Source organism: Zophobas morio, unplaced genomic scaffold, assembly GCF_036711695.1.
Source record: "Zophobas morio isolate AGI-343-1 ecotype UQ-CSIRO unplaced genomic scaffold, CSIRO_AGI_Zmor_V1 ptg000017l, whole genome shotgun sequence".
Taxonomy (NCBI): domain Eukaryota; kingdom Metazoa; phylum Arthropoda; class Insecta; order Coleoptera; family Tenebrionidae; genus Zophobas; species Zophobas morio.
Window position 1 is genome coordinate 5,914,726 of NW_026972122.1, and position 132,778 is coordinate 6,047,503.

Sequence of the window (132,778 nt, forward strand, 5' to 3'; positions counted from 1 at the left end):
TCATAAGGAACGCAATCATATTATCGTAAATAATGGACTCCATGACCTTCACGACAAGAGACGTTAGACTAATGGGACGGTAATTGTCTGCATCGAGTTTGTCCCCTTTTTTGTAAACTGAAGTGATCAGAGCAGTTTTCCAGTCTAATGGTAGAATACCCGTATCGATGGACTGGTTAAATAAAAAGTACGGAAAGTGGGTCTGCTAACGAATTCGCACACTTCTTTAGAACACTGACAGAAAAACCGTCGGGGCCCGGAGATTTCCCCTCCTTAAGTGATCGCAGTTTGTTAAGTACCGAGTCTTTAGTGAAGTGGACAAAATCAAGACTTTCTGATTTTGCTGGACCATTTATGACGGGCATTGTTATGTGAGGTTCCTTAACAAATATCTTCGGAAAACTTGAAGCGAAAATGTCAGCAGCAGCACGCTGACTACTAGCAATTTGGCCGTTTCCATCTTTAATCAAAGGCATTTGAACGAAGGACCCTTTTATGGCTGAGCGGACATATTCGTAGAACCGTTTGGGATTTGCATCGGCAACCAATTGTTTCTCGTAGTTTTCCTTAGCTGTCTTAATAATCGTGGAAAGGCGATTAGAGAAAGCTCTATGAGTAGCATAATCAAATTTACTACTTGTACGTTTGTACGTTCGCCACAACGACCGTTTTTTATTAATCAGCTTAAGTATCTTGCCGTCAATCCATGGTTTGGTAGAAGTTTTCTTAACGGTGACTCGAGATGAACAGCTGTCAATGATCTCCTGGAGACGTAATTTAAAGGCATCCCAGCTGGAAGATACGTCAGTGTGTGTAGAAATGAAAGACCAGTCAATATTAGATAATCTAGTGTTGATATCTTCATAATTAGTGACTAATCTGCTGAACGTGATTGTTCGTTTGCGAGGAGTAAAACACAACTGCATGTCAGCCTTAATTAGAACATGATCCGACTTACCTATCGGGTCTAGATACTCCAAGTTCGCCAATAAATTTGCATCCGATATCATCACTAAATCTAGCGTTGATGGTTGTTGGTTGTTCTCGTTGGCTGGTCTACCAGCTGCAGCATTCTAGTGCTCATCAAAAAGTCAACCAATAGTTGACTAGAGGACCCGGGTGGGTTAGGTAGCTTCGTGCTTGCCCGCTATACCCTGGGTCATGGGTTCGATTCCCGCCCGGCTCTGGGTGTTGTGTATGTCCCTCGTTCCCCTGTAATTGGGCCTCCGGCCTGTTGGGGAACGTAATCAACTAAAAAAAAAAAATAGACTGTTTGTAGTTATTACCGCAAGATGGGCAAGAAAACGACACCTTCTGGGTCGACTCATCTACCTCCATATTGACATTCTAATTCTGCCAATGTTACGTCCGAATCCGGCTGGGGGACAGTGTTTAATGTCTTCTCCTTGCCGTGGTTCGGTGCAGCCCTTGGTTCAACATGCACGCCAACATCTTCGTGACTCTTCGTCAATGAAACAATGCTTATGCCTTACAAGGCCAGTGTAAAGACAAAAAAAAAACAGACAACACACAAGAAAACACTCTAAAATTCCGAAATGGAAAGCCAAAAACGGTACAACTAAAATAATTGGTGTCAATCTAAAATAACTTAACACTCGGACAAATTAAACTAAAAGACTCTTTTTCAACCAAATCGGATATGTTGAATAATTAGTAATCGCAAGGCCTGTAGAGACTCCAGCAAAACCCGCAAGAAAAACCCTCCTTCCAACGAAACATCGGTCGAAAGCATCGGTGCTAAGAGGTTTCGAGCCCCGATTTGAACGTCCCGGAGATGTTATGTTTTCATTCAGATCGGACCACTAAAGCCGAGTTTTGCAAAAGTTGCGAGGGCTTCCCGGGCGTCGAAATGCTGGAAAAGTTATTTTCAAACACCTAGTTTCCTCCGAGTCCGAATACCACCGGTGTCGCGACGCTGATTTTTCGTGAGGAGGCCAAATCCGACCACGGATTTATCACCCCGCGAGGTGACAATACGTAAAATTATGCAAATAGTTCCCTTAATGGTAGATTTCCGGCGCCGCTGTCATTCACGACGTCCATAAACTAGGGAAGAATGTCTAAAATTTTGTTATGTTTAATTCCAGACGCAGCGTGGACGCTTTGTCTAAAACGGCAGTAAAAAAAAAGTAAAAATCTAAACGTGAAGAAAAAACCCAGCGGATAAATCCCAAAACAGCGAAGACTTCCAGGAAGACGTCTCCACCCTCAAGGAACCCGTAGGGATGTCGCACCTGGAGGAAGAAAACAGGAGGACGCTGTTAGCGATAAAAATTCCTTAAATGTACTCCCCCCCCCCCCGTTGTTAATAAAGTACGAAATAGCAAAAACGTAGATATATTTTTTATCACCGCTATCGTCTAATATACTCCAACACGTTGGTTTTTAATTATTCGAAAATTTTCCCGAATTCCCGCCATTTTAAAAATTAATATCCTGGGAACTGTCCGTCGGATAGGAAAACAAAAAACACAGTGACCATCCTCGTTACGTGCCGCGTCTTTTAAGGCTCTACACGCCCGTATAGGGCACACATTGAAAAACTCGACCTAATTAATGCTCGGATTTTCAGGTGCTTCCGCACCTTCAACAATCGATATCATGAGAGAACTAAAAGGCCGAGAGTGAAGAGAAAAACACTCACGTGTCCCTTGCGACGTACCCTAACGATTAAACCCACTCTTAGCAAAATCAAACACCAACTGCAAATTCACACTTTGATAATAGACAGAGCCGAGGCGAAACACGTCCGACCCCGCCGTGAACCCGCGCTTGCTTGCTTAAGTTATTTAAAACAGGCTAGAAAAAAGGTCATGAGGACATAAGGCTACCCCAAGATAGAACAAGATGGTAGTTAACAATGAAGTATATGAAGACGGGATCTTCAACAGGAGGGAAAAAGAGGAAAAGAGATAGAAATAGATGTCCACAAAGAAAGAAAAAACTGTAAACCAAAGATCATCCGGTGAAGACACAACAGCACAGAAAATTAACAAAGACGAACTATAGTCCAAAACCCTAACCAGGAGATGCAACAATGACGGAAATGGCGAAGGAATTGGAAATAATTGGGATAGCTACAACACGAACATTAAGATAAATAGTAACAATACAATAAAAATTGTGACTTCAAATGTTGGAGGAATAAATGACAAAGAAAACGCGCTAGTTTTTAAAACAAGTTAAAACATACAAATCAGACTACTTAAGAGTTACAGAAAAACAATTAGTCATAGAAGAAAAATGGGACGAAAAAACACCGACACTATGATATATAGCTACGCACCAAATAACAACGCAAAAAAAAGAAATTCTTCTAATTACTACAAACCGAACTAAAACTGTTATTTGTCGAAGAAAAAGTTTCAGAAGAAAATTTATTCGAACACCAAAAAGAGCCAGAAACAATAAACGTGGACATAGAATGAAACAAGAACAGTGGTCGAGAGAACTAGAAAAGAATAATCAAATATACAGTATACACTTATACAGTCGCTGTTTGATGTGTCGCAAATTGTGCAATATTTATTACATACGCTTAAAAAGAATATTTCTTTGTTTTTATTCCCATACTACAGTGTCCAAATTGTGTTTGAGTATATTTAATAATTATCTCCAGCATTAAAATTAATATTTCAAAGAATACGGGAAATGATTATTCTGTGCTGAAGGTCAGTTGTCGACAACCTGTCATAATTTATTATTCTTCAATATCAGCTTACAATGTTTTTATGACTATGTCCGGTAATCGTCTATCCCGGTGCGGTAGGTATATACATTTTAGGAAGAATTGCTGGTTCGGTTTAAGGCAAATTAAGTACAATTTCTTAGAAAGGTATTTAAACCCTTTATAGGATCAAAGAGTGCCTGGCAGGCCGCAATCACCAGAGTCCAACTTTAAATTTTCAGATTTTTGTTGAAACTCATTTTATTTTAATCTCGTTTCACGATTTTTGAGAATATATCACGATCAATTATTCTACCGAGAGTTGTAAAAATTTTAATTTTATTGCCCAAGATTTACACTTAAACATAATCGGCACATTCTAGGGCAAAACGGACCTGCCAAGCCCGCCTCGCGTTAGGTCCAACAATGAAAAAGTGAAGAAATGACACATGTGGCAACAGGAAAAGATACTACATTTGTCTGAAAAATAAAGATATAAAACAGTAACAAATATGCGATTTATGCGAGAGAAATGTATGTATATATTCGATTAGTCGATTACAAAACTAATTTGTGCTAATTGAAAACATTAATCATTATGTAACACGCAATTATTATTTTCTAAAAATAATAACATACCTTAAACAAATATTTTTACTATTAAAATTACTCTTATTTAATAACACAAATACAACCAGCGGGCCTACCGGACCCGGGTTGCTCAGGTACACAGATAAAATGCATTGCCCCGACAAGCGTAAAACGCAGTGAATAGTGAATTGTGGTTTATAGTTTTTAAAATACCATCTTACAATGGCTTAGATTAATACCCCTCAGGATTATATTTAAAGATGTATAAGTACTGAAACTAAAATATGAAAATTTCCTTGACAGAACACTATTAGTGGACTTTTACCTCTATTTTTGTTTATGTGACCAACATCACCAACATGAAGTATCAAAAATTACTAGTAGTATAACTCAACTAATAACTACTGAAAAAAAAGTGAAAAAAAAAAGTATCTGTATTTGCATTATTAATTTTGTATCTAGATATAGACATTTTGTGCTTAAATTCGATTTTATCTAGATACAGATACTAGATACCCAAAAATGTATCTAGAAACCTTATTTAGATACAAGTACAGTATAACCTCGATAATCCGAATTAATTGGGGAAAGGTGTGTTCGGAATAGCGATTTGTTCGAATCAGCGAATTTCCTAAAAAGCAACTTCATACACTGCTGAAAACAAATTTCAAAAAATAAACTTTAATTTTATTAAAAATATTACTCCGGGACCATAACCATGCTATATTTTTGGAATCAACACGTCGGGATCTATCTCCCTGAATTTAATCAGAATTTTTAGATGACTTTTTCAAAAATGAAATTTCCCATTATGTGTTCGTATTACCTCCCTTATGCAAATTTCGACCCATTCTGGACGATTTTCGAAATTTAACTAAATACTTGCATTTAGATTTTGGGCCGCAGAAGTCACTTCTGGCTTCATTTCTTCCATAACTCAAACCGTTTTTCCAGAATCGTGCATTTAAATATAGCAATTTTTAAAAATTTCAAAAAAATCAAATTTCACATCGAATTTTCCGAAAATATTGCTCCGTTGCCATAAACATGCTATATTTTTGGAATCAGCACGTCGGGATATATATAGATCTCTGAATTTTTGCAAAATTTTTAGACAACTTTTTCAAAAATGAAATTTTACACTATGGTAGTACTTGCCAAATAACCTACCCTCTGAGAAAATAAAAGGTGGGTGGGCCAGGGTAGTATTTGCCAAAATAAGAATCAATTTGACAAATGACGTACTCTTCTAAGAAAAGGTACTAGCACCGCCCGCCCACCCTTTGTTTTCTTAGAAGAGTAGGTCATCTGCCAAAATCAATCTTACCTTGGCAAGTATGAGGCTAATTTTTGCAAATGACATTCTCTAAGAAAATAAGGGTGGGTGAACGGGGCTATTACTTGTCAAGATAAGACTGATTTTGGCAGATGACCCACACTTCTAAGAAAGTAAAGGGTGGGTGGGCGGGGCTAGTACTTGTCAAGGTGAGACTGATTTTGGCAAACGACATATTCTCTAAGAACATAAGGGAGGGTGGGCGGGGGGCTAGTACTTGTAAAGAGAAGACTGATTTTGGCAGACGACTTATTCTTCCAAGAAAATAAAGGCTGGGTGGGTGGGGTTAGCACTTGCCAAAAATAAAAAAAATTAAAAATCAAAAAATGACAATGTTCGGGCGTGAAATTGTAAGGCGCGCAAGCGCCAAATAAGAACGCTCTGAGCAGGAAAAAACTCACCCCGTATTTGTAACAGTCCACAATAAACTTCTCGAAAAGCACACGCAGACTTTTTGTACGTCAAAAAATTGCTGGCTCCACGAGCCACACCAAAGGTCCTTCGACAATTAACGGTCACCACGACCACACATAAAATTGGTCAATTCGAGCAGGATACGGAACTGTGCAAAAACCGCGAGCGCGTGTGTGAACAAGTTAAGGCCAGTCCTTAAATCACGTGTGTGTAATTGTTAAGGCCAGTCCTTAAGCGCGTGTGTGCAATTGTTAAGGCCAGTCCTTAAGCACATGTGTGCAATTGTTAAGGCCAGTCCTTAAAGAACCACGAGAAACATCAACAGCCTCGGGGAGAGCAGGAAGCCATCCAGCGAGTACCAGCAACAAGTGAAGAATCCCAGGTTAGTGGTTCACTATCAGATCTCCCGTAATTTGTCTACATCCTAGATCCTATCGAATTGCGGTGTGTAGAGTTTCTCGACGGTTACAGCCGAATTACTGATTATTACGGGAAACTTCGAGTAATAATAACGTACAATGACGAATTCTAATGATACGGACGAATCAGCTGCTTTAAGGAGCAGACTAGAGCTTATCAAGGCAAAGGTAGAACGTATAAGGGACTACGTTGACTCCTTTGCAGATCATGATGACATTGAACAATTAGTTCTTAGGAAAGCAAGCCTAGAACAAAGCCTCCCAAAATTTGAGGAGATTTATTATCAGTTAACGCGCTTGAAGGCCGCGGATGAGACGGAAGCTGAACAATTCGAATGTGGTTACTTTGACCTTGTAGCAAAAATTAATAAATTTTTAAATAAGCGTAATACAGTAACGCCGGTACAAGCGGGTACCAAAAACAATGTTAACTTGCCAAGTCTGAAATTGCCCACCTTTAGCGGCGCGTATCATGAATGGTTGTCATTCTACGATTCCTTTACGAATTTAGTGCATAAGGACGAACGCTTGACAGATTGTCAGAAATTCTATTATTTAAAGGCATGCTTAACAGGTGAAGCGCTTCGAGCTGTAGAATCTTTGGCGGTATCAAATGCTAATTATCAGTCAGCCTATACAATATTAGAAAGCCGGTTTAAAAATGAACGATTGATTGTCCAGGACCATGTCTACTCAATTCTTAATTTCGCACCCATCACTAAATCATCAGACACAAGTTTAAGACAGTTGCTGGATAACTTAACCATCAATTTAGAAGCTCTAAAATCACTACAGGTCCCAGTGGCCCAATGGGATGATATTCTCGTTCCCATCATTAACACTAAATTAGATTATACCACCAAAAAGGAATGGGAAACAACCCAAGGTAAGGAGCGTAGCAAACTAGACGACCTTAAATTATTTTTGGAAAAACGATGCCAGTTTATAGAATCTATTAACGCGGCTCAAAAGGTCAATCAAAATGCTGGCATGAATAAAATTTCTTATAACTATAAAAAGATCAGCGGTGCATATTGCAACCCCAGCAAGTAAATCTGTGTGTTACCTCTGTAAGAAATTTCATTTATTATTTCAGTGTGCCGAATTTAATGCGTTATCAGTAAACGAGAGAAAAAATTTTGTGAAAAACAACAAACTTTGCTTTAATTGTTTACGACCCGGGCACCAACTTAGTTCTTGTAAATCGACTGGTATTTGCAAAGAGTGCAAAAATAAGCACCATTCTTTATTACATAGTACGGAACAAGTTGTTACAGAATTAGTACTACCATCGTCGTCAACAGCGCATGTTTCGCAAGGTAATAATGTTACCAGTATGATTTTATTATCAACAGCTGTAGTCTTGGTTGAAGACAAATTTCATAAATTGCACGAATGTCGTGCTCTGCTAGACGTTGGATCACAATCTAATTTTATAACTGAAAATATGTTCAAAAAATTAGGTTTAGATTTCGAGGGAACTAAACTGAGTATTGTAGGTATTAACGGTAGTACAAGTTGTTCCTCTAAAGTCACAAACATCGCGTTGCACTCTCTTTATAAATCTTTTTCGCAGAAAATTAAGTGCTTTGTTATTCCACACATAACAACAGAATTACCCGCCCGGTCATTCGATTTATCTCACATCTCAATACCTAGTAACATTCAATTGGCTGACCCAGAGTTTTATAACAAAGGCTCCATAGATTTATTAATTGGGGCGGATATCTTTTGGAAAATACTTATGCCTGGGCAAATAACCCAAACACAAAATCGGCCTCATTTCCAAGAGACATATTTAGGGTACGTCGCGGGGGGTGTCATAAATCCGAGCTCCTCGTCCTCAACAGTGTGTAATTTAACAAGAATTTCTTTAGAGACACAATTGCAACGGTTTTGGGAAATTGAAGAAGTGAGCAGTAATTCGGTCATATCAAGGGCAGATGTTGCCTGTGAGCAACACTTTCAAGAAACTTTTCGTAAAAAAGAGGATGGCCGGTTTATTGTGTCTCTCCCCTTCAAGGATAAGGTTGTAAATTTAGGTAGTTCATATGACATTGCGTTGAGACGATTTTACAACCTCGAAAACAAATTACAGAGACAACCGCAGTTGAAGGAAGACAAACTTAAATATTGCGTTAAGGCGGACTCCCCGCAAGGTAAACTAACTAAACGCAATATTTTATCCATAATAGCTCAAATTTTTGATCCGCGGGGATTAATATCACCTGTTGTAGTTAAGGCTAAGGTTATCATGCAACAGTTATGGTCAAGTCAATTAGATTGGGATGAACGTGTATCTCAAGAAATTGAGGTAAAATGGTGTAATTTTATCGAGGAATTAGCTTTATTAAGTACGATCGCCATTCCCAGGAATGTAATAATTAATCACGATAGTCCTGCTATTGAAGTGCATGGATTCTCAGATGCGAGTTTGCAGGCATATGGAGCAACAATTTATATTAGATCACCCGGCATAAATGGGAATTATAATGTACAGTTACTGTGCGCAAAGGGTAGGGTAGCTCCACTGAAAACGCTTTCATTACCGAGACTTGAATTACTAGGTGCGTTGTTATTGTCCAGACTTATCAGTAAAATTTGTTCTTCTTTGAATATGACCATAAATAAATGCACTCTGTGGACCGACTCAACCATCGTTCTAACCTGGTTATCGGCTCCCGCGCATACCTGGCAAACCTTTGTTGCCAACAGAGTTTCGGAAATTCAATCAAACACCCTCAACTGTACCTGGAACCACATTAACACAAATGATAATCCAGCGGACATTATCACCAGAGGCCGATCACCTGAACAGCTTAATAACTCGAGTCTCTGGTGGAATGGACCCAGTTTTTTAAATAAAGACGAATCTGTCTGGCCTATACCCAAACAACAATTTTCGAATGATGTTCCAGAAAAACGTGTAGTGAATTTAGTTACTACTGTTAAATCTAGAGTTATACTTAAGGAGTGCTCGTCACTCAACAAATTAGTAGCCGCAATTGGTTGGTGTTTGCGTTACATCCACAATTTGAAGAATACTAACGATAAACGTACTGAAAGTAATCTAAGTATTTCCGAATTAAGGCAAGCAAACAACTTCATTTTGAAGCAAGTTCAAAATGAAGGTTTTACGGAAGAATTCAAGCATTTACAAAAGGGAACGCCCTTGCCCCGTAGAAGTAAACTAATTTCATTAGATCCCTTTATCGATTCAAACGGGTTGTTGAGGGTGGGGGGCAGACTAAAAAATTCGGCATTAGATTATGCGGTAAAGCACCCAATTTTATTGCCAAGCAACCATTTTGTAACTGACCTTATCATTGCACATGAGCACAGATTACAATTACATAGTGGTCCACAATCCACTTTATATTCCTTAAGGCTAAGGTACTGGCCAATCAATGGTCGAAACAACACCCGTAAAATCATTAAAAAATGTTTAACTTGCTTCAAGGTTTCACCAAGGGTAGTAACTCCAAAAATGGGCGATTTGCCAACACAACGCCTTGAACCGCTTCGCCCCTTTCTGAGATCTGGTATAGACTATACTGGACCTGTTTTAATTAAAACAGGCCCTAAGAGAAGTACAAGAACATCAAAGGCTTATATTGCGCTTTTTATATGTTTCACCACGAAGGCTATTCATATCGAATTGGTCAGCGACCTATCATCCGAGGCTTTCTTAGCCGCTCTTAATCGCTTCATCTCAAGACGAGGCAATGTTTTAGACTTATTTTCCGATAATGGTACCAATTTTATCGGAGCAAACAGATATTTGAAGGAGCTAGGTCAGTTTTTAAAGTCAAATACCTTTTACGAAAACGTTGTAAAACAATTGCGGCTGAAAAATACCCAATGGCATTTTATTCCTCCCCGAAGCCCACATATGGGAGGCTTATGGGAGGCTGGTGTAAAAACACTCAAAGGTCATTTAAGGAGAGTTTGCGGCAATTCGTCTCTGACCTTTGAGGAACTCTACACATTGTTAACACGCATTGAAGCATGCGTCAATTCGCGTCCGCTAAGCCCTTTGTCCAACGACCCCAAAGATTTTATTCCCCTGACTCCCGGACATTTTTTGATCGGTGAACCACTCACGGCACCCATCGAACGAGACCTACAAGCCATAAAGATCCCGCGGCTAACCCGGTGGCAGCGATTAGAACAGTTGCGTCAACACTTTTGGTCACGTTGGTCGCGCGAATATTTAACCCATCTGCAGCAACGCTCCAAGTGGCTTCGTCCGACCCCTCCGGTGAAGGTTGGGTCCATGGCTCTCTTAGTTGAAGACAACTTACCTCCCTTATGTTGGAAGTTGGGTAGAGTCGTCGAGGTGCATCCAGGACGGGATGGGGTTGTGAGGGTGGTAAGCGTGAAAACTCGAACGGGAGTGATTAAACGCGCAGTGTCGAAATTTTGTGTTCTCCCAATGGCCAGTGACACGGACAACACTAATTGAACAAACTGAAATTTTAATCATGTTCTTGTTTAAACTTACAAATTTGTTTCTTCTCAGTATTAAGCAACTATCTGTATAATTTTCAGTTGCTATGACTTGATGACATGTACTTATGGGGTTAATCCCTATCTTAATCTCATTTACTTATAACTGTGTATATGTATATTGTTTTTTGAAGCCAGAAGCCTTCAACGGGGGCGGCATGTTCGGGCGTGAAATTGTAAGGCGCGCAAGCGCCAAATAAGAACGCTCTGAGCAGGAAAAAACTCACCCCGTATTTGTAACAGTCCACAATAAACTTCTCGAAAAGCACACGCAGACTTTTTGTACGTCAAAAAATTGCTGGCTCCACGAGCCACACCAAAGGTCCTTCGACAATTAACGGTCACCACGACCACACAGACAAATTGAAAAATCGGATAAATGAGAAATCGAAAAATTGTACAACTGTATAATCGAAAAATTGAAAAAAAAACAAATCCTATAAAATCGAATTCGAATTTCCAGTTTCCAATTTTTTTTTTCAAGTTAAATTTTTTTTTTTCACTATTTGTCATTTTTCGATTTTTTAACTGAACGAACAAATTTATTCTGACCGAAATTTTGAAAAATTGAAAATTAGAAACAAAATTTTCAGATGTTTTAAAGTTAGGGTAAACATGGCAAATTGCTGATCAAAATTACTTTTTACTTCCTTCCAAAAACTCGGTGACAAAAAATCAAAACTCGAAAATTTAAAAAAATAAAGATTTAAAAAAAAATCAAATAATTGAGAAATCGGAAAAATGCCAGAATTGTAGAATTAAAAAATCGAAAGTTTTTTTCAGTTAGTCTTATTTTGGCAAATACTAGCCTGGTCCACACGCCTTTTATTTTCTTAGAGGCCAGGTTATTTGGCAAGTACTAGCAAATTTCGACCCATTTTCGACGAAGTCAGTTCCGGCTTAATTTCTTCGACAACTTTAACCTTTTTTCCAGAATTAGATAATTAATTCAGTGCATTGAAATATCATAATTTTTAAAAATTTCAAAAAATTACCTATAGAAAGAAGATCTTGCCTCATTTTTGTAAATAGGTGCATGTTTTCAAGTTCAGCTCGGATTGCAGAGTTTTTGTTCGGATTAAAGAGATATCGACTTCAACTAGACTCAACAGACGGATTACTGGATGTTCGAATAATCGTGGGTTCGGATTATAGAGGTTATACTGTATCTAGATACTGCCCAACACTGACAGTATAGAATTTGTACATTGTACTAGGACTACCGCTTAAATAAATAAATTCCACCAAATCAAAACTTTAATGTTGTACATTACAAAATTACACTCCTGTAATATTTTTAATCCAGGCTCTGTAAGCTGCAGTTCTTACATAACCAGAAGGATCCGTACTTTCGCATCCGTTCCCACTGATAAAACTCGCAACACCTGAGTGCATCATGTAACCAGGACCAACACTCTGAAACAACCCACTACCAGTGTCACCCTTGAAAAAAAAAATCAGAAAAAATAAACCACTTTAAATGTATCTGCTTACATAGCAAGACCCTTCGTTGTAATTTCCTTCAACACAAAGCGTGCTATCGGTAATTTGATTACCATAGGTTAACCGACATTCCTCATTGGACAAGGCCGCCACTGTAACCCACTTCAAGTCGTTACTAAACTCAGGATCGTCATCGCTGGTTTGTCCCCAACCAATTACTACGGCCGTAGTGCTTGGTACCACGTAGTGATCACCGAGGAAATGGACTTTGTTTAAGTAACCTACCAAAAAAAAAGGATTATCTTGGTTCCAATTATTATCATGGATTATCCTTACTAGTATATTCAACAGGCAGACGGAGTTTAATTAACCCGATATCGTTTTCCAAAGTACTCGGATTGTAGTCAGGATGCAAGAAATATTCAGAGGAAGCGACTGTGACTCTGTTGGGATCGTCTGTATTTAGATTGTTACTTCCAAGCTGGATTGTAAAAAGTGTGGCTCTGTGAAACATAAATTAAAAAAGAAACGCTTTGGTTCGATTTAAGTACCCATCGACACACTGTCCGGCTGTTAAAACCCATTCATTGTTAATAAGGGTACCACCACAAAAAATTCTGCTGTTGCTAGTTTGGACAGTGATTGCTGCTGCGTGAGGAAATTGTCCTGCATATGCATTATTCCCTCCTATAATGCGACTACCTACGAAAATACCTTAGTTACTTAAAAATTCAAATTGGCTATCCAAAGTTCTACCAGTTCTTGCATCAGCCTAAAAATAATAATAATTACACTAGGTGTTTCAAATTATGTAAGTTTTAGATACCTGTGTAAGTAGATAAGTCACAAAGAAAAAAGCACTACACAAAAACACCATCTTGTTCTGTGTGTAATTTATACTTAAAGAAGCTTTGCTTACACTAATGTAACTAATATATGTTACATACAGTTTTATCAATCATCTTGAACTCCGGACATTTAGATTTAGTTTTAATAACAACCAATGATTATAAGATCAAAGGATTAGGGTAATTCCAGGAAGACGTGTTAAATAACATAATCTGTCTTTATTGCATCCGTTGATAAGTATTTAACAAAACAATACAATAAATGTAGTTTTTTTGCTACTGCTCTTCACCAGATTTACTAGAAAGCTAGTCCTGTTACATTCTTGATCCATCCAACATAAGGATAAACTCTTGTATATCCAGATGGGTCGGTACTTTCACACCCATTTCCACTTACAAAACTAGCTACACCTACCAACTGAGCATTACCCATCGAGACTACATTTATCAAAGGTCCACCGGTATCACCCTAACAGAAAATATATAGTTACATTAACTTTAAATTTAAAGTTGTCAGCACTTACATTGCAAGAACCCTCGTTGTAATTTCCGTCAACACAAACCATGGTGTCATAAATTTGATTACCATACGTCAAACGACATTCTTCATTAGACAAAGTAGTAACTCGCACAAACTGCAAGTTTTCTGACAGTGCAGAGTCCGCTTAAAAACAAACAATAGATTTTTTTGTGCAAACATTGTAGAAACGTACCATCGCTAGTTTGGCCCCAACCAGTAACTATAACTGCGCTTGAAGTGTTTAGAGGTTCTTGGGCCAAAGAGTGTATTGCCAGAAGATAATCTAAAACAAAATTATAAATATCATTACAATCAAAATATTTCCTTGGGTGTGTATTACTTGAAAATTCGACAGGTAGGCGCAACTCGATTAGAGCAATATCATTTTCCAAGGTATCTGGGTTAAAGTCCGGATGAATGAAATATTCGGAAGATGCTACAGTAACACGGTTACTATCATCTTTGGTTAGAGTGTGTGATCCCAACTGGATTGAGAAAAGGACAGCACTAAAAATGAAACCTTCAGTATACAAAGGCGGTGGAAAGTAAGTTTAGATGTTACTCTTGGGCGCACTGGGCCGCGGTTACGACCCATTGGTTGCTGATAAGAGTACCTCCACAGAAGTATCTTCCTTGGCTTGTTGAGATGTGGATTGCTGCTACAAAGGGAAACTGGCCAGTTACCACAGTGCTGCCTCCAATGACACGGGCACCTAAACAAAATGTATTTAGAATGAGTATCTTAATTTATGCGAATTTTACAATACCTCGTTGTGGAGAATATGCCCAAGTGAAGGCAAAAGCACAAGCACAGATGAAGAGCAGAGATTTCATAATTTTTGCTTTTGAGTAACCTAGTTTCTGCACGTTATTTTAAAGATCTTTTATTTATAGTTGAAGATTTAGTAAGTGTGTTTTATCTAATATCAGTTTAGAATAGTTTATTTCTTTATGTGTTTATAACATACCTAAAACGCAATACGTCAAATTTGCTTTTATTGGAGGCAATTTTTTGTAGGTTTGATCCATAGGTGTTATAACATAATTGATTGTCGAAAAATTTTAAAACAATAGGGAATAAATTATTTCAACGGACCTTGATCCTTATTGTTTAAGCATTGTGCCGCAATGCTCTTCCAGATTATTACTTGAGGCATTACAACACTGTTGATCCAGAAAATGATTGCAGTTAAATTTTAGTTTACGAATATTTCAAATTACACTGGGTTGTATCATTAATATAAATATTTTAAAATTTTGTCGAATGTAATTAATTCCCTCTCCACGTTTTTTCTGTACTGTAAGCACACAATTTTTATATACCTTAGTAATAAAATTTTACAACTTGGAGGTAAAGTGTTTAAGTCTCTTAATCTCTGAAACCATAAATTATAAACCCCTGGTCAAAGGTTACGGGTCTTCAAACGGTGAACAAGAGCGCATTTTATCGATTTAGTAATGAGTTTAACTGACGTATGGATTATGGATTGTACACAGTGACTGAATATTAACTTGTTGTTTGTGTTTTTAGAGATTCATCCAAATTTCCAAAGGTACGCGTCTTTTGAAACCGAATAACGAAAATTTTTACCAGGTTATTTGGGTGTTGCTATAAATAACACAAACAGGCCGTTTACATACGTGTTATTACAGATTTTTTTTTCATTATGTTGTATAATTTTATTGCATAATTTTTTGAAATAGTTGCACACATAAGGATAAAAAGAGGAGTGGATTAAAAAATTACCAATTTAGGAGCATTCATTGTATACATTCCAAATAAGAGTTGCTTAGCAAAATTTTGAGATAACGTCATCAAATTGTTGGTGGGGCTGATGAAACAAATGTTGCCTACGATATTACCATTCACGCGATATTGTTAAAACAAGACAGACAAATTGAACCTATATTTTCCGTATTTTAAGTGCCAATAAACGTGGAGAAAAAATGGTATTAGTCATTTGTTAGATGGACCTATTACAATAATTACACTCGAGAAACAAAAAATAGTAGCTGTTTATGTATATACAGGGTGAGTCACTAGGGGCCCGCTCCTCGATATCTCATTAATTATTAGAAATATAAAAAAGTCTACGATTAAATTTGTATAGTTCTTTGGAAACCAAAATGCCAAAATTATTTTCAACTCTACAGAGTGTTCTGTTTTTTAAGGCGTAATACACAACTTAATTTTTTTAATATTATAATTATCTATATTCTTTTATACATTCCGAATGACCTCTTTTTAGGCGTTATAAACATAGTTTGTTTTCAATACGACTTTGTCAAGTTATTCCAAGAAATTTTTTAACAATAAAAGAGTTTACAAAAAGTTGCAATATTGTCATTTTCAAAATTGGGTCATAAAAATGGAAAGATGAATAAAGATACGGGGTTTAATGGTGGTATAAACAAAGTTGGATTTTAATGTACACAGTGTTTGCAAAAAAAATAACAATTTTCAAATATCAATATTTCAGTCGTTTCAAATATGTCACCTTGTACTATATTACTGTATCTTATTCCGTTTTTTGTTGTTTTTTTATACTTATTGAGATTTTTTGCTTTTTTAAGGGACACACCGACACATATGGGAAAAAATAGAACAAAATATAAAACAAAATACAGGGTATTCTATTAGAAAAAGCTTAAATATCTACATTTGAAAATTGCAGTTTATTTTTATGTACACTCTGTATATTAAAATTGTATTTCATTGATAACCTAACAAGACACCTACAGTGACGGCTATAAAAAACTTGACCACTTTGACTTAACAACGTTTTAGTTGTTAATTTTTTTTTTAATATCATAATAGCAATTTGAATGTACGCTCCTGAGTTGAAAAAGGAGACAGTGACAAAATTATTTGATGAAATGAAATGTTAAGCGCGAGTCCAAAAAATTCGAAGCGGAAGGAAGCTGAGGAAGGGCAATACCGTGGTAGTAGACAAATACATGAATGTTAAATCCATGTTATTTTACTTTGAAGTATATAAATGGGCTTCTTTGAAATTATTAATTTTTGACTAGATGAAAAGCCAACTTTTAAAGAAGTCGTACAAAAATTTATATTGTCGGCGGCTTCTTTAGAAATCTTTGAGCTTTCAAGGAATTTAATACCTACTCTCTTAGTGTACTTACGTCTTATGACAAACTCCAAACAATTTGGTTTAAAAATAAAGTCTACTTAAAGACAAATACGAAAATGTTAGAAAATACCCCTTACCAAAAATTCACAATATGCAAATTCAGTCCTCCTGTTTAAACAAATTGCAAGAGGGTTAAATTGTCTACAAAATTTTAGATCTTTAAATATCAAGACCCGCAGGAATTTTGAATGTTGAAAAAACCTTAGAATTGACTTTTTATTTTTTGTAAGGAATTTAAACCTATTAAAATATAGACGCTGCTTTATGTTGGTGACCTCCCACAAGTCTTGAGTTTGTGAAGTAGAAACGAGAAAAGTCTCTTATCACCATGACTGTGTTCCATATTATATTGTATCATACCAATTAATAGATTAAATTACCTTATAACTAAGTACTGTGTGAAACAAAATTATTATACCATGAAAAATTGAGACAAGATTTAAGTACCTTGGAAGAACTTGTGGTTTTATCAGAAGTGAAGGCAACTTGTCTGCCTAAAAGACCCCCTTCTGTATTTTTAGTACATTTCTAATACAATAATACATGATTCACATCAGATTACGTAGCAAAATTTTCAAATACGGTATTAGTTAATTTTTGTATTTATGGCAGTTGTGGCTCCTTTATATTTCCTGCTCGTGTAGTGAAACAAATTAACATTTTTAGCGAAAACCAATTAGTTATTTCGATAATTCCACATACCTGAATTTATAGTTAGAAGGTTTAAGCTTATCTTAATCTAACAAAATGACGAGACAAAAAAGAAGATGCCTCGACAAAACATTTATATTACAACTGATGATAGTCCGTCTGATTGTCACACAGAACTCCTCTGTAGAAGAGAGGAGTTTTATATGACAATCAGTGGATAATCACAGCTGGGCAATGTGTATCTAAATACGTAATTTATTAATAAATTTTTGTTTAGACAGAAATCTTAACTTTTAGTGCAATTCTGTTTACAATTCGGTTGGGATCTAATTAAGTATTTAACGGCCAATGATACAAATCGTCAGAAACCCTTGAAAGTAAGTGGGTAAGCGAAGAAATTGCTGCTTTGGTGGGAATTGAATCCCACGCCCCCCCGCTTGTCGGGCAGGTATCCTGACCACTAGACCACGAAGCGGCTTATCTTTTTTCGCTTACTACACTTACTTGACAAAAATGCGCAGTATTTACCACGTTCCCGATATATGTATACCTTACGGACAGAAAAAGTACGTCGTGGCTTTTTTTGTTTAACGTTAGACCAATTTTGAAATTCCGTAACACATGATTCGTAGTGTTCGCATCTGTTACTACGTAACTTGACTTGCTTTTATACATAACCCTTTTAGTAACTTACACTACAATTTATTTAAAATTTCTATGTACTAGGCAACTTGCTATATTTTTACCAAATACCCAAACTTATAGGGTTTTAACTTATCTTAATCCAAAAAATGACAAGCCAAACGATACAACGCTTAGACAAAAAAAATTAGTCCAACGACAAACATAAACAATGTCCAAATTTTCTATATTGTGTTTAATTATTGCATTGTTTTACAGTAAAGCTGTAACTTCCGGTATTTTACGGTACCCAGATTAATGTGACATTAATTTATTTATTTTAGAAAAACGGATCGTTGGAGGACAAGCTGCTAGAGCTGGACAATTTCCTTTTGCTGCTGGTATTCACGTTACAACTGATGATGGTCGGTTCTTTTGTGGAGGAGTTTTATATAACAATCAGTGGATAATTACAGCTGGTCAATGTGTATACAAGTGCGTAATTTAAGTATAAATTTCTGTTTGAACACCAACGTTACTTTTAGTGCAGTCCTGTTTTCAATTCAGTTGGGATCTAATTATTTGACAGCCGATGATCCAAACCGTCTAGTTCTTGCCACATCTTCGTACCTACTCCATACGGACTTCAACCCAGAAACTCTTGAAAATGATGTTGGTCTTATTCGTTTTCGAATACCAATTGAATTTACTGGTAGGACATATTCAATGAAAATTAGACCACAAATTTCGTTTATATTTTAGACTACATTCAACCAATTTTTTATCTACCTGCCAATGATATGAAGCCTGACTATGGGTTACTGGCTACAGGATGGGGACAAATTAGTGACGGTATAAGAAAATGGTAACAAAGATTTTGTGCTGTATATATTCTTTTAATTTCATGTTAGATGATGCTGAACTAACCGATGAATTAAAGTGGGTCACTATAACTAGTTTAACCAATGATGAATGCAAAATAACATACGGAGATCAAATTAAAGATTATATGCTTTGTGCTGCTGGAAATTACAACGAAGGACTCTGTATTGTATGAAAACATCATATCCATATATGTGTGTTGATTTATTTTACGCAGTTCTAATTTTAGGGAGATATAGGTAGTCCTTTGGTAGAACTGATAAAATATGGTAATGGCTGTTTGGCTGGAATAGCTAGTTTCTTTAGTGGCAATGGATGCGAAAGCACTGATCCTTCAGGGTTTACAAGAATTTATCCTTACGTTGCTTGGATCAGGAATGTAACAAGCGAGTGAACAGTTCAACGTACGTAGTTCATTATGAATGAACTACCTCCTCAAATCTTTGTACGTACATGTCTATTTTCAATAGTAAAATATCCTTAGTCCAAATTAACATCAGTGTAAAAATTAGAATGCAATTGCTAATAAAATGTTCACCCCAAACAACAAGTTGGAGCCATGTTCTTTTGTTAAAAACTTTTCTGGTTCTTCGTTTTCTCCTGTCCTTCGTCCAGTATTCGTTATTTTAATTGCTCTATTTCTAGTTTACCTAGTACGGGCCCGTATGAAAATTGAACTGATAAAGCCCGTATACAAACTCCTTCTTTTTAAGTCATCCACTCCCACAAATTGGCTCCTCAGCAAGTTGATTTACTATATCTACAGATAAATATTTTCTGTAATGAACATCTACACTTCAGGACCAATTTCATCCCTCCTGGTCCCTTTACTCTTTTGAAGATTTCCGACGAGTTTATATATCCCTTCCTCAGTAGGTCTTGAGATATTATGTCTACCTCTCAGTGTTCTGTGACTTGTTTTTTTGTGGTATCTTTTCGCTTCTTCTAAGAGTATACTGTGGTGACCGAATTTAAATCAAAGTTGTCGCGCTGAAATTTATTAACAGCGGCGCGAAATCACATTTGAATAATTTGAATATAAAAGAAAAAAAATTCAATCACAAAAAAGGAAATCGTTAAACATAGGCAACCTGGTGCACGGAAATGCTTGCTTGGTAATCGGACGACTTAGCGCTAGGGGTTTCTAGTTACAGGGTTGGTTGTTTGGTAGAGACAGAAACTGCATGGCGTAGATTCATTCTGAATGTGCTTGTGTGAGTGTAACCACGTGGTAAGCGCTATCGTAACTGACGTCATTCTGTTGTCTCCAACCCGCGCGGTTAATTCTTGCGGCCTTTTAATCGGAGAAATGCGGACTTCCGGTCAACGCGAAACACGTGCTGTAAATTTGTTTCATTGTCTGTAAATTCACCAATTAAGTTAGATTTTCTTAATCGCCAGCTAGTGCAAACACGATTTAACAATCAGGATTATTTAAATAAACCACTTGCTAGAAGATTTCATGAAATTCACTTAGTCAAGAAAACACCTTATTGTTTAAGTAAGTTTCTGGATGCATATACGTAAGTGTTACATTATAACACTTCTAAATTCTTCACACAAGATTGCTGATAGTTCATTTACGGCAGTTAAACAAGTTCATTATACTGCGAACTGGCGGGAAGTTTGGGTTATTACAATACCATTAGTGAGATTGGTAACAATGACCGATGGGTTCTACTTTAATAACTGAATGTGTGTTGTTAAATAATACCTCATACTTATAATTGGAATTAATCTGAAAATCTAAATCTTCGGAAATTTTGTAGAAAGGCAATACCTAAAAGAAATTCATAAACGTTCTTATGTTACAAATGAAGGTAATTGTATGTTCAGTTTTGAAAAGGATAGTGTTTTTCAGTAACAAATTTTGTAACATAATTTTTATGTAAATAGAGTGTCATTCTGTTACCACTGAAATTGACTATTATTATTTTTAAATGTAACTTACTTGAGTGTTGCTATGTAACTTGTTGTACATTTTCTGTTATTCTATTAAGAAACAACTACTTTACCAAAAATCAATTACTTGTTTAGATAATTCCACATACCTGAACTTACGAGGTTTTAACTTATCTTAATCCAAAAAATGACAAGTCAAATAATACGGCGCTTAGACAAAAAAAAAATAGTCCAATAGAAACATAAACAACAATGTTCAAATTCTCAGCATTTACACTCTACCTGCAAACAAAATAAAAGCTGACTATGGGTTATTGGCTACAGGATGGGGACAAATTAGTGACGGTATAAGAAAATGGTAACAAAAATTTTATTCTGTATTAATTTTATGTTAGATGCTGCTGAACTGACCGACGACTTAAACTGGGTTACTATTACTAGCATAACCAACGATGAGTGTAAAATAACATACGGAGATCAAATTAAGGATTCTATGCTTTGTGCTGCTGGGAATTATATGGAAGGAACCTGTATTGTATGAAAACCTCATATACCACTTGTGTTTCTTCATTTATTTTACAATGTTGTATTTCTAGGGAGACATAGGTAGTCCTTTGGTAGAGCTGATAAGAGCGGGTAATGGCTGCTTAGCTGGAATAGCCAGTTTTATTAGCAGCCATGGATGCGAAAGCACTGATCCTTCAGGATTCACCAGAATTTATCCCTACGTTGCCTGGGTCAGAAATGTAACAAGCGAGTGAGCAATACAAAGTATACAATTCATTGTGATACTGTTCCCTACAATAATCTACTCCACTCTGAACTACCTCTACAGAATTTTGTACCTATATACCTATATGTTTTTAGTAGTATTAAAGATTTTTAGCCTAAAATATCAGCAGTGTAAAAATTAAATTTCAACTGGTATTAAAGGAACAGTATTCGTTTTATTAACTTCTGCTGGACAAGGCGTCACTAGGGTCACTCTCGTCTTTTACGGAACACTCACTGAAAATCTGTATATTATTATAGTCTGGATCTGAATAGGTGTTTCTACTCATTGATTGTTTCAGTTTAAAGTGCGCAACGTTTACTACAAAATGGGATCCATCAGTTACTACCTTCTATATCTATGTGGCTTTCTTGGACTCTTATTTTCAATTAAAACGTATTTTTGAAATGTCTGCTGAGTGCTGAATTAAGAAAATATAAGGATAGATAAACCAAACAGATAAGGTAATTCAGAGCTTTACAGACTAGTGCTAAAGAGGCCATGGATGAGTGAATTAATAAACGACATAATGCCTCTAAACGGTGAAATATACAAGGTGTTTCAAAATGTGCTTCATCTAGTCATCTATCGATTTTCCATGCAAATTAACAAATGCTTTTCGCGAAGAAAATGATTGCAAGGTAATTATAATTGTTGGTTGCATATCAATAAAATACTCTTGAAAAGTGATTAGATAACGATGTAGGTATCGAGGACAACTCGATCGCTGGGGGATAAAGCTTACCCAATTTCTGCTTAATTTTTCCGTTTGTTGTTTAAATTGCTTTCCTATAGTTGGCGAATTTTCGTTTGAGAATGTTGGCGATCTTATGTTCCGCATGTTACAAATAATTAAAAAAGAATTACACTTGCAAAGAAAAACAATTTATTTAGGCTGTGAAAAAGAGAGATAGTCGTTATTGTAAATTTCACAGCAAGTTTTCGAACTGACCACCGTTTTGCTACAATACATAAAACTACAGGACGTTTCATGTGGTGGTGACCGAATGCGAATCAAATTTTCGGGCTGAATTTAATTAACAGTGCCGCGAAATCACATTTGAATAATTTGAATTTGAGAAAAAAAAATTCAATAAAAAAATCGCCTTGTGCACGTTTAGTTCTTTTCCTGATATTTGGTTGCTCGCTAGGGAGAGGGAGTTTTAGTTAGAGAGTTGGTTGGTGGACAGAGATGGCGACATGGCGAAGAGTCAGTCTGGGTCTGTTTTTGTGAGTGTAACCACGTGGTAAGGTAGTTTGGTTAGTTTAGTTGGTTTGGTAGTTAATAAAAGGAGAAAGCCTTTGTTTAACGATAATTAATTGTAACCATGACGTCACAGCTTTCCCCAATACCCGCAGCTAATTCTTGCGGCTTTTAAATCGGAAATGTGCTAATTTTCAATCGACGCTACACGTGCTGTAAATTTTGTTTATTGTTTGTAAATTAACCGATCAGGTTCGGATTTTAATTGTTAATTGGTGCTAACACAATTTAATACTAGGAGTTTTCATGAAATTCACTGAGTCAGGACTCGTTTCATTTTGTTTGTCTAATTATAAATAAGTTTCTAGATGCTAATACGTAAGTGTTACATTATAACACTTTTTAATTCTTCATACAAGATTGCTAATAGTTCATTTACGACAGTTAAATTAACTCGCGAGGGCTTAAAATAATTTGGGCAGTTATCATCGTTATTATCATAGTTATCATCATTACACCACCCAGGCATATCTTCGCAACGCTAAAGATTGATTACATCACCGAGGCATCTCCTCGCAACGTTAAAGATTGATTACATCACCGAGGCATATCTTCGCAACGCTAAAGATTCATTACATTACCGAGGCATGTCCTCGCAACGCTAAAAATTGATTACATCATTGAGGTATCTCCTCGCAAGGTTAAAAAATACATCACCGAGGCATTTCCTTGCAACGTTAAAAATTACGTCACCGAGGCATTTCCTCACAACGCTAAAATTTACATCACCGAGACGCTTTTTCCTCGCAACGATGGATATTTTTGTGTTTATTTATTATGTGTTTTGTTGGGGTCACCAGTTTACGACAAACTCTCAAAGTTAATTATTTTAAGTAACCAATCACTTGGATCAAGACATAATTGAACATGATGTAAACTCTTTGTTTGAATCGTTGATAAAGTGTGGCAAATATTAATCTCATGTAAATTTGTTAGCTTTGCAATTTTCCACCTCATACAATATTTCTTTAATTCACAATTTTAACCTCAGTAATTTTCTTTGTTGTATAATTTTAATTGAACGTAAATTTCATGCTCTGCAGTTTTGACCTCGCATAATATTTTTATTTGCACAAGTTTATTTCACACCAGATCTTTTATTTTTATAAATCTTTGCTAAGTTTTGTATTGTAAATATTTTGTTGATGAATGTTTCCACTATATAAGTTATCTGATGTTCAATTTTAAACTCAAATAAGAATTATTGTTTAAAATTTCACAAGAGGGTATGGCGAATTTAAATGTATGTTATTGCCCTTTTGAAACTTTAACACTTGTTCAGTCGTCGTTAATATCAGAGTCATAGAAATTGAACATTTAAAATAGAATTGAAGTTAAATAACAGAAAACGTGGCAGAAGTGGAGTGCGCGGTTCCTAGTCGGGCTGGCATTGTGAGTTGACATTCCCGAATTGAATATTGCCCATCTCCATTTATTAAGCATCCACTTCGAAAATAAGCATCAATGTATATGTGTCGGACTACGTTATTCTATGCAATTTTGTAGTGACGTCCTCACATTATTAGTGGTATTGATATTCCTAATATAAATACAAAATTTCACAATAATCGACCCAGTACTTTCGGACTTTCTGTCTAATAAAAATCGGGACGGCAAACAAACGGACAGACCGACGAAAGGACAAACGGACTGACGGATAGACAGACGGACAGACAGATGGCAGACAGACTGACGGAGAGACAGACGGACAGATATACAGACGGAAACGGGATACCCATTTCTTCGTACTCTAGAGATCACGAAAGGTCGAGAAACCGTAAAAGTAGAAAGTCGACCGACAGACTCGATTACAATACTTCCTTCGCTTACGCTCGGGCAGTAAAAATCTGTAAAATTCACATTGTTTTCATCGTAGCGCAGAAGGTGCTTTATTAAACTAGAAATTCCAGAAAAAAGTAGACAATATGAACAATTAATCAATAATAATAATTAATAGAATAAGATATATTTATTTAAACATTACTAAGTGACACATCATTACTAGTAAGTGTTAACAGCATATTAAAAATTGATCGAATGTTGGGATTAACTCTTTAAATGATACTCAATTAGAGGCTTTCGGCTTTTTACAGCTACTTAGTACTTGAGCTATTATTATTGCATTAAAATTGTTATCACTGCACTTTGCATCATATAAATTTCCTGTCTGCTTCACTCACCTTCACCCCACTGGAAAAACCCTCGTTATCAAAGTACGTATGAATAAAAGGATTAACATATTTCCTGAATATGTTTATATTGATACTTGAGATCAACTGAATTGTAAAAATTGTATTTATTGCATAAAGTAAGCGACGAGTAGGGCACAACTTATTGAAGTATTTAATGATTGATTCTATTGAAAACTTATATGAAAAAAAATCATCAACGTCATCAATGTTATCATATCCCCCTTATTGCCACTAAAGGTATCTTATGTTTTTAAATTCAATAACGCATTAAGAAACAACTATTTTTACCAAAAAGGAATTACTTGTTTAGATAATTTCAAATACCTAAACTTATAAATAAGGTTTTAAGTTATCTTAATCCAAAACATGACAAGTTAAACGATACGAAGCCTAGACAAACAAACATAGCCCAACATCAAACAAAAACAATGTTCAAATTTCCTTTATTTTGTTTGTTTATTGCAACATATTACAGTCAAGTTGTAACTTCCGGTATTTTTACGCTAATCCGATTAATGTGAAACTAATTTTTATTCATTTTAGAGAAACGGATCGTTGGAGGACAAGCTGCCAGAGCCGGACAATTTCCTTTTACTGCTGGCATTTACGTTACAACTGATGACAGCCGATACTTCTGTGGAGGAGTTCTATATAACAACCAATGGATAATCACAGCTGGTCAATGTGTATATAAGTGCGTAATTTAAGTACAGATTTCTGTTTGAACACCGACTTTACTTTTAGTGCAAATCTGTTTACTATTCAATTGGGTTCTAATTATTTATCAGCTGAAGATCCGAATCGTTTAGAGCTTGCCACTTCGTCGTACGTACTCCATCCAGACTTTAACCCAAACACTCTTGAAAATGATATTGGTCTTATTCAGCTTCGAATACCAATTGAATTCACGGGTAGGAAATAGATAGTGTTATAAATTAAACCACAAGCTTGATTTGTATTTTAGATTACATTCAACCAATTTATACTTTACCTGCCAATGATATGAAACCTGACTTTGTATTGCTGGCTATGGGATGGGGACAAACTACTGACGGTACAAGAATATACTCGTACATAGCAAAAAAAATGTATTTATATATTTTTTTTATTTTACGTTAGATGATCCCGAACTAGCCGAAGAATTAAACTGGGTCGCTATTACTGTTTTAACAAACGATGAGTGTAAAATAACATATGGAAATCAAATTAAAGACTATATGCTTTGTGCTGCTGGAAATTATAACCAAGGAAGTTGTATTGTATGAAAACGCTGAAACACTACCCATATTTAGCGACCTGTTTATTTTACTCTGTTGTTTTATTTCCAGGGAGACACAGGTAGTCCTTTAGTGGAATTGATGAAGATGGGCAATGGTTGTTTAAGCGGAATTGCTAGTTTTATTAGTAGTAATGGATGCGAAAGTACAGATCCTTCGGGATACACCAGAATTTTCCCGTATGTTTCCTGGATCCGAAATGTAACAAGTGCCTAAACAGCTAAGCCAAACTTGTAGGTATTGCCAGTTATAAACCTCCACAAAATTTTGCATCTGTCTCTTTTTAGTAACCTCAAAATGTATTTAGGTTAAAGTGATATTTATCAGTGTAAAAATTAAACTGATAATAAAAGTATGCAAATAAAAAAAAAGTTAATCAATTATTTTGTGAGAAAATTTTTGGCATTGGTTTCACTGCAGTTTTTTTCCTTACTATTAATAAGTTTTTGAATCGCCGCCCCCGAGCGAGAAACCGTACCACCGTCATCGTTTATTTTTGTCGTCACCGTCACAAGTCGAAACCGTCGTCCACGCGTCGTGTATCGCCGTCGCGGCCCCCAAGTCCAAGAGAAGCGACCGTGCCGGAGATTTAATTCTTTTTGTTTATTTTTGTTTGTAAAACCGATCTGTATTTATTTAAGTTAATTCGCTTTAAGATTTATTATTTTAGACCTATAGCCGATGGCATGAAATAAAGCTGACTTATTGTTTAAAATATTGCTGGCCGTTTTATTTTATTATCTTGTTTTCGCGGGCGCTCACCACCTGAGATCCGTGTCTCCGTCTTAAGAGCAACCCCGGCGTTCCCTCCCCCGGAGAGGGAGCTGGCGCCCGAGCAACCGCCGCTCGTGACCGAAGGCACCACCGCATTAGCCTAGGTTGGCCAGACGTGTTTCTTATATAAGCGCCACTAGTCGGCCCAAAGCTTGGCACCCAAATACGCCGCCACCACACGTTATCGGCGAGATTCCGGACCGTCCGTCCCACCGGAATTTCGTCGCAGTAGCAATAGAAGAAAAATTGGGCCAAATTTTTTTCCACAGAACTTTCCTCGCCCCTGAAGTACAGTTTAACAAATCCCACTTCTTTGAAAAATTACAAAATTTAGGAAATTTTGTTTTGTGATAATCTCTAAACAGTTATTTTAGAGAGATATAAACAAGTGGCCTAAATAATAGCCCCGCAGCCCTTGGGGGAGCACTGATTAATTAATTAAGCTGCAATGGAGCAAAACTATTCGAGTATTTTTGAGTAAGGAGATGTTATCGTAATAAAAATTATTTTATTATTATAAAATATAGGCGGATGCGACATTACTGCAATTTTCAAGAAAATGGGCTAAACCGTTCATGATTTGATAAAAAAAGTCAACGAGGATGAGATTCGAACTCAATCGTGCAGAGATAGTACGAGAAAGTAGAAGATTTAAGTACAACAACTTTAAAGTACTGGTAATTAAAAGTAAGAAACAAAATCAGTGGAGAAAATAGATAAGCTTTTGGTTCTCTGGAATATTGTGTATCAATTTTACACCTCGAGCCGAAGACAACTTCAAGTTTTCAACACAATACATTTTTATCTTAATTCATCTACAGTGTTTCTAAATTCAGTAAATCCAGGCTTAATTGTAACCTCAACAAACTTTGTGTAATTATAAAATATGTTAAAGTCAAAATTCTTGACGCAACTCTTAGCGCTTTAGGACCCCTTATCAAGTGATAAAAAAGATTAAATTCTCCGAAATATGCCTATAACGCTGACACATCAAAATTCAACTATAAACTAGTCTAAACAAAAGTAAAACACAATTAAGCAAGATGAAATTATCTTTCGCATACTTCTTGGTACTTGGTCTTTTGACAACAGTAACTTTTTTATACATAATCGTAAAAATCTCTAACTGATTTTTTCTTTAAGAATTCCGCCAGCAGACAGTCGCGTATTATCGGAGGTCGGGAAGCTAACGCTGGACAATTTCCTTACATTGCTGCTATTCATGTCACCACAGACACCAGCAAGTTCTTCTGTGGTGGTGCCCTACATGGAAACGAGTGGATAATTACAGCCGCTCAGTGTGTGGATCAGTGAGTGCTTAATTGACTTTATTAAATATATTTACAAAATCTTCGCTTTTAGAGCAATTTCGTTTACTATCCAACTGGCTTCAATTAATTTGAATGGAGACGACGAAAACAAATTGATATTGTCATCATCGACGTACGTTATTCATCCTGATTACAACCCTAATACACTGGATAGTGACATTGGACTTATTAAACTCAGATTACCCATTGAATTTACGGGTAAAAAAATTTCTAGATCTGATAGACGCTAAACCTTTATTTTTGAAGATTATATCATACCTATCTACAATGTGCCTGTGGCTAACACACCACCAAATTGGACCGTTCTATCAATTGGATGGGGACAAATCGCTGATAGTAATACTAATAACTCACATTTAATTACGTTATTTAGATTTTTTGTGTTATGTTTTCAACAGATGATCCGGAATTGGTTGAAAATTTGCGCTGGGTTGGTTTAACTAGTATAACGAATGACGAGTGTAAAATAACGTATGGTAGCCAAATTAGTGACAATATGCTATGTGCTGCAGGCAATTATAACGAAGGCACTTGTGTGGTAAATGGTACATTATTGACAAGTTAAATTTGGTTGATTTTTTATTATTTAGGGAGACACTGGTAGTCCTCTGGTCTATTTATTAAAATTCGGTCATGCCCAGTTGGTAGGTGTGGCAAGTTTTGTCAGTGGCAATGGGTGCGAAACCGTCGACCCTTCTGGATATACCAGAGTTTTCCCATTTTCTGACTGGATTACCAACATTACAGGTGTACCGCCTAAATAAACTCTAGCTTTACAAAATACAGATTATTGCATTTTTATTTTTTTATTACAAAAATATTCCTATGCAGTTAAAGTAATTAATTATAATGATAACAAAGCTAATCCGGATATTGACTCATAACCATAATAAACATTAATACAGTAGGTACTATTTCCTTAAAAAGCAATAAACCACTTCAAGGTAATAGATAAAAGTTATTTTTGGTATAAAATAACAAGAAACGAGAATCGCACACACCTTCAAGATGTCTTATTTCTCAATAGTCTTTTTATTTCCCTTGCTCTTTGTACCGTCGTATTATGCAATCAGAACATCTCGTATAATCGGTGGTGAGATAGCAAACGCTGGTCAGTTTCCATTTATCGCAGCCATTTACAAAAATACCAACGACGGGACCTACTTTTGTGGTGGTTCTCTTATTAGCGACCAATGGATATTAACAGCTGGTCAGTGCGTGGAGAAGTAAGTTTAATTTTTTTGTTTGCATGTACATAACATTCTTAATTTCAGTGGCATCTTGTTCAGTATTCGTTTGGGCATAACTAATCTAAATTCAAATGATGAAAGTTCACTTAGGTTAGCTACAGACTACTACGTCCTGCACCCAGATTACAATCCTGACACTCTAGAAAACGACGTTGGTCTTATCAAACTCAGAATGCCTATTACTTATTCAGGTAGACTCTATGTTAATAATAGAATCTAGCACTGTTTTGTCTAATTTGTAGATTATGTGAAACCGGTCGACTATTTGCCAGTAGTGGATCTCCAGGCCCAAAGTGGTGCTGTGGCTCTAGGATGGGGTCAAAATAATGATGGTAATTCCAACCTCCTTTACTTGCTAATATTTATAACGCAGTATCTGTAACTACTTGCAGAAACAGCAGGTCTAGTCGACGATCTCCACTGGGTAGCTTTAGTTGTGCTATCTAACGCAGAATGTAAACTGGTATATGGAAATCAAATTACAGACAACATGGCATGTGGTGAAGGCAACTACAATCAAGGAACTTGTCAAGTAAGTTTTTTTTCTTTGGAGCTAAATTTACTCAAGTTTGTAATTTTAGGGAGATAGTGGAGGTCCTCTTGTGCAAGATTCAGGTCGTGGAATTAGAACACAAGTGGGGATTGCGTCCTTCATTAGCGGTAATGGATGTGAAAGTACCGACCCGTCTGGATTTACGAAAATATATCCCTATACGTCATGGATTTATAATATAACTGGAATGTAAAGATTTTCAAAATAAATGGTTTTAAATTTTATAATTTTTTTACACCAATAACCCAGAGTTCCAAGTAGTGTGCCACAAAGATCTGTTCTTGGTCCACTCTTATTCGTAGCATATGCAGCCGACTTGGGGCTTTCCTTGAAGTCTCTTAGTCTTACGGTACTAATTATAGGCATCAAAAAATGTATGCAACTGCATTAACTTCAAACCGATGAGTCTTGGTGCCGCTCAAATAAAACACGAATGTTTGACGACGTCTAACGTTTATAGAAAACTCAGCTATCATTGGGCAGCTGAGTAAAGCTAGAGGTGAAGATTGAATAAATTGTGCCGAAAATAAGTAATTAAAATTTTATTTGATTTCTTATTCTGATGACTCATTCAAGTACCGATCACAACAACTTTTAATCTGACATTCGTAGGCCCACAGTTTGATCACATTTTAACCATAAAATGCGCTATTGAAGCAATAAATAAAACCACGTATCACTTATACTTACGATATAATTATTTTATAGATTCCAGTGGATCAAGATCAACAGCAACTAAATTTCCATATACTACCTTAATTTAGATAAAAATCACATATTTACGTCAGCCTGATAGCAATTAAAGATTCACCAAAAATATAAACGACAATAGAAACGTATAGTGCTAGCAATGAAGACCGCTTTAATTTTTGTGTTGTGTTTGTCACCAATTTGGGCAATTTCAAGAGGTAACACAAAACCCTTCATTAGTCACACATTTATAATAAGTAAAACTTTAGGTGCCCGCATCATCGGTGGTCAAGATTCTTACGCTGGAGAGTTTCCATACGCTGCAGCCATTTACAAGTCGACAGCTGAAGGAAACTATTTCTGCACTGGATCAGTTCTGAACAAAGAATGGATCATTACAGCTGGTCAATGCGTGGATGGGTAAAAAATCAACTTTTATTTTCAGGCGCTAAATAAAAACTTTGAAGGGCTCTACTGTTTACAATTCTTTTGGGCACACATAAACTAAATGGGGATGAAGCGTCTGTACATAGAGTAGCAACAGAGCACTACGTTCTACATCCAGATTACAACCCAGACACTCTAGCACATGATATTGGACTTATTAAATTCCGAGCACCTATTACTTTCACCAGTAGGAATTAATTTCATGCTAGACTGTTATAAATATTACTAGTTTTTTTTTTTCAGCATATATCAGAAATCTGTATCTACCATATGCAGGAATGCATGACGACACATCAGGCATAGCTTATGGTTGGGGTCAAATTTCTGATGGTATGTTCTATACTTAATTTATTGCTTAACTGTTGTACTACTTAGTATAAAATTTTACAGACGTATCTGATCTCTCGGATACCCTCAATTATGTAACTTTGAAGGCTGTTTCTGATGCTGAATGTAGAATCACCTATGGAAGCCAACTAGTTGAAAACATGGTGTGTTTCGAAGGCAATTACAACGAGGGAACTTGCTTTGTAAATTGTTGTAAAATTTTCGTTTTCTTAAAAAAAATTGTTGTTGGTTTTAGGGTGACAGTGGCAGTCCGATTATACAACACGCCAGCAGAGGATATACTATTATTGTTGCTGTGTCAACCTTTTTCAGCTCAAATGGATGTGAGAGTACAGATCCTTCTGGGTACACAAAAGTGTTCCCTTACAATGACTGGATAAATAATGTAACTAAAACGCAATAAATTTGATGTAGAAACAATATAATTTTTTTTAACTTCTTATTTATATGATCATTAATAATCAAAATTATTATTATCACCAGGGAAAAGAAAAAATGAACAATTAAAATGTAATAGTGCAACAACTTCCATCCATTCTTTCCTAAATTTTCTTTTCCATATTGCGGTCCTTGTACATGATTTGGGAAACGAAAAAGAAACTTGCTAGTACTTGCCAAGATAAGACTGATTTTGGCAGATGACCTGCTCTTCCAAGAAAATAAAGGGTGGGTGGGCGGGGCTAGTACTTGCCAATATAAGACTGATTTTGGCAGCTGACCTGCTCTTCCAAGAAAATAAAGGGCGGGTGGACCAGCTGGTATTTACTAAAATAAAACTGATCTTGGCAAATGACCTACTCTCTAAAAAAATAAAGAACGAGTGGTCGGGACTAGCACTAGCTAAGATTAGACTGATTTTGCCAAATGACATATTCTCTAAAAAAATAAGGGTGGGTGGGCAGGGCTAGTACTTGCCAAGATAAGACTGATTTTGGCAGATGACCTGTTCTTCCAAGAAAATAAAGGGTGGGTGGGTGGGGCTAGTACTTGCCAAGATAAGACTGATTTTGGCAGCTGGGTGGGCCAGCTAGTATTTGCTAAAATAAAACTGATCTTGGCAAATTAGCTACTCTCTAAAAAAATAAAGAACGAGTGGTCGGGATTAGCACTAGCTAAGATTAGACTGATTTTGCCAAATGACATATCCTCTAAAAAAATAAGGCTGGGTGGGCGGGGCTAGTACTTGCCAAAATAAAACTGATGTTGGCAAATGACCTACTCTCTAAAAAAATAAAGGACTAATGGTCGGGCTAGCACTAGCTAACATTAGACTGATTTTATCAAATGACATATCCTCTAAAAAAATAAGGGTGGGTGGGCGGGGATAGTACTTGCCAAAATAAAACTGATCTTGCCAAATGACCTACTCTCTAAAAAATAAAGGACTAGTGGTCGGGGCTAGCACTAGCTAAGATTAGACTGATTTTACCAAATGACATATCCTCTACAAAAATAAGGGTGGGTGGAGGGGGTTAGTACTTGCCAAGATAAGACTCGAAATTATGTTCATCACCCATCAGATAAATCTAACACATTCAGGATAATTTGTAATAATTTTGTAAGATTGCAAGAAATGCAAAATTTTTTGTTTGTTTGAGAATTAATAGTACTTTTAATGAAAAATTTTAAAATCTGACAAGTTTTGGTTTAACAGATAGTTACATAGAGTGATATTTTGTTTCATTTATAGGTGTCCTAATTGGGAAATTGATATAAAATCACTCGGAAAGCAATTTTAATTAAAACCAAAGAATAAAAATATTTCTTGTTTCTGTTACTTCACATCCAGATGACCTCAGTGTCTGTTCACTCTTTAAATAGGAGATAATATCGACATTGATACAGATTTACCAAAAAAAAGTAAAGCTCAGTCGTTCGATTTATTGACACATGATAGAATTGATAATACAGTTTTTCTAAAGATGTCGTCAACAAGATTTCGTCACATTAAATAAAATCACAAATCACCTTTACCTTGATCATTAACGATAATAAAAATAAGGCATCACCAAAATGAGTACTTAATCAAGGAGGTACAGCAACTTATTCGTCTTTTCTATAATAAAATGATATTTATATAGTGTTACGAAATAAACCCATACGCCGCCCCGGTACGACGGCTATGGATTCTAGTATGTACGGTGATGATGACCCATTGTAGGTGCCGCCGGCCGGAGAAAAGCCTGGAAGCGGATGTGGCGATGGGTGTTCCAGAACAAGCCTGGAAGCGGTGACGGAAACTTTCGAGATGGACCACACGGCTGTTTAAATGGGCAACCACCGTCGGGAGCAGTTTGTGTAGTCCAGACAATGAGAGAAGTTTAGTCAAATCCATTCCAGTCGCGTCGGAATTATTACATTACAAAATCGCTTTATAGTTAGTCATGTAATTGGAGTTATTGAGAAATAAAATTTTTGACTTTAACCCACGCCGATTTTATTCACCGATCAACGTTACAGTAGATACATCAAACTACAGCAAACTGCATGTTCTAAGTCCCTGAAAACAGTGGTTAGTGGTACATTTTTTTTAAATAATGATGTATTTATTAAAATCAAAATATACATACATATGTCAAACGATTTTAGTTTGAGTGCAAAATTAGTGATACAGTCTTTAACAGAGTTAAAAAAACATTATCGAAAAAAATAGCAGGTTTGAATTCAACACGGTTGAGTGGTTAGTTTAGGATCTTGTCGCCAGGACCACGACGATATTTAAACTTGAGGACCGAACAGCAAGGCAAAAACCTTTCTGGGAAGACCGACAACCCATCCTAAAGTAATAATTAGCGGTTCTCGGGTGATTTTTCTAATTTATAACAACGAAGTCGATTTTATACAAGACGTTCGGAAGAATGAATACTTTTCTATTGATTATTATATTAGAAACTGGTAGATTTGGAGTTACATAATTGTTAATATTTCTACTCCATGGTAGATTAAGAATGTACGTACTATTTCACCGTAACTACATATTAATTACGATATTTTGAATGTTTATTTTGCATTGCCTTTTCATTTAAAAAATAGGCTTTCATGCGACACTTGCATATAAATGCGTTTCACCAAAAATGCTCTCATTTGAGCCTTATTTGTTTTTGATAATTAGGCGACGATTTTATGACTCATGCCGCGTAATTGTCTATATCCACTTTATTCATGTCCACTCAGGTAGATTTTATGAAGAGTTGCTGGTTTCATTTACGGCAACAAATGGTGCCTAATTCAAACTTGCCTGTCGTTTAACGTTAAAAAACTGATAACAAAAAAACTGTACTTAGCAAATCGGGAATACTACACTGGACATAGTTTTAGTGGATCATCGGCTAGTTTTTTAGCCGACATTGCTTAGCATACCTACTAAATGTAAAATACAACGCTTTGAGATGACCCATTAATGTGACTGCGAAATATGTATATATACAGAACTATGACTAACAAAACAGTACTCTGTGGTAAAACTCCCTCCTTGAAGTCGAAATACAGACAAAAGACTTATAAAGCAGCCAAAATATCACTATACATATTTTTCGAAAAACTAGACTTATAACAACAGAATTATTAATGTAAAGTTATAGATACAAAATTTTACTTTCAATAAAATTAATACAGGGTTTTTAATTATAAATGATTCTAAGGGCATAGTTGGCCAAAGATTTTAAAAATGCCGAAATTATGCCTCATTATGACAGTTGTCATTTGTCATTAATGTCAATTGTGACCTGTCATTAAGTCGTCATTTTTAGTGTTTTAACATTTTTCAAATGCGAAAATCAGTAATTCTCGTTGATCCAAGCTCAAAACAACAAAATAGTCGTTTTGAAAACTCTTGGTGGTTGCGTACGAAAATTTTATTTATATGTTGGGAAGCGAAGACTATGAAAATTGTTTATTCTGTTGAACAAGACACTTACATTGTTATGTCTGGACATTCGTCAACGAAGAGTGTATGTTTTCTGTAACCGCTTGTAAGCAAGAATATCTGGCCAACTATCGTGCTTTAATTATTCAAGAAACATCGTTAAAGGGTTACATTAGAAATGTAATCAACAGATTTGTTCGAACAAACGGAAATTTCGTGGAAAACCTTCAGTATCTGAGGAAGTTGGTTATGATTTGAGACGACAAGATTTCCTCAGCAGTCAGGAATTCCTGTTGCAATATAAAATTGCACAAAACAGAGTGAACAAAATGGTGAACATTTTCAACATTTACTATGATGTTTAACCGCAATAACTGTTTCTTTTTATTGTAATGAATTAATTTTATTTTTTAAAAAGATATGAAGCATTTGGGTAACCAGTTATATAGATGGATGTGGTATTTATCATGCGTCCTTGGGCATTCATTAAGCTCCAAAACTGAGGAGCGACACGTGTTCATCGTCTACTTCGACTCTATAATCATTTATAGAAACCCTATAAAATTGTGATGTAATACTTATATATTTATCAGAAAAAAAATTGGAGACCACAAAAGATTCAGTTTAGGCCCAGTATGTAGAACTAAAATGTAGCAATCTATACCGAGATAAGCAAGGATTTTGGGTATTTTCGACATCGTCCATATTGTGGGCGTTTTTCTAACGCCCTTTTATTACGATGCAGTACGCTTGTACTTTCCGACACCTGCAGAAGTATCTTAGACAAACAAAGTCTGCAGGAATGCTGAACTGACACTGTAAAAATGAAACACGTTGTAGGAAAAGGTTATGTAAGATTTAATTTACAACAAAACTGTGAGAGCGAAAACGATAGGAGCAGGTTTTTTAGTCTCATCTTTTGCTGATCAAATCCTGGAGTCCGCAAATATACCCCATATGTACTTCAGCGTCCATCTAACCTTATCAACCACTTTTGTGTAGGTATGATACGCCTATTATTAAGGACGCGTTCAATCAAAAATGGTTGTACAAGAACATTTTTATTCTGTAATTTATGTAACAGATTATACAGTTGAAGTGACATTGTTTATCCAGTTATTGTAAGGGAAAACTTTAGTATATCCAGATGGATCCGTGCTCTCGCACCCATTTGCGCTGAAAAAGCTGGATATAGCAATAACAATAGTATATCCTCTGCTGACGTGTTGAATAATGGGACTACCACTATCTCCCTAAAACAAACAACATGTTTTTACAGAAAACAAAACCCCTCTAGAACTTACATAACAAGTTCCTTCGTTATAATTGCCCTCGAAACACACCATATTTTCAGCTAACTGATCTCCATACGTGATTCTACATTCAGCATCAGAAACACCCGTTAACGTTACATGAGTAAGTGTGTCCGAAAGGTCAGGATTGTCTATAAAACGTTACACAAATAAAGCAATAATTAAACACTCTTGTTAAATTATACAACACACCATCGGAGGTTTGACCCCAACCATAAGCTATTCCAATTGCGGTTTCATGCATTTGTCCATACGGTAGATATACGTTTCTAATATACGCTAAAAACAGCATTTGTGAAAAGATTTGATACACAATCACTTCGTACTTACTTGTAAATGTAATTGGGGCTCGGAATTTTATAAGTCCGATGTCGTTTGCTAGAGTGTTTGGGTTATAATCTGGATGGAGAACGTAAGTATCTGTTGCTACTTTCAGAACAGTTGATTCATCGCCAGTCAGTTTGTGTGTACCCACAAGTATTGTAAACAGAATGGCTCTTTAAAATTTTCAGATAGTGTAAAAACAAACAAAGTAAAATTTTTTACCCATCCACGCATTGGCCAGCTGTGATTATCCATTGGTTGTTCAGAATCGACCCAGTGCAGAAGTAGTTGCCATCAGCTGTTGTTTTATAAATCGCTGCAGCATATGGGAACTCTCCGGCGTAAGCCTCGTAACCACCAATTATGCGAGCACCTAATTTTTTATTTGTAGAAATTTTATAAATGGGGCGTTTTGTTTTACCTCTTGAAAGCGCCCAAATTGGCGACAAGCAGAGCACAAAAATTAGAGCTGTCCTCATTGCAAAGAAATTACAAAAATATTTATTGTCGATTATGATTTTAGTGAATTTTTAATTGTTATTATCGGATTGACGTACATAAATAAGTTTTTTTTTATCTAAATTGACAGATATAGATGTTTGAAAACACAGCGGTCTATAAAATAATTATATTGTAAAGGATGTATGAAAAATTTGGTTTTATGACGTAAATGGCGCATTTTATGGTTGAAATGTGATCATAAGTGGATATAGAAATGATGGATTAACTACTGTTATGATATCGAGTTGAACAAGTTGAATTATCTCAGTAGCAGTTTTGTTCAGTACCTATTAATTATTTGAGAATGAAGATCTGGCCAAACTACTAAACCATTAAATAAAAATAAAAATAGATTGTTTTAAGAAAGGTGATTACTGATTATTGCACTTATTTCAGATAACGTTGATTTTCGGCTTCAGATCCAGTTTTTTCAGGATGTAAAATCGTAATAACAGGATTTGACATATGTTTTTTTACAAATAATGGAAATTTAACTTTGTTAGACACAGTATACCTATTAGAAATTTAAAGGAACAATGCATTAAAAATTGAATGTGGAAATAAAAACCTCACTATTTCCATTAAAATTTTATTGTTGATAGTTATATAGTTTTATATTTATGTTTCGTTATTAGTTAATATGTTTGACATAATTGTCGAACAACCTGTATATTAATTTTACTTTGTGAGAACAAGCTAAGGAACTATTGCAATAGGAATCCGTATATACGATATATCCTTTAGTTACCATATCATTAATCTGATTAACAAAATAAAGTTTAGAATCAAACAATATTCCAAGATCTTTGATAGTGTCCGTTCAATTTATAATTACATCAGCAATTTTATAAGGAAAGATTATGTTCTCATGTTTTCTTGAATAAGTGACAATAAAGCATTTATCATTATTTAGAAATAAACCATTATTTGAACACCAATTCATAACGTTTGCTATGTTTTGTTGTAAAATTTCACAATCGTTGTAAGAATCAATTTTTAGAAATAATTTGATGTCATCAGCGAAGAGAAGTTTTTCACATGATAAAGCATTTGTTATATCATCAATGAACAATAGGAAAAGCAACGGTAAATTGGACCCTTGCGGTACTCCAGAAGTAGGTGATATCGGATTGATAGTTATGATATTTTACATAGGGTAAATGTGTACAAGAGTGCGAATAATAAGAGTACGCACTGATGATTTCTGCTTATTAGTGCCATCTGGGTAAGATGAAGTTATATCATTCAGAATTTAATGCTAAACCTGAGATAAAGGTGCAAAAGTGACCTGAATATAGTTTATAGTTTGGTCGTACTGACGATTTTATGTTCACACGTTGTGTGGATGTAATTTTTACCGCTCATAGTTTTAGTTTTTTGTAAGGTACGTATCAGTTCTTTTATTTTACAGTAATAATTTTCATTAGCTGTAACTTTTAAGGTCTCGTTATACACTAACAGTTTTATACTTTCTATCCATCAAAAGTTTTTAACTTTGAAAACATTAGGTTATGTACAAATGTACAAGAGTGCGCAGCGAGGTATTGTATAAGAGTGCGCATTGCTTGCAATACGTAGTCTAATAGTCTTGGAGATACATATCATACGATAATGAATTATTTAACTCTACTACTTTGTACTGCTTCTCAAGTTGTGTGGTGGTGGTTATGGTGATTTTTTTTTATTTTTACTTCCTGAGCGTGTTGTAATCGAGTCCGTCGACCGACTCTCTATTTTTACGTTTTCTCGACTTTTCAAGACCCCTAGAGTACGAAGAAATAGGTCTCCCGTTTTATGTGTAGTCTGTAGTCACTTATTCCCATTTATTTTCACCTTAGAAACAAATATTTTTTCATAAAATATAATACGCACTCATAAGCGTTCAAATGCGCACTCTTGTGCAATGAACTGTCTAAGAGTGCGCATTTACACATCTTGACAAAAATTGAAATTACTCTTAAAATATAGTGGTCTTGGGACGTACAATTAAATATATCTGATCTCTAAACATGTATATAACGAACCCATATCATAAAATTTGTCTATCCAAAAAAATTAAAAAGTTGTTGACAGTTTTACACTAAGTGCGTACTCTTGTACACATTTACCCTATTGCTCACGGTTGAAAAGGTACGAACGAAATAGCTGTATAAGAGTATCTGAGAAACCAAACCGTCTGAGTTTATCAATCAATATGAAACGATCGATTTGATCAAACGCTTTCTTGAAGTCGAAATAAAGGACGTCAACTTGTTTTAGATCATCTATCGCCACGGAAACATATTGAGTAAAGCAGGCTAAATTTGAAGTTGTAGAACGTTTTTCCATAAATCCATGTTGGTGGGGTGATAACACGTTTCTTATTGAGACATATATGTATTTATATATAATTGATTCCAAAACTTTCTCGAAATTACATAAGAGAGATATAGGTCGATAGTTAGTGATGTCAGTTACATCGCCCTTTTTGAACACTGGACAAATGATTACTTTTTTCCATATATCCGAAAAAATGAAGCATTTTAGAATTAAGTTGAATATTCTATAGCAAGGTTTGACAAAGATACAGGCACAATCTCTTAACAGAAAACTTGGTATTCCATCTTGACCCATAGTTAGGGAATTTTTGCAATTTTTTAAAGCGAGAAATAAGTCATTTTCAGACATATGAGTAATATTTACGAAGACCGACGAGTTAATATTGACGTTAGGTAAAGTTGAGTTTGAATTGGAGATCTTATAGACATCATTAAAATATATAGCAAAGCCTTCGATAATAGAGTCTGGCGTATTTAGTTCCGCATCATTATATTTCATTAAACCAGGAATTCTTGAATGACCTTTTCTGCTATTAATGAATGTCCAATTTTTTTTTGGGTCAGTATTTAGTTGACTTTCGATGTGTAACATGTAATTTTTATAAGCAGCACTTATTAAATTTTGTAGAAGTGATCTATAGTTTTTGAATATATCGTAATAATAATCTGTTCCATACTTTTTGAATCTACGGTGTGCCAAGGATTTGTCTTGAATACATTTTTTTTATTTCGGAGTCAAACCATGGATAGCGTTTACGAGTTCCAAATGTAAAGCGGTATTTGGGAACAGCAATATCAAGTATCCTGTTCAAAGTGTTGTAAAACTAGCAGCAAGCAATGTTGATATCGTTTTCCCGATCCAAAAAAGACCAATCTACTGTAGATAGTAAACTATACATTAATGGATAGTTAGCTTTCCTAAAATTAGATGATTTTATTTGAGTGTTTAACCCCAATTTTTTATAGAATTCGTCTGATAAAGTAAACTCTACACTAAGTGCAGGATGGTGGAGATCTTCTTTAACTAATGTATCTTTAGCTGTCGCAATACTACAATTGAAATTGGCAAAGATCAGGTCCAGTATATGGCCAAAACTATTATTTATGTTATTTTGTTGTGAAGTGTTATAAAACTCCTTAAACTTGTTAAACACAATACTCATGCGGTTTTTGGGGTCCAAAACGAAATTTGGTGTATTAAAATCTCCAAAAATCATTTTTTTTCATTTTGGATTAGATGCAAGTTAATAAAAGTATCAAAAAACAAATCGAAATCTTCGAAAGTAATTGACGGAGGCATATATAATACAAATATTAGTAATTTTATATTAGATTTGCTGGTAATTTTAACTCCAACAGTATCTACCATTGGAATCAAGTCGGTGAGTGGTGATAGATCCATTTGAATAGACTTAAATTGATTGTTGACTGCAAGATGTGCGCCACCGCCTTTAGATACTCCATTAGCTTCCAAATTACGATCTTTACGGTATATTACGTAGTCCTGAGGAAATAATTCGCTGTTGGACATATCCGGTGTTACAGGTTTCGGTAACTGCTACGAAGTCATGTTAAGTTGAACATACAGAATTAAGGAACTCTACACACTTAGAACGTAAACCTCTGACGTTCTGATATAAACACTGCACAGAGTTTATGCAACTGGGTGAATTCTTTAGTTTAAAGATATGATTCTTGGAGTACCATTAATATATTTAATTTTTAGGTTTTTTTCACCATTATTTATTTTGTCCACTAATTGTTGTTTTACGTGTTTAAAGTACTCGATTTGTTTGGGTGTTCGATCATAACTTATAGAAATATTTTTGTAAATATCATTCTGCTTTAAATTTTTTATATTTTTAATAACTTCGCGAACATCAGTTTCGGTCCTAAGAGTTACTTTTATGGGTCTTGGTCGAGTATTGGACTGACTGTAACGGCCTATTCTTTGAACTTTGATTTTATTAGTTTGAATTGACGGATTACGTGCGTTTAAAATATTATTTGTTTCTGCATTGTCACTTTCAATTTGTTGTTCTGAGGATATATTGCTTGCTTCAGCTACACCACAAATAACTACATTACATGCTCTTTTTTGCCTTTTTGCCTTCCTGAAACAAATCTTCAAACTGAGTTAATGAATGAGATTGCTGTTAGCTGATAGGATGGCATTAATGTATTAAAATGATCTAACAACAAAGATTTTGAAAAGAGTATCGACAATTCATCCATTTTCGTAATGGACATTGTTAGTGCCTCTGGCGGGGACCTGTTTCACCCCTCTCCACCCGTAAGGGTGGGAGCCAGGGCCACCACCACCTTCGAATACAGGGAACATTCATTCACTACTCATCATTCACTCTTCAAGCACTCTTCAAGCACTCTTCAAGCGGTTAACATAGTCTTTATATTCAATCTCTGGACCTAACGGTCATAATATCATACTCGCTCTAGAACACACTTGTTATTTATTTAATAAAACTATAAAACGACTGTCCGCTGCTCTTATTCATCATCCATCAAACTTAACATGGTCCTTCGAGCCGGATCAGCGACAGAAAATCAGTAACAGTGATAAGTGATAAGTGTAGTTCGATAAATCATCGTGGCTTGGAATTCAACATTCCACCTAAATCATCAAGTATTCAAAAATCGGTAACGGCCGCGAGTGCAGTGCAAATCATCGAGGGTCATTCATCAAGAAACTCAGGTAGGCTTTAGTTTTGTCCATTTTGCGTAGTGCATTATTCTCGTACTGACGATGTCGAATAACGAATCTCTCTGGAAATTTATCGTTCTTGTTAACGATGTACATTCACATGCGGAGTTCATCTCGGAAGTTACAAACCACCAAAAAATAGGCGAGTTAAGATGCAGGTTGGAAGATTTGAAACGGGTACAATCGAACGTACAAAATCTTATAGTTGAACATAAATCGGAAATCGTGGTATTTTTAGATGACACGAGTAGCAAAGAATCTAACAAACCCGCAGTTTATAATCTCGGACCCGTGCAAAGCTATATCCATGAAATATCGGAATTATATACTGCTCTAATCAAAAAAGCCGATTTGTTGTATCATCTTCCTTTCCCGAATTCGTTTAACGTAAATACTAACAATGCTCATCTCGAAAAACGTTGTGAAAATCTAAAACCCATAAAAGTGGAGAACATGCTAAATGGAGAACCCATTAAACTTCATAAGACTACCAATGCTCCGGTTAATGTGCAGTTTACCCCTGCACTATTCATTAAGTATAAAACTATCGATAACAAAAAAGTCATTATTTCAGAAACGCATAAGTTAATACCTATTTCTCACAAATTATTATCAAATTCAATATCAAGCAAACCGAAAAATCATCCTGATAATAATTCTTGCAACTCTGTGGGCATGTCCCAAACTAAGATAGATAGCACATTCAATCCAAAATCAGACACCGCGTTAGTTCCAATAAAAAATCATACAGATAATTTGAAAGATTGTAGCTCATTATTGGATACCGGTAAACAACGTGAATCCAAAACCAAATATTTGGGTAAATCATTAAAATCAAACACAAAGAAGGTACAAGTAAGCAATAATCAATCAATCCCGTGTTTTATATGTTCCCAAATGCACAACATATTCAATTGTACAAATTTTTTAAGTTTAACGCCCAACGATAGAGTGGAACAAATAAAGAAAATGAATCGTTGCTTCAATTGTTTAAGAAGTAATCACGTCGCGAAAAATTGTTACATATCTAGGCGTTGTAAACAATGTCATAAGAAGCACCACACGCTTTTGCACACAGAAACAAACAATAACCTTCCCAAGAATGAAATCAAAAATAAACCAGATGAGGATTCCGATAATCCTGAAGACACCTCGAAATGTAATTTAGCTATTCCGTCTAGTGTACTTTTATCCACCGGTTTGATTCGCGTAATGGGCCAATCAGGTAAAGTAAAAGAATGTCGCGTTTTCTTGGACATCGGGAGTCAATCTCAATTCATCACCGAAAATTTGGGCAAGGCTTTGGAATTACATATTCATAGCATCGACACGTCAATCGTAGCAATACTCGATAAGAAAAAACATTCAGAAAATGCCGAACTTAAAATACAAAATCATTTTATTAAAAATCCACCGGCGCATCAAAATACCGCGCTGGGGTTGATTCTTAACGGCAGTTTTGGGCATTTAAGAAATTCCCGTCATCGCAATATTAGTTTGAATAAAATTATTTCTCATTTGTTTGAAGTTGAGACTGTCAAAACCGGAAGCAGGTTATTAAGCAAAGGTCTAAAAACCTCTGTTTTTGCAACCCCTTTTCAGAATACCACCGGCCATTCACCCGATGGTCGTTTCGTAATTAAACTCCTCTTTTCGGAAAAGTTGGGTCGTTCCACAGTCCCTTATTTCAAAAATCCACCTCAATTAAGAAATTTCCAAGAAGGGGTTCTCCAACCGTTATTGTTCACAGAGGGTCGTGACCATAAACTTACCGAGGGTTTTATTATCTTTCTAAGGAAGTACCTAGACCTTGTACACCTGAAGGTACTTAACGGAAATTCTTTAAATAATCCTAGTTACCTGCCACACAATTGTCTTTACAATCCCTACATTTCTTCCATTAAACTCTGCGAGGTTGTTGACCGTTCAAATTTTAGCTCAAACAATTTAAGCCTAAATGACAACTCATTAACAGCCCCCGTTTTGCAGTCCGAACCTTTCACCATTCTAATTCAATTTCGTTTGCCCCAATTTATCAATACATGTGATATATCGAAGATGTACCGGTGTGGTTGGCTTCACTCTGACGACCGCAATTATCAAAAAATCATGTGGCTAGAATCTCCTGAACACAATCATTGGTTTTATGTCGATAAGGCATTGTTCGTTTCAAATTCTTTAGTCAAATTAATCGAGCCCAAAGACGACTTAAAGACCGTTCTAGCGAAGGCAAGTTCCAAGATAAGTAAATGGTCGTCTAATTGTCCTGATATACAAGAATGCGCTCAGGCTACATCCAACAGTAATCGTTTAATAACTGACAAACAATACAATAATAAAACTTTAGATATCAGGTGGGATAACCAAAAAGAATCGTTTTTATATGCAGCATTCATTAGTCACGACGTCACAAATTTCGTAAGTACTAAGCGCAAGCTAAGCGAATTGCTATTAGGGAAAGAATTTCAGAATAAGCTAAAACCAGAAAATATCAAATGGACTTTAATTCCCCCGCGTGTGCCCAATTTTGGTGGTTTGTGGGTAGCGTGGATTAAATTCATAAAAACTCACATCCAGCGCATTATCGGATACAACCATCTAACGTACGAGATGATGTATGCGCTTTTGGTCAGGATTGAAGCTGTCCTGAATTCGCACCCTGTGACGCCGCTTTCCAGCGACGTTACTAATTCAGCCGCACTGACTCCGGGCCATTGTCTTGTTGGCCATCCATTGACAACTCCAGTAGAAAAGGAATACACTACTATTCCTGTCAACATCCTTTCCCGTTGGCAATTGAGTGAATCCTGTCGCCAACATTTTTGGAAGCGCTGGTCCGCGGAATATCATACGACGCTGCAGGGGAGATCCAGGTGGCAAACCCTCTCAAGAAACGTTCCCGGCACTGGAGCGCTGGTACTACCGAACAAAGAAGACAACCGGCTTCCGTTGCGGTGGCGATTACAACGAATAGTGCAAGTGCATCGCGGCAAGGACGATCTGGTTCGCGTAGTGTCTGTGCAGTGTCGAAATTGCATCATAAAGTGCGCCAATTCGGAAACGGTATTTCCATTTACTAATTCGGGCTCTGGTTAACTCATTACATACACACTATTGTAAATAAAGTTTGTCCACTCATATTGTACCTGATAAAGAGTTGTAAATCTCTCTTTCAGGTGTATTCCATGTATAAGTAATGCATTCTTATTGTATGTGGGCAAGTGTTGTAAATCGCTATTCTTAGTTTATTGCCCATATTGTATAATCACTGTGAATCCATTCTATACAATGTTAATTGTAGTAAATCTTACTCATGTATTCTGATTCGAATTGATCATTACGATATCATGTTATCACTCTAACATTCTATTATTTTGGTATTAAAACAATGTAATTGTTTCAAGGTGGGGGGTATGTTAGTGCCTCTGGCGGGGACCTGTTTCACCCCTCTCCACCCGTAAGGGTGGGAGCCAGGGCCACCACCACCTTCGAATACAGGGAACATTCATTCACTACTCATCATTCACTCTTCAAGCACTCTTCAAGCACTCTTCAAGCGGTTAACATAGTCTTTATATTCAATCTCTGGACCTAACGGTCATAATATCATACTCGCTCTAGAACACACTTGTTATTTATTTAATAAAACTATAAAACGACTGTCCGCTGCTCTTATTCATCATCCATCAAACTTAACAGACATCTTCAAAGTAAGAAGAACGAAGGGTTCGACACAACGATACTGTCTTGTTGTCTTCCTGTCTCGTCGCATAAAGTGTTACTTATGCGCCAAATAAAACAACTATTTATTTTTTAGTACTTTATATTTTAGCATTTTTTTTGTCAGATATTACTTCCCCGAAATAAAAATTCAGCCAATTTACACCAGAAAAGTATTACTGCTTAATGATTATACAGATGGCATAATTTTGTAACTATTGTTGTAAATAAGACTGTGAATCCAATCACTGTAAGGGAACAATTTAGTATATCCAGACGGATCTGTACTCTCGCATCCGTTTGCGCTGAAAAAGCTAGATATAGCATGAGCGATAACATATCCTCTACTGATATATTGTGTAATAGGACTACCGCTGTCTCCCTAAAACAATGAACAATATATTTTTTAAAGGGATTAAAGTAGTGAGAGCAATTTACAAAACAAGTTCCTTCATTGTAATTTCCCTCAAAACACACCATATTCTCAGCTAGTTGACTTCCATAAGTGATTCTACATTCAGCGTCCGAAACTGCCGTTAACGTTACCTGCATAAGGCTCTACCACACCTCAAGAAAATTTCTATTTTAAAAGATATGCAACTTGTAAAACACCCATGCTACCTCGTTATGACAGCTGCCACTCATCTCTAAGGGTTAAAATCGTTCACTTCGTTTACAATACTTAACTAGTTTTATTACTGCTATTGTCAGCGGGGGAAGTGTATCCCAGCTTGCAGGTAGAGCAGAGTAAGGAACTAAAATATTTATCTACTATGAAAGAAAACAAACAATATTTCTTAGCTTACGTTCGAGAAGTAAAAACGCAAAAACACGTCTACTGTCTACTGGTATATAAAAATTGCCATTTTGTAATATTAGTTTCAAAAGTTTTGAGCGATATTTGACAGGTGTATGACGTCATCGATAATTTTTTAAATAGCACATCCTACCTTTTTTTAGCATAAAGTCCCTTGAAAGAGAATTTTTGATATGCGGTTTAACCTAATTTACTGTCATAAGAAGAGAAAAAAGCCAAATGTGTGTTTTAAAATAAATTAATAAAATCATTGTCAGAGACTGTTGAGATCTTTACTCGCAATACACACAACAAAAAAATGCTTGTTCATATATATAATTCCGACCATAATTCTTCCTCTTATTTTTAAATTCCTGTTTCCATAAAAATTCGTATGTGTTGGGCATATTCTGTAAGTAGGTAGAAAAGTAAAATTAAATTTCCAAGAATATTTTATTGTAGGTATGAAGGTTCGTTATTGTGAGTATTTCTTAGTAATCTTGGAATTTTTCAACCCGAAATCTTAGAAATTTAGGTAGGTACATACCTAGTTACCTTTCGGAATGTATTTTGAATGAAGCAAATTGGTGGAAGGTTATTTCAACAGAACTTCTCTCGCCTCTGAAATACAATAAAACAAACCCAGCTTTTTCGAAAAATTATAAAATTTGATTATGCGAATTTTATTTTTTTTATGAGAACCCGGATATGTTAAAATTTTGTCCAAAAATTCTAGATGTCTAGGGTGAAAATTCTACACGGATTTACACACCACAAGTGCAGGAGTATCTAATTTTATCAAATTTAAAAAACGAAACAACGAAAGCAGATATCACTATTAAAAATGTTTTTAAAAATAGTATTCTAAAATTTAGAACAGCTATTATAAGTGCTATTAAATTTAGCAAAAATGAGCCTCTTCCTTCTTTTCCAGCATATATTTGGCAATCACGAACAATGTGCAAGTTATTTTTATTATAAAAATGGACAGTCAAATGATATTTTAATTTCTACTTTCGCAAATGGTGTTTTATACGAACCTTACAAACAAGTTTTAAATAGAATTGCAACTTTGTCGTCTAGTTTACTTTTTGATATTGAGAACAATGCTGTGGAATGCTACAATTCTGTCGTTAATAAATTTGTGGGAGGAAAAAGAATAAGTTTTTAAGTTTTTCTGCACGAGGATCGTATCAAGGATGATGCTTTCCTGCGACAATAAGTTATAATAATAAGGGTACGTTCCTAATTCCGTTATTCAAAAAAAAAATTGGGGAGGCCAATGTTAGTATACGAAGGCGTTTGTGGAACAAAAATTGAAAAAAACAAAAATGATTAATAAAACTAAAACCTCTATTAAAAAATTGCGTATCCGAAGTCTGGATTCCGGTAAAAATAATATCGTCAACGATGAACAAACGAAAACGAAGTGTATGAAAGAAAAAAATCGGATTTATTAATAAATCTGTCACAGAGTAGCGTAAATGCTATTGAAAAAGGTACTTGTGGTCAGCGAATGTGTAGGGAATGGAGTAAAGAAAGGACAAAATGAGAGACGGAATTAACATCGCAAATACCGTTAAAAGTATTGTGCATTCCGATAAAACTTTATGAAAAAATTGCCCAAGTCTATACAATTTCCTATTGACAATGAAGAAAAGGCCAAAGAAAAATTTGAAGCTCCAACAAATTTGAAAAAAATTTTTAGGAGCTTCTCCAGATGGGTTAATAAATTCTAATTCAATTGCAGAGATTAAATGTCCATATGCGGCTTGCAGTAAAAATATTAAAGAGCTATTAAAAATAAAATCATTAATTTATTGTTCAATAAATGCAGTTATTACAATTACCTAGTTTGAACCCGAACCACAACTATAGGTATGTATCAGGTATAACAGGGTCCAGTGCATATAACTAAAAGATATATATATCCTTCTTAATGCTATTGTCAGGTACTTCAAAGGATGGTCAAATAAGCTTAAGGTATTTAAAAGGTGCTCTATTGTGTGGGCCATAAATTACAGCTTACCGCCTCAGCTAATATTTTGGGTTGCCTAACTTACCAAAATTTGCCCAAAATGCTTTGCAGTTTTTTTACAATAACTAAAAGAAGTAAAATTTTAACAGAAAACGAAGAATGGCGCCTAAAGTAGAAACAAATTCTCTATCACCTCGATATTTTTTAAAAGCACACCGAGTTATAGTTTTCGCTAAAAATCCGCTGGGGTTTTACGCACTTTATTTTTTATTTTAAAAACTGCTACGTTTTTTAAAAAATACAAGTCGCTTCCTTAAAGATTTTTATGTCATGAGCACGCACATGTATCGCCCTGCTCTTCAACTGTTAAAATAAAGGCGCAAAATGGGTTGGCGTTTTGCCTTATTTTGGCATCTTTTAATGACTGTGTGGCGGAGCCATAAGCGTATCCGAAAGCTCAGGATTACCTGTATAATTTTATACAAGTAGAGTAATATTGTAACCGTCAAATTATATCTACAACACACCATCGGAGGTTTGACCCCAGCCATAAGCTATCCCTGTAGTCGTTTCATCCATTGCTTCATACGGTAGATAAAGACGGTTAATATATGCTGAAAAAACGAATCATAACAGTTTCACATGATATAACTCCCTACGTGTAAATGTAATAGGTCCTCTAAACTTTATAAGTCCAATATCATTTGCCAGAGTGCTTGGGTTGTAATCTGGATGTAGAACGTAGTGCTCTGTTGCTAATCTAAGAATAGATTCATCGTCACCACTAAGTTTGTGGGTGCCCATAAGTATTGTAAAAAGAATAGTCCTTCAAAGTTTTCAATTAGCGTGTAACAACAAAACCGGTTTTTTTACCCATCCACGCATTGACCAGCTGTGAGTACCCATTCTATGCCCACAACTGCTCCAGTACAGAAGTAGTTGCCTTCAGCTGTCGACTTGTAAATCGCTGCAGCGTATGGAAACTCTCCAACGCAAGCTTCTTGACCACCAATTATGCGAACACCTAAGAGTTTATTTGTAAATGTCTGAATTATGTTGTTTGGTATTTTACTTTTTGAATATGAGAAAAATAGCACAAAAATTAAAAGAGTTGTCCTCATTGTAAAAAAAACTACATAAAAAATTTTGTTGTGGTTTATATTTTTATTAAAATTTTAGTTGATATCATAAATAAGTTTTTTATCTAAATTACTTAATGTAATAAGGAAATTTAAATATTTTATGCTGATCCACAGTAGTTATAAAATAATTATGTCGTAAAGGTAGCATGCACAAAATGCTTAGTAATGGTTGTAATAGCATATTTATGACTGAAATGTTATCGGACTCTAGATAAATAAACACGCAGTTAAATAAACAAACAACTTCATTGCCAAACAGAAAACATCCAATTCTAAGAAAATTTTTCCAATATGTCAAAAACAATCATTTGATTTTCTTTCTACAAAATAACGTCAAAATTTTGTTCATTAAATAGGTACAATAAAATTAAAATGCTTGCCTTTACGAAAAATTACTTGATAAGTCTATGCATGCAAAACTGAGTGTAATTTAAATAACAGAAGTTTCGGAAAGAGTTTCCATGTTTCATCCACTTTCGTAAAGGACATGAAGAAGAAGAAGAAGAACGAACGGGAGAGAAGAGCATTTTAACATTTTATTGTCAAATACTGTTCATATAAAATAAACATAATTAAAACAATTTTAAGCAGAAAAGTTTTTACTGACACTAATTAGTGATTATAGATTACACAGATGACAAAGTTAAATTGTTTATCCAGTCATTGTAAGGGAACACTTTTGTATATCCAGAGGGATCTGTACTCTCATTGTAAAGAAATTACAAGGAAAATTTTTATTGTAGTTTACAATTTTGTGCAAGCTTGGTTGCTCTAGTAAATAAGTTTTTTATCTATTGAATTTAAGAAATCTAGAAATTTGAAGACATCCTATCCTGATGTACGAAAGTCTATAAAATAATTACATCGTAAATGTAGTGTGAACAAAACGCTTAGTAATGGTTCAATACTACAATTTAAAAATGACACATTAACAGAATGTAGATAAATAGACAAGGAATTAAATAAATAAATAAACTACTTTATTGCCTTTCAGAAAATTATAAAGCAATAGTTTAAATATGTATATAAGAATTAATAGGTCATTAAGGCTTATCGTTTTAAATTTTCCACCTAAATCTTTCTGCATTTGATTCTTGATCTACATCTTGCCCGCTTTCCATTTGGCAAGCATTGTCTTATCCCAGAATTTTGAATTGGATTAAGTGTTTTTGCAATGTTACCCATTCTGCGCAAATGTATTTTAGAGTTGGCGCTTAAAGCAATTTTACAAATTCTCACTTTGATCTTCCCTGAGACTTCTTTTGATTTCCTAATTCGACTTAACTCTCATAACCATTTGTAAATTTTTGTAATTTTAATTTTCCTGTTTCTTGATTGCCTCTACATATTATCCACTGGAACTCACAGCTTTCTACGTCTTCAAATATCGTTTTTTTATAGTTGCACCTTGAACCCTACTCTAAAATCTACTTTAGTTACTTTTGGGTATTTACTTTTCTCAACTCTATTCGAACTTTTTCGACCACCTTCGAAATTACCTAAAGAGATTTTGTTCTAGATTCCGACCTTCAGAAGTTATTATCGCCTTAATTTTTTTGAAGAAAATTCCTGTCATGATTCTTACGATTTTTTTACAAAATCGAATTTCATTTTTTGGCAACTTTTTCAAAAGCTCAGTTTTTCAATACTGGAAAGGAACAAAAAATTGTAATCTTGAAAACAAAATCAAGCATAAGAGTCATGATACTAAAAAATATGTCAATTTCGGTAGAAATTACAAAAGTAAGACTTTAAAAAAGATCTACATTTTCGACAAAGAAGCTTTACTTTTGAAGCAGAGGTTTGGAAGAAAATTTGAAATCATGATAAACGTAGCGAAAACAGTAGAATCAAATACTCCCGAAAAATCAAACCTTCAATGAAAACGTTAAGATTTACAAAAATTTGAAGATAATTTTGGTGATATCATCGATAAAGAAGGAGCTTCATTTTTTGCTTCAACAGACGTCGAAAATGAATTCTCGACAGATTCGATCTTCAAAAATAAACTAAAATTTTAATATACCTAACGGTTTAGGATTTTGATGAAGAACGCTAGATTTGGCAAACAAGAGAAAGTCACCAAGATAACAATAAAATCATAATTTTTGGAACGGAGTTAAGACTCCTAAAAGTAATTTAAAGTCTGAAAAAAAATCATAAAACCAAAAATTTGAATAAAATCTACGCTCCTGAGAAACAGAGAGTTAATTTTGAAACTTCAAGAAAAATTGTGACCTGGATAAATAACCATCGAAAACCAGTGGACATCTTAGACATCATTTTTAAAAGTTCAATTTTTCTACATACCCTCCTTGGGAAATTTTCGAACTTCCTTCAACCACTTTCGAAAACGATTTTAATAGTTCTCTTTTTCGATTTCAGAAGTTGTTTTCACATTTTAGGACTTCGAGTATATTTTTTTTCTACATATCAAACCGAATATTTCGAAATTTTACTTCGGAGCAAATCAGCACGCTGGGATCTATGTCTCAGATCTTTTTATGAATTCTTAAGCAACTTTTCAAAAAGCTCAGTTTTTCAAACAAATTTCCAAACTCTTCTTAACCACCTTCGAATATTGTCTAAAGAAATATTTTTGTAGATTTCGACCTTCAGAAGTTATTTTCGACTCCATTCATATTCTGACGTTGATCTTCCATGAGACTTCTTTTGATTTCATAATTTGACTTAACCCGCATAATTATTTGTTAATTTTTGCTACTCTTATATTAATTGTTGTTTCTTGATTACATCTAAATATTATTATCCACTAGAACTCCGATGTCCATATACCTTTCTACCGCTTCAAACGCTGCATCGTTGTTAAATTTCCACCTTGAATTCAAGGATATGTAACTTATTTTTTTATTTTTCGACAAATTTCGACCTTTTTTCCACCACCTTCAAAATTACCTAAAGAGATTTTGTTGCAGATTTAGACCTTCAGATGCCATTTTCGGTTTCATTTTTTCGAAAAATTCATACCTTTTTCTGAGAATCGGCCATATGAAATAGTCAGTTTTTCAATTGTGGTAGATCTAGCAAAAACAAAAAGTCGCAATCTTGAAAACAAACTCAAAATCTTAAGCAAACGAGTCACGACACTAAAAAATATATCAATTTTGGCAACAATTTCAAAACTATTTAAAACTTTTGAAGAAACGAGTTTTTAACTTTTATATGTTTTAATTTTTCAATTTTCCAATTTTTCGGTTCTACAATTTTTGATATGCGATTTTTCATTCTAATGTATGTATTATAACTTTAAAAATTTTTTACTTTTTCAATTTTATGATTGTAGAATTTTTCATTTTTCAATTATTGGATTTTAAAATTTTTCAATTATTCGATTTTTCAATTTTCATTTTTTATTTTTCAATTTCTCGAGATGTAATTGCCAATTATTATTCCATCTTTGAATGTCACAGTTTTTTGACTAGATTTTGACGATTCTATAATTTTTCGATTTCACAATTTTTCTATGCGATCCATTTTTTCTTCTTACCAATTTTTTCATTTATTAATTTTTTTCGATTTTCATGTTTCTAGATTTTTAGTTTTTCATTGTTTTGATTTTTCGTTTTTTCAGTTCTTTGATTCACAATTCTCGGATTTTACACATTTTCCATTTTGCAATTTTTCAATTTAAAAATGAAAAAACGAAAAATTGTGATATTAAATCTAGAAAATGAAAATTAAAAACTGGAGAAAATGAAAAATAAAAGTCAAGAACTTGAAAAATTGAGGAAACGAAAATTTGAAAACTAGAAAAGTAAAAATTAAGAAACTGAAAAATTGTGAAATCGAAAAATTGCAAATCGAAAAATTGAAGAAACGAAAAACTGAAAAATTTGGAAGTCGGGAAATTGAAAAATCGAAACATTTTAGTTGAGAAAACGAAAAATTATGAAACTGAAACATTAAAAAATGGAAAAATTGAAAAATGAAAGAAAATGAAAAAGCAAAGAATTGTGATATCAAAAAATTGGTCGAAGATAAACGAATCCAGATTTTCCGAAAGTAATGTTAAAGTCAATGTAATTTTTTAAATGAGTTTCCATTGCAAAATTTCATAATGATGTTATCCATTTTTTCGGAGGCAATAAAGGAATACATTTTTATGAACGATTTACAATGCTTACGATCATCTCAAAACGTTTAATATTTAATTTAAAAAAATTCAGACTATTCGATTTTGCAATTTCAAAGTTAAATTCCAAAATATTATAAAATTTTGATATTTTTTTCCAAAATAAATCCAGATGCAAGAGTATCATTATAAACTTAACTGAGAACAGGAAGATCTTAAAATCGAATTCTCCAAAAAAAGACAACCACAATAAAAATAAAATCAAAATTTTAGGCAAAGAGTCAAGACTTCCAAGTTATTCAGAAAACAAATTATAAAATCAAGAATTTGAATAAAATCTACGCTCTTGAGAGAAAGAGGACTTAATTTTGAAGCTTGAGAAAAATTGTTAGCCTGATAAATAACCATCGAAGACCAGTGGACATCTTAGACAACATTTTCAAAAGTTCAATTTTTCTATACACCCTCCTTGGGAAGCTTTCGCTCTTTTTTCAACCACCTTCAAAAATGATTTAGAGCTTTGTTTTATGTTTCAATATCAGAAGTTATTTTCGGCTTCATTCCTTTGGAAACTGTTTCCATTTTTCCAGGATAGCTCGCCCATTTGAAATATGGCAGATTTTTTTTTCTTCCAAACCAAAAGTTTCGAAAATTTTACTCTGGGAGCATAGGCACGTCATTTTTTTGGAATGAGAACGTCAAAATCTATGTCTCAGATTTTTTATGAAAAAATTTTTGACCACTTTCGAAAATTACCTAAAGAGATATTTTTGTAGATTTCGACTTTCAGAAGTTCATATTTTAACTTTGATCTTTCTTGAGACTTCCTTTGCCCTCATAATTGTATGTTAAATTCTTCTACTCTTAAATTAATTACTGATTCTTGATTACCTCTATTACCCACTAGAACCCCCAAATCCATATAGCTTTCCACTTCTTCAAAGACTATGTTCTGTTTTTCTGTTTGCACCTTGAATTCTACTCCCAAAGCTACTTCACTTTTGGGGTTCACTTTTCTCAACATTGATATTCATAGTGTAAAATCGACCGAAATCATTTCTCAAGCGTATTTTTTCAACATCCACTCCGAATGGTGAAAAATTAATAAATTAAACCAAATTCTGTTCATTGTTAAAAAATCAAAACTAACAAAACTTGTTGTGATTTTTGGTAATTTTTGAAATTTTCGGATGAATATTAATCAATAATATCAGTTTACTTGTGTCTTTCTTTATTTCTTAAAGGTACCGCGAAAACAGGTGTTTTGAATATCTACCAAGTACTAACTGTTTTTACCTAGGCGACATGGCTTTGCTGTTTTTTATTGCACGACGTGTGTGAATGGGGTTAAGAATGGGTGTTATTTCAAAAACGATATGTTTATTTCGTTGAAATTCATAAATCTGTGCATACAGAACTGCTTCATTTTAAGGGAAATTATGTATAAAAAACTTTGGTCCAACGTGGTAAGTATATCAAAATGGTCTAATAACCGTTAATAATAATAATAATTAATAATAAGAATAAGTTTTTACTTTCATTGGGCCATCTTTAGGAAATAAAGAACAAGAAGATCGAAGATTCCATGAGAGAGAAGAACACTACAGAAATTAATCTCTTCTCTCGTCACATAAAGTATTCCTAACAAAACAAGTATCTCTTATTCATTTTATTGTCAAACAGTTTTTTCCCAAAAAAAAATAAGTTGAAACAATTTAAGGCTGATTAGTGATTATGCGTAGTTGGGAAAGTATAATTATTGATCCAGCCATTGTAAGGGAACACTTTTGTGTATCCAGAGGGATCTGCACTCTCGCAACCATTTGCACTGAAAAAGCTAGATATGGCATGGATGATAATATATCCTCTACTGATGTACTGTGTAATAGGACTACCACTATCTCCCTAAAACGAACAATACATTTTTTAAGAATGTAAATTCTGGCAACAACTTACATAACAAGTTCCTTCATTATAATTGCCCGCGAAACACACCATATTCTCAGTTAATTGATTTCCATAAGTGATTCTACATTCAGCGTCAGAAACAGCCCTTAACGTTACATGTACGAGAGTGTCCGAAAGTTCAGGATCATCTGTATAAATTTAGTAGAACAATAATTAAATAACGCTACATTATTATACAACACACCGTCGGAGGTTTGACCCCAGCCATAAGCTATCCCTGTCGTCCCTTCAGACACTGGTAGATACGGTACATAGGCACGGTTAATATAAGCTGAAAAAAAAAGCTATACTTAATCACAGTTTCACAGGATGTAACTCCTTACTTGTAAATGTAATAGGTGCTCTAAACTTTATAAGCCCAATATCATTTGCCAGAGTATTAGGGTTGTAATCTGGATGTAGAACGTAATGTTCTGTTGCCACTCTAACGACCGATTCATGGTTGACACTTAGTTTGTGAGTCCCCATAACCACTGTGAAAAGTATAGCCCTTTAAAGTTTTTAGCTAGAGTGTGAAAATAAAGTCAGATTTTTTACCCATCGACGCATTGACCAGCTGTGAGTACCCATTCGTCAGTTAGAACCGTTCCAGTGCAGAAGTAGTTGCCATCAGCTGTTGACTTGTAAATCGCTGCAGCGTATGGAAACTCTCCAACGTAAGCTTCTTGACCACCAATTATGCGACTACCTAGGGGTTTATTTGTAGGTGTTTACTGAATAATATGTTGTGTCTTGTTTTACCTCGTGAAAGTGCCCAAATTGGCGACAAGCAAAGCACACAAATTAGAACTGTCCTCATTGCAACAAAATTTGGAAAATTTTAGTGTAGTAGATAGTTCTAGTGTAACTTTAGTTGCTATTGTTTTGTCGTAAATAAGTTTTTATCTAAATTAATACAAAGTTTGAATTCTTTCTACTGATCCACAGAAGTCTATCATATAAATAATCATATCGTAAAGGTAGCACGAAAAAGTTGTTTAGTAATGGTTGCGATAACACATTTTTTGATTAAAATATACATGATCAGACCTTAGATAAATGAGTAAATTATTGTTGGAAAAATTTTATATTAATACCAGAATTATCCGAAAAAAAATTATTTTAACGAAACTAAAAATTTTTATAATTTGTTGTTCATCTATTCCAACTTTAGCCAGTTCAGAAACAGCTGACGCTCTGATAGTAGGATTTGTTAGTTTTAATTTCCTGTCAATTTCGATCTCTTTTGCAGAATCTTGCATCCATTTACAATGGTATTTGGCCCCACCGGAAAATTGTTGAACCATTTTCCAGATTGCTTTTGATTGTATTTGGTGTTAAGAAAAGCCTATCACTTTTGACATCATCTGATCGATGCTCTAATAACCTTTTGTATAATCCAATGGGATATATACCGACATTTACTGTGTTTGGAGTTAACCATGTATTGTCTGATAATTTTTTCGAGCGATATCATGGTGTCTTGTCAAATATAGAACCATGTATTCTAATTCGTCAACCAATCACAGTTTCCAAAAGAGAAACTGTCTCCTAGGGAGAAGTTTTTCCATAATAATACATGTTCATTCTTAGTTGTGACCCTTGGCTTCTTGTTCTATACTTAGCTGCACTTCTCCAGTTCTCGATCTTATTTTTCTTACATCTTTTCGCACCATTTCCCTTCTTGACTACTTAGGGCTTTTGCTGCATTGGTAATTATTGATTAGTTATAAAAAATCTTCATCAATTCATGGTTTGTTCTTCGTACCCACTGATCTCCAGTCTTCCATCATCCATCATTTTTTCTTAATATCTTCCTTTCTTAAATTTCTAGTATAACGTTTCTTGTTTTGCTAATTTTCCACAAGTTATTCTCATATAAGATTAACAGTTGAATAATGATTTTAGACACACGTAATCTTACTCTAACTTAAATCTTCTTCGAACTGAATACATTTTTTATTATCCCTATACTTTTTGTTTCTTAAGTAATTCTTTCTTATAATTACGCTTTTTGTAGTTATTATTTAAAATCGTAATTCCGAGATATTTAAAATTGTTCACTTTCTTAAAATTATATTGGATCCCATAGGAGGAGCACAAAGTACCGAAGCTTGGAGAATAATAAGAATAACTTACTTAAAACAGAAACGAGAAGCTGCGTAAGTAAAAGAACTGCTACATTACACGCCTACTATCGATAACTGCTTAGAAAAGATAGATAGAAGAAAGAAATACCACCTGATCCGGGACCCCTCTAAATACCCGAAAGGTGCTTTAGTCGAATGATTGACCACTTTGTTCAAGAACTTTCCATATTATTATTAGTATTGTTATAAGTTAGTGCTGAGCCATTAAAATCTTGTTAAGGTTATAACTAACAGATTACAGAAAAAATATAGGTCAAACAAGACAGAACCCAGAACGGAACCTTGTGGTATGCTTAATGTTGTAGTGACCGAATTTGAATCAAATTTTCGCGCTGCAATTAATTAACAGCGGCGCGAAATCACATTTGAATAATTTGAGTTTGAGAAAAAAAATTGAATCAAAAATGGTTAAACATAGGCAACCATGTGCACGTTAGCGCCATAGAAATAACCGATTAATTAATGCTTGTTGTTAAATTAATAATGTTAATTAATGTAACAATAAACGCTTTTAAATTAAATGATTTGAAACAACCCAACGAGTTTAGAGATCATACCAAAGACAATTTCGTTTGTTGTTAGATCTAAAAGCCTAAGCGCTCTTTCAATTTTCAATTTTGTTATAAAGAGAATGAACAAATTATACAGAATAGAACACCATAAAGTGCATGAAGATCAAGCATTGAAAAAAATTCTGTAATGTTTATGTTTTAATACTAGCAATAAAAGTAACATAAAACGATTGGAATATAAACCTGTCGGTATTTTCCATAAAAAAAAAAAAAACAAGTCTTGTGCACAATCTTTTTCTTGCTTGTTCAACTAAAAAATGAAATTTTTGGTGTTACTGTTGACAATCCTACCCATTTGGTCTAGAGTGCAAGCTCGATCAAGTAAAATAAACTAGTTATTTCGTTATTTAATTCACTTAATAATGTACTAATTTTTCTATAGACTCTCGCATTATTGGTGGCCAAGCAGCAATCGCAGGCCAATTTCCATATGCCGCAGCCATTTACAAAACCACTGAAACTGGTAAATATTTCTGTGGTGGGGTTCTTGTGAGTAGTGAATGGGTTCTAACAGCCGGGCAGTGTGTCGATGGGTAATGTTATTCTTTAATTTATCACTCAAAGTACTTTCTAAACTTTTATAGAGCTATCCTCTTTACAATCTATTTGGGTACCACAAAGCTGGAAGAACCCGATTCTACTATTGTCACAGTTTCAACAGATACCTACGTTCTTCACCCTGACTACAACCCAGAAACATTAGATAACGACATCGGTCTGATTAAACTCCGGCTACCAGTTTCTTTCAGCAGTAGGTTTTTAACATTTACAGTACCTAATTTTTGAATTTTGCCCATATGTTGTAGTTTACTTGGACAAAATTAATCTTCCTAGTCAAATTCTTATCAGTGGTGAAACAAGTCGAGCTTATGGCTGGGGTCAAGTTAGCGATGGTTAAATTAATGTTTTTCGTGTTTTTGGAATGACCCTTGTTCATATAAATTATTGCAGATGATGCAGGTGTTGCGGATCAGTTGAACTGGGTGGAATTAAGTGTACTATCCAACGAAGAATGTAAAATAACATATGGGAACCAAATTACAGATAATATGGTGTGTTTGAGTGGTAATTATAATGAAGGTGCATGTGTGGTAAGTTTGTGGTCACAGTTAATGGATAAGGAAGATAGAGGAATCATTTTAGGGTGATACGGGAAGTGCTGCAATACAGCATGCAGGCAGAGGCTGGACCATCGTAGTGGGTATATCCACTTTTGTTAGCGGAAATGGGTGTGAAAGTACTGATCCCTCTGGATATACTAGAGTTTATCATTATAATGACTGGATTAGAAATGTTACAAGTGGCTAGTATAAATAAAAAAATGTTTGTGGATACCCTTAGTTTCAATATTTATTCTAGTTGCATTAAAGAGAACTAACGTGATTTTTTAAATTTCTGCTCTATTTACTCATGTTCCGTAACTGAACTTGAAGCGTAAATTAACGCACGGTTTCAAGTGTTTAATTTCCCCCAGAAAGTTTCACCTTGAACTTGCATATTACCCCCTTTACTAATTTATAGTGAACCAAGACCTATAAGGTTATATGGCCATCATAAAAGTAGTTAACCGCAAATAAATACCCCCTTTGTGTGGTTCGCACTAAGCTTACCGGTTGGCAATAAATCATCTTCTAAACATTTCTTGCTCATATTTAACAGGACCGGCTTTCAAAGCGAGTGGTTATTTCGGAACCCTCAGCGGCTGCAGGTAGTAAAGAAATAGTAGTGGTGGATTTTCATATTTAGTGAAAGCCGCCCCTGAACGAAACCACAAGAGCCGATCGAGCTGCAGTGGACACGTTATTTACGACCCTAAAACCTTTTCTATTGTAAACAACTTAACTTCGACACAATGGGATGATTTTATGATGGCCATATAACCTTATAACTCTTGGTTCACTATAGTCAGAGTTATGTTATTAATACAGACGACTGTGAATGCGTGGAAGTGTGAATGGCTGACTACATCACCAAAACGATTTTTTTAATGTGTTTTCTTTTTGGTGAAAGAATAATTTTGAATCGGGACACCACATTATATTTATTTTAAAAGTACTACTTGTACAGAAAATAAATAATGTATTAAAAAGCATCTACAAATATGTAAAGCACTTTTTTAGAAAAAAAGATTGAGTCTTCCAGTTGAGTTAATACCACTGGAACTCTGACGCAAACATTGCATTTTTTTCTTATCTTCAGATAAAATGACTGAATTGAACTTGATGTTAAAATTTACATTGCGACATATTGAAATGATGTTGACAAGGTTAGAAACGGTATTATTGAGTTAATGATCATATGGTGTGTTTCTGGAAAATTAAATAAACATTAGAGTATACCTACTCATTTAACTTTCTATCTTAGTCCACTTCATATTTACAGATGTTATTTAAACCTTAAGTGTTTTATTGTTGATTTGAAGATTATCCTTAATCTATTTTGTTTGTCTACCAGTTTACGTAAACTGTTGAACGTGCGATAATCTTTTTAGAGGAGTTTTTATAAGCTTAGATATTGGGTTTTGCCAAAAATCTACCAAAATTTTTGATAACATAAATAATGGAAAATTTTGAAATTGATTAGATGTAATATAAAAATTCCTTCAATTTTTTACATTTTATTAATTGTTAAATTGTCCAGTTCTTCCTGTTATGTTCCTTATCCAGTCAACATATGTAAATACTCTTGTATATCCAGATGGATCTGGACTTTCGCACCCATTAGTACTGATAAAACTGGATATTGCTGGAACTACTGCTTGTCCTCGATTGATGATTTGAACCAAAGGACCACCAGTATCACCCTAAAAAGAAAATAAAAGTACATACTTCTTAGTTACTAAAATCATTAAATATATACAAAACAAGTTCCTTCATTGTAATTTCCAGCAGCACAAACCATATTCTCTGTAATTTGGTCACCATACACTATTTTACATTCAGGATTAGATACAGAAGTGACATAAACATAATGAAGATCATTGACAAGTCCTGGGTCATCTAGAATAACTCAAGATTTACCCATCTGAAGTTTGGAAGTGTCATAGTTTACCATCCGCAATTTGGCCCCAACCTATAGCCATGGCTGAACTAACAGGAGGCAGTTCACCAAAAGGCAAGAAATCAACAGGCTTCAGATAATCTAGAAGAGAAAAACTAATTCAACCAAAACGAGGATTTTAGTTAGAGTAAGTACCAGAAAACTCCACCGGTAAACGAAGCCAAATTAACCCGATATCATTATCCAAAGTAAGGGGATCGTACTCTGGGTGTAAAATATATTCGTCTGCAGATACCTTTACAGCGTAGGGACCACTTCCATCTAAAGTATTCGTCCCCAAATGAATCTCAAATAACTCCGCCCTAAAATTTTCGGTCAAGATTTGTAACCCATGCGTACGCTATAGTACCCATCAACGCATTGCCCAGCGGTTAAGACCCACTGGTCTGTCAGCAAAGTTCCACCACAGAAGTAGTTACCATCAAGTGTGGTTGTAAAAATGGCAGCGGCAAATGGAAATTGGCCACTTCTTGCTACTGAACCCCCGATTATACGTGGACCTGCAACAAAAACATTAAAGTAGATCTACAACTGAAAAATATACAAACCAGTGAAGGTTTTCAGACTGGTAGATTTTTTATTTGGAAGGGACCACACAAGATTTGTACACAAGAGGAGAACGAAGAGTTTCATTTTGGGCTCTCAACAACTACAAATAATAAGAATTTAGCGATTTTAGAGGTATTCTTTTTATCGCAATGCGTCAAAGTGGTACTTAGAAAACTGATTACCTTTGAAATTCTAAATCGTTGGGTACACTTAACTTAACTGAATATAATCTTAAGTTATATAACTCAAATACTAGCAAATTAATGTTAAGGAATTTAGTTTCCAATATTAGGGAGTCATTGACAAATTAGGAAACCTTTATTATGGTCATTAATACACTAAAATGTATTATTTCTTTATTTCATAATTTTTAAATTTCATTCTCTGCCCGTTACATTCTTTATCCAGTCAACGTATGTAAATACTCTTGTAAATCCAGACGGTTCCGGACTTTCGCATCCATTCATACTAACAAAGCTGGCAATTGCTGGAATGAGTGCTTGGTCTCGATTGACGATTTGTACTAAAGGACTACCAGTGTCTCCCTAGAATCAAATTGAACGGAATTCGAAAGTACTTAAAATAGTACCGATTTACAAAACAAGTTCCTTCGTTGTAGTCTCCAGCAGCACAAACCATACCGTCTGTAATTTGATCACCGTAGAATATTTTACACTCTAGATTTTCAACTGAATACATATATACCCAACGAAGGTCACTGGCAAGTCCTGGATCATCTAGAACAATTCAAAAATTACCTATCTCACTTTTAAAGACATAGTGAGAATTACCATCTGAAATTTGACCCCACCCTATAGCCATCGCTGTACTCTCAGCAGGAAATTCACCAAAAGGCAAAAACTCAAAAGGTTTCAAATAGTCTAGAACCGAAGAATTAACTTTACCCAAAAATTTTGACTATAGTAGATACCAGAAAACTCCACTGGTAAACGAAGCCAAATTAAACCAATATCGTTTTTCAAAGAGAGAGGATCATACTCGGGGTGTAAAACATACTCGTCTGCAGATACCTTTACAGCATAGGGGTCACTTCCATCTAAGGAATTGGTTCCCAAATGAACCTCAAACAATTCCACACTAGAATTTTCGGTCAAGGTTTGCTACTATGTGTACTATGTTATAGTACCCATCAACGCATTGTCCAGCTGTTAGCACCCATTGGTCTGTTACCAAAGCCCCACCACAGAAGTAGTTACCATCCAGAGTAGTAGTAAATATGGCAGCAGAAAATGGAAATTGGCCACTTCGTGCTAGTGAACCTCCAATTATGCGCGGACCTACAAAATAACGTTAAAATAGATTTATGTTTGAAAAACATGCAAACCAGTATATGTCCTCAAACTGGTAATTTTTTTATTTGGAAGGGACCGTCCCAGGCATACACACAAGAGCAAAACGAAGAGTTTCATTTTAAGAGTGGAACAACTGAAAGAATAATAAAATTGTATAAGTATATTATGAAAGCTTAGAATGACTTACGTTTGAAGCCCCGAAATGTGTATAAACAATTCAACTTTAGCACTTCTACAATTATTTTTTATCTCAATATGTCAAAGTGGTATTTAAAAAATTTATTACCTTTGAGATTCTAAATCATACATACTTTAAGCGAATTTTATCTGTGTTCTAGAACTCGGGAACCGTCTTCTAACAGTTTCCGTTTCTTTAGCAAAATAAATAACCTTGTTTTATAAATTATTGTTTAAAAAAAGACACTTCTTGTTTTGAGTACTTATTTATTTTTTGACTTCAACCTTTTATGGTCTACCCGTTATGTTCCTAATCCAGTCATTATATGCGAAAACTCTCGTAAATCCAGATGGGTCTGTGCTTTCACAACCATTCATACTGACAAAGCTTGCTATGCCTGCAACCACTGTGTGTCCTCGACTGATAATTTGTACCAAAGGACTACCAGTATCACCCTAAAAACCAAAAAACGTAATTCGAAATTATGTAACATTGGTTAAAAGTACAATGCATGTTCCTTCATTATAGTTTCCGTCAACACAAACCATACTGTCTGTAATTTGGTTACCATAAACTGTTTTACATTCAACATTAGATAACGAAGTGACGTATACCCAACGAAGATCATTGACAAGTCCTGGATCATCTAGAACAAGCGAAGAATTAGCATCCCATTCTTAGAGATATTGCAAGATTACCATCTGAAATTTGACCCCATCCGATAGCCATACCGGAGCTAGAAGTGGGTAATTCAGCGAAAGGTAAGTAGTCAACAGGTCTCAGATAGTCTAGAAGACAAGAATTAATTTTAGAGAAAAATATCCTATTTACAGTACCAGAAAATTCCACTGGTAAACGAAGCCAAATTAATCCAATGTCGTTATCCAAACTAAGCGGATCATACTCTGGATGTAGAATATATTCGTCTGCAGATACCCTTACAGCGTACGGATCATCCCCATTTAAAAGATTGGTCCCCAAGTGGATATCAAACAACTCCGCTCTGAAATTTTCGGTCAAAATTGTTACACGTGTGTTTGACATTGTCGTACCCATCAACGCATTGGCCAGCTGTCAGCACCCACTGATCTGATAGCAAAGTACCTCCACAGAAGTAGTTGCCTCCAAGAGTGGTCGTGTAAATGGCAGCAGCAAATACAAATTGGCCAGTTCTTGCTTCTGAACCGCCAATTATGCGTGGACCTGCAAAACAAGGTTATAATTAAAGTTTAATTGGAAAATATACCAACCAGGTAATGTTTTTAAATTTGTAGGTTTTTTATTTGGCAGTGACCACACGAAACTTGCGCACAAAAGGAAAACGAAGAGTTTCATTTTGAGCTAGATGTTCTATCAATCGTCCGAGAATTTGTGTGTAAACACATTCACTTGAAATAATTCTTATCTTATCCTTTATCGGTACTGGACAATTACTTCCTATACAGCTGTTATGATCCTTCAATTATGATAAATTTTTAACAATCGAAAATTTATGATAAATTTTATTGATTAACGGATTGTGGTTTGTTGTTTGGGTGAACTATATCACGAATATACAATAGTATCTTATTTTACTAATACATACCTAGTTATAAGTAAATGTTTATTAGTGATAAATAAATAAGTACTTTTAAATTGTTTGTAATTTTTTATGCAAATGCAAAAAATATAGGTTTAAATGAAGAAGTAAGCTTTTAAATGTCTGTCCGTCTACCTGACTGTTGGAAATTTTGTTATGCAGATAGTTTTGGAACTACTGGACTACTACGACTTTTTACTTCCCGAGCGTAAGCAAAGGAAGTATTGTAATCGAGTCCGTCGGCCGACTCTCTGCTTTTACGTTTTCTCGATCTTTCATGACCCCTAGAAGACGAAGAAATAGGTCTCCCATTTCCGTCTGTCTGTCCGTCCGTCTGTCCGTCCGTCTGTCCGTCCGTCTGTCCGTCTGTCCGTCCGTCTGTCCGTCCGTCTGTCCGTCCGTCTGTCCGTCCGTCTGTCCGTCTGTCCGTCTGTCCGTCCGTCTGTCCGTCTGCCGTCCCGGATTTTTATTAGACAGATAATCTCCGAAAGTACTGGACCGATTGTTGTGAAATTTTGTACTTATATTAGGAATATCATGTAGATGGTAAAACGCTAACCAAAATTTGTCTAATCATCCCCACCACTAATGCGATGACGTCACTTCAAAATTGTACATAGTAAATAGGTTTTAAATTGTATAAAATAACATAGTCCTACACATGTAGTTTACGACTCCGAATTCAGTTTTTACCCGAAACGTCCAGATTTTTGGAAAAAAAATCAAAATTATAAAACAACATTTTGCAATTTAATTTTGAATCTGCTAACCCGAATGTTTTGAAATATTGCAGATGTTTTAAGGCTCTAAAGAGCATAAAAAATCTTTAGTCAAAATATATTTGGTTATCCCCTCCAAAAACTTGATGACGTCAGCTCAAAAGTTTGCCAAATAAATCCTATCTAAAATGTACAAAATATGATGCGTCTGTGCTTGTGATATATCACTCCATTCATATTTTTTGGATTTGCATATACAGGGTGACTCAAAAAAATTAATGAATGCGCAAAATTTATTTTACTGATTTACTCATTAACTACAAAACCGAATGCTTCGAAATCTTGAAGATGTTTTAAAGTTATCATAAGCATGGTAAATTTTTTATCAAAATGTATTTGGTCGTCCCTCCTAAAAACTTGATGACGTCAGCTCGAAAATTTTGCCGAATAAATCCTATCTAAAATGTACAAAATATGGTGAGTCTCTTCTTGTGATTTATCATTCCATTCAAATTTTTTCGATTTGCATATACAGGGTGACTGAAAAAAATTAATGAATGCGTCAATTTATTTTATTGATTTAATCAGGAATTACATAATCGAATGCTTTGAAATCTTGGAGATGTTTTAAAGTTACCATAAGCATGGTAATTTTTTTATCAAAATGTATTTGCTCTTCCCCCCTAAAAAAATCGATGACGTCACCCTAAAATTTGGTGAATAAATCCTATCTAAAATGTGAAAAATATGATGAGTCTGTACTTGTGATTTATCACTCCGTTCATATTTTTTCGATTTGCATATATAGGGTGACTGAAAAAAATTATTGAATGCGTCAATTGATTTTATTGATTTAATCAGGATTTACATAACCGAATGCTTTGAAATCTTGGAGATGTTTTAAAGTTATTATAAGCATGGTAAATTTTTTATCAAAATGTATTTGCTCATCCCCCCTAAAAAATTGATGACGTCACCCCAAAAGTTTGCTGAATAAATCCTATCTAAAATGTACAAAATATGATGAGTCTCTACTTGTGGTTTATCATTCCATTCATATTCTTGGATTTGCATATACAGGCTGACTCAAAAAAATTAATGAATGCGTGAATTTATTTGATCGATTTAATCAGGAATTACAAAACCGATTACTTTGAAATCTTGGAGATATTTTAAAGTTATTATAAGCATGGTAAACTTTTGTTCAAAATGTATTTGTTCATCCCTTCTAAAAAAATTGGTGACGTCACCCTTAAATTTTGCTAAATAAATCCTATCTAAAATGCAGAAAATATGATGAGTTTGTACTTGTGATTTATCATTCCATTCATATTTTTTAGATTTTCTTAAAGGGTGGCTCAAAAAAATTAATGAAGTCAATTTATTTTATTGATCAAATTAAAGGCAACACTTAGTATTAGTATTACATTGGACCAACCCAATTTGGTAGACACAAAATTTTTTAAAGTTAAAACTCGGTTGAAACATAGCTGACTAGGTTCCGCGAATGTGGTATAGACATGTTTTAAATCAACCAATTGTGAATTCCACCGTCAAAAATTAAAATAAAATCCAATGTTTTATATAATAAGCGGAAGTCGACGTAATAAAACCGATTGTCGTTTTGTTTACAGTTTCTTTGTTTGACTCTCACGTATGCTGTTACGCCTGTCATCTTAAATTAAGAATGTTTATACATACACGATTTTCAGTTGCCTCTGATATGTATACGTGAGTAAATTGTTTCGTTATTTTATTGATTATTACAAATCAATATTCAAAACGACCCAATTCATTTTCCCGAAAATTTGAGAATATAATAATTTTATTCTTAGTATTACACTACATCTATCCCAACTGATATACGTGTCCTTGCAAAAATGTTGATGACGTCATCGCAATTTTTTTTTAAATTCCCACTACAAAAATGTAATGAGAAAAAAAACACAATAGGCATGCAGTCGTCAAGTTTCCGACAGCGAGGGAAGTACTGTCTAAACTCTTTAGACCAATTTTTTTTTTAAGTTTTAAAGTTCGTGTAAACTGTAAAACACTAATCAAAATCTGTTCAATGAATTAATCTTGGAACATAAGTAGAATGTAAAAAATTGATATTGTTTAATTTATTGATTGAATCTAGAAAGTCTGATCTATTTCTCCAAATTCTGTGAAAGTTTTGCTTGCAACAAAACTGATAATATGAATTTGTCTCCACTAAGAACTGTATACAGAATACACTCTTAACATATGTGTAAAACTGTTTATCTTTCATGAGCAAGGGGGTTCGAACTGTAAGCCAATGGCAAGGATTATTGAGAGCCATGCCAATAGTGTTACGCAAATTGTTCTTTGTCCAACCCTCGCTCTTACATCGTTGCAGTCTTATTGGATAAGACAATCCATTGTACACAAGGCGAACAAGAATTCTTGTCCATTGCGCCGATTATGGAACCGCCTTTTCGCAATTTGATAGATTTGCCAGAAAATCACTGAGTTGTCCCACGAACCCAATTTAAAATGATTGTATATATACAAGCTTTTTGTATTAATCTTCTAAAATAAATAATACCAATCAATCCAAAAATATTTTATTTATACAAATGCCTAACATATTTAGCTACACTTATAAACTCTGAAAAAAATATATTTTCACGTATAGTTAACATATAACTAAGTATCAGAAAACACAATTGAGATTTTGTTTCTTATTAGCTAAATGTCTTAAATACTTATTATTATTTCACAAAAATAATAATTTAGGACATTAAAATTTAGTATCTAGCATTCGAATCCAACTAACAAGCTAAATATAGGTATATGGTCATACAGCAGTCTAATTCGGACAAATGGCTGTTGTTAAATCAACCAATTGAAATGAGTGGATCTGAACCCCGTGTCCACTGTATTGGCTAGCCAATAATATTGCAAAGTTTGAGTGATCCATTGAAGTGGGATGGACAAAGTGTATCCGGTATAATAATGACCCCTCAGAAAAAAATGGTCGAAGACTATTTCGACCGAACTTCCCTTGGCCTTGAAGTGTAATCTAATCCTGGCTTCTTTAAAACTATATAAAAATTTGATTGTACGATTTTCGTTTATTCTATAAAATAAACCCCGCAGAGGTCAGTACGAGTGTGGACAATACGAAATAAATTTAAAGCAGATAAAAACCGGAAAAAATGTGGATATTCTCAATTTCTCAATACATGCTTAACTTGTCTTGTTTATGTACATACTTCGAATAAATTCGACTGTTAGCACGTTCAAATTACAAGTGGCGCCGCCGGCAGTTAAAAGAAAAGAAAATTTGATCGATTAATTAAGTAATCAACTGCACTCAGTTTTTTCCCAATCACACTTATAAATTTGAAGGACATTTATTCGGCAAATTTGTAACAAATTTTGTTAACGATTTAGCATATTTCCAATAACCTTAAAATATTTCCAAGATTTCACAGCATTCGATTTTCGGAGTTTCAAAGTTAATTTGTAAAATATTGTTACAAATATTGTACAAACTCAACACGGTTAAAAGCTCGCATGGATTTTTTTTATTTCTTTTAGTTTAAAGAACATTTATTCTGCAAAATTTTAAAATGACGTCATAATTTTCTTGGGGGGGGGGGGGACAAAAACAAAATTTTTTTTAACGATTTATCATGTCTACGATAAACTTAAAACTTTTGTAACTTTTCAAAGCAGCATTCGGTTTTGCAACTTCAAATTTAAATTGTAAAATGTTATCTTTTTTCCAAAAATCTGCATGTGTAAGTTAAAAACTCTACATACCTACATTACTCATGCAGGAGTATGTAATTCTATCAAATTTACAGAACTCGGCATAATTTTAAGATGACGTCATCACTTTTTCGGGACATAAACGAAAAAAATTTAATTAAGAATTTACCATGCTTACAATAACCTTAAAACGTTCGCAAGATTTCAGGTCATTTGGTTTTGAAATTCCAAGTTAAATTTTTATAAAATGTACAATTTTGATTTTTTCCAAAATCTTGGATGTCTATGATAAAAAGTCAAAACAGATGTAAATTTTGGAGATGACGCCGTTCTATTGTTGGTGCGATGATCAGCCAAATTTTATTTAGAGTTTTACCATCTGCACGATAATACACATATAAAATTTTACCTTAATCGACTTTCGGAGATTATCTGTCTTGTGATTTATCATTCCATTCATATTTTTTAGTTTTGCTTAGAGGGAGTGTCTCAAAAAAATTAATCACTGAGTCAATTTATTTTATTGATTGAATCAAGAATTGCAAAACTGAATTTTGAAATATTGCAGACGTTTTGAAGTTACTGTTTGACATGGTACGTTTTTAATCAAAATATATCTGTTTATCAAGCCCAAAAACTTGATGACGTCATATCAAGATTGTGCCGAATAAATCCTATCTAAAATGTGCAAAATATCATCAGTAAATTTTCGTAATTTATCATTGCATTCATATTTTTTAGATTTGCTTTTACAGTGACTCAAAAAAATGTATGGGTCAGTCAATTTATTTTAGAGAATGACTCAAGAGTTGCAGAAATGACATAATTAATATAATTCATAATGTTTAAATATGATAACTATTAATATGTGATAATTAAACCGAAGACCATTTTCCTAAGAACACGAGGTTAGCAAAAACAAAGTAGTTTGTTTAAACATGGTTAAATTAACCCCGAACATGTACAATTTCTGAGCGAAAATATGAAAAATAATTTTTGGAATCTCATCGTGACGTACGATGACGTCACTCTCACGTGAGCTACCTGATAAAAGGTCACATTTTTCGGTTCTCTGTGTTTAGTTTTGATTTCGGTTTGGTGGCAGCAACATCAGAGTCCGTTTTGGCTTAAAAGTAGGGCTCTTTTCACGAATTTCTAATTTATTATTAATAAATATTAGTGAAAATGTGTTGCATTAGTACTGTGAACACGAACGAAGATGGATATTTTTCCGAACAGAACCGAAAACACGGTAAGTACGACTTCAGTTTTAATTTATCGGATTCCATGATTCGTTCACTCGACAATGTTTAAATTTTGGGAAAATTTTCGAAACGATTGAAGTCGGTTGATCAAAGCTATACATTTTCACGATATAAATTAATAAATTTTAAACATAATTAATATCACTTCTAATGTTTAAACATGATAAGCATAAATATATATGATAATTAAACCGAAACTCGTTGTCCTACAAGCCCGAAATTATTAAAAACAAATCAATTTGTTTAAACATTGTTAAATTATCCCCAAAAATGTGCATTTTTCCGGCCAAAATATGAAAAATAATTGTTTCAGACACTAAATGTAACCCATGTGCCATACATGTTAAGTGTGTTATATTTTCATAAAACACCTTCAAATTACTACCAGTTTTGGTCATGTATGAAGCACCATCTGATAAAAACCATTTAATTTTTTTGTGTTCAGTTCCTTTTGGCTACAATAAAGCTACAAATTAACAATTAAATAAATTATAATAATTTCACTGCTTAAAATTATCAATAGCACACCCAATGATTCGTTTGTAAATCTCGAAATTGTGTTGCTATTCGTATTATCAAGTTGCTTCAAAGCTAGTAGAAATGGACGGCCAGTTTCTACAGAAGATAACTTTCCAATTACTAAATGGGCTATGTATCTTCCTAATCTGTCCGTCGTCTCATCGACGCTAATCTATATACCTATTATTATTGCCAATAGAATTTCTAATTTGTTTAATTACCTGTAAATTATAAAATTTGTGTAAAAAAGTTAAAAAAAAAAAAATTCTAGTGCTCACCATATCGTAATCTCTTGGTAAATATTTTTTTCTCAGAGTGCTTTCTGAGGGTAAATGCCTTCCTGTATATTTATGCATACAATTTTTAAACTCAGGACAACTAACTTTATTCCATGGAATATTTGCTGCGGTAAATGCCCTACATAAATCGGTGCAAAATTTCATAAAATCATTGTCGGAACTAATGTTTAATAAAGTCTGTTTACTGGATTTATTCTCGTTACTTTTATGTGCATCGCCACTGCAGTGTTGTTCAAAGTGTGATTTTTTTTCGCACTTAAACTAGGAAACAAAAATGTGAACATAATTCAAGCTTCAGTATTTTAAATGTTTACTTACTTAAGACATAAGCACCAAAAGAACCACCAAAAAGACGAGTTGCATTTCGAGTAGTAAAATTTTTGTCAGAAGTTATGTTGGTATACAAATCCATTTGGAACAATTTTTCTTATCTTATCCTTTATAGATACCTAACCGTTGTACTTTCTACACTAGCTATTAAGGTGATAAATCCTTGACAATTAAAATTGTACGATGAATTTTATTGACTAATGAATCGTAATTGTGAGATTTCTTGCTTGGATCATTGCATCGTGATTTGTCGTCAATATAATTGTAAACAATTTTCGTTTTATGTCTTTCAGATAGAGTATGTAGATGTTCTAAACCTTTTTTTTTTCTGTAAACACCTGCCATTTCAACATTGTGTTTAACAACTTATTTTTTATCTATGTTTCTGATTTAAAAAGTTCCAAAAAGTATGTGAAATATCTGCAGCATTAAAAGAACTTCGTCGATTTGGAACTTTTTTAAGTAAAAATATAAATTTAAACACTAAATATACACTTGATTAAAACTGAAAACTGGATAATTCTAGAAGAAGAACAAAACACCTAGACAATTCTGTTGTAGACAAACCAATAAATTTGATTTATAGCACTTTATATTGTTTTATACGCCCTCATACGAATAAATTAGGTAATAACTGAACTAAAAATAATCTCACGAAAAACACTAATTTGAAAGCCAAACCACAATAATAATTGAAAAGATTAAAGTTTTACGACTAATAAATTATATGTAGAAAATAGAAATAATTAATACGGAATAAATTATTTAATTCAGCGATATTTGTACCCATATTACTCAAACCTGCACGTTCTATGGTACAAAATATTGTCTTCAAATAAACAAATAACACTCTAAAGTAGCTGTTTTTAAGTCTTTTCTAGTATATGACGTAGCGTAAAGTTTATCCCGATACAATTATGTATTTACTTTTATTGTTAAACTAAACTGGTTTATTAAAAAAGATTAGATAAAAGCTATAAATGGAGGGTAATGAAGTGCACAAGACATTCACCATGAGATCTACTCTGGTAATTTTGGTTTTGTGTTTTTGCAGAATTTGGTCATCAAGTTTGGACGGTAATTTCTAATTTAATAACAAACAAATTATTTATAGATATGACAATATTTTTTTAAAGATGAGCGTATAATCGATGGAGCAATTTCCAGCGACGGACAATTTCCATATGCTGTGGCATTTTACTACTTCCTAGAAGATGGTAGACATTTCTGCGGCGGTTCTCTTCTAGACGACAAATCTGTTTTGACAGCTGCTCATTGTCTTGAAGGGTAAAAATCTATGGTTGTTTCAAGATACGAATTTAGGTAATTTTGTGTTTTTCATAGAGGCACCCAGTTTGTTATCCACCTGGGAATTAATAAGTTAGGCGAAGCTGAAGATAGTGGTTTGGTGATAAATAGTACCAGTTACGTGATACATCCAGATTATAACGGAACAGTTCTAAACAATGATATCGGAATTCTTTATTTAGAAACAACTATTAGTTTTTCAGGTAAAATACTATAAATACCAACTACCAGAACGAACAAAATTGTGATCCATTTTAGATAAAATCCAACCTGTTGAACTACCAACAGAAGCTCTTGGTCCCAATGAAGATGTTTTTGCTTTAGGGTGGGGATCAGTTACCGATGGTACCTACATTATTTTGAATTACTATATTCTTACAATAATATAATTTATAAAATTTCAGAACAACTTCTGCCTTCAAATGATCTTAGCCATGTTTCTTTGACCACAATTTCAAACGCTGTGTGCCGTAGAACTTACGGTGATTTCATTCAAAACAATATGGTATGTTTGGTTGGAATAGGGAACCAGGGAATATGTGACGTAAGTTTTCTAAAATTGCTTATATTCTAATTTTAAATAATATTTCTCAAGGGCGACAGTGGTAGTCCACTCATACAAATTGCTTTCGATGGAAGAAACATCCAAGTTGGTGTAGCAAGTTTCTTTGGTGGATTAGGATGCGAAACCGAGCACCCATCAGGTTATACGAGAACTTTCGAATATGTGGAATGGATTAGAAATGTCATAGCGCCAGAATCAACTCCAGAACCTGAGCCAACTCTAGCGCCAGGGTCAGCTTCTATCATCACTTCACTTGTCTCTTCCGTAATGTTATTGCTGCTTGTCGTTTTATATTTGTAATTATGAGGTTAATGCGGGTTTTATTTATATCGAGTATCCAAAATGTGTATTTTTTTATTAAATTGATAAAGTGCCTTCACTATATTTTTTTACCCTAAATTTAAATTTAAAAACCCATCACATCTTCTAGTAGAAAAATAACTGATGAGTCCTGTAAGCAACATATTGTTACGTTAATCGGTGAATAAAATCGGCGTGGGTTAAACTCAACAGTTTATTTCTTACTAACTAGAATTTACACGACTAACTATTATAGGGATTATAAAATAATTCCGGCACAACTTCTCTTGACTCAACTATCTGAATAATAATCGTTCCCGACGATGGCCGCTATTTAAACCCGTACTTCCTTCTAGATGTCAGCGATCGGGATCTTTCCGGTGTAGAGCTTGTTAATAGCAATTATTGTTTCAATCCTTCTTTAAAAATAGAAACTAAGAATTCGATAATCAAAGAATTTTGGTACCTAATTAATTTACAGTCACTCGATTGCAGTTGTTAACTGCAAATGATAAGATATCATTGATAACTTTCCATAGTTTTTCGGAACTTGACACCACCCGCCATGTTATCATTTGTGCTATGGATTCTTGTATTCGTTACATATATCTTGTGGGTGCAAGCAAGTAATAACAGTAAGTGACCATATTTACCAAAATATTTTTAGGGTGGAACTAAAAAATAAATAATGTTTAGATGGACGTATTATTGGCGGTGAAGAGTCTAAAATTGAAGATTTTCCTTACATGGCCGGATTTTATTACCTCAAAGACCAAACCAGGCATTTTTGTGGAGGTTCATTGTTGAATGATAAGTGGATTTTAACAGCTGCTCATTGCATTCAGAGGTAAGTGATTATTGAATTATGAACATCTTTATAATGTCGGATTATAGTACCAAAGTCTTGAAAAGTCTAGGAAGGAATAAATTGAAATCAACCAACTTCCTACGTATGACGTCTTGTGTATATGTGCCACACCCTGATTACAATCCACGAGACTTAGCAAACGATATAGGTCTCATTTTATTAGAGGTACCTGTACACTTCTATGGTTAGAAATATCTAAAAAAATGTTTGTTTTTAATTTTAAATTTTAGATCAGATTCAGCCGATTAAACTATCAACTCGAACTCTTCTTACTCCAGAAAATGTAACCGCCCTAGGATGGGGTGCGACAAGCCATGGTATAACAAACAATGTTTAAAAAACTCAAATATTTTTGTATTGTGTTTCAGGTGCCTCTCCACCTGTAATGAAGTTGTCCCATGTATCTCTAACCACAATAACCAATAGCATGTGTCGCAGTATTTACAACTGTTCAGATATCAGTGATAATATGGTCTGCGCTGTTGGTATTGAAAACGAAGGAATATGTCGCGTACGTTATCGATAACAACATTAACTTCTTAAATAAGATTATGTTAAAGGCCGATGCTGGTGGACCACTAGTACAAGTCGATGCTAATGGGAAAAGTGTTCAAGTTGGGGTGATTATCTTTCACTCCGCAACAGGTTGTGAAGATAACTATCCTTCAGGATTTATAAGATCTGCAGATTACATTGGGTGGATCAATGAGGTAATACATGAAACTATAGTAAGTACAACACAAGAGACGACGACACCATTAGAGCCCACACAACCAGGAGATTTACCATAATGTTCCCAACAATGATTTTAGTGTCACTGATTCCGCTCATTTAACCCTCAACAATACACATAGAACACCAAGTTACGAGCGTATAAGTCATAACTTACGTAACCCAATATAATTTTTTTATTCTGTACAATTTATAATCTTCATTTAGACATGTATTAAACTTGCTAACTTTGTCATGAAATTTACTTATTTGTTTTTTGAAAACTTTTCATTTTCATTTTCCTGTAATGTTAAACAGTCAATGTCAACAGTTAATTGTATTTATGATTGTTAAATCATCAGCGTACATAAGAAATGGATAACTAAAACAAGATTTTACGTCGTTTATATAAACTCTAAACAGTAGAGAACCAAGGTTTGACCTCTACCTCACACCAGTACATACTGGAAATGTGGAAGAGCTAGACCTTTATACTCAACATATTGATAACGATTACTGAGAAATGATCTAAACAAATCCAGCCGACTAAGTTTACACAATAAAATTTCATGATCTGCTATGTCAAATGCTTTTGTCATATCTGTGTATATTATGTCAACTTGCATACGATTTGCAAGCGCATTTGAGACAATTTGTGTAAATTCACACAAATTCGTGCATATGAAGCGACTTTTCACGAATCCGTGTTGTTCATTAACAACTTCTAATGAAAAATGACTATAAAGAATTTTGGATAAAATCGTTTCGAACAGTCTTGCAAAATTACTGGTTAGTGCTATTTGTCTATTATTAGTAGACAGCGGATTTCTGTCGGGCTACGTCACGATTTTAGTGGGGACGCGCTGCATCGCCGGGACTCAGTAGCGGGTGATAGGTAATCACTGAATTTAATTGTCACTTGATTCCATAAATACAATTAACGATTTATTAATCAAACGGCTAACTAAATGAGAACTGGAATTAACAGCAGAGTGCAACGAAGCAGTGTTATTCTAATCTCAAATAAACGAAGTGCAGCCGGTAACTGCAATGAATTCCCATCCCGTACGAGCCGTACCGAGTTTGGCCTTGTCTAGCCCGACAGAAATCCGCTCTCTAATTATTAGATACCAAGTGTATAGTACTTGTTTTTAAACCGGAATGTCTTTTGCTGTGTTCCATAACGAAGAATAGGTGGACCTACTTAAAATTAGATTAAACAAGTAGTATAGTGGTGACATTAACGCATCTTATGCGAGTTTTGATTAAAAATCCTGATACATTGTCAATTTGATGTAAACCCATAAGTTGTTTGGACCAAAAGGTCGAAAAAACGAAACGGACGAAAAGGATGAAAAGGACGAATGACGAAAAGGACGAAAAGGATAAAGAACGAAAAAGACGAAAAGGACGAAAGATAAAAAGGACGAAAAGGACGAAGGACGAAAAGGACGAAGGACGAAAAGGACGAAGGACGAAAAGGACGCAGAACGAAAGGACGAAAAGGACGAAGGACGAAAAGGACGACAAGGACGAAAAGGACGACAAGGACGAAAAGGACGAAGAGGACGAAGGACGAACAGGACGAAGAGGACGAAGAGGACGAAGGACGAAGAGGGAGAAGAACGAGAAGGACGAAAGACGAAAAGGACGAAGGACGAAAGGACGAAAAATACGAAGGACGAAAAGGACGAAGGACGAAAGGACGAAAAGAACGAGAAGGACGAAAAGGACGAAAAGGACTAAAATGACGAAAAGGACAAAAAAGACGAAAAGGACGAAAGATAAAAAGGACGAAAAGGACGAGGGACGAAAAGGACGAAGGACGAAAAGGACGAAGGACGAAAAGGACGAAGGACGAAAAGGACGCAGAACGAAAGGACGAAAAGGACGAAGGACGAAAAGGACGACAAGGACGAAAAGGACGACAAGGACGAAAAGGACGACAAGGACGAAAAGGACGAAGAGGACGAAGGACGAACAGGACGAAGAGGACGAAGAGGACGAAGGACGAAGAGGGAGAAGAACGAGAAGGGCGAAGAACAAAAGGAACGAAATGGACGAAGGACGAAAAGGACGAAGGACGAAAGGACGAAAAATACGAAGGACGAAAAGGACGAAGGACGAAAGGACGAAAAGAACGAGAAGGACGAAAAGGACTAAAATGACGAAAAGGACAAAAAATATGAAAAGGACGAAGGACGAAAATGACGAAAAGAACGAAGGACGAAAAGGACGAAGAGGACAAAGGATGAAGAGGACGAAGAACGAGAAGGACGAAGGACGAGAAGGACCAAGGACGAGAAGGACAAAGGACGAAAAGGAGAAAAGGACGAAAAGGAGAAAAGAACGAAAAAGACTAAAAGGTCGAAAAAACGAAACGGACGAAAATTACGAAAAGGATGAAAAGGACGAAGGACGAAAAGGAGAAAAGGACGAAAAGGAGAAAAGGACGAAAAAGACGAAAAGGTCGAAAAAACGAAACGGACGAAAAGGATGAAAAGGACGAATGACGAAAAGGACGAAAAGGATAAAGAACGAAAAAGACGAAAAGGACGAAAGATAAAAAGGCCGAAAAGGACGAAGGACGAAAAGGACTAAGGACGAAAAGGACGCAGAACGAAAGGACGAAAATGACGAAGGACGAAAAGGACGACAAGGACGAAAAGGACGACAAGGACGAAAAGGACGAAGAGGACGAAGGACGAACAGGACGAAGAGGACGAAGAGGACGAAGGACGAAGAGGGAGAAGAACGAGAAGGACGAAGAACAAAAGGGACGAAATGGACGAAGGACGAAAAGGACGAAGGACGAAAGGACGAAAAATACGAAGGACGAAAAGGACGAAGGACGAAAGGACGAAAAATACGAAGGACGAAAAGGACGAAGGACGAAAGGACGAAAAGAACGAGAAGGACGAAAAGGACGAAAAGGACTAAAATGACGAAAAGGACAAAAAAGACGAAAAGGACGAAAGGTAAAAAGGACGAAAAGGACGAAGGACGAAAAGGACGAAGGACGAAAAGGACGAAGGACGAAAAGGACGAAGGACGAAAAGGACGCAGAACGAAAGGACGAAAAGGACGAAGGACGAAAAGGACGACAAGGACGAAAAGGACGACAAGGACGAAAAGGACGAAGAGGACGAAGGACGAAGAGGGAGAAGAACGAGAAGGGCGAAGAACAAAAGGGACGAAATGGACGAAGGACGAAAAGGACGAAGGACGAAAGGACGAAAAATACGAAGGACGAAAAGGACGAAGGACGAAAGGACGAAAAGAACGAGAAGGACGAAGGACGAGAAGGACGAAGAACGAAAAGCACGAAGGATGAAAAGGACGAAGGACGAAAGGGGCGAAGGACGAAAAGGTGAAAAAAACGAAAGGTTGGAAAAAACGAAAAGGACGAAAAGGACGAAAAGGATGAAAAGGACGAATGACGAAAAGGATAAAGAACGAAAAGGACGAAAAGACCGAAAAGGACGTAAATGACGAAAGATAAAATGAACGAAAAGGACGAAAAGGACATAAAGAACGAAAAGAACGAAAAGAACAAAAAGGACAAAAAGGATGAAAAGACGAAGGACTAAAAGAACGAAGGACGAAAAGGATGAAGGACGAAAAGGACGATTGACGAAAAGGACGACAAGGACGAAAAGGACGAAAAGGACGAAGAGCACGAAGGACGAACAGGACGAAGGGGACGAAGGACGAAACGGACGAAGAACGAGAAGGACGAAGGACCAGAAGTACGAAGGACGAGAATGACGAAGGACGAGATGGACGAAGGACGAGAAGGGCAAAGGACGAGAAGGACGAAGAACGTAGAGAACGAAAAGCACGAAGGACGAAAAGGACGAAGGACGAAAGGGACGAAAAGAACAAAGGACGAAAAGGACGAAGGACGAAAAGGATGAAGGACGGAAAAGACGAAGGACGAAAACGACGAAGGATGAAAAGGACGAAGGACGAAAAGGACAAAGGACGAAAAGGACGAAGGACGAAAAGGACGAAGGACGAAAAGGACGCTTCTTCCTAATTTTGTTTTTTATTTCTCTTGTGAACCATACTGTAGACTTAGAATTTCTAAATGGTTTCGTTTGTACGAATGTATAAATATATACTTTGGTTCAGTGTGGAAGTAACAACATTCATCATCAGCATTGTTGATTTCTAGTAGTTCGTTCCATGTTTTGTGCAGTAAATTATATAATACAGAGTTATTAGATCACCTTTAGTGCAACCGTAAGTTACATCGATTGGACGATCTGGAGCCAATCGTTGCAGAGATTGCCAAAGTGAGATGACGTGCATCCCCATCTACCAGTGAAAAGAAGTGTCTGGAAACAACGCAGTCTATATCTACTGAAGTGTATCTTCTGTACATCTTCTTGATACAGTGTTCATTTGCCTGATGGTGACATTATTTCTCTTAGGTGTTAAGTTTCGTAACGGGCTGGGGGTGCCCTGAAAAAAAAACCTATTCAGTGTAACACCGTCTGGCCATAATTCTGGATTAATATAATTTTATCTTTTTCATGTGGAGGAATAGTTATCTTAAAATTCGTTTTTATTTTTAATTGAAACTGAAAGTGTTTACATCGTTTTTATTCGAACGTTTTTCCACCTACTGTGTAAAAGGTGTATCAGTGGCGTCGCATCAAGGGTGGTGGATGGGAGTTTGCCCCATTCGAATTTTGATTTGTTTTTTCTATATTTCCACATTACTACGTACCCTACAAATTACCCTATGTAACATAGGAGAGGTCTCAGAATATTTCACTGTCTGATCATTTGCTCTGTTAAAAATTTCCTTGAGTTGTTTTTTCATTCTTGCAATATCGTTGATAACTTTTTAATATTTCTTTCTTCTCTTTTTCCAGGTCTTCTACGAACCGCTCTGCTCCCACGCTTCCGTCTTCGCCTTTGTTATCATTTTCTTTATTTCCTTTTGGCATTTCGCTTTTTTGTTTTTTAACTCGTCTTTGACCTCATTATTCCACTCACTTATATTTGTTATCTAACATAGCAAAAAATTGATATGTCTTTTGACAATTCACCAAATAATGTTTTGTTTTATTTTTTAAATAGATCAAATGACGCAACATCAACTCTCTTTGAACTATATAACTACAACCTTGATAACTCTTGGATGACTCAAGAAAGATTTATTTTATTGCTTCCATCCTCTTTGAAACATTTAATCGTCACAAAGATTTGGTAATTAATTTATTGTTACTCGATTGCAAAAACTTCTAATCTAGTTCTGTTAATTAAAAATGATAAGATATCTTTAACAATTTTCCATGTTTTTTAATTAAATGCTACGCGGAACTTAACAGCATCCGCAATGTCGTCTTTCGTGCTCTGGATTTTCCTATTCTTTCCATATATTTTGTGGACCCAAGCAAATAATAACAAGGGTAAGTATCCATAAATCCCAACATATTTTTTGGCTGGATGTAAAAAATGATTTTAGATGCACGCATTATCGGGGGTGAAGTGTCTGAAATTGGCCAATTTCCTTACGTCGTCGGATTTTATTACGACAAAGGACAAACTAGAAGTTTCTGCGGTGGTTCACTTTTGAATGATAAATGGATTTTGACAGCTGCTCATTGCCTCGTGGAGTAAGTTACGACTCAACTAAGGACATCATTACAATGTCGCATTATAGTGCAACACTGTTTACAATTTATCTAGGAACCAATAATTTGGAAGACGTAGAACGCAACGGACTAGTTCTAACGACTACCGAATATGTGGCACACCCTTCTTACAATGCACATTACTTAACAAACGATATAGGTCTCATAATTTTAGATGCACCTGTACAATTCACTGGTTAGAAACGTGTAAAAATAAACATTTTTTTTTTATTTTTAGATTGTAGATAATATTCAACCGATAGAACTATCAACTCGAACTCTTGGTGATGCTGAAAATGTAACCGCTGTAGGATGGGGAGCAACAAGCAATGGTATTTTAATACGAAAGATTTAAAAAAATATCAAATTTGTACCTACTTTGTTTCAGCGGACCCTTCACCTATGATGGACTTGTCCCATGTGTCTCTGACCACAATAACCAATACTAAGTGTATCAGTATTTACAACAGTCCAACAGTTATCAATAATAATGTGGTCTGCGTTGTTGGTAGTGGAAACGAAGGAACGTGCCGCGTAAGTTAGCGAAAACGGTATTAATTTCTTGAATAATGTTTTGCTAAAGGGAGATGCTGGTGGACCACTGATACAAATTGATGATAATGGGAAAAGTGTTCAAGTTGGGGTGGGTATCTTTCACTCCGCAACAGGATGCGAAGATAACTATCCTTCAGGATTTATAAGAACTGCAGATTATATTGGTTGGATCAATGATGTAATGGATGCAACAACAGAAAGTGTAACAGAAGATAGCACATCGCTAGGACCTACACAACCAGGAGACGGGGCTCCAGGGTCGGCATCTAGTTTAACCATAATGTTGTCTACAATGATTTTGGTTTCATTGGTTCAGTTCATTTAGCACTCAAAAATACACGTCGAACAGTGTAATTTAGTCACAGTTGATATATATATTTCCAAATATGTACTTCATTACTAATTACTATATACAAATAAATAAAGAAACTGTCAAAAATGAATAATTAGTTTTTCTCTGGATTTCGGGCGCCAGATTTTCACTTTTTTGACTTCGGAAGGACCCTATACATATTAAATCACATCCTCATATCAAATCAAAACATAGACAACTTAACCTCTTATTTCATTCAAAAACTGCATTAGACATGTCTGAGTGGTTCAGAAAAAGATAATCCTTCGGATATTTATGATTGCCATTAAAATATTATCAATTAAATAAATTGCAGACAAGAACGACAATAATTTTATTATGACTATAAAATTAACACTTTTGATAACATTTTATTGACCTAAAATACTTTAGTGAACTTACAAAGTATAAGAAATACAGTGCAACAAAATGAAACATATCTTTGTGTTATATTTTTGCTTATCTTTGTTCTTTTGTAATATTCAAAATGGTATGAAAACTTAGCAAAGCTACAGACCTTATACATTAATGAGAATTTAGCCTTACTTTTAGAACAACGCATCATCGGTGGTAAAATTGCTCGAGCAGGACAATTTCCATTTTCAGCAGCGATTTACAAAACCACACCAGATGGTAATTATTTTTGTGGGGGAGCTCTTTACACCACTCAGTGGATTATAACAGCTGGACAATGTGTCGACGGGTATAACCATTAAGAAACTAAATCTAACTATTCTTAACTATTTTTTCAGTGCTACTTTATTTACAATTTATTTAGGAGCAATCAATCTGCAAACTCCGGGATCCGGAAGTGTTAGACTAGCAACAGAGGAGTATGTCCTTCATCCAGAATATAACCCTCTAACTTTGGAAAATGACATTGGTTTAATCAAACTTCGCATGCCAGTGGAAAGAACCGGTAGTTTAATTATGTAATAAATTTTGATATCATCGTAAATCATATGTATTTTAAGCTTACGTTCAACCGATGACGCTTTTATCCTTAAACAATGTGCCGGCAGGTGCAAATTCTCTTCAGGCAATGGGGTGGGGACAAACTACTGATGGTACTTACTGATTTTAACTTTCGAAATGAATCTCGGTAAAACATACTTAAATCATTTGTAGAAAACTCTGGACTCTCAGATGACCTAAACTGGGTAACACTTACAACAATTTCAAACCAAGAATGCAAAATAACATATGGAAATCAAATAACAGATAATATGCTTTGTGTAGTCGGAAATTTCAACGAAGGCGCATGTACAGTACGTTATACTCGTGTGGTTTTAACCATTTTCGAAAACTTAATTACAAGAAATATTCTAGGGTGATACTGGAAGTCCTGTAATGCGATGGGTTCGAAGCGTTTGGTCTGAACATCTTGGCATTGCCAGTTTTGTCAGTGCTAATGGTTGCGAGAGTACCGATCCATCTGGTTACACGAGAACATATCCTTACGTCAGTTGGATTACAAATGTAACTAGTAACTAGCAATAATGCATTCAATATACGAACATGTGAAATTTGCTTATTTTTTTTTTTATTTAAAAATTACGATTTTTACTAAAAACTAGTAAAGCAAATCAACGTTGTGATGCTGAATTACATGATAAAACTTTAAAATCAGTCGGCCCCAGAACGACCTCGTAGTGGCGATCACGCACTCTCTAGAAGGAACGCGTGGCTGCGTGACGATAGCATGGATGAATGGATACAAACATTGACAAAATGAACTAAAAAGTGGACGCAAGAGACGAAAGAATGATCAAAGCAGTTGAAAAGATTAAAGCCCAGAATAAAGAAAGAATGGAAAAGATGGACGAAAAAATGGACACAGAATGGAAAAGATGGAAGCAAAAATAGATAATAAGCAATTCAGCCTCTTTGAGAGATTCCAAATGGGCTTCGAAATAAACAAAAATGAAATAACAAAAATTAAAGATCAAATGAAGGATACGAATAGGAGTTTAGAAGTTATGCAAAATATTGTGAAACAAAACACTGTCTTACTGGAAAAAAAAGTAAAGAAACCAAGAAGTCAGTCCATGAAAATATAGAAGATCTAATGTAGAACACAATGGAAGATCGAATGAAAACTACAGAAGATCTAGTAGAGAGTAAAATGCAGAAATTTGAAAAGTTGATAAAAAAGGCAACTTTTGACAATGGGCTCAATAGGTTTGGAGTCGAAATAGAAATATGAACATTTGGACCAAGGCAGAAAGTTCAAGTCAAACCTAGTCCAAAGAAGACACGGACTACGCCGTTGCATCCGCAGTCAGATGGAATCATAAAACGGTTTAATCGTACCATGGAAGAACATCTTTCGAAGGTGGTGGCTCAATGTCAGAAAAACTGGAATACCTTCCAGTATTCCTGATGGCTTATCGGTCAGCCATCAGACAAAAGCGGGCATAGTTTTCGGGAGAGAACTTTGCCTACCTTGTAACATCCTATTCGGCTCTCCAAATGGACAACCAAGGGAGGTCAAAGATCACGTCACTAGCCCGGAGGAGAAGTTGCTTGGTTGGGTACGACCCGCGCTATTTTGAACACGCTTTAGTCGTGACGTAGCCTCGTTCGATTCGAAATTACGACACAGGGCCGGCTCACACGGTAAGCGGAAGATGCACCGCATCGGAGCGCCCGTGACAAGGGGCGCCGCGCGGCGAGCGCCGCATATGCTTTTATATTAACTCTACAAAATATTATAGCAGGAACAGACCAAGGCTTTTCAGAAAAAGCTACATTTTAACATACCACTATGAAGAGAGGTTCACCAAAACAGGTCCTAAGAAGTCAATTCCTGGTACTTTCTGACTGTAATTGAAAAAAAGTGCGCCTTTGGGTTGGCTGATTGGACCTTTAGATCAATACCGACAAAAAATAACCAGATTTATGATTGCATTATCTGGGTAACAATTTGACGAGACAGCGGTATGACCAAAATTAGATGTTTTTCCTAACATTTGTTTGTTTTTACCATAAAACTCCATGTTGGCACATACTTAAAAAAATTATTTTCCAAGTCTAGTCGGTTGGTTGTGGTGATTGTTCAACAGTTTTGTTATATTTTTCACTGTTCCTATTTGTAGCCGAATTTGGTTCTGTATATCATTCGGTAGCTCTTTGTGATCATTAACTTTAAATTTAAATTTCGATCAACATTAAAGTAAGTCTAAATTAAAAATAACTTTGAAATCGTATCAATTTTAGAATACTAAAAATTGAAATATTTTTGCAATATAAATATTTTTATATTTATACTATGTAGAAGAGTTGTTGTCCGCAGCTCCGCTTGCATGGGATTTGCAATTAGGACACATCATTTTTCATCTTACTCACTCCCCCCTCCCCAGTGAACCCGTCTAACTTAAAAACTCACGGGATTTCTGCACAAATTGTCATCGCCTATTTTGTGCCCGTAGGGGCGGAATTTCCAAAAATCCTTTCTTAACGGGTGTTTATGACACAAAAGGAACCTACTCTCCAAATTTCATGTTTGTAGCTTTAGTAGTTTAGGCTTTGCGTTGATGAATCAGTCAGTCTGTCAGTCAGGACAAACACTTTTGTAGGTATATTAAGATTAATTCATCATAATTTTATGTATGTTTGTTAATAAAAAGTATCTCTACACAAAAATATGTGATTACAAAATTTTATTTGTTTTTTTTTTACAAAAATTTTTTAAAAGGCGTTGAACAGTAAGTTGCGTCTGGTCCCTTAGAGCCGGCCCTGTTACGACAGATATTGTGAACCTGAATATTTGGCTGATTGTTTAAAAAATTGGAATAGTTGATTGAATCTGTTACTTGACTCGTTGCCTCACCTATTGTGAGGTTTAATTCGCTAAATAATTCGACGTCGTTTTTTTTTTACTTGGTTAGCTCTGACATCCTGACCCCTAGGATTCAGATTAAACCTAGGTCTTTGGTTCGATAGGTTGGGCCACTGTGATATATCCGTGACGCTCACTTACATCGTTATTTGGATCAGGGGCGGCTGGTGCCGGGAGGCACAAGGGCACGTGCCCCCCCAAATTACAACGTCTACAAACACACTAGACATGGTAAAATAGTAATTTTCAATATTTAAAAAATCATTCGGAAATTTGTGTCATAATTATCAAAACTAATTTTTTTATCTCGCTTCACTTGTATAAAATCTATCAAAACTTACATCCACTTACATTTAAAGATGTGTGTCTTGGATATATATGTTATTGCTGATAAAAGCCGGGCACAGAGACCGAATCATGGCTGATTTAGATGTTTTGTTTACACCGTTGCCATGGAAACCACACGTAGTATCCGGCCGATACAACTGGACTGCGGTCCCGCTGCGACCGTGCTCGACAGTATTAAGTTACTGTCGCGGGTTTTAATTTTCATTCTGCCCGAACACGTATGATAAATATTCTTGGATAATCTTCTCGGTAATACAGACATTCGGAAACAACTACAGACCGTCTATATTAATAATAATAATATTCGGGCACATAACGCAAGGGTCGACAAAAATCGCCCAATATTACGCCGATTGATAATGTGCATAAAATTTTGTGGAGTGTTTGACTTTGCTTTACGTGGACTTGACGAAAGTAGAGAATCACAGAATCCAGGTATATTTCGAGGTCTGATTGATTCTATGGCTGAATTGGACTCTACTTTATCAAATCATTTGAAAGAAACAACGGTTTTTAAACGAACACCTAAAACTGTTCAAAATGAACTGTTAGGTGCCATGAACGTAAAATTTTAACCGAAGTCAAAAATGTATGTGGAGAAATCCGTTTTTACTTTTATTGGATGTATTTTTGTATTTATTTCCGTCACACAATTTCGTCTATTAATTGGTAATAACAACCTGTTTTATATCTTCATATCCAACTCATCAATCAAATCGTGTCCCCCCATTTCCAAAGGTCACGAGCCGCCACTGATTTTGACCCCGCCGTCTCCGCAATTGGGCACAAAAGGACAAGGAACCCGACGCGACTAATTCACACCTTATTTTCCAATTTTGGATTTAAAAGCATTAGATGATTTCTAGCGCCAGTTTTCTAGCTTTTTATGATTCCAGAATCGATCTATAATTGTTAATTCACATATCAAATCAAAACGTGAAGAATTTAACGTGGGATTTCATCCAAAAACTGCACGAACATCCGTTTAATTCCAAAATGTTTGAGTTTCATGAGAACATTTTCGTGTGGGATCTTGTCGAAAGCTTCTGCGATGTCAACGTATGTAATATCTACAGGGTTTTCATACAAATTAAAAAATGCCACTTCACGGAGATAATGACAGGAAGGCAACTGTAATTGTTGGTTGGATAACTACAAAATCCTCTTGAAAAGCGATTAGCAGACTTCGACATCGCGGAAGTGATGTTCATTGCCGTCCGATCGCCAGCGTTATTGCAGTCGTGGCCCACAACTTCGAGAAATCTTAATGACAATTACTACTTTTTCTAAGTTTTCCTCAGTTATACCAGTTTTCCTAGATGTTAAAATGCTTTAAAAACTAAAAATGATTGTTCAACATCACAACTGCACAGTGGGCCAACCAAATTCCCCATTACTTCGGCTTTACCTAACTCTGGTGATTAGATAAAAATGTAGGTATCGAGGACAACTCGATCGCTGGAAGGATAAAGTTGACTGAATCTTTGCTTAATTTTGAAATGAAAGGTAGGTAAAAATTTCAGAGATTTTGGTCAAGTCGTCATCAAAGTGGCCACAAAATTTAGAAGTTAAGTAACCAATATAATGTAATAAATAGAAAATTCCATCAATGTTAAAATTCAAGTTTGTTTTTTTAGAGCTTCGGTGGTTATAATGTCTGGGATAATTGATTGGCAAGTTGTACTAAGAACTATCTTTAAACTCGAAGTTTACTATTGTTTTGGGCCGACACCCTCAATTTGTTTCAATTCAAGGTGGCAATAAATTTGAGATATCAATTTAGTTTTTATTATTACATTGGTTTTAACGTTTACTGCTCGAACTTAACATCATTACTGTGATTTGCTTTACTACTTTTTAGTAAAAAATCAAAATTTGTGACTAGGAAAAATTGATATCAAAATCTCAGATGCTCATACATTTTTATTAGCTACTAGTTATGTTTATAATCCAACGAACGTGAGGGTAGGTTCTCGTGTAACCAGATGGGTCGGTACTCTCGCAGCCATTAGCACTTACAAAACTGGAAATTCCAACATGTTCAGAATACGAACCTCGAATCCAGTGCATTATAGGACTTCCAGTATCACCCTAGAATATTTTCTGTAGACGAATTTTCGAAAGTGGTTAAAACTACACGAGTATAACGTACTGTGCATGCACCTTCGTTGTAGTTTCCGACTACACAAACCATACCATCTGTTATCTGATTTCCATATGTTATTTTGCATTCGTCGTTTGAAATTGTAGTAAGTGTTGTCCAGTTTAGTTCATCTGAGAGTCCAGTGTTTTCTGCAAATGATTTATGTTTCACTTTATCTTCACAATTTATAAATAAAAATACTATCACTAGTTTGTCCCCACCCCATTGCTTGAAGATAATTTGCACCTACTGGCACATTGCTTGAGGGTAAATTTGTCATTGGTTGAACGTAATCTTAAAATATAAACAATTTATAATAAAGCCAACAGCTTTTTTCATAATGAAACTACCGGTCCTTTCCACTGGCATGCGAAGTCTTATTAAACCAATGTCGTTTTCCAAAGTTAGAGGGTTAAATTCTGGATGAAGTACATATTCCTCTGTCGCTAGTCTAATACTTCCTGATCCCAGTGTTTGTAGACTGATTGTTCCTAAATAAATTGTGAATAAAATAGCACTAAAAAATACGTAAGAATAATTGGAATCAGTTTTTTAATGTTTATACCCGTCAACACATTGGCCGGCTGTTATAATCCACTGATTGGTATAAAGAGCTCCACCACAAAAATAATTACCATCTGATGTAGTTTTGTAAATTGCTGCTGAAAATGGAAATTGTCCTGCTCGAGCTACTTGACCACCAATGATGCGTTGTTCTAAAAGTAAGGCTAAATCTTTATTAATATATAAGTTCTGTCGCTCTGCTAAGTTTTCATACCATTTTGAATATTACAAAAGAGCAAAGATGAGCAGAAACATAACATCAACATATGTTTCATTTTGTTGCACTATATTTCTTATAGCTTGTAACTTTACTGAAACACTTTACATTAATAATAATATATTATCAAAACTGTTAAGTTTATAGTCATAATAAAATTGTTGTCCGTATTATATGGAATCTATTTATTTGAAAGATAATATTTTAGTGACAACTATAAATACTTGAAGGTTTAGTTCTTATAGAAAAAAATCAAATTGGAGCTAAGTATCTACTTAATAATATATAAGAATATATAGCAAGTGCGATTACTTGAAATCAAATGTTAAAGCTCTGGCTTTCAAGCTATCGTACTAACAGATCTTTCACTTTATTTAAATTTACGAAAATTGTTCAAAATATCTTCCATCTCGATCTCTCCGTCTTAGCATTTTTTCAAAAGCATTAACTTAACAATTAATTATTAACAATAATAATTAATAAAAATAATTTAACATTGAAGAATTGCCTGACAAACTTCACTATCAACAATCTTCAATTTTTTGATGTCATTAATGTGGTTCTTGAACACGGTATTTTTAATTTTTTTATTATTATTTTATTTTTAACAGAGCCGAAGAGAAAAAAATTCGAAGAAGACTTTAACAATGATGTAGGCATTATTTCTTATCAGATTAAGCATTATTTTTCAAAGAAATTTATAGTTGCCAGGTTGCCACTAAAATGCTATCTTCCATATAAATAAATATTGGCTTATATCTGCAATATTTTTATTATGATGATAAACACTACAGGTGTGATAATATTTTATTTAACATTTCTCCGTAGTAAAGTTACTAACAACAAGAAAAATATTACAACAAAATGAAACTTGTTTTGACGTTATATTTTTACTTACCTTTGCTCTTTTGTAAAATTCCAAACGGTACGATTTAGCAAAACTAATGAACTTATATCTATATTAATAAGAGTTTAGCTTTATTTTTAGACCAACGCATCATTGGTGGTCAAGTCGCTCGAGCAGGACAATATCCATTTTCAGCAGCAATTTACAAAACCACAGCCGATGGTAATTATTTTTGTGGGGGAGCTCTTTACACCAATCAGTGGATTATAACAGCCGGCCAATGTGTTGACGGGTATAAGCATTAAGAAATTAATTATACCTATTTTTAAATATTTTTTAGTGCTATTTTATTTACAATTTATTTAGGAGCAACCAATCTACAAACACCGGGATCAACAAGTGTTAGACTAGCAACAGACGAATATGTACTCCATCCAGAATTTAACCCTCTAACTTTGGAAAACGATATTGGTTTAATAAAACTTCGCATGCCAGTGGAAAGGACAGGTAGTTAAATTGTGTAATAAACTTCTGACATTACCATGAATCATAATATTTTAAGACTACATTCAACCCATGACGAATTTACCCTCAAGCAATGTGCCAGCAGGTGCAAATTATCTTCAAGCAATTGGGTGGGGACAAACTAGTGATGGTATTCATTTGCTTGTTTTGTAAGGTAATTTGAAACATAAGTCATTTGCAGAAAACTCCGGTCTGGCAGATGAATTAAACTGGATAACACTTACAACAATTTCAAACGAAGAATGCAGAATAACATATGGAAATCAAATAACAGATTGTATGGTTTGTGTGGTTGGAAATTTTAATGAAGGTGCATGCACTGTATGCTATACTTGTGTTTTTTAAACAATTTCTGAAAAATTGGCTATACGAAAAATTTTCTAGGGTGATACTGGAAGTCCGATAATGCAATGGATTCGAGGCTACTATTCTGAACATGTTGGCATTTCCAGTTTTGTCAGTGCTAATGGTTGCGAGAGTACCGATCCATCTGGTTATACAAGAACGTTTCCTTACGTCAGTTGGATTAGAAATATAACTAGTAATTAGCAATATACGAGTGTGTACACAAATTTCGTTTTTTTGTATAGTGGATCAACGAAAATAGCGGTTGTAAACTTTAACCTTTTTATTACTTAAAGTAATACCGCTTTATTTTGTGTTATCATTAGGCTTCGGATCTTAGGTTTTTTGCCTTTTTATATCTACTTCAGGCATTGCAGCGAAATTTAAAAAATTCTGTTTATCTAACGCCCATTTATTACTACCTAAAATGCTTAATTTACCGTTAGAGACCTAAAGTATTAATTAAACCACCTAATTGTAAATTTTAAAAGACTTAAAATAGGATTCCACGACCAACGAAGCGGACGTGGAAAAAAAACAAAAAAAAACACAATAGAGATTTTCCGTGAATTCATTGCTTTGGGTGGCAGATTGTTTAAAAATGGGTTGTAAACAAGTTGAGTTTAATGGTACGGGTTGTTGTCGCCAACTGACAACGCTGGCCTGCATTTCATTTAGCTTATTATTATTATTATTATTATTATTATTATTATTATTATTTAGCCATCCTAACAGATAAACCATTTATAAGGATGGGAAAGAATTAAGAAAAAAAAAAAAAAGAGAGAAAATTAATTCAAAATTATAAACGCAAACTTTTAATTTGGCGGATACTGCTGTTGAATAGGTCAAAATGATTTCTGTATAAATTATAGTTACGACACATAGTGACAATAGGTGAAAACATATGTACGTTTATTCTTGAAAATTCAACGTAAAAACATTCTGGATTTCTGGTATTAAGTCTAGGTACCAAGAAAGACAATTTTCCCAATAGTACGTCTGAATCAATTTTACCATTTACAAGCTTAAAGAGAAAACATAAAGACAAAATAACACGTCTCATTTTTAACCTCTGAACTGAGAAAATGGATAGCAGAGTATCATGAGGAAAACCTCTGTCCGGATAAAAATCGAATGCTCTAAAGTGAAGAAATTTTAAAAATTTGCGTTGTAAATTCTCTATTTTGAGGCAGTGCGTATTATAACCGGGAGACCAAATAGTGCAACCGTATTCTAATTTTGATCTCACGAATGCAAAATATAAACAGAGGAGAGTCTTGTTGTTCTGAAAATGCTTGCTGCTTCGAATTATGAATCCTAAAGCTCTTAGCGCTGATGCTACTATTGAATCATAATGTTCTGAAAATGATAACTTTGTATCAAAAACTTTGATATTCACCTCCTTCCGGCTTATAGCTTATAGCCGGAAGGAGGTGAATCTCTGAAAAAGTATTTTATTTTAGAAGTTTATTGTTAGTGATAGTGAGTGTCTCTGCGTGTTAGTGAGTGTGCTGGGGCCTGTTTTGATTTTTGTGCATACAGTAAAGAATCCTCAAAATGCGTAAGGTAAAATCATCCATGAAAGATAAAATCAAATTATGGTTAGGGAATAATTTGGACACTAATTTTCAATTTCCTTCTTCAACCAAAGACAATGAGCTATTCCGCAAAGTGTGTGGAAAAGTTGTAAGTAAACATTTAAAATACTGAAGCTTGAATTATGTTCACATTTTTGTTTCCTAGTTTAAGTGCGAAAAAAAATCACACTTTTAACAACACTGCTGTGGCGATGCACATAAAAAGAACGAGCATAAGTCCAGTAAACAAACTTTATTAAATATTAGTTCCGACAATGATTTTACGCAATTTTGCACCGATTTATGTAGGGCATTTACCGCAGCAAATATTCGATGGAATAAAGTAAGTTGTCCTGAGTTTAAAAATTTTATGCATAAATATACAGGAACGCATTTACCCTCAGAAAGCACTCTGAGAAAAAATTATTTACCAACAGATTGCGATATGGTGAGCACTAGAATTTTTATTTAAAAACTTTTTGACATAAATTTTATTATTTACAGATATAATTAAACAAATTAGAAATTCTATTAGCAATAATGATATATGGCCGTCCATTTCTACTAGCTTTGCAGCAGCTTGATAAAACTAATAGCAACACAATCTCGAGATTTATAAACGAATCCTTGGGTGTGCTATTGATAATTGTAAGCATTGAAATTATAATAATTTATTTAATTGTTAATATGTATCTCTATTGTGTCCAAAAGGAACTGAACACAAAAAAGTTAAATGGTTTATATCAGATGGTGCTTCAAAACTGGTATTAATTTGAAGGTGTTTTATGAAAATATAACACACTTAACATGTATGGCACATGGGTTACATTTAGTGTCTGAAACAATTAGACTGAATTATCCAGATGTCAATGGGATAATTAGCAATGTTAAGAAAATCTTTTTAAAAGCAGCAATAAGAGCAGACTTTTATAAAAACAGTTTACCAAATACACCTCTCCCACCTGAACTTGTATTAACCAGGTGGGGCACTTGGATTCAAGCAGCATTGTTTTATGCACAGAACACTTTGATGTTTTAAAACAAGTCAGTAAATATATAATGTTTTTTTAATCATTCGTATATTGAATATTTTTAGGTTGTAGTGTCATTTCAAGCCACAGATGCACAAAGCATTAAGAAAGCTCAAGAATTCCTGAATAAAGCAAACGTTAAAAATGAACTCTTGTATATTAAAATTCACTTTAAAATTATTGCTGATGCAATAGAACAATTAGAAACTATAGGTTTAAAATTAAACCAAAGTATTGAAATTGAGGAAAAAGTGTATATATCTTTAAAAAACACACCAGGAAAGGTGGGGGAAATGGCGTTCCAAAAATTATGTTCTCTATTAAAAAAGAATCCAGAATACGATTTTATATGTTCAGTAAATAACGTAATTTGCGGTAATGGAAATGCTACCAACAATACATACATAAATGAAAACGTAGATTGTTCAATATTTAGTTTTGCACCCATCACTTCTTGTGATGTGGAACGCACGATTTCAAAACTTAAAAGTGTTTTAAGCGATCAAAGGTGTAAATTTACAATCGAAAATTTAGAGAAATATATAGTTTGCTCTTGTAACTCACTTTACATACCTGAATTAATATTTTATTTTTTGTTAAATGCGACTTGTTTTAGTTTGATCACCATTTTTTTAGCGATAACTTACAATTAGTGGACGTAACTATAGATCGTTTATTTATTTAATCATTTTTTGTTTGTTACACAAAATATTTGTTTCTATATTATTTTCTTTAATGTTTTTTTTAAATATATATTTTTTTGATGTATACTTTTTCGTTGAGCAAATATTTTTTCCTCCAGGTTTTTAACCTAAACTAAGATTTTTATAACCTAATTCGTCAATTTTGGGACCTCAAAATATCTCCTTTTATTCACTTTTTAACGACCTAAAATCCGAAGCCTAGTTATCTGTTTTCTACGACTTAAATTTTGAGGATGTATTCATGGACACTCTCACAGCGAAGTGTCTACCAAAAACATTGTTCTAATTTCGACAATATTTAATGTGTTTTTATTTATGAAATGAAGACTTCGGTTCTTAAAGCTTATTCATATTTCTTAATTTCTTCATTCTTATATTTTGCTTTTTTTTCTTAATTTCCATAGCCATCTTTTCACAACAAGAACTTAAAACATGGTTAAAATGGTACATTTTTGCAAGGAAATATGGATTTTGCAATTATGGGGCGGAGCTTATACAAATTTTTCAATTGTTTTATAATAGTCACAATTGAGATGGGGTGGGTGGGCGGGGGTGACATTTTCTTTTTTTTTTTTCTTAATATACATAGTATTCATGCTCATAAACATGTTTTTACTGCCTTGTAAAGAAATAAGTATTTTGCAGTTAAACTCCGCCCCCTTGGCTCACGACGAATAAAAAAAAATCATCACAATTGAGACAGGGTGAGTGGGCGGGTTTAGATTTTGCCTTTTTGTTTTAAGGTTTGTAGACTTCTTTTCACAACATGAAACATAAAATATGTTTATAATGGAAAATTTTTATAAGGAAATATCGAGCAGTTTCATGTTGTAAAAAGAAGTCTGTCCATGTTAAAACAAAACGACAAAATCTAAGCCCGCCCACCCACCCTGTCTCAATTGTGATGATTTTTTTTTATTTGGCGTGAACCAAGGGGGCGGAGTTTAACTGCAAAATACTTATTTCTTTACAAGAAATTAAAAACATATTTTTGAGTATCGGGTTATCAAAAAATACTATGTATATTAAGAAAAAAAGCCAAAATAGAAAGCCCTCCCACCCACCCCTTCTCTATTGGGGTGAATGTTTTTCTTAGAAACTTAAAACACATTTAAAATGGTGAATTTTGGTAAGGAAATATGGATTTTGCAATTATAAATTTTTGTTTTAGTTAATATTTAATCAAGAGATTGTGATATAATAATTCTTATCACATTATCTGCTTATAGCTACAATATTTTTATTATGACTATAAACATTACAGTTGTGATAATGTTTTATTAAAAAAAATGTATAGTAATGTTACAATCTACAAGAAGTACATTAAAACAAAATGAAACTTATCTTTATGTTATATTTTTATTTATCTTTGCTCTTGTGTAATGTCCAAAACGGTATGAAAACTTGTCATAACAAATGGACAAAACATATTAATGACAGTTTAACTTTACTTTTAGAACAACGTATCATTGGTGGTCAAGTTGCTCGGGCAGGACAATTTCCATTTTCAGCAGCAATTTACAAAAACACACTCGATGGCAATTATTTCTGTGGTGGGGCTCTTCTGACAACTCAATGGATTATAACAGCCGGTCAATGTGTTGACGGGTATAAGCATGAATAGATTGATCCTAACAATTCTTAAATATTTTTTAGGGCTATTTTATTTACAATCTATTTGGGCACAAATAATATAGAAACACCAGGATCAACCAGTGTTAGACTGGCAACAGACGAATATGTACTCCATCCAGAGTTTAACCCTCTAACTTTGGAAAACGACATTGGTTTGATCAAACTTCGCATGCCAGTGGAACGCACAGGTACTTAAATTACATAGTAAGCTTTTGACATTATTATAAATCATATGTACTTTAAGACTACATTTTACCGATATCAAATTTGCCTTCAAGTAACTTGCCGGCAAGTGCGGGTGCTCTTGAAGCTATTGGGTGGGGACAGACGAGTGACAATTCTGAACTCGCAGATGAACTAAACTGGATCCCAGTTACAACAGTTTCAAACGAAGAATGTCGAATAACATATGGAAATCAACTAACAGATGGTATGGTTTGTATAGTCGGAAGTTTCAACGAAGGTGCATGTACAGTACGTAATTTTAATCAATTTCGAAAAATTAGCTACAGAAAATTTTCTAGGGTGACACTGGAAGTCCATTAGTGCAATGGATTCGAGGCGTCTATTCCACACATGTTGGCATCTCCAGTTTTGTCAGTGCCAATGGTTGCGAAAGTACTGACCCTTCCGGTTATACAAGAACGTATCCCTATCTTAGCTGGATTAGAAACGTAACCGGAACCTCACAATAATAAATGTAATACATTTGAACCGTCTTATCAGTTATTTCAAGAAGCCATAAACTAAATAATAAGTAGCTTGATGATAGACATCTCTCATAAATTTTATCATTTTATTATTGATAAATAAAGTTGTAAAATAAAATCACACAAGAGCCAAATTGAGACCTCTGGGTGAAAAGTCAGTCAAAAAAAAATTATCAACATGAAAATCTTCGTCCTTTTGTGTTTATCACAAATTTGGTTAACCGTTTCTGCAGTGGTAAGTGGTTAAAAATTCAAAACTTTATTTCTTTTTATTGAAATCTATTCAGAATGCAGCATTAAGGAGCAGAAATGGTAAGAAACGTAAACACAGAATAGCAAAAAGATAATAACATTTCGTAGGAAGTCGAATTATTGGTGGAGAAGTTGCTTGGGCTGGCCAGTTTCCGTACATGGCTGCTATATATAAAGCCACCAACGACGGTAACTATTTCTGTGGAGGTGCCCTGCTTGATGATCAATGGATTTTAACAGCTGGTAGTTGCGTAGATGGGTATAATTTAAAACTAAATATTTCTTAAATTTGGTTTCTTTTTCGTTTTGAAGGGCTCTTTTGTTCACTATTTATTTAGGAACGGCTAACTTAAAAGAAATAGACACTTCAACCGCACTCAGATTAGCAACAGACGAATATATTTTGCACCCAAATTTTAATCCAGACACTTTGGAAAACGATGTTGGGGTAATTAAACTGAGAATGCCTATAACATTTACTAGTAAGAACGAACGATAAATTTTGTGTCTGCTTCATAATATTTTTTTAGCTTACATAAGACCAATTAACTATTTGCCAGATTTCGAACTCCTGCCAGGAACTCCAGTCGTAGGAATGGGGTGGGGACAAATTAGCGACGGTACAAATTAACACTGTCATTATTTAGTAGTAATATCTGCAAAAATATCTTCATTTCTAGATGACTCTGGTTTGGTTGATGAAATGCGCTTTGTGTACCTGGTTCCATTATCAAATGATGAATGCAGACTTATTTATGGCAATCAACTCACTGAACACATGGTTTGTGCCGCTGGAAACAACAACGAAGGATTTTGTTTGGTTAGGACAAACTTATTCTTGATTTTGGGCAGAATTTTTTTTTATTATTAATACTTTTTTAATAGGGTGATAGTGGCACTCCTCTTGTAAGACTCAGAAACGGTCCAACATACACACATATGGGAATTGCTAGTTTTATTAGCCAGAATGGGTGTGAGAGCACTGATCCATCTGGGTATACTAGAACACTGGATTTTGTTGACTGGATAAGAAATGTAACGGGAACCGATAAATAAATTTTACTGATTGTCATTTCAAAATAAATCGTTATCTGCAAAATTTTTGTTTTGAAAAATTGTTCCCTGTTTTGTTATCTTAGAGTCGAACTAGTTCCCAAAAATAGAATTTTCTTGTTAAAATATTGGAAACTATGCTGTTTAATCACTTAATTTCTTCTAACTTTAGACAATAAAATTTAAGTTTGCAAATATAGACAAATAACTTTTCTGCAATTTGGAAAATAATACGTAAATACAAAGGTGTAGGAGTTCTAATTATAAGAATACTGTGATAACCCAAACTTCCCGCCTTTAAATTGAACTTGAAAAAGTTTGAAAGGGCCGCAAAAAATTCAAAAACTCAAAAATTCGCCCTTGGTTGTAATCGTCTAACAAATGGGAACCTACCTTGTGTGTTTTTTTTTTGAAAAGTAACGGGAAGACGTTCTTTCATAGAAGTGCATACACTTGTATGAAAGAAGCGAAGAGCGAGAGTGACTCGGCCGTGCCCTTCGGGGGTCCAGCAGGGGTCAATCGTCAACGTTCTTCATCTCCCAAAAAAACCCTGGGGCTATATTCACAGATATATTACATTTCAAACACCTTAAAAATATGAAAGAAAAGACATTCGCGAATTGACAGACATACACATATGAAAAACGAACAAACGGAAAATCCTATACATCTGTTTGGAATCAATGTAAATATTTGAATATCACAAATTTAATAAAAACAACGCAAAAACTGAATTAAGTAACTGGATTCAAATACACAAGTTATTACGGGCGTGTGGCGTCAGATTTTAAAGTTACGGCAGTTAACAGAAGCACAACAAAAGTACTCCTGGGGCGTGCTAGCACAAGCGGAGTTTGGGGCTACCGGTCTGGGGCGGTTCTCCCCCCACGACGGTGATTCTATCTATCGCAAAGCCTACCCGCACGCACCTCCATTACGATCATGCTGTGCGAAACCAGGCCATTACGGTCACCAGACCCGCAGTTAGATCTCGACTATTGGTCCAAGTCGAGAGCAGTACAACATCGGCGGCCGCCCCTGAATCTATCCAAACCTGTGGGCTTGTACAGGTGACACAATAAATCTCGCCAGCCCGACTAGGAACCGCACTTCGCTTCTGCCACGTTTTCTGTGTTATTTAACATCAATTCCATTTTTAAATATTCAATCTCTTATAATTTTGATATTAAGAACTGAACAACTGCTAAAGTTTCAACGAGCAATAAATAACATTTAAATTCGCCATACAATCTTGTGAAATTTTAAACAACAAATAATTCTTATATGAGATTAAAATTAGACATCAAATAATTTAGATGATAGAAACATTCATCAACAAAGTATTTACAAAACAAACTTAGCAAGGATTTATGAAACAAAAAATCTGGTGTGAAATGAACTTGTAAAAGTAGAAATATTATGTTTTTACTTTGTTTTAAATCTTGGATTCTACAACTTGTCAAAATCAGTCAGTGAAATAGAGAAAAGAGGTGGACGGGACTGAGTTTGACTTTTTTCTAAAGAGTCTTATAGGCAAGCAGTAGCCCCGCCCACCCGCCCTCTATTTTATTAGGGAGTACGTGATTTGCCAAAATCAGTCTTATCTCAGCAAATACTAGCCCCCCCCCACCCGCCCTCTATTTTTTTCTGAGGCTAGTGATTTGCCAAAATCACTCTTAACAAAAAAATGAAAAACTGAAAAATTGCAAAACGAAAAATCGAAGAAATGAAAAACTGAAAAATTAAAAATTGAGAGGTGAAATTGCTGATCGAAAAATTGCATAATCTAAAAATTGAAACAATTTAGTAAACATTAAATTGTATTAAAAAAATGTAATCCTAGATTCAATCATGTATTTATCAATATAAAATCCAACTTCCGTTCTTCAGAGCCAATAAGAATGAACTATCAAAACGGCCTAGGGGTGGGTGGGCGGGGCCACTTTTACTTTGTTTTAAATCTTGGATTCTACAACTTGTTAAAATCAGTCAATGAAATATAGAAAAGAGGTGGACGGGACTGACTTTAAAATTGTGAGATTAAAGAAATATTTTATGAGATGAAAATTTGCAGATATCAAAATTTACATGAGATTAATAATTGCCACACTTTTTCAATGATTCAAACAAAGAGTTTACATTGTACCAAATTATATCATGATCTAAGTGATTGGTTACTTTAAAACAATTTACTTTGAGAGTTTAAAATACCGCCAACTGGTTACCCCAACAAAACACATAATAAACAAACACAAAAATATCCAATCATCGCTCCGAGGGAAAAAGCGTCTCGGTGATATAAATTTTAAATCGTTGCGAGGAAAAAGCGTCTCGGTGATGTAAATTTTAAAATCGTTGCGAGGAAAAAGCATCTCGGTGATGTTATTAATCTCTAGCGTCGCGAGGACGAACGTCGATGAATTAATCAATCCGTAGCGATGTGAGAGCATGCCTCGATGAATTAATCATGATAACGATGATAACCACCTAAGGGAAGAAATTATCATAACCCCCGCCAGTTCGCAGTATAATGAACTTGTTTATCTTCCGTAAATGAACTATTAGTAATCTTGTGTGAAGAATTAAGAAGTGTTATAATGTAACACTTACGTATATGCACCCAGAAACCTATTCGTAATGAAATAACAAAGGTGTTTTTCTTGACTAAGTGAATTTCATGAAATCTTCTAGCCAGTGGTTTATTTAAATAATCCTGATTGTTAGATTGTGTTTGCACTAGCTGATGATTAAGAAAAACTAACTTGATTGGTGAATTTACAAATAATGAAACAAATTTACAGCACGTGTTTCTCGTTGAACGGAAGTCCGCATTTTTCCGATTAAAGGTCGCAAGGATTAATCGCGCAGGTTGGGGACAACAGAGTGACATCAGTTACGATTGATTGTCCGTAAACAAAGGCTTCCTCCCATTTTATTAACTACCAAACCAACTAATTTAAACCTAGCTCTTACCACGTGGTTACACTCACACAAGCACATTCAGACTGATGCTCCGCCATGCAGTTTCTGTCTCTACCAACCAACCAACCCTCTAACTAAAAACTCCTTAGTGCTACCAAGCCGCCATCTAACTCAATAATCATGCAAAACTAACCCCTAGGCGCTATTAATTGTCCGACTACCAAGCAAGCGTTTCCGTGCACCAGATTGCCTATGTTTAACGATTTTTTTTGATGAATTTTTTTTTTCTCTTTCAAATTGAAATTATTCAAATGTGATTTCGCTCCGCTGTTAATTAATTTCAGCGCGAAAACTTTGATTTAAATTCGGTCACCACAACACATTTGTGAATTGTTTGTTATATAGCACACTCCTATAGGTATAATAAAAAAACAAAATAACTATTTCCCCACTGCTTATCAAACTTTCTTAGTGTTGAATTACAATATTAGCATTCGTGTGTGGGCGCCAGATTTAGCACTCGCCAAACTGTTGACTAAAGACCCAAGAGGTGTTGCCCCTGGTGATGGTTTACTAAAAATTAGCTTCAAGAATGACACACCAATTTTTTGCAAAATTTCTGAAAACGAAGTCGGGCTTCGTACACCCATTCATTAGTCACTTACTGACACTTACGGAAGTAAAACTTAAGCCTGAATTTATTATGAACTTCGGAAAACATTTTTCTCGAAATGAAAATTCTGCTTCTGTGCCAAAAGACACCTGGGTACTTTTGATTCACTCTCAAAGATGTAGTCTTAAAAAAGACTGATTTATCTGCTCTGATCATGGAAGAAAGAATTAAAATTTCGCGCTGAAGAAAAAACAACTACGCGAAATCGCAATCGAAAATATGCGAAATATGTAAATTTGATTTATTGTTTGTAAATTCACAGTTCATGTTAGGATTTTAATCGTTAACTGTTTCTAACACAATTTAACAGTCATGAGATTGTTTAGATAAAGCACTTGATAGGAGATTTCATGAGGCTCACTTAGTGAGGGCTCATCCTTTGTTTATCAAGTTATAAATAAGGTTTCGGGATGTACATTATATCACTTCTTAATTCCTCACACAAAATTCATAATAGTTCATTTACGGCAGTTAAATCAACCTACCGGTGTCCACTGTGGGAAAAAGGACCGTAGAGAGGTAGAATTCATAATATCGTGGACTGAGGAACGGGAGGATTAATTTTATTTCCCTTAGGCACTTGTCATCCGGAAATCACCGAGACGAAGTCTCGCGACGTGGGAAATCATATCATCGAGACATATTTCTCGCGACGTGGGAAATTACACCACCAAGACGTAATTCTCGCGACGAGGGATGCATTTTGTGTTTATTTATAATGTGTTTGTTTGGGAATACCTGGGGACAGTCCACGATATAAACTCTCAAAACTGATCGTTTTAAGTATAGTTTTTGCAAACTACCACCGGACAGTGGAGATCACAAAAATTAAGCAACAAAGACGACCCTAATCAGATTACAAAGTACCGAAAATTATGATCCCTCCTCTTTTAGCCGGTCGCCGGGCAGTTTAATTAGGAAATCTTAGAAACGATACTCAGGACAGGACTCGTTATTACGTTTCCTACATTTCTAGTTAGCTACATACGTAATTGTAAAATAAATCTTTTATTTTTTTACACTCGTACATTATAATAATATTAATCATTAGCTCAATAAAACTTGGTGAATACGGGCCTGGCGAAGCCCCGAATGCATAATAGCAAAGAAGATTTTATTTATGGTAGACTGTATAACCACTCACTTGGATCAAGGCATCATGTAAATTCTTTATTTGAATCGTTGATAAAGTGTGGTATAATTTAGCATCATGTAAATTCTTTCTTTGAATCGTTTATAAAGTGTGGCAAATATGTATTAACTCCATGTAATTTTGTTAGCTTTGCAATTTTTCACCTCATGCAATTTTTTCTCTATCTTGCAATTTTTTATCACTTGTTCAGTTGTAATTTAATATCAGAGTTATAGAGAGCGAACATTTAAACGGAATTGAGGTAAAGAACACAGAAATACGGAAACGGAGTGCGCGGTTGCTTGTCGAGCTGGCAGTCGCGCCATCTGCATAAAAAACGCAAATCTTGAATAGACGTCAGGAAATAGAAGGATGCTGGGTGGCATGTACTTGCCGATAGAGTTAAATCACCGTCGTGGTGGGAGAACAGCCACAACCAGGAGCCCCAAACTCCCCTCGTGCTACAACCCCAACTATGGGTAATTTTGCTGTGTTCTAGAATGAAATTGATATAATTCGGTCTCTTGTCTCGATCCGGGTGCCCTCTCAACTTTTGGAGTCATAAGCATTCACGAGAAGGCACCCTGGTGTCGCTGCATACAGTTTTTATTAAATTATGTTGTTATCATAATTTTAAATTTGGCGCCACAGGTCCGTAATAACTTGTGTATTTGCATCCAGTTACTTCAGATTTTTTTCTTATGGAGTTTCACAAAAAGTAACGGGGATCCTAAAACAGGTCGATGACCTGTAGACAGAAAGTAACGGCGGTTCTAAGACAAGTCAAATGAGGTTAAACTGTCTTAGAACCCCCACTACATAAACACTTTAGCGAATATGAAAACGTAAGTTGCCCATTTTGGTCTGCTTATCGCCTGTCTTCTTTCTTCTACCATTTGTGGGTAATATTTAGACAGCGGATTTCTGTCGGGCTACGTCACGATTATAGGTGGAGACGCGCTGCATCGCCGGGACTCAGTAGCGGGTGATAGGTAATCACTGAATTTAATTGTCATTTGATTTCATAAATACAATTAACGATTTATTAATCAAACGGCTAAGTAAATGAGAACGGGAATTAACAGCAGAGTGCAACGAAGCAGCGTTATTCTAATCTCAAATAAACGAAGTACAGCCGGTAACTGCAATGAATTCCCATCCCGAACGAGCCGTACCGAGTTTGGCCTTGTCTAGCCCGACAGAAATCCGCTCCCTAGTAATATTATCACTAAAAAAATTTAATATATAGTACCAAAATGAAAATATTCCTTGTTTTCTTGTGTGTATTAGAAATTTGGTTACTTGTATTTGAAGAGGTAAGTTGCCACTTTGAATTAAAAAAATATGTTTCTGTTGGTTATAATGTATTCAGAACCTGGAATGGAAATGGTAAGAAATGTAAATATAGCAGAACAAAAAATATAAATATATACTGTTAACTTTTTTTACTATTCGTCTTAGTCTTATAACATACAATTTTTCTTCACACTTCTTTCAGATTGATTATTTAAAGAAAAAATTCAAAATGAATTCATTATTGCGTCGTAAATTTTTAAGATTTATTTGAAGTCAATTTGAAACGACACTACTTGTGATTGCAAAGTACTTTCAACAATCAACATATATGTCCAAGGTTCTACGAGTAATCTAAAATTTTACCGATAAACATCTCACACATCAACAAATAATGTTATTGAAAAACATTTTTTAATAACTACTTTAGAAAAAAGTCATGAATTTAGTAGTACTAGTTTCCTGTTTGTTGATACTTTGTAATCAACCAGTCCGCATACAAGCAAGATCAAAAGGTAAATGCTTATATTAAACAAATATTTATCTAGATATTATAATACAAATAACACGTTTAGTACTTCCTTTTAGGGAACCGTATCATTAGTGGTCACGACACACAGATCCGAAATTACCCATATACAGCAGCCGTTTACAAAAAAACAAGTGGTGGAACCTTCTTCTGTACTGGGGCACTTATCAGCAATCAGTGGTTAGCAACCGCCGGTCAGTGCGTAACACAGTAATTTTCTTCGAAAATGTTACTACATTTTTACTTACATATTTTCCGTTTTTAGTGCCACAAAATTTACTATTCGGCTAGGATCGGAAAGTTTGAGTCGTGATGACCCCAATGCTCTGGACCTGGTTACCAAGGAGTATGTATTACATCCCGATTTCGACCCAGTTACCTTAGAAAATGATGTAGGTCTTATCAAACTACAACAGACTGTTACTTTTACGGGTAAACACACCACACGCAAAGCATTTTCAAAAATTTTCTTTTTTTTCGTTTCAGATTACATCAAGCCTTTGAATTTGACGAGTGATTTTATATAGAAGACTATAGATCTGTTCAGACAGTTGGCTGGGGACAAATAAGCGATGGTAATAATTTACCTTGTTAAGTGAAACCTTAGTACGACTTTTTTATTGTAGACCAAGCTGGATTAGTTGATATTCTTCAATACGTTTATTTGTTAACTATGAAAAACGAAGAATGTAAAAATATCTATGGGCCTCAAATCACTGACAACATGATTTGCATCCAAGGAGACAACAGAATTGCAGGCACTTGTAGGGTGAGCAGTGTTATATAACATATATAACAGTATGAATGATAATAATAACTTAAAATCATAATTTTAGGGAGATCTTGGAAGTCCTTTAATTCTGATGGATAACAATATCGTATACTACTTAGTAGGCGTTTCCAGCTGGATAAGTGCAAATGGGTGTGAGACCTACGACCCTTCAGGATTTACAAGAATTGCACCTTACCTATCTTGGATAAATAATGTCACTTCAAACGTCTTTACGTAATAAAGCCTTTAGTTGTTTTTATAAAAGTTTAAATTTCGTAAAACATTGCGTCACAAAATTGGCGCCCGAGTTCTCCCTGGGGTAATCGCATACGCTAATAAAATTCCGAAGGCAAACCAAGAACCAGAAGTCAAACAAAGAGAAAGAGAGGCGACATAATGATACTGACATTGAGTAGGATCTAGAAAGAATAGAAAACAAAGAGTATGAAAAATTGGTCTAAAGAGTTTAGACAGTACTTCCCTCGCTGTCGGAAACTTGACGACTGCATGCCTATTGTGTTTTTTTTCTCATTACATTTTTGTAGTGGGAATTTAAAAAAAAATTGTGATGACGTCATCAACATTTTTGCAAGGACACGTATATCAGTTGGGATAGATGTAGTGTAATACTAAGAATAAAATTATTGTATTCCCAAATTTTCGGGAAAATGAATTGGGTCGTTTTGAATATTGATTTCTTGTAATCAATAAAATAACGAAACAATTTACTCACGTATACGGCGCCAGTGTGTAATATCTAGAGAGCGGATTTCTGTCGGGCTAGGCAAGGCCAAACTCGGTACGGCTCGTACGGGATGCGAATTTATTGCGGTTGCGGACTGCACTTCGTTTATTTGAGATTAGAATAACGCTGTTTCGTTGCACTCTGCTGTTAATTCCCGTTCTCATTTACTTAGCCGTTTGATTAATAAATCGTTAATTATATTTGTGGAATTAGTACTGATTAAATTCAGTGATTATCTATCACCCGCTACTGAGTCCCGGCGATCTAGCGCGTCACCACCTATAATTGTGACGTAGCCCGACAAAAATCCGCTGTCTAGTAATATGAAAGGCAACTGAAAATCGTTTATGTATAAACATTCTTAATTTAAGATGACAAGCGTAACAGCATACGTGAGAGTCAAATAGAGAAACTGTAAACAAAACGACCATCGGTTTTATTGCTTCGACTTCCGCTTATTATATAAAACATTGGGTTTTATTTTAATTCTTGACGGTGAAATTCACAATTGGTTGATTATAAACATGTGTATTTCACATTCGCGGAACCAAGTGAATGCATAAAACAAATGCAGGTCTGTAATGTTAAAGTCGATGTAAATAAGCGTGCTACCCTTATGTTTCAACCGAGTTTTTCCTTTAACAAATTTTGTGTCTACCAAATTGGGTTGGTTGGGGTGTAACACTAATAATAAGTGTTGCCTTTAATTTAATCAATAAAATAAATTGACTTCATTAATTTTTTTGAACCACCTCTTAAGAAAATCTAAAAAATATGAATGGAATGATAAATCACAAGTACAAACTCATCATATTTTTTGCATTTTAGATAGGATTTATTCAGCAAAATTTAAGGGTGACGTCATCAATTTTTTTAGGAAGGATAAACAAATACATTTTGAACAAAAGTTTACCATGCTTATAATAACTTTAAAATATTCCCAAGATTTCAAAGCATTCGGTTTTGTAATTCCTGATTAAATCGATAAAATAAATTCACGCCTTCATTAATTTTTTTGAGTCATCCTGCATATGCAAATCCAAAAATATGAATGGAATGACAAATCACAAGTACAGACTCATCATATTTTGTACATTTTAGATACGATTTATTCGGCAAACTTTTGAGCTGACGTCATCAGTTTTTTGTAGAAGATAACCAAATATATTTTGACTAAAAATTTATTATGCTCTTTATAACCTTAAAACATCTGCAAGATTTCAAAGCATTCGGTTTTGTAGTTCCTGATTAAATCAATAAAATAAATTTACGCATTCATTAATTTTTTTGAGTCACCCTGTATATGCAAATCGAAAAAATTTGAATGGAATGATAAATCACAAGAAGAGACTCACCATATTTTGTACATTTTAGATAGGATTTATTCAGCAAAATTTTGTGGTGACGTCATAAATTTTTTAGGGGGGACGACCAAATACATTTTGATCAAAAATTTACCATGCTTATGATAATTTTAAAATATCTTCAAGATTTCGAAGCATTCGGTTTTGTAGTTCCTGAGTAAATCAGTAAAATAAATTTACGCTTTCATTTATTTTCTTGAATCACCCTGTATATGCAAATCCAAAAAATATGAATGGAGTGATAGATCACAAGTACAGACTGATCATATTTTGTACATTTTAGATATGATTTATTCCGCAAACTTTTGAGCTGACGTCATGAAGTTTTTGGAGGGGATAAGCAAATATTTTTTGACTAAAGATTTATGATGCTCTTTATAGCCTTAAAACATCTGCAACATTTCAAAGCATTCTGGTTAGCAGATTAAAATTTAAATTTCAAAATGTTGTTTTATAATTTTGATTTTTTTTCCAAAAATCTGGACGTTTCGGGTGAAAAGTCGATTCGGAGTTGTTAACTACATGTGTAGGACTATGTAATTTTATACAATTGAAAACCCATTTACTATGTACAATTTTGAAGTGACGTCATCGCATTAGTGGTGGGGATGATTAGACAAATTTTGGTTAGCGTTTTACCATCTACATGATATTCTTAATATAAGTACAAAATTTCACAACAATCGGTCGAGTACTTTCGGAGATTATCTGTCTAATAAAAATCCGGGACGGCAGACGGACAGACAGACGGACATACAGACGGACGGACAGACGGACAGACGGACAGACGGACAGACAGACGGAAATAGGAGACCTATTTCTTCGTCTTCTAGGGGTCATGAAAGATCGAGAAAACGTAAAAGTAGAGAGTCGGCCGACGGACTCGATTACAGTACTTCCTTGGCTTACGCTCGGGAAGTAAAAATACAAAGTTAATGAAATTCGCGATTAGTTAGTATAATTGCCTAGATAAATACACCCCTACGAAGTATTTTAACAATAATAAATTTAGTACATATTTACCTGAATTTTCGCAAAAACCGTTGTTATGCATTCCCTGAAGTCATTGTAGTTATCAGTTACTAATGGCATCTTCTTTGGATTGTCAGGTAAAAATAAAAAATAAGCCAATCGAAAATGTAAAGGAAAATTCTGAAAATATTGTGGCATTACAAGAGCAAAATTTTGTATAAATGGACGGAACAGCATTACGAACCTATTATTTGTGATTTGTCAGTGTAAAGTTACATACTTAGTTAGACAAACATTGTAGTGATTAGTGTTTACTATTTAGTCACTGTAGTATTTAGGTTAATTTAATAATTTTTAGAATAGTAAATACGTAAGTGGTAGACAGATATATTCAGGAATATGGGGCATTCATTCCAAGAAAATTCTCAGCATTTTTGGTAACCGCAAAAGTAAAAAACGACTAATTACTTTGAACACCTTGATATTTTTCAAGAGTTACAGTTTTCGCGGAAAATGGACTCTCGTTTTAGGCATTTTATTTTTTATTTAATAAATTCATAGGTTTTTTTTGAAAATGCAACATAGTGTCTTAAATATTTTTATGTCACGAGCATGTATATTGTATCGCACTGCTCTTAAAATTTTTTTCTGAAAAATTTCAGTTTATCAAATCCGGCCCTGTGCACTTTCACAATGGGTAATGATTAAGGGTGCTGTAAACTACCCACAAACTTAAACACGGAACCGGTTCATAAAATTCATATATTTTTAACACAACTTTATTAAAAAATCAGAACGTTTTGCTGGTGAACCAAAATACAAAATATTAAAAAAAGGCAACAGAAGCCTGAGAAAATACCATACAGCGCCGATGTTTTTGTTATAAATTAATAGTAAACATACATAGACAACGCCCTCATGTATTTTATTTTAAATTTTAAATTAGAAATAGACGTTAATTTTGTCGAAGGCATTGTGTCAACAGAAAGATGTAAAAGTATTTCAAAAGAATATTGTCTATAAATAAAACAGCATTATTAATAAGTGAGCTACCATTCTGCATTTAAGTTGATGCTTATGCAATTTTTTATGTGGCGAAACATGTATTATTGTATACTTAAATTCTGAGTATTAAAAATTTCAGTTCTAAAATATATTAAGCTTTTTTAAAAAAACAGGAAAAGTTATCTAGTTCTACAGTTTTTCAAATAATTAGAAAGTACTTGAAGCATTTTCAGTACTTCAAGTATTTGTAAGTACTTGAAGTATACCTCCAGTACTTCAAGTACTCGTAAGTACTTGAAGTAATGTACTTGGCTTGTACTTCAAGTACATCTGAAAAGTACTTGATACTTGAAATACTCTTGCTGAAAGTAAGTACTTGGTACTTTACTTGAACACTATTTCAAGTAGTACTTTGTACTTGGTACTTCAAGTACTTTTTTTGAGTACTTTGAACAGCTCTGAAAGCAAACATTAAAAACTCACTTTAAAATTATTGCTGGTGGAATAAAACAATTAGAAACTACAGGTTTAAAATTAAACCAAAGTATGGAAATTGTGGAAAAAGTGTATATATCTTTAAAAAACACACCAGGAAAGGTGGAGGAAATGGCGTTCCAAAAATTATGTTCTCTATTTAAAAAGAATCCAGGATACGATTTTATATGTTCAGTAAATAACGTAATTTGCGGTAATGGAAATGCTATCAACAATACATACATAAATGAAAACTTAGAGTGTTCAGTATTTAGTTTTGCACCCATCACTTCTTGTGATGTGGAACGCACGTTTTCAAAACTTAAAAGTGTTTTAAGCGATCAAAGGTGTAAATTTACAATCGAAAATTTAGAGAAATATATAGTTTGGTCTTGTAACTCACTTTACATACCTGAATTAATATTTTATTTTTTGTTAAATGCGACTTGTTTTAATTTGATCACCATTTTTTTGCGATAACTTAGAATTAGTGGACGTAACTATAGATCGTTTATTTATTTAATCATTTTTTTGTTTGTTACACAAAATATTTGTTTCTATAATGTTTTATTTAATGTTTTTTTTTTTAATATATATTTTTTTGATGTATCCATTTTCGTTGAGCAAATATTTTTTCCCCCAGGTTTTTAACCTAAACTAAGATTTTTATAACCTAATTCGTCAATTTTGGGTCCTAAAAATATCTCCTTTTATTCACTTTTTAACGACCTAAAATCCGAAGCCTAGTTATCATACGTGTTTTCTACGACTTAAATTTTGAGGATGTATTCATGGACACTCTCACAGCGAAGTATCTACCAAAAGCACATTGTTCTAATTTCGACAATATTTAATGTGTTTTTATTTATGAAATGAAGACTTCGGTTCTTAAAGCTTATTCATATTTCTTAGTTTCTTCATTCTTATATTTTGCTTTTTTTTTCTTAATTTCCATAGCCATCTTTTCACAACCAGAAACTTAAAACATGGTTAAAATGGTAAATTTTTGCAAGGAAATATGGATTTTGCAATTATGGGGCGGAGCTTATACAAATTTAACATTTTAAGAGTGTTTTGAGCGTCTAAGAATAAGAAAATAGTCACAATTGAGATGGGGTGGGTGGGCGGGGGTGACATTTTTTTTTTTTTTCTTAATATACATAGTATTCATGCTCATAAACAAGTTTTTACTGCCTTGTAAAGAAATAAGTATTTTGCAGTTAAACTTCGCCCCCTTGGCTCACGACGAATAAAAAAAAATCATCACAATTGAGACAGGGTGGGTGGGCGGGTTTAGATTTTGCCTTTTTGTGTTAAGGTTTGTAGACTTCTTTTCACAACATGAAACATAAAATATGTTTATAATGGAAAATTTGTATAAGGAAATATCGACAAGTTTCATGTTGTAAAAAGAAGTCTGCCCCTGTTAAAACAAAACGACAAAATCTAAGCCCGCCCACCCACCTGTCTCAATTGTGATGACTTTTTTTTATTTGGCGTGAACCAAGGGGGCGGAGCCTAGCTGCAAAATGCTTATTTCTTTGCAAGAAATTAAAAACATGTTTTTGAGTATCGGGTTATCAAAAAATACTATGTATATGAAGAAAAAAGCCAAAATATAAAGCCCGCTCACCCACCACTTCTCTATTGTGGTGAATTTTTTTCTTAGAAACTTAAACCACATTTAAAATTGTGAATTTTTATAAGGAAATATGGATTTTGCAATTATAAATTTTTGTTTTAGTAAATATTTAAGCCAGAGATTGTGATATGATAATTCTTATCACATGATCTGTTTATAGCTACAATATTTTTATTATGACTAAAAACATTACAGTTGTGATAATGTTTTATTAAAACAAAAAAATATATATAGTAAAGTTACAATCTACAAGAAGTACATTAAAACAAAATGAAACTTATCTTTATGTTATATTTTTATTTATCTTTGCTCTTGTGTAATGTCCAAAACGGTATGAAAACTTGTCACAACAATTGGACAAAACATATTAATGACAGTTTAGCTTTACTTTTAGAACAACGTATCATTGGTGGTCAAGTTGCTCGGGCAGGACAATTTCCATTTTCAGCAGCAATTTACAAAAGCACACTTGATGGCAATTATTTCTGTGGTGGGGCGCTTCTGACAACTCAATGGATTATAACAGCCGGCCAATGTGTTGACGGGTATAAGCACGAAGAGATTAATTCTAACAATTCTTAAATATTTTTTAGAGCTATTTTATTTACAATCTATTTGGGGACAAACAATATTGAAACACCAGGATCAACCAGTGTTAGACTGGCAACAGACGAATATGTACTCCATCCAGAGTTTAACCCTCTAACTTTGGAAAATGACATTGGTTTGATAAAACTTCGCATGGCAGTGGAACGCACAGGTACTTTAATTACATAGTAAGCTTTTGACATTATTATAAATCATATGTACTTTAAGACTACATTTTACCGATATCAAATTTGCCTTCAAGTAACTTGCCGGCAAGTGCGGGTGCTCTTGAAGCTATTGGGTGGGGACAGACGAGTGACAATTCAGAACTCGCAGATGAACTAAACTGGATCCCAGTTACAACAGTTTCAAACGAAGAATGCCGAATAACATATGGAAATCAACTAACAGATGGTATGGTTTGTATAGTCGGAAGTTTCAACGAAGGTGCATGTACAGTACGTGATACCATATGATTTTAATCATTTTCGAAAAATTAGCTACACAAAATATTCTAGGGTGACACTGGAAGTCCGTTAGTGCAATGGATTCGAGGCGTTTATTCCACACATGTTGGCATATCCAGTTTTGTCAGTGCCAATGGTTGCGAAAGTACTGACCCATCCGGTTACACAAGAACTTATCCCTATCTTAGCTGGATTAGAAATGTAACCGGAACCTCACAATAAGAAATATAATACATTTGAACTGTTTTATCAGTTATTTCAAGAAGCCATAAACTAAATAATAAGTAGCTTGATGATAGACATCTCTCATAAATTTTATCATTTTATTATTGATAAATAAAGTTGTAAAATAAAATCACACAAGAGCCAAATTGAGACCTCTGGGTGAAAAGTCAGTCAAAAAAAATTTATCAACATGAAAATCTTCGTACTTTTGTGTTTATCGCAAATTTGGTTAACTGTTTCTGCAGTGGTAAGTGGTTAAAAATTTACAACATTATCTCTGTTTATTGAAATCTATCCAGAATGCGGAATTAAGGGGCAGAAATAGTAAGAAATACAGTACAGCAAAGCAAAAAGTTAACAAATTTTCCTAGGAAGTCGAATTATTGGTGGAGAGGTTGCTTGGGCTGGCCAGTATCCATACATGGCTGCTATATATAAAACCACCAACGACGGTAACTATTTCTGTGGAGGTGCCTTGCTTGATAACCAATGGATTTTAACAGCTGGTAGTTGCGTAGATGGGTATAATTTAAAACTAAATATTTCTTAAATCTAGTTTCTTTTTCGTTTTGAAGGGCTCTTTTGTTCACCATTTATTTAGGAACGACTAACTTAAAAGAAATAGACACTTCAACCACGCTCAGATTGGCAACAGACGAATATATTTTGCACCCAAATTTTAATCCGGAAACTTTGGAAAACGATGTTGGTGTAATTAAACTGAGAATGCCTATAACATTTACTAGTAAGAACGAACGTTAAATTTTGTGTCTGCTTCACAATATTTTTTTAGCTTATATAAGGCCAATTAACTATTTGCCAGATTACGAACTCCTGCCAGGAACTCCAGTCGTAGCAATGGGGTGGGGACAAATTAGCGACGGTACAATTGAACACTATTATTATTTGTTATTAGTATCTGTAAATATATATATCTTCATTTTTAGATGACGCTGGTTTAGTTGATGAAATGCGCTTTGTGTACCTGGCTCCGTTATCCAATGATGTATGTAGACTTACTTATGGCAATCAAATCACTGAACATATGGTTTGTGCCGCTGGAAACAACAACGAAGGATTTTGTTTGGTTAGGACAAACTTGATTTTGGGCAGAATTTATTATTCTTTTTTTTTATTATAGGGTGATAGTGGTACTCCCCTTATAAGAATGAGAAACGGCCCAACACACACACATATGGGAATTGCTAGTTTTATTAGCCAGAATGGGTGTGAGAGCACTGATCCGTCTGGGTATACTAGAACACTGGATTTTGTTGACTGGATAAGAAATGTAACGGGAACCGATAAATAAATTTTACTGGTTGTCATTTCAAAATAAATCGTTATCTGCAAAATTTTTGTTTTGAAAAATTGTTCCTGTTTTGTTATTTTAGAGTCGAACTAGTTCCCAAAAATAGAATTTTCTTGTTAAAGTATTGGAAACTATGTGGTTTAATCACTTAGTTTCTTCTAACTTTAGACAATAAAATTTAAGTTTGCAAATATGGACAAATAGCTTTTCTGCAATTTGGAAAATAATACGTAAATACAAAGGTGTAGGAGTTCTAATTATAAGAATACTGTGATAACCCATACTTCCCGCCTTTAAATTGACTTTGAAAAAGTTTGAAAGGCCTGCGAAAAAATTTAAAAACTCAAAAATTCGGCTTGGTTGTGATCGTCTAATAAATGGGAACCTACGTTGTGCGTTTTTTTTTTTTGAAAAGTAGAGGGAAGACGTTCTTACATACAAATGCATACACTGCGTGTGAGTCGAGAGCGCAAGAAATAATATATAAAAATTAGGGAGAGGAAAAGAAGCGAAGAGCGAGAGTGACTCGGCCGTGCCTTTCTGGCCGTCCAGCAGGGGCCAATCGCCATCGTTCTTCATCTCCCAAAAAACCCCTAGGGCTATATTCACGGATATATTATGTTTCAAACACCTTAAAAATATGAAAGAAAAGACACTCGCGAATTGACAGACATACACATATGAAAAACGGACAAACGCAAAATCCTATACATCTGTTTGGAATCAATGTAAATATTTTGGAATATCACAAATTTAATAAAAACAACACAAAAACTGAATTAAGTAACTGGATGCAAATACACAAGTTATTACGGCCGTGTGGCGTCAGATTTTAAAGTTACGGCAGTTAACAGGAGCACAACAAAAGTACTCCTGGGGCGTGCTAGCATAAGCGGGGTTTGGGGCTACCGGTCTGGGGCTGTTCTCCCCCCACGACGGTGATTCTATCTATCGCAAAGCCTACCTCCATTACGATCACCAGACCCGCAGTTAGATCTCGACTATTGCCCAAGTCGAGAGCACTACAACATCGGCGGCCGCCCCTGAATCTATCCAAACCTGTGGGCTTGTACAGGTGACACAATAAATCTCGCCAGCCCGACTAGGAACCGCACTTCGCTTCTGCCACGTTTTCTGTGTTATTTAACATGAATTCCATTTTTAAATGTTCAATCTCTTATAACTCTGATATTAAGAACCACTGAACAACTGTTAAAGTTTCAACGAGCAATAAATAACATTTAAATTCGCCATACAATCTTGTGAAATTTTAAACAACAAATAATTCTTATATGAGATTAAAATTAGACATCAAATAATTTATATGATAGAAACATTCATCAACAAAGTATTTACAAAACAAATTTAGCAAGGATTTATGAAACAAAAAATCTGGTGTGAAATGAACTTGTAAAAATAGAAATATTATGTTTTTACTTTGTTTTAAATCTTGGATTCTACAACTTGTCAAAATCAGTCAGTGAAATAGAGAAAAAAGGTGGACGGGACTGAGTTTAACTTTTTTCTAAAGAGTCTTATAGGCAAGCAGTAGCCCCGCCCACCCGCCCTCTATTTTATTAGGGAGTACGTGATTTGCCAAAATCAGTCTTATCTCAGCAAATACTAGGCCCGCCCACCCGCCCTCTATTTTTTTCAGAGGCTAGTGATTTCTCAAAATCACTCTTAACAAAAAAATGAAAAACTGAAAAATTGCAAAGCGAAAAATCGAAGAAATGAAAAACTGAAAAATTAAAAATTGAGAAGTCGTAAAATTGCTGATTGAAAAATTGCAAAATATAAAAATTGAAACAATTTAGTAAATATTAAATTGTATTAAAAAAATGTAATCCTAGATTCAATCATGTATTTATCAATATAAATTCCAACTTTCGTTCTTCAGAGCCAATAAGAATGAACTATCAAAACGTACTAGGAGTGGGTAGGCGGGGCCACTTTTACTTTGTTTTAAATCTTGAATTCTACAACTTGTTAAAATCAGTCAGTGACATAGAGAAACGAGGTGGACGGGACTGAGTTTAACTTTTTTCTAAAGTCTTATAGGCAAGCAATAGCCCCGCCCACCTGCCCTCTATTTTATTAGGGAATATGTCATTTACCAAAATTAATCTTATCTTACCAAATACTAGGCCCGCCCACCCGCCCTCTATTTTTTCAGAGGCTAGTGATTTGCCAAAATCAGTCTTAACAAAAAATAAAAAACTGAAAAATTGCAAAGCGAAAAATCGTAGAAATGAAAAACTGAAAAATTAAAAATTGAGAAGTGAAATTGCTGATCGAAAAATTGCATAATCTAAAAATTGAAACAATTTAGTAAACATTAAATTGTATTAAAAAAATGTAATCCTAGATTCAATCATATATTTATCAATATAAATTCCAACTTCCGTTCCACTTTTACTTTGTTTTAAATCTTGGATTCTACAACTTGTTAAAATCAGTCAGTGAAACAGAGAAAAGAGGTGGACAGGACTGAGTTTAAAATTGTGAGATTAAAGAAATATTTTATGAGGTGAAAATTTGCAGAGTTATCAAAATTTACATGAGATTAATAGTTGCCACACTTTTTCAATGATTCAAACAAAGAGTTTACATTATGTCAAATTATATCATGATCTAAGTGATTGGTTACTTCAAAAAAATAATTTACTTTGAGAGTTTAAAATACCGCCAACTGGTTACCCCAACAAAACACATTATAAACAAACACAAAAATATCCAATCATCGCTCCGAGGGAAAAAGCGTCTTGGTTATATAAATTTTAAATCGTTGCGAGGAAAAAGCGTCTCGCTGATGTAAATTTTAAAATCGTTGCGAGGAAAAAGCGTCTCGGTGATGTTATTAATCTCTAGTGTCGCGAGGACGAACCTCGATGAATTAATCAATCTATAGCGTTGTGAGGGCATGCCTCGATGAATTAATCAATCCGTAGTGTTGTGAGAGCATGCCTCGATGAATTAATCATGATAACGATGATAACCACCTAAGGGAAGAAATTATCATAACCCCCGCCAGTTCGCAGTATAATGAACTTGTTTATCTTCCGTAAATGAACTATTAGCAATCTTGTGTGAAGAATTAAGAAGTGTTATAATGTAACAGTTACGTATATGCACCCAGAAACCTATTCGTAATGAAATAACAAAGGTGTTTTTCTTGACTAAGTGAATTTCATTAAATCTACTAGCGAGTGGTTTATTTAAATAATCCTGATTGTTAAACTGTGTTTGCACTAGCTGACGATTAAGAAAAACTAACTTGATTGGTGAATTTACAAACAATGAGACAAATTTACAGCACGTGTTTCGCGTTGAACGGAAGTCCGCATTTTTCCGATTAAATGCCGCAAGGATTAATCGCGCGGGTTGGGGACAACAGAGTGACATCGGTTACGATTGATTGTCCTTAAACAAAGGCTTCCTCCCATTTTATTAACTACCAAACCAACTAATTTACACCTAGCTCTTACCACGTGGTTACACTCACACAAGCACATTGACGCTCCGCCATGCAGTTTCTGTCTCTACCAACCAACCAACCCTCTAACTAAAAGTTCCCTAGCGCTACCAAGCCGCCGTCTGACTCAATAATCATGCAAAACTAACCCCTAAGCGCTATTAAATGTCCGACTATCAAGCAAGCGTTTCCGTGCACCAGGTTGCTTATGTTTAACGATTTTTTTTGATGATTTTTTTTTTCTCTTTCAAATTCAAATTATTCAAATGTGATTTCGCTCCGCTGTTAAGTAATTTCAGCGCGAAAACTTTGATTTAAATTCGGTCACCACAACACATTTGTGAATTGTTTGTTATATAGCACACTCATATAGGTATAATAAAAAAACAAAATAACTATTGCCCCACTGCTTATCAAACTTTCTTATTGTTGAATTACAATATTAGCATTCGTGTGTGGGCGCCAGATTTAGCACTCGCCAAACTGTTGACGAAAGACCCAAAAGGTGCTGTCCGTGGTGATGGCTTACTGAAAATTAGCTCCAAGAAGGACAGACCAATTTTCTGAAAAATTTCTGAAAACGAAGTCGGCCTTCATATACCCATTCATTAGTCACTTACTGACAGTTACAGAAGTAAGACTCAAGCCTGAATTTCTTATGAACTTCGAAAAACATTTTTCTCAAAATGAAAATTCTGCTTCTGTGCCGAAAGACACCTAGGTACTTTTGATTCACTCTCAAAAATGTAACCTTAAAAAAGACTGATTTATCTGCTCTGATCATGGAAGAAAGAATATATTCATTAGTCCATGACTGTGACCCAATTTTATAGAAGAGTTTTCTCATGTTCACAATGAGGTTGTGGTACCAATTTTGAATTAAATCGCAAATATGCGAATTTTCGACCGACGCTAACACGTGGTGTAAATTCGATTTATTATTTGTAAATTCACAATTCACGTTAGGGTTTAATCGTTAACTGGTTCTAACACAATTTAACAGTCATGAGATTTTTCAGATAAAGCACCTGCTAGGAGATTTCATGAAATTCACTTAGTCAGGACTCACTCTTTGTTTATCAAGTTATAAATAAGGTTTATGAATGCTTATACTTAAGTGTTACATTATAATACTCCTTAATTCCTCATACAAAATTGTTAATAGTTCATTTACGGCAGTTAAATCAATCTAGTGTTGTCCCACTCTGGGAAAAAGTACCGTGGAAAGTGCCGTAAAATTCATAATATCGTGCACTAAGGAATGAGAGGTGTTTATTTATAATGTGTTTGTTTGCGATAGCCTGGGGACAGTCCACGATATAAACTCTCAAAGACGACTCTAATTGGATTACAACGTACCGAAAATTATCACCTCACCTCTTTTAGCTGGTCGCCGGGCAGTTTAATTAGGAAATCTTAGAAACGATACTCAGGACAGGACTCGTTGTTACGATTTCTACATTTCTAGTTAGATACATACGTAATTGGAAAATAAATGTTTTATTCTTTTACACTCGTACATTATAATAATCATAATCATTAGTTGAATAAAACTTGGTGAATACGGACCTAGCAAAGCCCCGAATGCATAATAGCAAAGAAGATTTTATTTATGGTAGACTGTATAACCACTCACTTGGATCAAGGCATCATGTAAATTTCTTATTTGAGTCGTTGATAAAGTGTGGTATAATTTAGCATCATGTAAATTCTTTCTTTGGATCGTTTATAAAATGTGGCAAATATGTATTAACTTCATGTAATTTTGTTAGCTTTGCAATTTTTCACCTCATGCAATTTTTTCTCTATCTCGCAATTTTGTATCACTTGTTCGGTTGTAGTTTAATATCAGAGTTATAGAGAGTGAACATTTAAATGGAATTGAGGTAAATAACACAGAAATACGGAAACGGAGTGCGCGGTTCCTTATCGAGCTGGCAGTCGCGCCATCTGCACAAAAGACGCAAATCTTAAATAGAAGTCAGGGGAGCGGTCGGGATTTCCAACCACGAGTTTGCGACCGTAACGGATTGCTCGTGCGGCAGGTTTCTTCGTGATAGACGGACGCTGGGCGGCATGTACTTGCCGATAGAATTAAATCACCGTCGTGGTGGGAGAACAGCCACAACCAGGAGCCCCAAACCACTTTAGCGAATATGAAAACGTAAGTCGCCCATTTTGTTCTGCCTATCGCCTGTCTTCTTTCGTCTACCATTTGTGGGTAATATTGTCACTAAAAAAATACATAGTACCTACCAAAATAAAATATCCGTTGTTTTCTTTGTGTGTATCAGAAATTTGGTTAACCGTGTTTAGAGGGGTAAGTTGACACTTTGAATTAAAAAAATATGTTTCTATTGGTTATAATGTATACAGGACCTGGAATTAAGGAATGGAAATGGTAAGAAATGTAAATCTAACAAAACAAAAAATATAAATAAATATTTTTAACTTTTTTTACTATTCGTCTTAGTCTTATAACATACAACTTTTCTTCACCCTTCTTTCAGATTGATTATTTAAAGAAAAAATTGAAAATGAGTTGATTATTGCGTCGTAATTTTTTAAGATTTATTTGAAGTCAATTTGAAACGACACTACTTGTGATTGCAAAGTACTTTCAACAATCAACATATATGTCCAAGGTTCTACGAGTAATCTAAAATGTTACCGATAAAACAGATAAACATCTCACACATCAACAAATAATGTTATTGAAAAACATTTTTTAATAACTACTTTAGAAAAAAAGTCATGAATTTAGTAGTACTAGTTTCCTGTTTGTTGATACTTTGTAATCAACCAGTCCGCATACAAGCAAGATCAAAAGGTAAATACTTATATTAATCAATTATTTATATACATATAATAATACGTTTTGTACTTCCTTTTAGGGAACCGTATCATTAGTGGTCACGACACACAGATCCGAAATTACCCATATACCGCAGCCATTTACAAAAAAACAAATAGTGGAATCTTTTTCTGTACTGGGGCACTTATCAGCAATCAGTGGTTAGCAACCGCCGGTCAGTGCGTAACAGAGTAATTTTCTTCGATAATGTTACTACATTACTTACATATTTTCCGTTTTTAGTGCCACAAAATTTACTATTCGGCTAGGATCGGAAAGTTTGAGTCGTGATGACCCCAATGCTCTGGACCTGGTTACCAAGGAGTATGTATTACATCCCGATTTCGACCCAGTTACCTTAGAAAATGATGTAGGTCTTATCAAACTACGGCAGACTGTTACTTTTACTGGTAAACGCAACACATGCAAAGCATTTTCAAAAATTATCTTTTTTTTTCCTTTTTAGAATATATCAAACCTTTGAATTTTACAAGTGATTTTATAAAAGACTATAGATCTGTTCAGACAGTTGGCTGGGGACAGATAAGCGATGGTAATAATTTACCCTGTTAAGTGAAACGTTAGTAGGACTTTTTTATTTTAGATCAAGCCGGATTAGTTGATATTCTTCAATATGTTTATTTGTTAACTATGAAAAACGAAGAATGTAAAAATATCTATGGGCCTCAAATCTCTGATAACATGATTTGCGTCCAAGGAGACAACAGAATTGCAGGCACTTGTAGGGTGAGCAGTGTTATATAATATATATAATAATACGAATGATAATAATAACTTAAAATCATAATTTAGGGAGATCTTGGAAGTCCTTTAATTCTGATGGATAACAATATCGTATACTACTTAGTAGGCGTTTCCAGCTGGATAAGTGCAAATGGGTGTGAGACCTACGACCCTTCAGGATTTACAAGAATTGCACCTTACCTATCTTGGATAAATAATGTCACTTCAAACGTCTTTACGTAATAAAGCTTTTAGTTGTTTTTATAAAAGTTTAAATTTCGTAAAACATTGCGTCAAAAAATTGGCGCCCGAGTTCTCCCTGGGGCAATCGCATACGTTAATAAAATTCCGAAGGCAAACCAAGAACCAGAAGTCAAAGAAAGAGGAAGAGAGGCAACATAGTGATACTAATATTGAGTAGGAACTAGAAAGAATAGAAAACAAAGAGTGCGAAAATAGTATATTATTAGCCAAGGTTGCAGAGCCAAGCATTCTAGACCGAGCGCAAATTAGAACCCGAGACGCGCAGCGTCGAGGGCTCTAAGTGCGAGGTCTAGAAGTGGCTTTGCAACCGTGGTTAATATACTATTTTTTTCACTAGTAGAAACAATAAGACAATAAACTGAAAAATAAACGTTCAATTTTTTGACGCAACATGATTTTGTTTCGATTTCTAATCAAACATGATCTAAATCTTCAACACAAAGAAAACCGTTTACACTTGTCGCTGAGTTAATCATTTTATCTTCTACCGTCTACCAACTACCATGCGTATACTCAAGTAATGTTTGTAGCACATATTTGTTCATTTTTTAAGAAATAATCACATCAAACATTGCGTACATAACCTCAATTTTTCTTTTTGAACCCGTGGTAGCAAAAGTTGAATTTGCTACCACTAAATGAGTCGACATTTGCATGCGTCCAGGCTGCTAGTGAAAAAAGTTATTTTTTTAAATAATTTCGGTCTTGGTTTGACCCTTTAGTCTTTAATTTGTCAAGCTTATACCAGATGTGACCATAAATCTAAAAAGCCAAACCAGAATACAGGACAAAATTGACAAAAGCAATTTAGGTTATCTGGAACAGTTGTATTTTACTATAATTAGCAACAAGATAAAATAATGCGTTAGTTAATAAAATAGTGTTCGACCAATGCAATATAAGAATTTAGTAAATGATCATAATTACTCATCTAATGGGCAATAAAAATTTATTTACTGCTAACTACCTTTTAGATATTGATAACTCTAAACCAAGATTCTGCCAATACAAGTTTAATCCGTTTCGACAACAATGAATTCTTATTCTTTAGGGTTTCTATTAATATTAATCATTTTACCAAAGTATGACGTAAGTGATATTATAATCGGTAAAACACTGCTTTCAAGTGCACAGATGTTCCTACTTGTAGGGTAAAAATGTGAACCAACGTATTATAGGAGGTGATGTGGCTTTTGCTGGTCAGTTTCCATTTATCGCCGCCATTTATAAAAGTACCAGCGATGGGACATTCTTCTGTGGAGGTGCTCTTATGAACAATCAGTGGATATTGACATCTGGATCTTGCGTGGATGGGTATGCAATATCAATTGAAGAAAACAATTTCTAAAAACCTTTCAGAGCTATTTTATTCACAATTTACTTGGGGGCACACGATTTAACAGCCAACGAACCAACAGCAGAAAAACTAGCCGCTGATACCTATATCTTGCATCCAGATTATAATCCAAACACTTTGGAAAACGATATCGGATTAATAAAATTGCGCGCTCCAGTAACATTTACAAGTACAACTTCGTTATTTAAATCATTACGAAAAATTTCTAAAATTAGAAAAATTTTAGTGTACATTAAACCTGTCGACTTCCTCCCGAATTATGAATTGGTACCAAACACTGCTGGTATAATGACCATGGGTTGGGGACAACTAGATGATGGTAGTAGACGTAGGTGCATTTTTAAATTAACCAAAAACTTTTTACTTTGTAATAGATACCCCTGGAATAGTGGATGAACTGCATTATGTCCATTTAACACCAATTTCAAATGAGGAATGTCAGCTTACTTTTGGAAATCAAATTTTGGATACTATGGTTTGCGCTGCTGGACGATACAACGAAGGTTTTTGTAGGGTTAGTTATAAATATATATTAGGGTCGCAGATTTTATATTACTGATTTACTTATTCTAATTTTTAGGGTGATAGCGGTACTCCTTTGGTACGATTTAGCAACGGTCCTCGTACTACTCACGTAGCGATTGCCAGTTTTATTAGTACAAATGGATGCGAAACACCTGAACCGTCTGGATATACAAGAACTTATGAATATGTAGATTGGATAAGAAATGTAACTGACATTTTATAAAAATAAAATAATAGCTTACTTGATAAATACCATTCGTTGAAAAGAATGTACTTATTCAGGTTCAGCATCCCTTGGGCTCCCGCTAACTGCGGTCTTGTCTAAGGATCATGAAACGTTGAGAAAATATGATAGTACCAAATTACTCGATGGCCTCCATTACTGTACGTCCTTAGTTTACGCCCGATAAATAAAACAACTGGAAAGTGTTTATGCTTATACATCGGAAGAATGTCACGTAGAAATTAGTTTAATTTGAATGAATTCGTCGCCTCAAAACATGGGTAGGGAATTAGAAACAAATATGGGTACACGGTGATGACTAAAAATATAAGTATAACAAATTAATGAACTATTGAGCAATTAAACGTAGATACAGCAAAAGAATTATCCCGTTCTATAATACAAGTACAGTGTAAAATTATGGCTCATGTGTCCTTTTCACATTTTTTAAGGTAATTTAGATAAAATTTGTAACGAAATAAAACTTAATCCTCGCTGTAAACATAAATAACAACCTCTAGATCAAAAGTTTAATCTCGATAGCTTCTACGGTTAGCAACATTTTTTTTAAGTTCGTTTTTATATCTCAAAATGATTCTTAAAGTATGTCTAATTGCCCTCATCTCTGCTATTTTCTTACCCACGTGGACCAAGAGTGTAAGTAATTAAAAAGAGCAACTGTGATTCCTTTAATAACATACTAACTGACGTTATACCAGAAATCGCTGACGCCACGAGTTATAGGAGGCGATCATGCATTTGCTGGGCAAATTCCATACATTGCTGCCATCTATAAGCAAACAAACGACGGAAATTATTTTTGTGGAGGCGCTCTTATGAACAACCAGTGGATTTTAACATCAGGAAACTGTGTCTACGAGTAAATTTAATATATATTTATGTACCATAATCCGTTTATTTTGTTCTTAATTTTAGGGCAGTTCTTTTTACAATTTACTTAGGTACCATAAACTTGAAAGATGTTGATGCTAATAGTCTAAGACTAGCTACAGATATTTACGTGATACATCCAGATTTCAATCCAGACACTCTGGAAAATGACATTGGTTTAATTCAGCTACGCATACCGATTACCTTCACAGGTACCAAATTTTAGTTATTGTAGAAACTTCACAGTCACTCTTTATTTGATTTTAGACTATATTAAACCAGTTAATCAACTTCCAACCTATGAGCTTCAACCAAATACTGGTGGCTTAATGTCCATGGGTTGGGGACAAACTAGCGATGGTAAATCTACTTACTTAACTCAAATACAACTACTTACTTCTGTAACATGAAAATTTCAGAGGACGCTGGAATAGAAGATGAACTTCAGTTCGTTTATCTCCTTCCAATTTCAAACGACGAGTGTAAGCTGTTTTATGGTAATCAAGTTAAAGATTCCATGGTTTGCGTTGGAGGGAATTTCAATGAAGGTTTTTGCCACGTATATAAGTTTTCAGCTTGTGATTGCCGTTTTTATAAAGCAAATTTTAGGGTGATAACGGGATTCCATTAGTAAGATATTCAAATGGACCGCGTACGACTCATATGGGTATAGCAAGTTTTATAAGCCAAAATGGGTGCGATACTCCGGAACCTTCCGGATACACAAGAACTTACACCTATGTAGACTGGATCAGAAATGTAACAGACATAGTTTAACAAATTTTAAACACACACAATGTTGTCATAAATTTTACGTAATTTGTAATGATAACTGTAATTTGTTTCATTGTATTCATAACACAACTATCTCACTGTTACATTCTAATTCAACACTGATAACAACACTTATCATGGTACTATAAAAATTAAACCGCTGTAGGCTAACAAAAATAACGAAATAGTATATTGAAAACAAGTTTCGTAAGATGTTATTTTAGAGTAGGAATCTCAAAATTAGAAAACGAGTCGTCAAACCTATGCGTGCCTCTCGATGGATCCAGAACACCGCATCGAGAGTTTTCTGGTCCCGCAATCCAGACGTCCGATAAGCCGCTCCAGACACCGTCAGCAATGATGACTCATCCATCACCGCCGTGCGTACGTCCAGAAAGCTCTCGACGGCCATAGGCGTCGTACCGGGGCGGCGTAAGGGTGAATTTCGTAACAAAATAATATATAATAAATATTAGATCCTTTTATGGCCGAAGTAAGCCGATCGTAGCCGATGTGACCCAAATTTTCCAACCAAAAAGTGCTCTGGAACTCCCACTATTTAGGCGTCTAATCTGAAGTTGCGACTTTGAGATAAGAAAATGGCTCGACTTTACAAAGTATTAAAACTGCGTATCTGGAATACTTAAATTACGTTATATATACACGCTCAAGTGGAAGTAATTAACACACAATAAACTTTTTTCTCCAGCCATACAACTGGTTTAACAATTCTTAGATACAAAATAATACTCCTACAACACTTTTTGATGTGCTATGTATTTAAACAATTCCATCTGTAATTTACCGGTGAAGGAAACCAGAAATCAAAGAACCTCCTAAGCTTTCTAGTATGAAATAAAATTTTGTTTTAATGGGATTATTCTGAAATTCTGGATTTTTTCGTAACATAAATTACACTAACTTTTGCTAGCAGCAGTCGTTAGTATCACCAACAGAACAATTTCGTTACCATTATTTAAGCATTTTTTACTTCTCGAGCATAACCTAAGTAAACATTGTAATCGAGTCCATGGGGTGACTCTCTACTTTTATGTTTTTTCGACATTTCTTGACCCCTAGAATACGAAAACATAGGTCTCTAATTTCCATCTGTCTGTCTGCCGTCTGCCGTCTGTTCACGTCTGTGTCGATTTGTATTAGACAGTTAGCTTCTAAACTACCGGACGATTGTTGTCAAATTTTGTATGTATATTAGAATTATCGTATTGATAGTAAAACGTTAACTAAAATTTGACTATCCGCACCAACGATATGACGTCATCCCTCCGACTTTAATGTATAGTAGTCCAACTCTGACTTCGTTTTTATGGCACTGCAATCTCAATTACCGCAAGTATTAGGAACTCTATTGAAAATGTAAATAGACGTACCATAAATCATCTTAAAGGTTTACGGGCGCATACGGTCCTGTGTAGTGTAGATAGTTGCTCCCTTGATGATTTAGGTATAACCGCTGGATTACTTGCGACAGAGGCCTATTGTGGAACACTTAACTCCTTCACAATAGAATGCAATCATAAAAAGGAACCAGCAGTTGCAGCACTATACCTGTAATAGTAAATTAAATTTTACAAAATAACATACTCGTCCACTAGTAGTTTATGAATCCGTGTTGAATTTTTGCCCTAGACATCCAGATTTTTGTAAAAAAAGTCAAAAATGTTCAAAAACATTTTACAATTTAACTTTGAAATTGCAAAACCAAATCGATATCCCTAAAAACTGATGACGTCATCTCAAAATTTTTACCAAAAAAGCCCTATCTAAAATGTACAAAATATGGTGAATTTTATGATTTATTATTCATTCCATTCATATTTTTTTAATTGCTTATACAGGGTGATTAAAGAAAAATAATGAATGGGTCAATTTATTTTACTGATTAAATCAGAAACTGCAAAAACAAATACTTCGACTACTAACTTCGACTTACATTGCTGAAAACTGTCATTTATAAACTCCATTGCCAAGTTGCCGTTCGTAAATAGTAACTTTGATGTTCAACTTTTGGCGTACCTAAAGAGGTTGTAGAAGAAAAGTGGTGGACTTAAGTTGATTGTTGCAAAAATTTACGATTTTGAACATGCTTTAAGTTTCTTGTTGTCAAAATAAGTCTACACATATTAAGAAGAAAGACAAAATGTAGCCCCACCCATCCACCCTATCTCAATTGTGATGATTTTTTTTATTCGTCGTGAGCCAAGAAGGCGTAGCTTAACTGCAAAATCCTTATTTTTCTACAAGAAATTAAAAAAATGTCGTTGTCAGATCGAGAGGCGGGGCTTAATTGCAAGATCCATATTTATCTACAAGAATGTATCATTTTAAACATGTTTAAAATTTTTTGTTCTCAAAAGACGACTAAATCTATTAAGAAGAAAGGCAAAATATAAGCCCCGCCCACCCGCCCTATCTCAATTATGATGTTTTTTTTAATCGTCGTTGCCAAAGAAGCGGAATTTAATTTAAAAAATCATCACAATTGACATAGGGCAGGTGGGCGGGGCTTATATTTTGCCTTTTATTTCTTAATATACAAAGCCATCTTTTCACAACAGTAAGCTTAGAACATGGTTAAAATGGTACATTTTTGCAAGGAAATATGGATTTTGCAATTAGGCTCCGCCACAAATTTTCCATTTTAAACTTGTTTTAAGTTTCATCTTGTGAAAAGAAGTCTACACATATTAAAACAAAAAGCCCAAATGTAAGCCCGCCCACCCGCCCTGTCTCAATTGTGGTAATTTTTTTGTTCAACTTGAACCAAGGGGGAGGAGCTTAACTGCAAAATATTTATTTCTTCACAAGAAAATAAAAACATGTTTTTGAGTATCGTGTTGTTCAAAGAATAATATGTTATACATAGTACTCTTGTATCAAGAAAAAATAATCCAAATATAAGGACTTTTCTTACAATCCATTTTTACTCCAAAATTAATCAAGTTGCAATCAGCTGATTGCAGTTTGGCGTATAAAAATTGATAAGTTAATGAATGTCACTGTTATTAAACAAATCATTGTAACCAAAACACGATAAAGGTATTATTAAGTACCACTTTTTAATAATATATTTACTGCTTCCTGTGTATTATCATTACACATTTGTCGAAAATACGTTAAAGTAGTCAGTTAATTCGTTAATCTATTTCATTGTTGTCATCCGGGCATTAATGTCAATAAAAATTAAGAATAAGTAAATATCAGTTGTTTTTTTATGGTACATGTTTGTCAACAATTATTTTGCAAAAAAAAATAATTTGCCTTGCCATAAATTCCACTGATAATGTCAATAACTGCAACTAATAAATATATTACTTTTAAAGAAAATTCCCGAACTTCATTCTGAAAGCGAAATTTCGTCTCATTCAACTGCATTTAAATAACGAACAACATGAAACTAAGAAACTTCATTAATAATGTGTGTTCGTCGCTATAGTGTAAAGTAGGTCATTACTAAACGATTGTGATCTCAATAAAATGACTATTACTGTATAAAATGCGGAAAACAACTATTTTACATTTGTTTATACCCCACCTTTGACTTTTTCCTTTTCAAAAATCATGAATTTTGTCTGCATGGCAGGATTAATCCAGAAACCCAAATATTACTGCTTAACAGTTCAATAAAATTTTAGTTATTTATTATCAAATCATCATTAAATGAAATGAAAAATATTTCAGTTTCGATCTGCTGTATTAATTTACGTCAATCCATTTGTCATATAAACAAGGCCTTAAGTAATAAAAAATTGATAAGTTAAGAAAAGTCTTTATAAGTAGTACTCATATTATTGCAAACTTTTGACAAAATGTGTAAAACGATACTTTTCGCTGTCCTTACATTGTGCGTATTTTCGGTATGGGGAACTCCCCTTAAAGTGGACTCCCGAAATTCCGGTAAGTAAATAATAAATGTCTTACGTTTTAAATGAAATTATTTTTATAGCAAGCATCATCGGTGGGGCGAGTGCACGAGCTGGACAATTTCCTTTCATTGCATCGATTTACATTAACAGAGCAGATGGTACATTTTTTTGTAGTGGGGCACTTATCAACTCCCAGTGGGTACTAACAGCCGGACAGTGTGTCGAAGGGTAACATTACAGTACTGTTAATTTTATGGTACTATTCTCAATTTAAGTGCCACTTTATTCACCATATACCTTGGATCTAATTCTCCACGAGGAGATAGTGAGAACGGGCTAACTGTAGCCACAGACACGTACTATCTACATCCTGAATATAACCCAGCAACTTTGGAAAATGATATCGGCCTTATTAAGTTTAGAACTTACATAACTCAAACAGGTATACTTAAAGCTCAAAAGTTTCATGCAATTTTTCATTCGAATTTTTGGTTTTAGACTATATAAGATCCATCAGCTATTTAGCTAGTACAAAACTTCCTGATTATGCAACGGTGGCAACAATGGGATGGGGACAAACTGGCGATGGTAGACACATTTTCCTAGATTTTCATTTCATTTATTGAAAATTTTTAGATATTCCTGGACCTGTTGATGCACTTAATTACATATACTTGACTACTCTAAGTAACGTAGAGTGCAGACTCACATTTGGTTCCCAAATTACTGATAACATGGTATGTGTGGCTGGAAGTTACAACCAGGGTACTTGTTTGGTATGTTGGTAGTGATTAATAGTTTCACTTTTAAAACAATAATGATTTCTTATAGGGAGACAGCGGTAGTCCATTGATACAATATGGCGCAAGTGGAAATGCGTATCATGTTGGTATCTCCAGTTTTTATAGTGGCAATGGATGCGAAACGCCTGATCCTTCGGGATTCACTAGGACCCAACCATACAACCAATGGATATCAAATACTACGACATTTGGATAATTTTTTTGTTACTTTAACGTTCTGTTGAATAAATTTCAACACAGCATTTGCCTGTGTGTAATTTAACCATGTCCTAAGTATTACCAGTTTTATAAAATACTGTTCAGGAAATATATAAATTCAGCACGACGTCAGCGAATAAGGATGAAAATTGTCAAGGTCATTTCTTCCAAAGTAGTTCAACGTGTGAGATTAGTTTAAATACCATAAATGAACTATTTTAAATCTCGAGCGAGAAGTTTAAAATGTTACAAAAGTGAAAAGCTTGAATGACCTGTAATTTTTATAAGTTCCTGGTCACACAGTCTAGCTTTAGATAACTGTTTATTATAAACTTTTAATGCTTTTGTGTTACCAAGATCCTTCCAGTTTCTCATATAAAACCTATGAACCTTCCTAGCCCTGATTATGAGAAAGTCAATACTCTAAAAGTAAAATGAGAGTCATATCAATCGCCGAAGTCTTTAATTTTGGTACTTCTTATAACAATAACATTGTTAATTTTGTAAAAAAAAACACTTCGACTTTTATAACCTATTGGTATAAAATAATCAACATTACAGTTATCTATTTCAGCAAGATCGTCTATCCGCAGCACAGAGCCATTGTTATTTGCAATCTTGCTGTAATCTTTATGTCATCACTAAATACCACAACTTCACAGTGGTTTAATGCAACCAGTGATACCATTGACAAAGATTGAAAACAATAAGGGTCCCAAAGTCGAACCTTGGGGAACAACCGAAGTTACCACAAAATTATGCCTACTGATTATTAGAAAATTAGTTCTCTCGCAATGTAGGAAACAAATAATTCAGTTAATATTTCAGAAAAATCTAGACTCCATAATTAGTAACTTATGATTAACCATATCAAATGCCTTGGACTAGACAAGATAAGTGACATCAAGTTGATTTCTAGTCTCAAGGGCGTTGACTATACTTCTGACATATGAGTTAATTTGTCAATATTGATCCACCTGCAAACAAACCATGCTGTCTATCAGTCAATATGCCTTTTAACTGAAGATACATTTGTGTGAAACTGATGCAATTGTTGATGCCCGCGGGGTCATTGGGAAAACTTTCGAAACTTTTCATGTTACTTGGATCTTTGAGTCTTTTATTCGCTTTCAATCCCTCTGGTTTATCTATATTTCGCACAGTGAGAGCAATACTCACGTAACTCAAAACCAGCGTGTTTTGAGTAATGGTGATTTAAAATTCCCAAGTTTCTATATATTATTTGTATCTTAAATACCAAAGGCTTCGAAATACATTATAGTCGTATTGTCAATCTATTATTAATCGTGTTTTTATTCCTTTAGAGTAGACCCTTCTACTCGTTATAGAAAACAAGAAATTTTGACTTACGTGACTCTTGCACTGCTACACCATATCAAATATTTTGGCTTGCGTGTTAATAAATTTAAGACAAGAGCAAACTAGCAACTCATTGTAATGAAAAAATATAACAAAACACAAAACGATCACAGTATTAATTCATTCAACATCTATACTGACCGGCAAAAAAAAACGGTCACCCTGAAAAATTTCGCAAAACCACTTTAAAATAACGGAAACAGACCAAGTACGATATTTTCTTAAAAAAAAAAACAATAAAGGAGGCTGTTGTTGTAAATAGTGTTTTTCATCATTTGATTATATTTATAAGTTTGGCAATTAAAAAACGCTTTCACGC

The 132,778-nt window shown here is 34.6% G+C and overlaps 28 protein-coding genes, 2 long non-coding RNA genes and 1 pseudogene across 37 annotated transcripts; 21 read left to right on the plus strand and 10 right to left on the minus strand.

Annotated features, from left to right (window-relative positions):
- Positions 1-12,196: 12,196 nt before the first annotated feature.
- LOC135130354 (brachyurin-like) lies at positions 12,197-13,333 on the minus strand. Its single transcript, XM_064057716.1, has 6 exons — positions 13,227-13,333; positions 13,157-13,172; positions 12,952-13,102; positions 12,737-12,903; positions 12,452-12,681; positions 12,197-12,400 (listed from the first exon to the last, which is right to left on the minus strand). The coding sequence occupies exons 1-6, from the start codon at positions 13,275-13,277 to the stop codon at positions 12,236-12,238; spliced, it is 780 nt and encodes a 259-aa protein (XP_063913786.1). The 5' UTR covers positions 13,278-13,333; the 3' UTR covers positions 12,197-12,235.
- Positions 13,334-13,447: 114 nt separating this feature from the next.
- On the minus strand, positions 13,448-14,667 carry LOC135130353 (brachyurin-like). Of its 2 annotated transcripts, XM_064057715.1 has the most exons (6): positions 14,536-14,662; positions 14,331-14,481; positions 14,109-14,275; positions 13,962-14,051; positions 13,773-13,912; positions 13,448-13,717 (listed from the first exon to the last, which is right to left on the minus strand). In XM_064057715.1, exons 1-6 carry the CDS (start codon positions 14,600-14,602, stop codon positions 13,547-13,549), a joined length of 786 nt encoding a protein of 261 aa, XP_063913785.1. In that variant the 5' UTR covers positions 14,603-14,662; the 3' UTR covers positions 13,448-13,546. The 2 variants fall into 2 exon arrangements, with proteins under 2 accessions (XP_063913785.1, XP_063913784.1); XM_064057714.1 differs by having other exon boundaries at positions 13,962-14,275; positions 14,536-14,667.
- A 3,713-nt stretch (positions 14,668-18,380) lies between these two features.
- LOC135130471 (brachyurin-like) lies at positions 18,381-19,624 on the plus strand. The gene is made up of 6 exons (XM_064057861.1): positions 18,381-18,488; positions 18,537-18,687; positions 18,738-18,904; positions 18,955-19,044; positions 19,104-19,243; positions 19,304-19,624. The coding sequence occupies exons 1-6, from the start codon at positions 18,425-18,427 to the stop codon at positions 19,466-19,468; spliced, it is 777 nt and encodes a 258-aa protein (XP_063913931.1). The 5' UTR covers positions 18,381-18,424; the 3' UTR covers positions 19,469-19,624.
- A 1,753-nt stretch (positions 19,625-21,377) lies between these two features.
- Positions 21,378-21,912, plus strand: LOC135130058 (uncharacterized). The gene is made up of 2 exons (XR_010280665.1): positions 21,378-21,511; positions 21,573-21,912. It is a non-coding gene; the product is annotated as an uncharacterized LOC135130058 (long non-coding RNA).
- Positions 21,913-25,580: 3,668 nt separating this feature from the next.
- Positions 25,581-27,199, plus strand: LOC135130199 (brachyurin-like). 2 transcript variants are annotated; one of them, XM_064057553.1, is made up of 7 exons: positions 25,581-25,696; positions 25,748-25,898; positions 25,949-26,115; positions 26,169-26,258; positions 26,324-26,463; positions 26,533-26,714; positions 26,769-27,199. In XM_064057553.1, the coding sequence occupies exons 1-6, from the start codon at positions 25,633-25,635 to the stop codon at positions 26,695-26,697; spliced, it is 777 nt and encodes a 258-aa protein (XP_063913623.1). In that variant the 5' UTR covers positions 25,581-25,632; the 3' UTR covers positions 26,698-26,714; positions 26,769-27,199. The 2 variants fall into 2 exon arrangements, with proteins under 2 accessions (XP_063913623.1, XP_063913624.1); XM_064057554.1 differs by having other exon boundaries at positions 26,925-27,199.
- A 1,059-nt stretch (positions 27,200-28,258) lies between these two features.
- Positions 28,259-29,371, plus strand: LOC135130198 (brachyurin-like). Its single transcript, XM_064057552.1, has 6 exons — positions 28,259-28,346; positions 28,399-28,565; positions 28,618-28,784; positions 28,833-28,922; positions 28,985-29,124; positions 29,177-29,371. The coding sequence occupies exons 1-6, from the start codon at positions 28,299-28,301 to the stop codon at positions 29,348-29,350; spliced, it is 786 nt and encodes a 261-aa protein (XP_063913622.1). The 5' UTR covers positions 28,259-28,298; the 3' UTR covers positions 29,351-29,371.
- Positions 29,372-29,575: 204 nt separating this feature from the next.
- Positions 29,576-30,616, plus strand: LOC135130135 (brachyurin-like). The gene is made up of 5 exons (XM_064057467.1): positions 29,576-29,812; positions 29,861-30,027; positions 30,079-30,168; positions 30,229-30,368; positions 30,418-30,616. Exons 1-5 carry the CDS (start codon positions 29,595-29,597, stop codon positions 30,580-30,582), a joined length of 780 nt encoding a protein of 259 aa, XP_063913537.1. The 5' UTR covers positions 29,576-29,594; the 3' UTR covers positions 30,583-30,616.
- A 486-nt stretch (positions 30,617-31,102) lies between these two features.
- On the plus strand, positions 31,103-32,299 carry LOC135130332 (brachyurin-like). 2 transcript variants are annotated; one of them, XM_064057696.1, is made up of 6 exons: positions 31,106-31,297; positions 31,349-31,499; positions 31,547-31,713; positions 31,770-31,856; positions 31,917-32,056; positions 32,110-32,299. In XM_064057696.1, the coding sequence occupies exons 1-6, from the start codon at positions 31,240-31,242 to the stop codon at positions 32,275-32,277; spliced, it is 771 nt and encodes a 256-aa protein (XP_063913766.1). In that variant the 5' UTR covers positions 31,106-31,239; the 3' UTR covers positions 32,278-32,299. The 2 variants fall into 2 exon arrangements, with proteins under 2 accessions (XP_063913765.1, XP_063913766.1); XM_064057695.1 differs by having other exon boundaries at positions 31,103-31,499.
- Positions 32,300-36,784: 4,485 nt separating this feature from the next.
- LOC135130163 (brachyurin-like) lies at positions 36,785-37,907 on the minus strand. Its single transcript, XM_064057507.1, has 6 exons — positions 37,798-37,907; positions 37,599-37,749; positions 37,383-37,549; positions 37,245-37,331; positions 37,044-37,183; positions 36,785-36,992 (listed from the first exon to the last, which is right to left on the minus strand). The coding sequence occupies exons 1-6, from the start codon at positions 37,853-37,855 to the stop codon at positions 36,825-36,827; spliced, it is 771 nt and encodes a 256-aa protein (XP_063913577.1). The 5' UTR covers positions 37,856-37,907; the 3' UTR covers positions 36,785-36,824.
- Positions 37,908-49,828: 11,921 nt separating this feature from the next.
- Positions 49,829-50,215, minus strand: LOC135129879 (trypsin I-P1-like). Its single transcript, XM_064057148.1, has 3 exons — positions 50,071-50,215; positions 49,939-50,025; positions 49,829-49,878 (listed from the first exon to the last, which is right to left on the minus strand). Exons 1-3 carry the CDS (start codon positions 50,213-50,215, stop codon positions 49,829-49,831), a joined length of 282 nt encoding a protein of 93 aa, XP_063913218.1.
- A 6,085-nt stretch (positions 50,216-56,300) lies between these two features.
- LOC135130507 (brachyurin-like) lies at positions 56,301-57,514 on the minus strand. Its single transcript, XM_064057903.1, has 6 exons — positions 57,356-57,514; positions 57,152-57,302; positions 56,938-57,104; positions 56,799-56,885; positions 56,603-56,742; positions 56,301-56,551 (listed from the first exon to the last, which is right to left on the minus strand). The coding sequence occupies exons 1-6, from the start codon at positions 57,411-57,413 to the stop codon at positions 56,372-56,374; spliced, it is 783 nt and encodes a 260-aa protein (XP_063913973.1). The 5' UTR covers positions 57,414-57,514; the 3' UTR covers positions 56,301-56,371.
- Positions 57,515-59,514: 2,000 nt separating this feature from the next.
- LOC135130668 (brachyurin-like) lies at positions 59,515-60,649 on the plus strand. The gene is made up of 6 exons (XM_064058096.1): positions 59,515-59,636; positions 59,698-59,848; positions 59,900-60,066; positions 60,122-60,208; positions 60,267-60,406; positions 60,459-60,649. The coding sequence occupies exons 1-6, from the start codon at positions 59,573-59,575 to the stop codon at positions 60,621-60,623; spliced, it is 774 nt and encodes a 257-aa protein (XP_063914166.1). The 5' UTR covers positions 59,515-59,572; the 3' UTR covers positions 60,624-60,649.
- Positions 60,650-61,916: 1,267 nt separating this feature from the next.
- LOC135130654 (brachyurin-like) lies at positions 61,917-63,078 on the minus strand. The gene is made up of 6 exons (XM_064058080.1): positions 62,924-63,078; positions 62,725-62,875; positions 62,511-62,677; positions 62,367-62,456; positions 62,175-62,314; positions 61,917-62,118 (listed from the first exon to the last, which is right to left on the minus strand). The coding sequence occupies exons 1-6, from the start codon at positions 63,006-63,008 to the stop codon at positions 61,936-61,938; spliced, it is 816 nt and encodes a 271-aa protein (XP_063914150.1). The 5' UTR covers positions 63,009-63,078; the 3' UTR covers positions 61,917-61,935.
- Positions 63,079-63,267: 189 nt separating this feature from the next.
- Positions 63,268-64,486, minus strand: LOC135130659 (brachyurin-like). Its single transcript, XM_064058086.1, has 7 exons — positions 64,425-64,486; positions 64,270-64,370; positions 64,072-64,222; positions 63,856-64,022; positions 63,716-63,805; positions 63,522-63,661; positions 63,268-63,469 (listed from the first exon to the last, which is right to left on the minus strand). The coding sequence occupies exons 2-7, from the start codon at positions 64,352-64,354 to the stop codon at positions 63,302-63,304; spliced, it is 801 nt and encodes a 266-aa protein (XP_063914156.1). The 5' UTR covers positions 64,355-64,370; positions 64,425-64,486; the 3' UTR covers positions 63,268-63,301.
- A 175-nt stretch (positions 64,487-64,661) lies between these two features.
- LOC135130660 (brachyurin-like) lies at positions 64,662-65,808 on the minus strand. Its single transcript, XM_064058087.1, has 6 exons — positions 65,666-65,808; positions 65,468-65,618; positions 65,252-65,418; positions 65,114-65,203; positions 64,922-65,061; positions 64,662-64,870 (listed from the first exon to the last, which is right to left on the minus strand). Exons 1-6 carry the CDS (start codon positions 65,748-65,750, stop codon positions 64,703-64,705), a joined length of 801 nt encoding a protein of 266 aa, XP_063914157.1. The 5' UTR covers positions 65,751-65,808; the 3' UTR covers positions 64,662-64,702.
- A 6,414-nt stretch (positions 65,809-72,222) lies between these two features.
- Positions 72,223-72,927, minus strand: LOC135130669 (uncharacterized). Its single transcript, XR_010280827.1, has 3 exons — positions 72,856-72,927; positions 72,517-72,798; positions 72,223-72,459 (listed from the first exon to the last, which is right to left on the minus strand). It is a non-coding gene; the product is annotated as an uncharacterized LOC135130669 (long non-coding RNA).
- Positions 72,928-73,858: 931 nt separating this feature from the next.
- Positions 73,859-75,115, plus strand: LOC135130653 (brachyurin-like). Its single transcript, XM_064058079.1, has 6 exons — positions 73,859-73,944; positions 74,004-74,154; positions 74,212-74,378; positions 74,434-74,520; positions 74,580-74,719; positions 74,771-75,115. Exons 1-6 carry the CDS (start codon positions 73,881-73,883, stop codon positions 75,038-75,040), a joined length of 879 nt encoding a protein of 292 aa, XP_063914149.1. The 5' UTR covers positions 73,859-73,880; the 3' UTR covers positions 75,041-75,115.
- A 478-nt stretch (positions 75,116-75,593) lies between these two features.
- On the plus strand, positions 75,594-76,880 carry LOC135130493 (chymotrypsin BI-like). Of its 2 annotated transcripts, none has more exons than XM_064057890.1 (6): positions 75,594-75,675; positions 75,737-75,887; positions 75,935-76,092; positions 76,139-76,225; positions 76,277-76,419; positions 76,469-76,880. In XM_064057890.1, the coding sequence occupies exons 1-6, from the start codon at positions 75,606-75,608 to the stop codon at positions 76,697-76,699; spliced, it is 840 nt and encodes a 279-aa protein (XP_063913960.1). In that variant the 5' UTR covers positions 75,594-75,605; the 3' UTR covers positions 76,700-76,880. The 2 variants fall into 2 exon arrangements, with proteins under 2 accessions (XP_063913960.1, XP_063913961.1); XM_064057891.1 differs by having other exon boundaries at positions 76,139-76,210.
- A 5,037-nt stretch (positions 76,881-81,917) lies between these two features.
- On the plus strand, positions 81,918-83,268 carry LOC135130343 (brachyurin-like). The gene is made up of 6 exons (XM_064057706.1): positions 81,918-82,042; positions 82,099-82,249; positions 82,297-82,463; positions 82,513-82,599; positions 82,656-82,801; positions 82,851-83,268. The coding sequence occupies exons 1-6, from the start codon at positions 81,970-81,972 to the stop codon at positions 83,145-83,147; spliced, it is 921 nt and encodes a 306-aa protein (XP_063913776.1). The 5' UTR covers positions 81,918-81,969; the 3' UTR covers positions 83,148-83,268.
- A 298-nt stretch (positions 83,269-83,566) lies between these two features.
- On the plus strand, positions 83,567-84,704 carry LOC135130665 (brachyurin-like). Its single transcript, XM_064058093.1, has 6 exons — positions 83,567-83,664; positions 83,715-83,877; positions 83,927-84,093; positions 84,149-84,241; positions 84,303-84,442; positions 84,504-84,704. Exons 1-6 carry the CDS (start codon positions 83,604-83,606, stop codon positions 84,666-84,668), a joined length of 789 nt encoding a protein of 262 aa, XP_063914163.1. The 5' UTR covers positions 83,567-83,603; the 3' UTR covers positions 84,669-84,704.
- A 4,980-nt stretch (positions 84,705-89,684) lies between these two features.
- On the minus strand, positions 89,685-90,345 carry LOC135129880 (chymotrypsin BI-like). Its single transcript, XM_064057150.1, has 4 exons — positions 90,285-90,345; positions 90,072-90,234; positions 89,857-90,023; positions 89,685-89,800 (listed from the first exon to the last, which is right to left on the minus strand). The coding sequence occupies exons 1-4, from the start codon at positions 90,343-90,345 to the stop codon at positions 89,685-89,687; spliced, it is 507 nt and encodes a 168-aa protein (XP_063913220.1).
- Positions 90,346-91,089: 744 nt separating this feature from the next.
- LOC135130666 (brachyurin-like) lies at positions 91,090-92,218 on the plus strand. The gene is made up of 6 exons (XM_064058094.1): positions 91,090-91,212; positions 91,264-91,426; positions 91,475-91,641; positions 91,697-91,789; positions 91,841-91,980; positions 92,044-92,218. Exons 1-6 carry the CDS (start codon positions 91,152-91,154, stop codon positions 92,206-92,208), a joined length of 789 nt encoding a protein of 262 aa, XP_063914164.1. The 5' UTR covers positions 91,090-91,151; the 3' UTR covers positions 92,209-92,218.
- Positions 92,219-96,582: 4,364 nt separating this feature from the next.
- On the plus strand, positions 96,583-97,668 carry LOC135130667 (brachyurin-like). The gene is made up of 5 exons (XM_064058095.1): positions 96,583-96,713; positions 96,777-96,927; positions 96,976-97,142; positions 97,199-97,428; positions 97,479-97,668. The coding sequence occupies exons 1-5, from the start codon at positions 96,653-96,655 to the stop codon at positions 97,647-97,649; spliced, it is 780 nt and encodes a 259-aa protein (XP_063914165.1). The 5' UTR covers positions 96,583-96,652; the 3' UTR covers positions 97,650-97,668.
- A 94-nt stretch (positions 97,669-97,762) lies between these two features.
- Positions 97,763-99,015, plus strand: LOC135130658 (brachyurin-like). Its single transcript, XM_064058085.1, has 7 exons — positions 97,763-97,899; positions 97,952-97,976; positions 98,025-98,175; positions 98,229-98,398; positions 98,447-98,536; positions 98,597-98,736; positions 98,802-99,015. The coding sequence occupies exons 1-7, from the start codon at positions 97,843-97,845 to the stop codon at positions 98,970-98,972; spliced, it is 804 nt and encodes a 267-aa protein (XP_063914155.1). The 5' UTR covers positions 97,763-97,842; the 3' UTR covers positions 98,973-99,015.
- A 6,384-nt stretch (positions 99,016-105,399) lies between these two features.
- Positions 105,400-106,554, plus strand: LOC135130427 (brachyurin-like; annotated as a pseudogene).
- Positions 106,555-112,702: 6,148 nt separating this feature from the next.
- On the plus strand, positions 112,703-113,788 carry LOC135130664 (brachyurin-like). Of its 2 annotated transcripts, none has more exons than XM_064058090.1 (5): positions 112,703-112,823; positions 112,875-113,037; positions 113,086-113,252; positions 113,309-113,538; positions 113,599-113,788. In XM_064058090.1, the coding sequence occupies exons 1-5, from the start codon at positions 112,763-112,765 to the stop codon at positions 113,767-113,769; spliced, it is 792 nt and encodes a 263-aa protein (XP_063914160.1). In that variant the 5' UTR covers positions 112,703-112,762; the 3' UTR covers positions 113,770-113,788. The 2 variants fall into 2 exon arrangements, with proteins under 2 accessions (XP_063914160.1, XP_063914162.1); XM_064058092.1 differs by having other exon boundaries at positions 112,887-113,037.
- Positions 113,789-113,880: 92 nt separating this feature from the next.
- On the plus strand, positions 113,881-115,127 carry LOC135130657 (brachyurin-like). Its single transcript, XM_064058084.1, has 7 exons — positions 113,881-114,019; positions 114,072-114,096; positions 114,144-114,294; positions 114,348-114,517; positions 114,566-114,655; positions 114,720-114,859; positions 114,914-115,127. The coding sequence occupies exons 1-7, from the start codon at positions 113,963-113,965 to the stop codon at positions 115,082-115,084; spliced, it is 804 nt and encodes a 267-aa protein (XP_063914154.1). The 5' UTR covers positions 113,881-113,962; the 3' UTR covers positions 115,085-115,127.
- A 6,138-nt stretch (positions 115,128-121,265) lies between these two features.
- Positions 121,266-122,426, plus strand: LOC135130414 (brachyurin-like). Its single transcript, XM_064057794.1, has 6 exons — positions 121,266-121,389; positions 121,454-121,604; positions 121,657-121,823; positions 121,880-121,966; positions 122,018-122,160; positions 122,227-122,426. Exons 1-6 carry the CDS (start codon positions 121,314-121,316, stop codon positions 122,398-122,400), a joined length of 798 nt encoding a protein of 265 aa, XP_063913864.1. The 5' UTR covers positions 121,266-121,313; the 3' UTR covers positions 122,401-122,426.
- A 975-nt stretch (positions 122,427-123,401) lies between these two features.
- Positions 123,402-124,926, plus strand: LOC135130656 (brachyurin-like). Of its 3 annotated transcripts, none has more exons than XM_064058081.1 (7): positions 123,402-123,510; positions 123,572-123,735; positions 123,781-123,947; positions 124,005-124,097; positions 124,153-124,292; positions 124,359-124,508; positions 124,571-124,926. In XM_064058081.1, exons 1-7 carry the CDS (start codon positions 123,454-123,456, stop codon positions 124,610-124,612), a joined length of 813 nt encoding a protein of 270 aa, XP_063914151.1. In that variant the 5' UTR covers positions 123,402-123,453; the 3' UTR covers positions 124,613-124,926. The 3 variants fall into 3 exon arrangements, with proteins under 3 accessions (XP_063914151.1, XP_063914152.1, XP_063914153.1); XM_064058082.1 differs by having other exon boundaries at positions 124,586-124,926; XM_064058083.1 differs by lacking the exon at positions 124,571-124,926 and having other exon boundaries at positions 124,359-124,553.
- Positions 124,927-125,060: 134 nt separating this feature from the next.
- LOC135130663 (brachyurin-like) lies at positions 125,061-126,249 on the plus strand. The gene is made up of 6 exons (XM_064058089.1): positions 125,061-125,183; positions 125,246-125,406; positions 125,463-125,629; positions 125,685-125,777; positions 125,837-125,976; positions 126,027-126,249. The coding sequence occupies exons 1-6, from the start codon at positions 125,118-125,120 to the stop codon at positions 126,192-126,194; spliced, it is 795 nt and encodes a 264-aa protein (XP_063914159.1). The 5' UTR covers positions 125,061-125,117; the 3' UTR covers positions 126,195-126,249.
- Positions 126,250-129,957: 3,708 nt separating this feature from the next.
- On the plus strand, positions 129,958-131,123 carry LOC135130251 (brachyurin-like). The gene is made up of 6 exons (XM_064057607.1): positions 129,958-130,109; positions 130,159-130,306; positions 130,354-130,520; positions 130,577-130,666; positions 130,715-130,854; positions 130,910-131,123. The coding sequence occupies exons 1-6, from the start codon at positions 130,022-130,024 to the stop codon at positions 131,075-131,077; spliced, it is 801 nt and encodes a 266-aa protein (XP_063913677.1). The 5' UTR covers positions 129,958-130,021; the 3' UTR covers positions 131,078-131,123.
- Positions 131,124-132,778: the final 1,655 nt, after the last annotated feature.

Bases quoted from the DNA above. Each gene is read 5' to 3' on its own strand.
- LOC135130663 (XM_064058089.1), top strand. From the start codon at position 125,118: ATGATTCTTAAAGTATGTCTAATTGCCCTCATCTCTGCTATTTTCTTA. The intron at 125,630-125,684 runs GTACCAAATTTT...ATTTGATTTTAG, and splicing joins CATACCGATTACCTTCACAG to ACTATATTAAACCAGTTAAT. The intron at 125,778-125,836 runs GTAAATCTACTT...TGAAAATTTCAG, and splicing joins TTGGGGACAAACTAGCGATG to AGGACGCTGGAATAGAAGAT.
- LOC135130667 (XM_064058095.1), top strand. From the start codon at position 96,653: ATGAAACTTATCTTTATGTTATATTTTTATTTATCTTTGCTCTTGTGT. The intron at 97,143-97,198 runs GTACTTAAATTA...ATGTACTTTAAG, and splicing joins CATGCCAGTGGAACGCACAG to ACTACATTTTACCGATATCA. The intron at 97,429-97,478 runs GTACGTAATTTT...AAAATTTTCTAG, and splicing joins TCAACGAAGGTGCATGTACA to GGTGACACTGGAAGTCCATT.
- LOC135130332 (XM_064057695.1), top strand. From the start codon at position 31,240: ATGAAGACCGCTTTAATTTTTGTGTTGTGTTTGTCACCAATTTGGGCA. The intron at 31,714-31,769 runs GTAGGAATTAAT...TTTTTTTTTCAG, and splicing joins AGCACCTATTACTTTCACCA to CATATATCAGAAATCTGTAT. The intron at 31,857-31,916 runs GTATGTTCTATA...AAAATTTTACAG, and splicing joins TTGGGGTCAAATTTCTGATG to ACGTATCTGATCTCTCGGAT.
- LOC135130665 (XM_064058093.1), top strand. From the start codon at position 83,604: ATGAAACATATCTTTGTGTTATATTTTTGCTTATCTTTGTTCTTTTGT. The intron at 84,094-84,148 runs GTAGTTTAATTA...ATGTATTTTAAG, and splicing joins CATGCCAGTGGAAAGAACCG to CTTACGTTCAACCGATGACG. The intron at 84,443-84,503 runs GTACGTTATACT...GAAATATTCTAG, and splicing joins TCAACGAAGGCGCATGTACA to GGTGATACTGGAAGTCCTGT.
- LOC135130135 (XM_064057467.1), top strand. From the start codon at position 29,595: ATGTCTTATTTCTCAATAGTCTTTTTATTTCCCTTGCTCTTTGTACCG. The intron at 29,813-29,860 runs GTAAGTTTAATT...TCTTAATTTCAG, and splicing joins GCTGGTCAGTGCGTGGAGAA to TGGCATCTTGTTCAGTATTC. The intron at 30,028-30,078 runs GTAGACTCTATG...TCTAATTTGTAG, and splicing joins AATGCCTATTACTTATTCAG to ATTATGTGAAACCGGTCGAC.
- LOC135129879 (XM_064057148.1), bottom strand. From the start codon at position 50,215: ATGGGCACCCACAAACTTAGTGGTGACGATGAATCTATTCTTAGATTA. The intron at 50,026-50,070 runs GTAGGGAGTTAT...TCGTTTTTTCAG, and splicing joins AGGACCTATTACATTTACAC to CATATATTAACCGTCTTTAT. The intron at 49,879-49,938 runs GTGTGTTGTAGA...AAAATTATACAG, and splicing joins CTGGGGTCAAACCTCCGATG to GTAATCCTGAGCTTTCGGAT.
- LOC135130653 (XM_064058079.1), top strand. From the start codon at position 73,881: ATGAGATCTACTCTGGTAATTTTGGTTTTGTGTTTTTGCAGAATTTGG. The intron at 73,945-74,003 runs GTAATTTCTAAT...ATTTTTTTAAAG, and splicing joins TTGGTCATCAAGTTTGGACG to ATGAGCGTATAATCGATGGA. The intron at 74,521-74,579 runs GTACCTACATTA...ATAAAATTTCAG, and splicing joins GTGGGGATCAGTTACCGATG to AACAACTTCTGCCTTCAAAT.
- LOC135130507 (XM_064057903.1), bottom strand. From the start codon at position 57,413: ATGAGGACAGTTCTAATTTGTGTGCTTTGCTTGTCGCCAATTTGGGCA. The intron at 56,886-56,937 runs GTAAGGAGTTAC...TTTTTTTTTCAG, and splicing joins AGCACCTATTACATTTACAA to CTTATATTAACCGTGCCTAT. The intron at 56,743-56,798 runs GTGTGTTGTATA...AAATTTATACAG, and splicing joins CTGGGGTCAAACCTCCGACG to ATGATCCTGAACTTTCGGAC.
- LOC135130657 (XM_064058084.1), top strand. From the start codon at position 113,963: ATGAAAATCTTCGTACTTTTGTGTTTATCGCAAATTTGGTTAACTGTT. The intron at 114,097-114,143 runs GTAAGAAATACA...AAATTTTCCTAG, and splicing joins GGAATTAAGGGGCAGAAATA to GAAGTCGAATTATTGGTGGA. The intron at 114,518-114,565 runs GTAAGAACGAAC...ATATTTTTTTAG, and splicing joins AATGCCTATAACATTTACTA to CTTATATAAGGCCAATTAAC.
- LOC135130354 (XM_064057716.1), bottom strand. From the start codon at position 13,277: ATGGTGTTTTTGTGTAGTGCTTTTTTCTTTGTGACTTATCTACTTACA. The intron at 12,682-12,736 runs GTAAGGATAATC...TTTTTTTGGTAG, and splicing joins TCTGCCTGTTGAATATACTA to GTTACTTAAACAAAGTCCAT. The intron at 12,401-12,451 runs GTAAGCAGATAC...TTTTTTTTCAAG, and splicing joins ACAACGAAGGGTCTTGCTAT to GGTGACACTGGTAGTGGGTT.
- LOC135130666 (XM_064058094.1), top strand. From the start codon at position 91,152: ATGAAACTTGTTTTGACGTTATATTTTTACTTACCTTTGCTCTTTTGT. The intron at 91,213-91,263 runs GTACGATTTAGC...ATAAGAGTTTAG, and splicing joins CTTTTGTAAAATTCCAAACG to CTTTATTTTTAGACCAACGC. The intron at 91,790-91,840 runs GTATTCATTTGC...AGTCATTTGCAG, and splicing joins GTGGGGACAAACTAGTGATG to AAAACTCCGGTCTGGCAGAT.
- LOC135130659 (XM_064058086.1), bottom strand. From the start codon at position 64,354: ATGAAACTCTTCGTTTTGCTCTTGTGTGTATGCCTGGGACGGTCCCTT. The intron at 63,806-63,855 runs GTATCTACTATA...CTTCGGTTCTAG, and splicing joins TTTACCAGTGGAGTTTTCTG to ACTATTTGAAACCTTTTGAG. The intron at 63,662-63,715 runs GTAATTCTCACT...GAATTGTTCTAG, and splicing joins GTGGGGTCAAATTTCAGATG to ATGATCCAGGACTTGCCAGT.
- LOC135130664 (XM_064058090.1), top strand. From the start codon at position 112,763: ATGAAACTTATCTTTATGTTATATTTTTATTTATCTTTGCTCTTGTGT. The intron at 113,253-113,308 runs GTACTTTAATTA...ATGTACTTTAAG, and splicing joins CATGGCAGTGGAACGCACAG to ACTACATTTTACCGATATCA. The intron at 113,539-113,598 runs GTACGTGATACC...AAAATATTCTAG, and splicing joins TCAACGAAGGTGCATGTACA to GGTGACACTGGAAGTCCGTT.
- LOC135130654 (XM_064058080.1), bottom strand. From the start codon at position 63,008: ATGAAACTCTTCGTTCTCCTCTTGTGTACAAATCTTGTGTGGTCCCTT. The intron at 62,457-62,510 runs GTACTTACTCTA...TTTCTCTTCTAG, and splicing joins TTTACCGGTGGAGTTTTCTG to ATTATCTGAAGCCTGTTGAT. The intron at 62,119-62,174 runs GTATATATTTAA...TTTTCTTTTTAG, and splicing joins ACAATGAAGGAACTTGTTTT to GGTGATACTGGTGGTCCTTT.
- LOC135130493 (XM_064057890.1), top strand. From the start codon at position 75,606: ATGTTATCATTTGTGCTATGGATTCTTGTATTCGTTACATATATCTTG. The intron at 75,888-75,934 runs GTAAGTGATTAT...GTCGGATTATAG, and splicing joins GCTGCTCATTGCATTCAGAG to TACCAAAGTCTTGAAAAGTC. The intron at 76,226-76,276 runs GTATAACAAACA...ATTGTGTTTCAG, and splicing joins ATGGGGTGCGACAAGCCATG to GTGCCTCTCCACCTGTAATG.
- LOC135130471 (XM_064057861.1), top strand. From the start codon at position 18,425: ATGTCCAAATTTTCTATATTGTGTTTAATTATTGCATTGTTTTACAGT. The intron at 18,688-18,737 runs GTGCGTAATTTA...CGTTACTTTTAG, and splicing joins GCTGGTCAATGTGTATACAA to TGCAGTCCTGTTTTCAATTC. The intron at 18,905-18,954 runs GTAGGACATATT...TTTATATTTTAG, and splicing joins AATACCAATTGAATTTACTG to ACTACATTCAACCAATTTTT.
- LOC135130656 (XM_064058081.1), top strand. From the start codon at position 123,454: ATGAATTCTTATTCTTTAGGGTTTCTATTAATATTAATCATTTTACCA. The intron at 123,511-123,571 runs GTAAGTGATATT...TCCTACTTGTAG, and splicing joins TCATTTTACCAAAGTATGAC to GGTAAAAATGTGAACCAACG. The intron at 124,098-124,152 runs GTAGTAGACGTA...ACTTTGTAATAG, and splicing joins TTGGGGACAACTAGATGATG to ATACCCCTGGAATAGTGGAT.
- LOC135130658 (XM_064058085.1), top strand. From the start codon at position 97,843: ATGAAAATCTTCGTCCTTTTGTGTTTATCACAAATTTGGTTAACCGTT. The intron at 98,176-98,228 runs GTATAATTTAAA...TTCGTTTTGAAG, and splicing joins GCTGGTAGTTGCGTAGATGG to GGCTCTTTTGTTCACTATTT. The intron at 98,737-98,801 runs GTTAGGACAAAC...CTTTTTTAATAG, and splicing joins ACAACGAAGGATTTTGTTTG to GGTGATAGTGGCACTCCTCT.
- LOC135130353 (XM_064057714.1), bottom strand. From the start codon at position 14,602: ATGAAATCTCTGCTCTTCATCTGTGCTTGTGCTTTTGCCTTCACTTGG. The intron at 14,482-14,535 runs GTATTGTAAAAT...CATTTTGTTTAG, and splicing joins GGCATATTCTCCACAACGAG to GTGCCCGTGTCATTGGAGGC. The intron at 13,913-13,961 runs GTACGTTTCTAC...TTTGTTTTTAAG, and splicing joins TTGGGGCCAAACTAGCGATG to CGGACTCTGCACTGTCAGAA.
- LOC135130251 (XM_064057607.1), top strand. From the start codon at position 130,022: ATGTGTAAAACGATACTTTTCGCTGTCCTTACATTGTGCGTATTTTCG. The intron at 130,521-130,576 runs GTATACTTAAAG...TTTTGGTTTTAG, and splicing joins AACTTACATAACTCAAACAG to ACTATATAAGATCCATCAGC. The intron at 130,667-130,714 runs GTAGACACATTT...GAAAATTTTTAG, and splicing joins ATGGGGACAAACTGGCGATG to ATATTCCTGGACCTGTTGAT.
- LOC135130343 (XM_064057706.1), top strand. From the start codon at position 81,970: ATGTCGTCTTTCGTGCTCTGGATTTTCCTATTCTTTCCATATATTTTG. The intron at 82,043-82,098 runs GTAAGTATCCAT...AAATGATTTTAG, and splicing joins CCAAGCAAATAATAACAAGG to ATGCACGCATTATCGGGGGT. The intron at 82,802-82,850 runs GTAAGTTAGCGA...GTTTTGCTAAAG, and splicing joins GAAACGAAGGAACGTGCCGC to GGAGATGCTGGTGGACCACT.
- LOC135130199 (XM_064057553.1), top strand. From the start codon at position 25,633: ATGTTCAAATTTCCTTTATTTTGTTTGTTTATTGCAACATATTACAGT. The intron at 25,899-25,948 runs GTGCGTAATTTA...CTTTACTTTTAG, and splicing joins GCTGGTCAATGTGTATATAA to TGCAAATCTGTTTACTATTC. The intron at 26,464-26,532 runs GTATGAAAACGC...TTTTATTTCCAG, and splicing joins ATAACCAAGGAAGTTGTATT to GGAGACACAGGTAGTCCTTT.
- LOC135130163 (XM_064057507.1), bottom strand. From the start codon at position 37,855: ATGAGGACAGCTCTAATTTTTGTGCTCTGCTTGTCGCCAATTTGGGCG. The intron at 37,750-37,797 runs GTAAAACAAAAC...ATAAAAAATTAG, and splicing joins AATTTGGGCGCTTTCAAGAG to GTGCTCGCATAATTGGTGGT. The intron at 36,993-37,043 runs GTAAGTTCTAGA...TGTTTGTTTTAG, and splicing joins ATAACGAAGGAACTTGTTAT to GGAGATAGTGGTAGTCCCAT.
- LOC135130660 (XM_064058087.1), bottom strand. From the start codon at position 65,750: ATGAAACTCTTCGTTTTCCTTTTGTGCGCAAGTTTCGTGTGGTCACTG. The intron at 65,619-65,665 runs GTTGGTATATTT...CTTGTTTTGCAG, and splicing joins AAATTTAAAAACATTACCTG to GTCCACGCATAATTGGCGGT. The intron at 64,871-64,921 runs GTACTTTTAACC...TTTGGTTTTTAG, and splicing joins ATAATGAAGGAACATGCATT to GGTGATACTGGTAGTCCTTT.
- LOC135129880 (XM_064057150.1), bottom strand. From the start codon at position 90,345: ATGAAACATATGTTGATGTTATGTTTCTGCTCATCTTTGCTCTTTTGT. The intron at 90,024-90,071 runs GTATAAACATTA...CGTATTTTTTAG, and splicing joins GCCGGCCAATGTGTTGACGG to TGCTATTTTATTCACAATTT. The intron at 89,801-89,856 runs GTAGTTTCATTA...TTATATTTTAAG, and splicing joins CATGCCAGTGGAAAGGACCG to ATTACGTTCAACCAATGACA.
- LOC135130198 (XM_064057552.1), top strand. From the start codon at position 28,299: ATGAAATTATCTTTCGCATACTTCTTGGTACTTGGTCTTTTGACAACA. The intron at 28,923-28,984 runs GTAATACTAATA...TGTTTTCAACAG, and splicing joins ATGGGGACAAATCGCTGATA to ATGATCCGGAATTGGTTGAA. The intron at 29,125-29,176 runs GTAAATGGTACA...TTTATTATTTAG, and splicing joins ATAACGAAGGCACTTGTGTG to GGAGACACTGGTAGTCCTCT.
- LOC135130414 (XM_064057794.1), top strand. From the start codon at position 121,314: ATGAATTTAGTAGTACTAGTTTCCTGTTTGTTGATACTTTGTAATCAA. The intron at 121,390-121,453 runs GTAAATACTTAT...ACTTCCTTTTAG, and splicing joins CATACAAGCAAGATCAAAAG to GGAACCGTATCATTAGTGGT. The intron at 121,967-122,017 runs GTAATAATTTAC...TTTTTATTTTAG, and splicing joins CTGGGGACAGATAAGCGATG to ATCAAGCCGGATTAGTTGAT.
- LOC135130668 (XM_064058096.1), top strand. From the start codon at position 59,573: ATGAAATTTTTGGTGTTACTGTTGACAATCCTACCCATTTGGTCTAGA. The intron at 59,849-59,899 runs GTAATGTTATTC...AAACTTTTATAG, and splicing joins GCCGGGCAGTGTGTCGATGG to AGCTATCCTCTTTACAATCT. The intron at 60,067-60,121 runs GTAGGTTTTTAA...CATATGTTGTAG, and splicing joins GCTACCAGTTTCTTTCAGCA to TTTACTTGGACAAAATTAAT.